Genomic DNA, 144,179 nt, shown 5'->3' with positions numbered 1-144,179 from the left:
ATTTTTTTTATATACCGGTTAAATCTTTATTCCTGGAAGACACATTCCGGCCACGTAAATAATATTTGGAAGGCAAACTCTTGCCCTTTCCATTAATGCCAATTATGTTGATTTACGCGGTCAAATAACAGAGTTACAGCCTAATATATACAGTTGTTTGCTTGTAGTGTAATCATAAGCACACTAGAGGTCGCAATTACAGCTCAATAGTCACGAAATTTTGCATGAGGTGAGTGTTTAGGTCGAAGAAGATGCCTAAAATTTTGGATATTATTTAGCGGGTGAAATGGTCCATTTCTTTTGTATGAAAAATAAAAACATTTTTTTTTTTGGTCCATATTTGAATTCCTGGAGGGCATAAACCGGGAAAGTCGCTTATATGTTGAAAAATAACTACTGACCTTTCCTCTGATGAAAATTGCAATAATATGCGTGCTTGATAACGGGCCTACTGCCTAATATATAATGAGTTTTTTGAAGAGAACCAAATCTATCTCACATGTTACATATTGTGTCTATAATGACAGAGAAATTCCCAGTTTTTGCAAATTCCCAGCGTATTACTTGTCCAATTGTCCTTATATTGAAATTTATAAAAAATATACCACATTTTCAAGGTACTGTATTTAAACAAGTTATTAGAAATATTAAAACTTTTCAATTGGGACTTAAAGAGTGACAAATACAGGTCCGTTTTGTGGAAAAAAATTAATTAAAATGTTTATACACAAAGTACCGTAATGTTGATTGAAGCAATAGCATGTTATACATTACTCACGAATACCGCTTCTTTCATGAAGTGTATCTAAAAATTGCAGCAAATTGCAGCTTCGCCCATTTGGTACATGAAATAGGCATCCCTTTCGAATAAAATTTTTCATAAATTACATCCAACAAAATCCGACTCTTTGAGACACAACCATATTTTCATAAACAGTGTGTACGAAAAATGCAAGTTTCCTGATTTTTCCTCAGTTTACCAAATCACATTATTTGACTACCTCCTGTTATTTTTGTTAATACGTTGTCGAAAACTTGAAAAAGCTCGAAACTGAAATAATTTTACCGATAGTTAATGACACTATTTTGATAGGAGTGGGATATTGTTGTTATATGTATGATAAATTCAACCTACAAACGTTCTAATTTTGGACGTTCTAATTTTTCGGCATTCAAAATGGTCATAAAAATGCACGTTTTCGTATATCTCCATATAAGGGTACCTCTCGACTTAGAGTATTTTAAAAGAAGAACAAATGTATATTGTCCAATTTTATTTAAATTTGGACCTTGAATACTCAGAGGATATAAAAGTTTAATTTAAAAAATCTCCACTTCAATCCACGTTTATTAGAAGAGATATTTTGAAGATTTAGAGTATTTTGAAGATCTTCTGCACATTTTCCAACCGAAATTCGGAATTTGTGGCATGAAAGGTTAGAAAAGTTCGTTACAACAAATTGAACTTGATTTGCCGTATATAACGGAATTTTTTTTTGAAATTTTGAAATTTTTTTTGAAGGCATTTCAAGTTAGGATTTTTTAATATCAGGGGGTAAATACCTTCTAGTTAACAAAATTGTCACATTGGACCACGTTTTCAAATTTACATACCAAAGCGGTCAGAACAAAAAAAAAACATTTTTTGAAAAGATACTTCACGTTTGACTACTTAATTTCAGTACATTATTTAGAAACCCCTTGGCGTTAACACTAAATCAATGGAACAATATTCAGTACAATTTTTCAAACTCAGAACTTTGTCTCAAATTTTAGAGTGATCTTCATAACAAATATTTTCCATTTCGTATTTTTTGTACAAATAGCGTATTTCCAAATTATATAATCCCAGCTTTGTTCCTACACCCAACACCAAATTTAGTACCTTAATTATTTAAAATGGTTTTGGTACCAACATGTTACCCAACTTTTCGTACACATAGGTAAACGTTTCAAAAATTACTTCCTTATATTCAACATATATCCTAACCTCAATTCACTTTTCCAGTTTTACCAGTTCCCCTGAAACCCATTTGAGGACTATTTAGTAGTTTTCGTATAAATAAGTACGAATTTTTGAAACCTCCTCCCTACCTCCACTCTAAACACCAATTGCTAATCTAATACCGAATTTCAAAATTCCAGTTCTACCTTTTACAAAATCACATATCAAATACCAAAAGGTAACAAATTTTGTACCATTTAGCACTTTTCATACACGATTTTCCCAAATGTACTTTCATATCTCAGCTTTATCCGTTCACCTAAACCCAAATTATAGCCAATGTAGTTCCATTTAGCACTTTTCCATAAGTACGAATTTCCAAAACTACCTCAATCCTACACTCCAACAATAATCTGTTCACGCAAATACAAATTATAGCGAATTTCGTACCATTTAGTACCACTTCGTGCACATTAGTACGATTTTCCAAAGCTACCTCCATATCTCAATTCTATATTCCAACAGTAATCTTAATTCCAAATTTCAGGATTCCAGCTCTTCAAATCCAAATCATACTAAACTCACTACCATTTAGGACTTTTCGACCTTTGGTACATCTTTCTTACTCTTTATCAGTGACTCCCATTCCAAATTTCAGGATTCCGGCCCTATTCGTGAACCCATATCCAAATTGTACTATATTTAGTACCATTTAGTATTTTTCGTATACTTTTAATTCGAATTTCCAAAAACCTTTCTTTTTTACTCTCCATCGGTGACCTTCATTCCAAATTTCAGGATTCCAGCTTTATTCGTTCACCCAAACCCAAATTGTACTAAATTTACTACCATTTATTACTTTTCGTACACTTATAGTTCGATTTCCAAAAACCTTTCTTTGTTACTCTCCACCAGTGACCCTAATATCAAATTTCAGGATTCTACCTCCGTCCGTTCACCCAAATCCAAATTGTACTAAATTTGGTACCATTTAGTACTTTTCGGACCCTTATAGTTCGAATTTACAAAACCTTTCATTGTTACTCTTCATTAGTGACCCTCATTCCAAATGTCTGTATTCCAGCTCATTCCGTTCACCCAAATCAAAATTGTACTAAATTTAGTACCATTTAGAACCTTTGTAATTCGAATATCCAAAAACCTTTCCTTTTTACTCTCCATCAGTGACCTCCATTCCAAATTTCAGGATTCCAGCTCTATTCGTTCACCCAAACCCAAATTGCACTAAATTTAGTACCATTTATTACTTTTCGTATACTTATAGTTCGAATTCCAAAAACCTTTCATTTTTACTCTTCGTCAGTGATCCTCATTCCAAATTTCAGGATTCCAGCCCTATCCGTTCACCCAAATCCGAATTGTACTAAATTTAGTACCATTTAGAACTTTTCGTGCACTTATAGTTCGAATTTCCAATAACCTTTCGTTGCTACTCTCCACCAGTGACCCTAATTTCAAATTTTAGGTTTCTAGCTCCATCCGTTCACCCAAATCCAAATTGTACTAAATTTAGTACCATTTAGTACTCTTCGTACCCTTATAGTTCGAATTTACAAAAACCGTTCATTGCTACTCTTCATCAGTGGCCCTCATTCCAAATGTCTGTATTCCAGCTCATTACGTTCACCCAAATCAAAATTGTAATAAATTTGTACTCTTACAGTTCGAATTTCCAAAAACCTTGCATTTTTACTCTTCATCAGTGACCCTCATTCCAAATGCCTGTATTCCAGCTCTATCCGTTCACCCAAATCGAAACTGTACCAAATTTAGTACTATTTAGTATTTTTCGTACCCTATGTACGAATTTCCAAAACTTCCACAATACTAAACTCCACCAGTAATCTCAGTTCCAAATTTCGAGATTCCAGCGCTATCCGTTCACCCAAATCCACATTATACAAAATTTAGTTCCATTTAGTACTTTCCGTACACATAAGTACTAATTTCCAAAACCACCCTCATATCTCAATCCTACACTTCAACAGTAATCTTAATTCGAAATTTCAGGTTTCCAACTGTATCCGTTCATTCAAATCCAAATTGTACTAAATTTAGTACCATTTAGTACTATTCGTGCACGTATAGTTCGAATTTCCAAAAATCTTTCTTTGTTACTCTCCACAAGTTACCCTAATTTAAAATTTCAGGATTCCAGCTCTATCCGTTCACACAAATCCAAATTGTACTAAATTTAGTACCATTTAGTACTTTTCGTACCCTTGTAGTTCGAATTTCCAAGAACCCTTTGGTACATCTTTCTAGCTCTCCATCAGTTACCCTCATTCCAAATTTCAGAATTCTAGCTCTTACAGTTTGCCTAATACAAAGGGTACCATATTTAGTACCTTTTAGTACTTTTCGTACACTTCTAGGTCGAATTTCCAAAAACCCAACCCACTACTACACACCAACAGCAACCTACACCCAAAATTTCAACTTTCTAGCTTCAGCGGTTTCGTCTGGGCGCTGATGAATCAGTCAGTCAGTCAGTCAGTCACTTACCTCACTACTATTTTATATATATAGATATAGAAACTCATCACGCTATGATAAAAAAGTCATTACCATAATGGTTAATAAACCATGACTAAAAAATTACACACAGTGTTATCTAACAAAAGTTTCAGGTTTGGATTCCGACAAAAAATTCAGGTTTTGGCCGTTAATTAAATAAGAATTCATTTGCGATATTAAGTAAGTATGTGACAAAAGTTTCGGATTTTGATACTGACAAAAAATTTAGTTGGCCTTAATAAGTTTATTATCTAACAAAAGTTTCAGGTTTGGATGCAGACAAAATATTCAGGTTTTAACGGTTAGTTCATTATTTTACGAACGTTTCAGGTTAGCGACAGTAATAAATATTTGACGAAAGTTTCAGGTTTGGATACTACAATTCAAGTGGCCACAGTATGTTCAGACCGTAAGTTCAGTATCTTACAAAAGATTCATGTCTGAATACAAGGAAATTCGAATCATTTTGAAAAAGTGCAAGGTTTGCGTTTCAAATTTTTACATATTTCTGGATTTAGTATTGAAGTTTTGTGTACATAACTAAAATGCAAGTATTAATGAATCTTGCCGTCGTTTTATTTATTCAAAATAATCTTTATATATAAAACTCAATTGTCGTTTGTTGGTAATTGAATCAGTTGAAAACGGCTGGAGCGATTTGGATAATTTTTTGTGGAAATGTTAGTCATAGTCCAGTTTAGGTTTTTATGCAAAGAAAAATTGGCCACGCCCAATACGAAACTACTCAACAGATTTTCCTGAAATTTTCAGGGAACGTAGAGTGATGGCCCCCTGTTGAAATTGGCTACACATTTGGTTGAATTTCGGATCGGGCGGGGTACCTCCCCTATGCCCCATTTTTGTAAAAATGCAATATTTGCAACAATTACAAATGTATCGCTTTGAAAATTAATTTCCGAGTCAATGGCGATTGTGTCTCCGACCTTACGTGCTTATTTGGGACATTAAGACTGGACAACGCCCACTTTTTTAAATATGTTATATCTACGAAACTACTGAATCGATTTTCCTGAAACTTTCAGCGAATGTACAGGGTTGGTCCCCGATAAAAATAAGCTACATATTTTTTGACTTTCGGATCGGGCGGGTACTTCCCCTATGCCCTATTTTTGTAAAAATGAAATATTTGCAACAAATACGAATGTATCGGTTTCGGAATTTATTTACGAGTCAATGGCGATTGTGTCTCCAACCTTACGTACATATTTTGGAACTTAAGATCCGACCACGCTCACTTTCTAATTAGGTTCTATCTACAAGACTACTGAAGGGATTTTCAAGGAAATCGCGATTTGTCTAAACTTTTAAATCTTTAAAAATAAAAATCAAATGTCGTTCCTTGGTCATGGCATCAGTTGAGAACGGCTGGACCGATTTCGATATTTTTTATGCAAAGAAAATGTACGCCCACTTTTTTCAATTTTTAATTTTTATCATTTCTACAAAAACTACTGAACCGATTTTCCTGAGATTGGAATGTACAAGGATGGCGCCCGCTTAAATTAGGCTACAAATTCAGTTGAATATGAGAAGTCAAATCCCTTTATAAAAAAATTATTTTTGTTGTAATTTCCCCAACAACATAAAGAAAGTTTTGACATAACATATTCAAAATTTTACGATGCCACTACCTGGGTAATTGTGCCATGGGCGGGGTACTTCCCCTATACCCTACTTTTTTAAAAATGTTATATTTACAATAATTTCGAATGTATCTATTTCGGAAGACCTTACCCACTTTTTTAGGATCCAATGACTTGACCATACCCACTTTTTAAAATATGTTACATCTACAAAACTTCTGAACCGATATTCGTGAAAATGTCAGGGAATGTACAGGCATATTTTCTTGAATTTTGAAGAGGTCATATTTAAAAAAACGCCTTACCTTTATGAATAATAATCAAATGCTGTCATAACCCAACTTAGGTTTTTTGGAAAGAAAAGTTTACCACGCCCCCGAAAACAGGTTACATATTTTATTGAATTCCAGAGGGGCGGGGTACCTCCCCTATGCGATATTTAAAAAAAACGTTATATTTGCAAAAATTAAGTATGTATCGGAATAAAAATTTACGGATTTATCTACAATCTAGGTACTTCATTGGGGCCTATAGGCCCGACCAAGCCTGTTTTTTTAGTATGTCATAACTCCAATACTACTGAAGGGATTTCTAAAAAATTTGCAGCAAAAGCTCAATGTTTGCCGTTGTTCTTTAAACGCTATATGTATAAGCCAAACTTATGATTATATCGGTTTCAGCATACATTTTGGTAGGCAATGAAGTTATGTGCACCCTAGGACCGGACCAGGCCCACTTTTTAATATGTTATATCTTGAAAACTGATGACCTTGCCCACTATTTTCAATCATTATTTTTCCAAAACTACTGAACCTAATTTTCAGAAAATATTCAGGAATTTCCCGTGGTCCAAAATGCTATATATTTGTAGACAAATTTCGGGGCCTATTATTTAATAATCGGTGTATTTGTTAAACTTATGAGTGCATCAGGTTGCAAATTAGTTTTCGAGACAACGATGGTTGTCCCCCGATCAAGAAAAACTATATATTTACAAATGTACTTAAATGGTGAGGTTCAACGGTCCATCAGCCATGAAAAGCTAAAACATATAGGTCTAAATAAGCGGGAGAATTCGATTTAATCATTTTTTTAACTTTTATTATTAGATCGCTTTAGGATAAAGACAGTGACATGGACGATAATAAATCCTAAAAGGCACAAATTGGCGAAAAATCCGACAAAGTCCGTAAGAGAAAAGAAAGGTTACAGACAAAATCTGTTGATAAATTTAAAATCCTTCTCGGTTTGACAATGGACCGAAGAAGTTAGGTAGAAAATACCTACTTTTGAATTAAAACTCATTACGACGGGCCAGCAACGCGGACCGGGGTCTGCTAGTGCTATATATTTGTAGACGAATTTCGGGGCCTATTATTTTATAATCGCTATATTTGCTAACCTTATGAGTGCATCGGGTTGCAAATTAGTTTTAGAGACAACGGTGGTTGCGCCCCCGATCAAGAAAAACTATATATTTACAAATTATGGTGAGGTTCAACAGTCCATCAGCCATGAAAAGCTAAAACATATAAGTCTCAATAAGCGGGAGAATTCGATTTAACCACTTCTTAACCTTTAAAATTAGATTGTTTTAGGATAAAGACAGGGACATGGACGATAATAAATCCTAAAAAGCATAAATTGGCGAAAAAATCCGACAAAGTCCGTAAGAGAAAAGAAAGGTTACAGACAAAAAATCCTTCTCGGTTTGACAAAAGACCGAAGAAGTGAGGTAGAAAATACCTATTTTTTAATTTTCAAGCATAAATTCGATAAAAAGTTGTCATTAAAACTCATTACGACGGGCCAGCAACGCGGACCGGGGTCTGCTAGTTTATTAAATAATTTTTGTTTTTACACTTTTCTACAGCAAAGCACCCTAAAAGAAGAAAAGATAAAAAATTGGCGGTATTTTGCTTAAAAATCTTCATATACATATCACAAATATATAGTGCTTCTAGGTGTACGAATACGAATTTTGCCACCAACACAGGCGTCATCTATACCTAAATGACGGTATAAATTAAAAATTTGTTTTGTTATTTTCAAATCTTTCTTCGTTATAGTAATTCCCCTAAATTGTTTTATATTTGCATATAAAATATGGAATTAATACAATTTTTTTTAATTTGTTGGGGGTGTACGAATATGAACTTTGCATACTGTATGTCCACAAAAGTTCAAAAGAGGGAACTCCCCTTCTTCGTTAGCTTCCGGTGTAAATTTTCAATCTACAAATACACGTATTTTCTGTTTATCGCACTACTTTAATCATTTATACACAGTAATCAACATTGCAGACTAAATGACGGAACTACTACGGAACTACCCATACGAATATGTACATGTCTGGTATGAACGTTTGCTTTGTAAACAAACATTTTCGGTATAGAAGGATGATGGCACCTTATATTGTGAATATGTACATATACACCCACACTTTCTGAAATGAGTTTTAAGTTAATTATGTTGAGGACAAAACAAAATGATGACGCCTGATACCAACCATATCCACCACATAGTCGATGCAAACACTAAAATTACCCTCAAGAGATGACTTGAAATCTGTGGTATTTGGTATAATATCTTGAGCCACGTACACAAAGAAGTGCAATGCCACAGCTCCACACATACTTACACAAAAGGATGTTTAGAATGATGCGATGTTTATAATGTTGCAGCTTAAAAATAGTCAGTCAGTCAGTAGCTTAAAGCAACTTCTGCGGAAAAAATTGTGACGGAAGGCAATTCCAATGAAATTAAAACCATCCACGCATTAATAAGAAGTCTTCCATCAAAAAGTATTTAATTTATTTAAGCTACTAGTGGATATATTATTGAGACGTTGCTAATTTGACATAACAAAACTAGATTATTTTAAATGGTGTACGACACTGATCTTTTGGTAGTATCTAGATGTTCAAAATGTATATCTTAGATCTCATACGAGGGTCACTCGAAAACATTTTGCCCTAGGAAACGAGCAGTGTCGCCACATTTTTTGGAAAGTTTGACAGTTTTTAGCCTAAGCGTACTCAGGACAGTTTGTCATACGAGCTTATGTTGTGTTGTTTACAGTGAATTGAAAAAAAAAAACAAGTAAAAAAGTATCAGTCGGCTTTGCCGACAGAGATATACCCTCATCCTGTGCAAATTGACACACTTTTTTCACAAAAACTTATGTATTTAGGGGGTTTCAAAATTTTAATCGACAAAATTGTTGATTAGGATTAAAGTTCAAAAGTTTTGCGGAAAAGGTACTTAAAGGAATGGACCGACATAGACCATGGGGGTGCCATAGGGGGTTTTTACACCCTTCGGGCTGTTTTCTCAAAAAGTATGGACTTGCCCCTGAAACAACTTTTGCCATCGTAACGGAGGCAGCGAATGCAAGTTGCTTCAACAAAAATCAAAGTGATTCAATAGCAGGTCTTAAAGTGAACTTATCCAAAATTTTGTGTGGGAGGTACGGGAAGGAGTGGAAAAATATAGTCCATATTCGAACCTGATCTATATCTGGTAGATATTATGAGAATGTGTAAAGTATGGACCAAATCGGTCACTCCCATCAAGAGTTATCGTGCGCACACTTTTTCCGAATATTTTTGAACTTTTGTGGGGTAGGTACCTGAAGGAGTGGACCGATATGGCTTATTAACGAACTTTAACTAAGTTTGGAAACAATATTACGAAGGCCAAATTTTGGCCGGAATCGGCATTTCCGTTCGAGAATTATCTTGCACTTCCACCCATAAACATGGTGTCATAGGGTTTGTTTTTTAACTTTCAGGCTATTTTTTCAGGAAGTATGGACTTGCCCCTGTGGAAACTTGTACCTTCGTATAGGGGACAGTGAATACAAGATGTTACAACAAAAACCAAGGCGATTCGAGGGCAGGTCCTAAACTGAACTTTTCCGAAATTTTGTGTGCGAGGTACTCGAAGGTGTTTACCGATTGAGTCCATATTGGAACCTCATCTAAGTCTGGTAGAAATGTCATAATGTGCAAAGTATGGACCAAATGGGTTACTTCTTTCAAGAGTTATCGTACGCACAAATTTTCCGAACATTTTCGAACTTTTGTGGGGCAGGTGCCGGAAGGAGTGGACCGATATAATCCATATTTGAATTTGGACAAAATATTACGAAAGCCAAATTTAGGACCGAATCGGCAGATCCGTTCGAGAGTTATCTTGCGCTCCAACCACTACACACGGTGTCATAGGGTTTTTTGTAACTTTCAGGCTATTTTCTCAGGAAGTATGGCTTTGCCCCTAATGAAATTTACAGCGTCGTATAGAGGACAGCGAATACAACTTGCGTAAACAAAAATCAAAGCTATTCGAGACCAGGTCCTAAACTGAACTTTTCCGAAATTTTGTGTGGGAGGTACCCGAAGGAGTGGACTGATTGAGTCCATATTGGAACCACATCTAAGTTTGGTAGAAATTACACGATGTGCAAAGTATGGAGCAAATCGATTATTCCCTACAAGAGTTATCGTGCGCACAAGTTTTGCGACAATTTTTGAACATTTGTGAGGGAGGTACCTGAAGGAGTGGACCTATATGGCCCATCTTCGAACTTAAATCGAATCTGGACAAAATATTTCGATACCCAAAATTTGAACCGAATCGATTGATCCGTTCGAGAGTTATCGTGCGCACCAGCCAGCCAGACAGACAGACGGACAGACAGACGGACGGACGGACATTGCTAGATCTACTCAAAATTGTCTGAAACGGATATCGTACAAACTACTTGGGGTCTAAAACCATTATTTCGATGAGGCACATTTTTGGTCGTATCAAAGTGTAAATACCCTCTTTAGCCTAAAGGCTGAGGGTATAATTACTTTGCAAAAAATGGAATTTACTTGTGAAAATTTTTCACAACTTTCGACGTGGATAATCACGACAAGACCGCATCGATCAAATTAAATCTTTGTATGGCGATAAAGGACCATCCTATAGCGTTATGAAAAGCTAGTTTAATGAAATCAATCGTGGCCGACACTCTCCAAAAACGAAGGTCGTGAGGGTTGTCCAAAACTGCAATTGTGCCAGAAATAAATTAAGCCGTGCGTAAAGGGATAATGCAAGATCGCCATTTTATAAACCGTGATATAGAGGTATCCTTGGGCATTTCTTCCACCAACTAAGATTTGATATTGCATGAACACCTGGCGGCAAAAATGGATTTTTCTCGCTAGATCCAGCAAAATTGGTCAATCGCCCAAAAAAGACTCTTGTGGATTAGTGCAAAGAAATTGTGAACAAAAACAATCGCGGTATTTATAAGATCGTCACAGATGACGAATCTTGGATCTATGCTTAGAAGCCCGAAACAAAACAGGAATCGACCGGTTGGGTCTTCGAAGGCAAGACAAATCCAACGAAAGTTGTTCATGGTAGAAGACCTTCGAAGCAAATGGTCTCCTGTTTATTCGGCAAAACTGACCGTGTGGACACTATACGGCTTGAGAAATGTAGGACTGTTAATTCTGAGTCTTACACTACCATTTGTTTGCCTGAAGTCTCCTGAGAAATTCGAAAAACAAACAAGAGAAGACGAATCGTTCTGCATCGTGACAATGCGAGCTCTCACACATCGAATAAAACCAGCGCCTGTTTGACCGGACAAAACGTGGAATTGATGGGTCATACGCCGTACAGTCCTGACTGGGGATCCAATGACTTTATTTGTTTCCATCACAACACGAAAAAAGGCGTGGTCAACGATTTTCGTCGCCAGAAGATGTTTTAAAGCGTTCAAGAACCATGTTTTGGCGTTGTCTCGATCATGCCGCTGTAAACAACCCAACTCATGATCGTATGTCAAACTTTCCTGAGTACGCTTAGGCTAAAAACTCATTTGAATTTTTTGGAAAGTTTGACAGTTTTTGGCCTGAGCGTGTTCAGGACAGTTTGTCATACGACGTTATGTTGTGATGTTTACAGTGACTTGAAAAAAATCACTTTGCAAAAAATGGAATTTACTTGTGAATTTTTCACAATATTCGACGTAGATATTGTGAAAAACTGGTCCAATGAATTCAATCGTAATCGACACTCGCAGAAAACGAAGGTCGTGAGGGTCACCCATAAACGGCCGTGTTGCCAGAAAAAAATTAATCCGTGCGTGAACGGATAATGCAAGATCGCCATTTTATATACCGTGATATAGAGGCATCCTTGGGCATTTCTTCCACCAACTAAGATTTGATATTGCATGAACACCTGGCGGCAAAAATGGATTTTTCTCGCTAAATCCAGCAAAATTGGTCAATCGCTCAAAACAAGGCTCTTGTGGGTTAGTGCGAAGAAATTGCGAACGAAAACAATCGCGGTAATTATAATATCGTCACAGATGACGAATATTGAATCTATGCGTAGAAGACTTAAACAAAACAGGAATCGACTGCTTTGGTCTTCGAAAGCAAGCCAAATCCAACGAAAGTTGTTCATGGAAGAAGACCTTCGAAGCAAATGGTCGTCTGTTTCTTCGGCAAAACTGACCGTGCGGCGACTATACGACTTGAGAAATGTAGAACGGTAAATTCTGATTGTTACACTATAATTTGTTTGCCAGAAGGCTCCTGTGAAATTCGAAAAACGAACAAGAGAAGACGAATCGAATCGAGCTCTCTCACATCGATTCAAACCAGCGCCTGTTTGACCGGACAAAACGTGGAATTGATGGGTCATACGCCGTGCAGCCCTGACTGGGAATCCAATGACTTCATTTGATTCCACCACATTAGGAAAAAAGGCGTGGTCAACGGTTTTCGTCGCCAGAAGATGTTGCAAAAGCGTTCAAAAACCATGTTATGGATGTGTCTCAATCAAGCCACTGCACAGTGTTCGATTTTCGAAAAAACCTGGCCAAAACTCTAAAAATGGATGGATCTCGGCCAAACTTTGAGTTTTTATGTTTTTCGGCTCGCTGGTTTCATTTTTCATATCATTTAACCCTCAAGTGGTCATTTAAGGGGTCATTTTGGTCCCTCTTCCTATAAAATGTGATCTTATCGGATCAAAATATTCTACAAATTTGTTCGCCATCAATTTTTAGTATAGGTCCTAGAATACACCAAAACTCTATATCTTACCTTTGCTCCAGAAATATGAAAATTAGAAAAACATTTTAGGGTTAATGTCGTACTTCATCAAAGTTTTGGCCAAATTGTCATACAAAACATGAGTATAGCAGAATGGTGTCAAAGACAAAAATTTCTCCCGCTAAATTTCATTATGAGTCATCAATGAAATGAAATTTGTAAGGTACTAAATAATTAAGAAAACAATTTTTTTTAAATTTTACAACCAAATTTTCAAACATTTTTTCATATTATTTTTGATCATTTAAAAAAGTTTAAATTAATATGATGATTATAAATAGGGTGAAAAGGACCATTTTATATATATACATTATATATATGTTATTGCTTCGTTTACTATTAAAATACACACAATAAGTCTTCTATTCGTACTCGTCTGATGATCCAGAATCTATATTGGGGTTTACAGGCACTACCTCAGCATTCCCAATGACGTTAGTAGATAATAATTTAATAGCAGCTGAGGAGAGATTTATGTTTCTTTTTGGAGGGTTTGAATGCAGACTTGAAATGAGAGGATCTGAGGACACAAGTAACCAATTCATTATATCTGTCATTGTGTTTATTCTAGAAGATTTTCGAGAAAAGTTTTCCCGATATTTCTCAATATCCTTATTTTTGGACTTTTTTCTTATTATCAGAATTGAAACCGCCATAATTTTTGCGCGCAATAACCGAAATTAGTATCTCGAACAGATTTGAGAAAGGGAATGTTTTCTCAATCCATGTACCAAAAAAATTTTTTTTAAATTTTTTTTTCGATGGAAAACTAAAAAATTTTGTCTTTTCTTCATGTACCTGAAAGACAAAATATCACATAAAAACGAAAAGTGCAAAAATGTGCAGGATGTTTCGATGGAAATTGGTAAAAAACTCTTCCCTTTTTATGAAATGGTAAGTTACACAGCCCTACTCGATCTTACTCATAACTATTTTCATTATTTTTTGTGAAAATTGATCTTAAAAAAATTAACAAGTACGGACATCAATTATTAAAGAACGCACAATTCATTGGCGACACTGAACATCATAAATACGTTTCACATATCTTTCATTACAATTTCGAAAAGAAAATTTTTAATAACCGTTGTTTATTTCGCATATTATCATAGATTTATAAACATCTTAAATATTAAAAAAAAAAATCCAAATAGGGTCACTTTGACCTGGTTTTATACCCACTTATTAAACAAGAAATGTATATATTTTTTTATAACTACACGCACTGGGATCCTATTAACAATATCTGACCCTTTTTATTGCAAATTGATAAAAATTTGTTTTCGATTTTTGGCCAGGTTTTTTTCGAAAATCGAACACTGTGCACTGTAAACAACCCAACTCATGGTCGTATGTCAAACTGTCCTGAGTACGCTTAGGCTAAAAACTCTCAAACTTTCCCCAAAAATTTCAAATGACACCTGGTGATACTGCGGGTTGCCTAGGTCAGAAGGTTTGAGAATGACGCGCGTTTTAGAATGACCCACTATACTTTTGAAGTAGGAGTTTAAATGAGATAGATCATTAAGCTTAAAATGTAGCATAGATAAGAGAGAAAATTGTGTCTTTTGTTTTTCTGGACTTGGAAAAATGTTCTGTTTTCCTTGAAAAGACGCTTTGGACTTTTTGAGAGGACACCTTGGACTTATATTATTGGATATTTTTGTCTCGTATGAGTGAATATTTTCGTCTTCTATAAGAAAACGTTTGGGTGGTCTATGACAATTACTTTTGATCTTCTATGAGAAAACTTCTTGGTGTTCTATGAGAAAACCTCTTGATCTTCAATGAGAAAACCTCTCTGTCTTCTACAATAAAACTTTTCAATTTTATATGCGAAAAACCCTTGATCCAATAAATGTCTTCGTATATGAGAATTATAGAAAGAAGACGTTTTGGTCATCTGAGCCAAAACCTTTTTTTCTTCTCAGAGAAGATGTTTTGTTCCACTTAGAGTCTTCTATGAGTGAATATTTCGTACCTTTATGACTGGATATTTTGTTCTGTTATGAGACTACCATTTATTTTCCCATAAGAACACCCTTCTGTTTTCTTGAGAAGAATTTTTGACATTCTTTGAGAGGACCTTTTTATCTTCTAGGAAAAAAGATATTGGACTTCTATGAGAACGATATTTGCTCTTTAAGGGAAAGACCTCTCGGTCTACTATGATAAAACATTTTAGTGTTATCCGAGAAGACCTATCGGTTTTCTATGAGAAAACTTCTCGATCTTCCATGTGAAAGCCTCCTGATCTTCTATGAGAAGGCCTTTTCGTGTTCTAGGATAAGCCGTTTGGGTCCTTGAAGAGAAAAAGTGTCGGACTACTATGAGAAACCTTTGGGTCTACTCTAAGATGACCTCTCGGTCTTCTATGAGAAGAACTTTCATTCTTCTAGGATGAGACATTTTGGTCTTCCATGAGAAACTTTGTGGTCTTCTTTGAGAATAACGTCCGGCCTTCTATGAGAAAACCTCTTAGTCTTCCTTGAAAATACCTTTTGTTCTTCAAAGAGAATAACGTTCGATCTTCTATAAATCGGCATCTGGGTATCTATAAAAAAGACCTCTTGGTCTTCTATAATCGACCTTTTGGTCTTGAAACAGAAGACGTTTGGTTCTTCTATGGTAAACCCATTGGTCTACTATGAGAAAATCTTTCTGTATTTATGAAATGAACTTTCGGTCTTCTATGAGACTACCTATCGGTCTGCTATGAGAAGAACTTTTCGTCTTCTAAGAAAATATCTTTCGTTTTCTAAGGGAAGCTGTTGATCAGATATTCTATGAGAGGACAATTGGATCTTCTTTGGGAGGTATTTAGATATTTCTAGGAGAAGACCTCTTAGTTTTCTAAGGAGAGAAGATATATTAATTTTCTATTAGAAGATTTTTGCTTAGTATAGGGAAACCTATTAATTTCGTGTGGGAAAAACATTCGAACCTTTATGAAAATACCATTTGGTCTTTTATGCGAAAACTTTTTGGTATTTAATACGAAGACCTTACGATCTTCTTTGAGAAAACAGTTTGGTCTTCTATGAGTATATGAACATTTAGTCTTCTCTGAGAAGATGTCTCGTCTACTATAAGAAGATTTCTCTGTCTTCTATGAGATCAAATTTATGTATTTTATGAGAAATCCTCTTTGTCTTCTATAAGAAGACCATTTCTTCTCCTCTGGGCAGACTTCTTGGTCTGCTATGAGAAAATTTCGTAGTACCTTGGGCTTCTTTGAGAAGATTTGTTCCTTGCTATGGGAAAACCTATTAATTTCGTGTAGGAAAACTTTAAATCCTTTATGAAAATACCAGTTGGTCTTCTATGAGAAAACTTTTTGGTATTTTTCTTTGAGAAAAGAGTTTGGTCTTCTATGAGTATAAGACCATTTAGTCTTATCTGAGAAGACGTCTCGTCTTGGGCTTCTTTGAGAAGATTTCTGGTCTTCTTGGAGATGTTTTTTGGCCTTCTATAAGGAGACCATTTAATCCTCAATGTAATTTAATCATAATGTTGATATTCTATGAATATACCGTTTGTCCTTCTATGATAAACTTTTAGGTCTTCGTTGGTATACTATGAGAAATCCTTCGGTATTCTAAAAGGAGTACCTTTGGTCTTCTATTAAAACTCTGAGAATACTTTTTGGTCTTCTATGAGAAAAACCCTTGGTCTTCTATGTGAAGACCTCTTGGAGGATACCTTCTGGTCTTTTATTAAAAACCTTCTGGTCTTCTTTCAGTAGATATTTTGGTCTTCTATTAGTATTCTCTGAGGAGACCTTTTGCTCTCATATGAGAGCACTTCAGTCTTCTATGAGAAGACCTTTCGGTGTTCTAGGAGAATTAGCGTCGGTCTTTTGTGAGGAAACTTATTGGTCTATTAAGACAGAAGAAGAGTAGATATTTTAGTCATCAATGAGAGATCCGCTTTTGGTTTTGTATGAAAATAATTATCTTCTGTGAGAAGACCCGCTGGTCTACTATGATAAGAGCTCTTGATCTTCTATGAAAGTACTTGTTGGTCTTCTATGAGAAGATCTATTTTTCTCCTCGGACTTGTATGAGAAAACCTTGTGGTCTTCTATGAGAAGAACATTTGGTCTATGGGAAGAATCATTTCTAAAGAAACTGTCCTTTTCTAGAGAACATTTTGGTCTCTGTTTCTTTTTCAAAGTTTTTTTTTGACATTAAATTCTATTTTAGAATAGCTTTCCCCAAATTTAAAAAGACGATGAGTACCCCGCTGTCCACACGCTACATTTCAAAGTATCTGCATTTTATAAGGATTTAAAAGTCTTGAATTAGATTATTCAAAAGGTTATTAGTGTTAGAAGCATCTGCTCCATCTAAAAGGTTATAATTCATGGCAGCACGCTGTTGTAATCTTCGGGTGTTGGTGTTATGGCATTATTTTTGTTTCGGACTTTTTGCATAATCTTTTAAGGACTTTTCGGCATTTGTTTAAGAAATGGAAAAACGAAATGTGACAAAAAAGGCTACGGCATAAAATTTCATTAAAATTAGGTTTAAGGTGTAAAAAAGCCCAAAAATATGCCACGATGAGGGAAGGCAAGGCAATGTTGCAGAAAAACCACAAAATGTAGGGAAACTTATCATCTGTTTAAGTCATTTACGCAAAAAGGCCATCAAATGTTGGCTTTGCTGTTGTTGTTATCTTTGTTTTTCTCTTTACAAAGAACTTCAAAAGAAATGCTACTGACAAGACTAGAAAAAAAAAACAGTAGCATCATCATCAACAACAACAACAAGAGATAAGCCAAGAAATAAAGCACGTTGCTGGCATTATGCAAAAAACTTGTAATATAACATTCCGCATACATATTTACATATTATGTATGTAAATGTGTGTGTGCGAGGGTGTTGGTGTGTGTTCTTGCCTTGTTGGCCGGTTTGTAGTTACGTTTGTAGCACATAATTTACATAATGTGGCCACAAGCATAATTCCGCTAAGTAACATACAGAGGCGCAAAACAACACAGAAAGAGAGAGAGGCATAATACACACAAAGCCAAAGAAAGACAAAGGAGACAGCGACAACAACAAAAAACAGCAACATCAATAGTATAAAAAACAACGTAACATCAGCAGTTCACAAAGCCTGGGCCATCAGAATAAATTCCGTCGAACCCTTTTTTCATTCTCCCAAACAACCAACACATCCTCACCTCCACTGGGAGGGTTTCAACGAAATAAAACAAGCGACAACGCGAACGGCACAACACAGAATAAAAAAAAACAAAGTTAAAAAAGGTGCCAAGGATAAAAAGGCCCAACATATAGAAGAACATTGTTTCATTCAGCCGTTATTTTTTGCGTCCACAAAGGATGGGAAATATAAACATCGTAAAAACGCCAACAGGGGACTGTTTTACTTATTCACACAACGGGTTTAAATTTTTTAAATTAAATTTTGTTGTTGTATTTTATTTTAATGATAAGATATTGCTATTGAAAATAATTTAGAACATATTGTTGATTCTGGAACGAAGTACTTTATCTATATATGAAGAAAAGACAAAATTTTTTAGTTTTCCATAAAAAAAAAATTAAAAATTTTTTTTAAGCTACATGAATGATTTTTGATACATACATCGGAAAAAAAATCCCATTCTTAAATCTGTTCGAGATACTAATTTTGGTTGTTGCGCGCAAAAGTTATGGCGGTTTCAATTCTGATAAAAAGAAAAAAATCTTTAAAAGACTCTAATCATTATATTGAGAAACTCTCTGAATTAGGGGCTCCCTACATACTATATGGTTACTGAGGTCCCATAACTTTAGTGAAAAAGTTGTAAATTTTCGCGGAAATTAGGAAAGCATTCAAAACAATTGGTAGTTTACAACTTGTTGTAATAAAATTCAAGCTGTTTATGCATCTGAAAAATATATAAAAAATATGTACGTAATCTAAACATCGCGAAGATTCAAATGAAACCAAAACTATACAAATCCGTTTAGCGGTTTGCATATTATAGCAAAAAACAAAAAATATATTGAGGAAATTTATAAAATTTTTGTAAGAGAAAATATTTATTAAAATTTATTTTGTGAGTTAGTTGAACAAAATGTAAGAAAAATAGGTCGGAGCTTTTCTTCTATTTTAGTTAAATTCCACGCAATAAATCACATTTTTTTATTGTAATCACTTCTCGAAAACACGCTAACATCTAGCAGAAGATATGGATATCTTTCAAATAAATGTTGGGTTCCTTTAAATGGGGTATAATCTTGAAATAAAATTGTATCGGGTAATGTTCATTTTGAAATGCGTGTAAATCGCGAAATCCTCAAAATCACTTGATGCGCATGCGGTTTACCAATACAGCGAATTCTTCTCTTTTAATTTGTACACATTTGCCATGATATACTTTGGCCGCTAAGATGTAGCATCGTCTGCAGTTTAGTGAGCAACAAACTGTATTACGCTTATATTTTGCACAAAGTGCATACACTTTTTATGCGCATCCGATTTCACTATCAACCGTGAAAAAATACATCGATCTAAACATATTTCAATAAAATCCATCAAGAACCGTGGATGTAGCATCACACAGTATTTTTTGGATAAATCGGATACAGCTCCCATGCCACTAAATTTTTTAAACCGCTGTTTTCGCACAAACGCGAGTTATGATTCACTTTCTTCATTGAAATGGAAACGATCCACATAAAACGCGAATTAGTCAGCGATATTTTGAAAAACATTTTTTGCAAATTTTTCAATTTTTGCAGTAGCCATTTCCGCCGTTCTAGTAGATGGATTTTTACGATCTGTGATTCATATAATCCGGATCGTCGAAAAACTAAAATATCGCGGGGTACCAGCACACTCAAAACGATATTGTAAATACTGTACCCAAAAAATAGGTTTTTTAGAAAAAATATCGCACTAAATTTTGGCCTTTGGCAGTAGATTACTCTGCTGCTGTGTGGGCTACATACTTAATATACATATCAGATTATGCGAAATCGCGAGTTCTTTAGTCCTATAATTGGTTTTTCGAAATATCCGAATGCGCGTCCCAGTTACATAAAAAATACAAAAAACACCTGAAATCCGGCTTCAAAATGTCAGCATCCATAAAAGGTGGATGCAGTGGAAATTTTGGAAAGTGATACATTAGAAGTGTAATCTTCATTTTGTATTCTCCAACTTTTACTTTGGACAGATGTCCGTCATTTGAATAGTTTAATCAGAAATCGAATAGCAATGTAAAAAACCTGTTTAGATTCAACGTGTTTTTACCTATGGTTTTTCCTTTACGCGGTCGTAAATTAAATTTTTTTGCTAAATTTTTGAGCTTTGTACAAATCATCTAAATTAATCCAGCAATAGTCATAGTTACTGGCAAACTACAATAGTTCGCGTATTATAATAGTGCAAACCTTGGCTTCATGGAAACTAAAAAATTTTGACTTTTCCTCATATATAAATGAGCTTGGTGATAAGTGACTGACTGACTGACTGACTCATCATCAACGCCCAGCCAAAACGGCTAAAGCAAGGAGCTTGAAATTTTACCAGTGGGTCACTGTTGATGCAAGTGTGCGAGATAAGGCCGGGTTTTAGAAAATTCGTCCTGGAACCACAAAAAATAACAACAACAAAAATCCTTATTTTTTATTATTATTATTACGTACTTATTCACTTAGTTGGCCCTCTGCAAGACATGTGTCAAATTAACAATGCTATAACTTCTTGATACCGTAAACGATCACACATAATTTCAAATTTTGTAGTTTACTTCTAGGCGTACTATTTTATCGTAAACCACTAAATAATAGAAAGACAAGACATTTGTTATCTTCCATTGCAACAGATGTCGCAGTTGGTGATAATGGTATAAACCGATCCTGATTTTGTTTTCACATAACAGGTGTCGTACAAAAGATTTTCATTCGTTAAAATCCAGTTAGAAAATATGATTACAAACGATGTATTTGTAAAAATTTTGTTTTTCAATTTAAAATCTAAACAAAAATTCTTTCAATAAATAACGTTGGGTTTGTTGAACAAATGAGTTGCTGTTGAAGACAGCATTAGGGGAATAAATTCAGAAATCGGCCAGAAATAACAACTACTAAAAACTGTATGGACCTGCATTTTTGGTAATAACTAAATGTTTGCAAATCAATGAAAGTGCAATAAAATTGTGCATATTACCACGATTTATTTGCAATTAAGAATTTTGTCGTGTATGGAGATGTACAGTCATAACTATTCAATTTTCAATTTCAAAATCTGTCATTTGAAGAAATCGCTAAATAATTAATAAAATCAATAATAGGTCCCAAACCAGAGACAAAAGATTGGTTCTGTAATTGAAAACGATTTTGGAGTATGTGTGTTACGTGAAAAAGGCAGAAAAGTATTACATAACAAGTATTCATCACGAAGGGTTAGGAAAAAGTTCTCTCCCCGCCAAATATAAAGGAACGAATCAGATTTGCTACTAAGAAGATTTCAATCCCGTTAAAGTACTTTGATGACGTTATATTTTCTGATAAGATGAAAATTATGTTACACTATTACGACGGAACCCAAAAAATATGGCACAACCCTCTCACAGGCCTGGAAAATAAAAATGCAATACATACTGTAAAGTTCGGAGAACTGTAAGTTATGGTATGGGCATAGACAAATGATGTGTATAGACAAAGGATTACTCATGTTGAGTGCTGTCAACAGACTCAAACCAAAATACTCAACATTTTTCGAAGTCGATTTTTGAGAAAAATTGCAAGATTTTCTTTTACATCTGAGTATGTAAATTTCGTCAAAAACTAACCCCATACAGTTTTTGTTAGAACAAAATGTTTTTAAAATTGTGTTTTTTATTGAGTTGTTCTGAAAACGAAATCGATGTTAACAAATGAATCGTATAGACAAAGGATTACTCATTTGATTTGTTCCTAGGTTTTACAATTTTTGAGATATAGAAGTTCAGGTCACAGTTTTAGGTTTTTTGTTAGGTTTTCGCGAGTTTGCTTGAAAACGGCAAGCATTGTCGAAATGGGACTAAAAGAATCTTATAGCTGTGAAAATTTCGTAATTTTTTCCTGGGTTGTACCATTTTTGCGATATATAAGTTAAATTAGGGAAATTGAAGTCGTGACATTGTTTCATATGGAGACGATACAGTCAGTGAATTGTCCTAATCTGAACATCTATATCTTAAAAATGGTAAAACCTACAAAAATATCATACAGGACAACTTTGTAGAGAATTTTCGATGCTACAACAATTTCTTTATTCCATTTTGATAGGGCATGAAAACCTAAAAACCCCCAAAAAATGTGAACTTTGACCGTGATTTATTTAAAAAGCGCTCAGGCGATTTTTTATTCCCAGGTGTAAGTTTCTTTCATTTAATGTTGTTTCAAGAGCACCGCATCATGTTATATGCTGTTAACCGACCCAAACAAAAATACTCAACGTTTTTCGAAGGCGATTTAAAAAAATGCAATATTTTCATTTATACACTTATCTGAGGATGTTGATTTCTTGAGGAGCTTGAAATTTTACCAGTGGGTCACTGTTGATGCAAATGTGCGAGATATGGCCGGGTTTTAGAAAATTCGTCCTGGAACCACAAAAATAACAACAACAAAAATCCTTATTTTTCATTATTATTACGTACTTATTCACTTAGTTGGCCCTCTGCAAGACATGTGTCAAATTAACAATGCTATAACTTCTTGATGTCGTAAAATATCACACATAATTTCAAATTTTGTAGTTTACTTCTAGGCGCACTTATTTTATCGTAAACCACTAAATAATAGAAAGACAAACCGATCCTGATTTTGTTTTCACATAACAAAAGATTTTCATTCGTTAAAGTCCAGTTAGAAAAAATGATTACAAACGATGCATTTGTAAAAATTTTGATTTTATAACAACCTCTGGTGTCGATTGTATATGAAAACACAAGTGAGGATTTGATGTATACTGCCGGACGGACAAATTGTCTCATTGTGATCTTATCTGATAGTTACCATAACGTGTTAGAATGGAGATCACCTCCTGTGATCTTATCTGATGGTTATGTAACGCGTTAGAATGTAGATCACAAACTGAGCGATTTTATTGAATTTTGTTCTAGCTTAAGTACTCATCGTGAGAAGAAATAGTAGGGCGTAAATATATTAGTAATAGTTTACAGTTGCATAAATTGGTATATCGAAAGTAGTAATTAATGAGTTGTTTTACAAGAGTAGTAGAATAAATTATTTACATAGTTGCATTCTGTCAGTTAACTTCAAAATAAAATGTATCAATCACAATGGGAAATGGGAACATTTACAAACTCACAATAACAAATGTACAAAACTATGAAAATTGTTACTATTGAAATGTAGAGGGCATGAAAGTGTAATTATTGAAATATGGTTTGCTTCAGTCTCCCCCTCTGATGCTGAAAGCGTCCCGATGAAGCATCAGAAATTACGGATTGTTGAACTTCTATTGTAACCTGCATCAGGATTGTTGCTTCTGCTTAGGATGGACTGCATGAGGAACAATTGGTTGTTGAACTGCTATTGTGCCAATAAGACTGTAGTAATTGAATAAAGATGGCGTTGAAGACTTTATGCGGAACCTCCCCCTGGAGTAAAGGTGACTAACTAACGGTAGAGGTGGATGTATTTTGCCACCCTCTGGAGTAAAACTGCATCGTACACGTACATTGTTGGTGATTCATCAACCTTCTTTTTCTCAACATGGTTTGCGGTTCATTTTGCAGGAGTAAAGATGAATAACTGACAGCAGAGGTGGTCGTATGTTTACCTCACCCTGGAGTAAAACTCATACATCGTACATAGTTGTTGATTCATCACGCTTCTTTTCCAACAGACATTTTCTTCTTGTGGGTCATCTTTGGATACGAATGCGCGAACTGATCGTTCCAAAAATTACGCTGTGCTATTGGTTTTGTTGTTGTTGTCCTCGGCTATTACTCACAGATTATGGTTGGTGTGGTCGTGATACATGGCCACGAGTTGGGCGCCATTATAACAACCTCTGGTGTCGATTGTATATGAAAACACAAGTGAGGATTTGATGTATACTGCCGGACGGACAAATTGTCTCATTGTGATCTTATCTGATAGTTACCATAACGTGTTAGAATGGAGATCACCTCCTGTGATCTTATCTGATGGTTATGTAACGCGTTAGAATGTAGATCACAAACTGAGCGATTTTATTGAATTTTGTTCTAGCTTTAGTACTCATCGTGAGAAGAAATAGTAGGGCGTAAATATATTAGTAATAGTTTACAGTTGCATAAATTGGTATATCGAAAGTAGTAATTAATGAGTTGTTTTACAAGAGTAGTAGAATAAATTATTTACATAGTTGCAATCTCTCAGTTAACTTCAAAATACAATGAATCAATCACAATGGGAAATGGGAACATTTACAAACTCACAATAACAAATGTACAAAACTATGAAAATTGTTACTATTGAAACGTAGAGGGCATGAAAGTGTAATTATTGAAATATGGTTTGCTTCAATTTTCAATTTAAAATTAAAACAAAAATTCTTTCAATAAATAATGTTGGGTTTGTTGAACAACTGAGTTGCTGTTGAAGACAACATTAGGGGAATAAATTCAGAAATCGGCCAGAAATAACAACAACTAAAAACTGTATGGACTTGACTTTTGGGTAATAACTAAATGTTTGCAAATCAATGAAAGTGAAATAAAATGGTGCATATTACCACGATTTATTTGCAATTAAGAATTTTATCGTATATGGAGATGTACAGTCATAACTATTCAATTTTCAATTTCAAAATCTGTAATTTGAAGAAATGGCTAAATAATTAATGAAATCAATAATAGGTCCCAAACCAGAGACAAAAGATTGGTTCTGTAATTGAAAACGATTTTGGAGTATGTGTGTTACATGAAAAAGGCAGAAAAGTATTACATAACAAGTATTCATCACGAATGGTTAGGAAAAAGTTGTCTCCCGCAAAATATAAAGGAACGAATCAGATTTGCTACAAGCCCGTTAAAGTACTTTGATGACGTTATATTTTCTGAAGAGATGAAAATTATGTTGCAATATTACGACAGAACCCACAAAATATGGCGCAACTCTCTCACAGCCCTGGAAAATAAAAATGCAATACATACTGTAAAGTTCGGAGAACTGTTACGTTGTGGTAAGGGCATAGACAAATGAAGTGTATAGACAAAGGATTACTCATATTGAGTGCTGTCAACAGACTCAAACCAAAATACTCATCATTTTTCGAAGTCGATTTTTGAGAAAAATTGCAAGATTTTCTTTTACATCTGAGGATGTTGATTCCGTCAAAAACTAACCCCATACAGTTTTTGTTAGAACAAGATGTTTTTAAAATTGTGTTTTTAATTGAGTTGTTCTGTGAACGAACTTGATGTTAAAAAATGAATCGTATAGACAAAGGATTACTCATATGATTTGTTCCTAGGTTTTACCATTTTTGAGAAAAGTCAAGGTCACAGTTTTAGGTTTTTTGTTAGGTTTTCGCGAGTTTGCTTGAAAACGGCATGTATTCTCAAAATGGGATTAAAAAAATCTTATAGCTGTGAAAATTTCGTAATTTTTTCCTATGTTGTACCATTTTTGCGATATATAAGTTAAAGTAGGGAAATTGCAGTCATGACATTGTTTCATATGGAGACGATACAGTCAGTGAATTGTCCTAATCGGAACATCTATATCTTAAAAATGGTAAAACCTACAAAAAATATCATAAAGGACAATTTTGTAGAGAATTTTCGATGCTACAACAATTTCTTTATTCCATTTTGATAGGGCGTGAAAACCTAAAAACCCCCAAAAAATTTGAACTTTGACCGTGATTTATTTAAAAAGCGCTTAGACGATTTTTTTTATTCCCAGGTGTAAGCTCCTTTCATTTAATGTTGGTTCAAGAGCACCTCATCATGTTATATGCTGTTAACCGACCCAAACTCAACGTTTTTCGAAAGCGATTTAAAAAAAATGCAATATTTTCATTTATACATTTACCTGAGGATGTAGATTTCGTCAAAAACTAACCACATACAGTTTTTGTTTGAACAAAATTACAGTTGTATTTTTAATTCAGTTGTTCTGTCAACGGATTTCGGAGGAAACATTGAAAAATTATTTAATCGACAACCTCAAAATTGGGTTTTTGGACACTGAAAATTATAAATTATAATATAAACTCTACCAAGACAAGACAGTCTAGACAGACGTAAATCTTATTTACGTAGTACTTGGTTGTTATACAACTACATATAACGAAGACATCGACACTAAAGTCCAAAGTCCAAATATTAACCCCATTTAAAATTTATGGGTTCATCTGAAGACAGAAGTCGGGAATAAGACAGCCCACTAATATGAGAGACTTAATTAAGATCAATGGCACAAATATCAATAAAATATGACATTTCAAATTGTATTTTTTTAAATCCCATGTAATTGATGCCCAAAGTAGGTATACGTTATATTAAGACCAACTTTTTCTGAAAGTCCCGATACGATAAATGTTATACAAATAAAATTTGTATAACATTTAGATAACTAAAACAGTCAAATGTAAACATTTTTCGCAGAATGCTTTCTTCGGACATCCTCAATGTTCATGTGAAAAAGAATGACAAAAATCGACCAACCCTAAATATGTACATACAAAATGTATATGCAAAGTTTCAACACATGTGTAAAAACATATCGTGTAAAGTATGCATTACATATGTATATAACACATATTTTGCTCTGCAGACAAATTGCAATTTTCAATACATTTACTATTCAGTGAAAAAATCTGCGTTTTTGAATAATGGTTATTGAATGATTATAGTATAGTACATTTCTCTTAACGCTGAATATTTTAAGACAAAATAATTAATTAATGACCTGTTTCTCTAAAATGATTCGAAATCATGTCCGTTCGAATTACTAGCAACCAAACTCCTGTTGTTGTAGAAAATATTTGTTTGACTGAAAACAAACATGACTCATAAATTTTTAGATTCACTTTGGCAGTTTTGTTGAGATGTATGTTTTACTTACTAATTGTATGTAAGTTAAGCTTAATCTCATATTTGTTGTTTTCAAATTTAAAAACAACAAGTTTAAAGTGGGTGTCAATTTTAACTGATTACTTTTGGGGATGGCAGAGAATACTAGTTTCGTCCAACGCCACTTGGACTCATAAATTTTTATATATTTTTCAAAAAAAAAAACAAAAAAAAAAGTTTGGTAGTAGTTTGAACGAATTTGTATATGTATCGTATTAATGAAACTGGACATAAATCTTCTTATGATAAAGTTTGTCGATTTTAGAATTTTTTGTTATACCCTACACCACACTGTGTTAAGGGGTATTATCAATTTGTGCATTTGTATGTAACATGCAAAAGGAAACGAAATAGGTCAATGGTTCCTTTCGATGATCTACATAGCATCACATTCTGAGTCCATTTATACGTTCCCGTCCATCCGTTAATGTACTTTTGTCGCATTTATTATTTAAATTAATTTATTATTTAAATTTATTTAAAATTTATGATGGTCGCAATTTTGACCAAAGGACTACAGCTATTGCTTTTGATGAGAATCAGTTGAGATTTGGATATAGCTCCCATATATTCTCCCGATTCCGTATATTCTATCCACCAAACAACCAAATGTTAAGGAATATGTAGTTTTAACAACAGTCGTTGAGAATATAGTTTTAAAAATACTACGGCCCACATTTTTTGAAAACATCTTGCCGTTGATAGCTTCTAGCTACTTCTACCCGGCATCAATAAAGCAAAATTAACACAAATTGATTAATCGATTTATGTAGTTCTATTTGAAAGCACAGGTATGATTTTTAGAAAGAATATGTGGTAAAACCTTAAACTGTCGTACTTTACTGGATAAAGAATTTGTAAATAGGAACGGGTGAAACTATACTCTGCATTTCAATTTATTTATTTATTATCCTCCTTTATATTGGTGTGAATTCTCCGCTAACGAAGTAGCGGGCACTTGCTAGTACATATGTATATACTCCGATGTATAGTCTCTACCGATGCCTCAACTCTAGTCCACAGCCGACCAAGAAGAGGGCACACAAAATTCTGAATATTGGCAACTTTTGATAGTGTCTTAGTAAGGTTGTATGCAAGCATGCTGCAAAACAAAAACAAATCAAAACATTTGTTCTCTTTTGCGTGCTCTTTTGTTGCGTTCGGGTCGTGTGTGTGAATTGCCGAAAAACTTCGTAACTTCAACAATACCAAAGAACGGCATTGCTCTAGTCAAACCACGTCCCATGAAAATTTTAGAAGAGGCAAAGAGAGGAAGAGTTCATGTCTGTTCTACTTTTAGGAAGTAAGAACGCCTTAAATACTGGAAATAAAGGTTCGATTCCATGGTCAGACAACATCGCATTCATTTTTTATTTACTTACTTAGCTGGCCCATACAGAACATTTGTTCCATAAGCCGAACTAAGGAAAGATCTCAAACTCACTCTGTTTTGTGCTTCGCTTTCTGGAATACCGCGCCTTGTCATGTCTTCATCCACTTGTTTGCGCCATCTATTCTTTGGGCTGCCAATTCTGTCGAAATCTGTAAAAACTATATGCAAAGAAATACTCATAACTTCTTTAATATTGGTCCAAATAGAAAAAATCCTTTTTTGTACTCTTTAATTTTTTATACAAAAAAATTACACAGTGGGATTGGATGCAATTTTTTCGATTAAATATTTAAAATAAATGTTTATCAATGATTGTACTCTTCGATTTTCTTGAATTTTTTTGTGTATTAAACTACATTTAATTACAAAAATGTAATTCCTATTTGCCAGTGGGATTCACAATTACTTTTTTCTAAATTCTAAATTGTTTTGTTGATGAGCAGCATCGCAACAGCACAAAATAGAAGAAATCAAAAACCTCAGTTTGAAAAAAGTGTTCGATTTCACTTAGAAATCCCAATATGTTTATAGGTATCTTCTAAAAGAAATATTTCACTTGCAAATGTTTTGAACAGCTCTGTATGTATACTACAAATGTTTATTAAGTCCGTTAATATACAAATGCCATGGTAAACGTGTTCTGATGCTTCAATAGTCTAAAAAGAAGGATAAAATATTTCACTTCCATACATTTTCTATTGTTTTAATGGTTATTGTTTTTTTCTCGTTGCATATTACGCATTAATGCTTCAATAACTGTAATCACCCTTTTTCGGATTGTAATTACTCCAAATGTGTGTTGCTGTGTGTGCGTGGGTTGACACTTCTTGAAGTGAAACGAAGAAGACGAAAATACAAAAATCATTTAAGAAAAAGCTGTTGCTGAAAGATTTCCCATGGAAATGTTCATATTTTGTTTTATGGTAACCAAGGCAATTCCATACATATGCCAGTATAAATGGCTTCGTTTTTAGCAATTATGGCAAACCTTTCTATTTTCTTTTACTCCGCGAGCTTGCCTTTCATCCTGAAAGACATTCCATGGTTCAATGAAATGTGTAGTAGCATTTCATTTAGGAATCCATTCAAATTCTACATCTTTTGTTAGCAAAAAGCAATTTACCATAATGCTTGGGTGTTAGGGAGAAAATAACAGGAGTCTTCTTAAGACTCAACAAAGGAAGTGAATGAGTCGCAATATAAATGTTTTTTTTTGTATTTCTACATTAAGCTTCCTTCTACTCGTGCAATCAAAAAAAAACAGAAAATAATAATAACAATCACACCGGTGATACGCATCGAATTGTATTCAAGTGCGAAGTTAACAGGAAACCCATTGTAACAGTGAGTCCCCACTGAATATTCGACAAAATATCCTTCAATGGGTGTGACTGTGTGAAGTGTGAAACCATGCATAAATACACCGTTCAAGTACACACAAAAAAGTAATATTGGCTAAATATACAAACAATCGAGATGGGGCATATGAATGCAAACATACATACATACATATCGTTCATTTACTGAAAAAGTAGCATAAATCAAGAAATGCGTTTCCTGAGTTAGTAGTTTCTGTTTTTTCTACGACTTCTATTTTATTTTGTGTCAAAGTTTCATGTTTATATATCTAAAACTCAACGAGTTACTGCTAATTTACTACGAGTTTGACATAATTCAACAAAAATATTTTTTTTAAGTTTTTGTAGTACAAAAACACTTCAAATCATACTTGATCTTGCACAGAAATTTAGCAATGATATCTGGCTAGCTGTTTACGAAATAGGGCCCAAGTAATTATTTTAGTTTTTGTTCTATAATCTTTTTAAGTTGGGAAGTCAATATTCAATCGCCAAGTTAACACGTGTTTTTCTCGAAATTGGATTTTTTAGATGTGTCACTCTTTGAGTAAATGAGCGAAATGTATGTATGTGAATACGTCCAAGTGCGTGCTTTCATTTCGTTTCAGTTTATTATTTTGTATAAATATTCTTTGCACAAAAAATAACATTTACCTTGGTAAAGGACCCAAGAGAACTGTGTTTACTTGTTTGTTTGTCACTCCCCCGAAACAATAAACAAAGAAGAGTTGTCACCATTGTCAGTAATGGTGGGTCGTCGTTGTGCGGAGACATCATGTGTGATGTTTTCCGTCGCTACTTTCATAACGAATATATCACAAGTCATACGAAACACACCTACATACATGACATATTGTCTACCATCAAAGCGCTTTCAATATTTAGTTCCATCCACTGTAACAGAGTTTTTAGTTTAACAAGATATTAAGCTGTTGAAGAATCTCTTATGAAAATAATAATGATAATCTTTTTATCCGAATCTAAATAATCGACATACAAAAATGAACAGGTTACATGAGTTGCTAATCGTCGTAATATGTATAAAATAGGTAATCTGTATTGGGACCAAATTGTAACATATAATACTGGGTAAGGGAAGGTTATCTATATAAATAAAAATCAAATGTCGTTCGTTGGTAATGGCATCAGTTGAGAACGGTCCAGCCGTTCGATTTGGATAATTCTTTTTTTTGACATGTTCGTCATAACCCAACTTAGGTTTTTATGCAAAGAAAATTTGACCACGCCCACTTTTTTCAATTTTAAACTTTTCTACAAAAACTACCCCGGTACAAATAGGCTTTAAATTTAATTTCTGAGGAACTTCTTTTAAATTTAAACTTTTCCACAAAAACTACCCTGGTACAATTAGGCTACAAATTTAGCTTCTGAGGGAGCGGGGAACTTCCCCTATATCCTATGTATCGGTTTAAAAATTTACGGATTAATCTACAATGTAGTACTTCTTTGGGGCCGAAAGATCCGACCACGCCTGTTTTTATACCCTCAGCATTTATGCTAACGAGGTCCGTCTGTCTGTCTGGCTGGCTGGTACGACACCGTGTGTAGTGGTTGGAGCGCAAGATAACTCTAGAACGGATCTGCCGATTCGGTCCAAAATTTGGCCTTAGTAATATTTTGTCCAAACTTAGTTTAAGTTTGAAGATAAGCCATATCGGTCCACTTATCCAGGTACCTCCCCCACAAAACTTTAAAAATGTCTGGAAAAATTGTTCGCACAATAACTCTTGAAGGGAATGACTGATTTGGTTTATATTTTGCACATCCTAATATATCAACCAGATATAGATTAGGTTCGAATATGGACTATATTTATCTACTACTTCTGGTACCTCTCACACAAAATTTCGGATAAGTTCACTTTAAGACCTGCTCTCGAATCACTTTGATTTTTGTTGAAGCAACTTTCATTTTCTACCTCAACTACGACGGAAAAAGTCTTTTTCAGGGGCAAGTCTATACTTCTTGAGAAAATAAACCGACAGATGTAAATCCCCTATGGCACGATAACTCTCGAACTGATCAACCGATTTGGCAGTCATATTTTGTCCAAACTTAGTTTCTGTTCGAAGATGGGCAATACCGGTCCACAACTTCCGGTACATCCCCCAATGTCACTAAAATGGTATGCACGATATCTCTTGAACGGGCAACCAATTTGGTCAAAACTTTGGATCTTCTAATATTTCGTCCAAATTTACTTTAACTTAGGTTACCCCCCCCCACAAAAGTTCAACATTTGTGTCTAAGTGCAGTTTGGGGTCTGTTCGAAGATTCTTTGCAAATGTATACGGATGCTGTTCGTTGCGGTCCTGTTTACAGCGATATTATGTTTTCCATTCTTCCTGGCATACTGGTCCAAAAGTTATACGATGACCCAATGAAATGACTAGTGGGCGCGATATCTGTCGAAAAGATATGACTCCCAATATAAGATCCCCTTCCATAATGGACTACGTCGGTCTATTTCTTCAAGTACATCCTCCGTAACACTTTTGAACTTTAATCCTAATCTACATTTTTGTCGGCAAGTTAAAATATCCAAAAAGGGCCACAAAATTCTGAAAAGACCCTAAATACATTCGATCTGTTGTTGATGAAATATATCTCCAATACTACTGAACCGATTTCCATCAAATTTGCAGCAAAAGCTCAATGTTTGCCGTTGTTATGTATATTTTATGAATTTCGGAGAAGGAGGTGTACCTTCCCCACGCCTTTCTTTTAAACGCTATATGTATAAACACATCTTATGATTATATCGGTTTCAGCATAATTTTTGGGAGGCAATGGGGTTGCGTGTACCCTAGGAACATATTTGGTGCCAAAATACCGGACCACGCCCACTTTTTTAAATATGTTATATCTTTAGAACAATGACAACGCCCACTCTTTTCAATACACTATTTAAACTTATTTACACTACTGAAACTTATTTCATGCAATTTTTAGAAAATGTTCATGAATATCCCGTGGTCCAAAATGCTATATATTTGTAGACGAATTTCGGAAGCCTATTGTTTTATAATCGCTATATTTGCTGAACTTATGAGTGCATCGGCTTGTAAATTAATTTTAGAGACATCGGTGGTTGCGCCCCCGATCAAGAAATACGATATATTTACAAATTTCCCTAAATGACCGACAAATTTCTGGGGGGAAAGTTTTATACCAGCATCGAAGACTAAATACTAAATTTCAGTCATTTCGGAGGAAAATGAAGCCACAACCTTCAAAATACCGAAAATCGGGTGGTTTCTTTCTATGGGGGCTATATAAAGGCGTGGACTTATACCAACAAATGTCTAGCGGGAAAGTTTCATATCCCAAACGAAGACTAAATACCAAATTTCAGCCATTAGCGTCTGATAATGAAGCTAAAACTTTTAAAATACTGGATATCGGGAGGTACCGTCCTATGGGGGGTATATAAAGGCGTGAACCTGTACCAACTAATGTCTGGGGGAAAGTTTCATACCCCAAAGGAAGACTAAATATCGAATTTCAGCCATTTCGGTGAAATATTAAGGCCACAACCTTTAAAATACTGGAAATCGGGAGGTACCGTTCTATGGGGGCTATATAAATACGTGGATTTATACAAAAAATTTCAGTTGGAAAGTTTTATATACCCAACGATAACTAAATAGAAAATTTCAACCATTTTGTTAGGATAATGAAGCTCAAACCTCAAAAATACCGAAATCGGTAGGTACCGTTCTATGTGGCCTATATCAAAACGTGGACCAATATATCCCATTTTCAATACCAACCATCCTACAAGTAATAAAAACTTCTGTACCAAGTATTGACTCTCTATCTTTAAAATTGCGAGCTGTATCTTGATTTCAACAGACAGACAGACGGACGTGGTTAAATCGACATAGAATTTTATGCTGATCAATAATATATATACTTTATAGGGTCTCCGACGAATATTTCGATGTGTTACAAACGGAATGACAAATTTAATTATACCCTCCATATGGTTTCAAGAAATCCACAATGTGGAAAGGTTATTATAAGTTTGTTTTTCCGAAAATGCATGTAACACAGCGAAATATTCGTCGTAGAGCCTCATGTGGTATACCAAAATTCATATCTCCAAGAGATAAAGCGATTTTAAGATATGTGTGCGTCCGTCCTTCCATTAAAAACTGTAATCAAACTCCAGGTCGCAATTATGGACCAATCGTCACGAAATTTTGCGTGGATGTCAGGTTCAGACCATCGTAGACCTCCCTTGTTATTGGTGATGATCGCAAAAGTGGGTGAAATAAAAACACAAAAACAACATTTTTTACCGATTTTGTAGCGGATCTGTAGGTCGCAACTATAGCCTAATCGGCAAGAAATTTTAAGTAGAGTTTGGGTTTACCGCAAAGAAGAAATTTGCAATTGAAGAAGATGAACAGATCATATTTAGCGGGTTAAATGGGCCAAAGCTTTTGTGTGAAAATTGTTAACATTTTTAGTGTAATGACTATATATTTATTCCTGAAAAATGTGTTAAAACCACGTAAGTTATATTTACAAGATAAACTCTTGACCTTTGTACCGATGGCAATTATGTTAATGTACGTAGTCAGATAACAGAGTTACAGCCCAGTATATACAGGGATCCATCACTTTTATTGTGTATATTGTTACCATAATCACGCTAGAGGTCGCATTTGTAGTACAATACAGACAAATTTTTGTACGAGGTAAGAGTTTTGATCAAGAATCGTGCAAATATTTTTTGATAATGATCGGATAGTATTTGGCGTGTGAAAGATATCTATTTTGTCTTTATTTTAAACTCTCGGGGTACCTACTTACTTAGCTGGCCCATTACAGAACATTTGTTCTATAACCCGAACTAAGAAAAGATCTCCAATTCTCTCCATTTACTGCTTCGCTTTCTGGAATACCGCGCCTTTACATCTCTTCATCCACTTGTTTGCTCCATCTAAGCTTAGGCCTGCCAATTCTGCGTGCACCGCCATGTGGCACGTATTTATACGCCTTTTTCGCGGATTCATCATCGCTCATTCTTATAATATGGCCTAGCCAACGCAATCGATACGATTATCTATACGATACGATTATCCATACTGATGTCGTTGTATAGCAGATACAGCTCGTGGTTCATACGACGTCGATATTCACCGTCAAAGCAGATTGGTCCATAGATCTTTCGAAGAATTTTTCTCCCAAACACACCAAGCACTGACTTGTCTGCTTGCGCAAGTACCCAGGCTTCTGAACCATACATCAGCACGGGTAGTATAAGTGTTTTGTAAAGCGTTGTTTTTGTTTGACGAGATGCGGCTTTATTACTAAACTGCTTACTCAGACTGAAGTAGCATCTGTTGGCCGACACTATTCTTCTTCGTATTTCACCACTGATGTCGTTAGTTGTGTTTACGGCGTTGCCGCGGTAGACGAAGTCCCTTTCTACCTCAAAATTATAGGAACCAACGTCAACAGTTAGTTGGCCCGATCTCTATGGACGCATTGCGCGACGACACCATTAACTTTGTCTTCTCGCCGTTAACCTTTTCAAAGGTATCAGTTACTTCCGTTACCAATCGACCTATGATGTCAATGTCATCGGCATAAGCAAGTAACATATGGCTGTTTATATATATTGTGCCACGTCTTTTTACTTTCGCATCTCGTATAACCTTTTCCAGCAGAATGTTGAAAAGATCACACAAGGGGCCATCACCTTGACTGAAACCTCTTTTGGTACCAAACTCTTCGGAGAGGTTCTTTCCCATTTTAACTGACGATCAAGTATCAGTTAATGTCATTTTACACAGCCGGATGAGTTTTGCAGGGATACCAAATTCAGACATGGCTCGGAATACGTTTGAACGTAGGGGTCTGCTTTGTAATCAACAAAAAGGTGGTAAGTGTCGATCTGCATCTCTTGGATCTTCTCCAGGATTTAGTCGTTCGCACATTATCCCTGACACTATCTTGTAGGAAATGGGGAGAAGACTTACGCCTCTATAGTAAGATCATACAGTCGTATCTCCTTTCTTGTGGACGGGACACGGGTTCTAATAGTCGGGTACGCGTTCTTCCTGCCAGATGATGCTAACTAGCTGATGAATACACTTTATCAGCGTGTCGCCTCCGGTTTTGAACAGCTCGGCTGGTAAGCCATTGGCTCCTGCTGCCTTATTTTTCTTCAAACGGTTTATTGCTGTCTTTCCTCATCTTGGTCGGGTGGTATACATCCAATGGTTTGGAAAAATGCTCTTTCCATATCCTCAGCACACTATCTGTATCAGTTACCATATTACCTTGCTGGCATCTACAGGAGGATGTGCCTGTACCAAAGCCATCAGTTTGATGTTTTACTCTTTGGTAGAACTTTCGGACTTCATTCTGGCTGTTGCACATCTCGATTTTTTCACACTCCCGCCTTTCCATTGCGGAAAAGGCGTTTATCCTCTCTCCTTTTCTCCCGATACCTCTTTCGAGCGCTACGCGTTGCTACTGATTGTAGAGTAGCACTATATGCCGCATTTTTCTCTTCGGTAGCAGCACGGCACTCCTGGTCATGCCATGGGTTCCTTGGTGGTGGTCTCTGGTATCCATGTATGGATTTTGCGGCTGTTTGCATGGAGTGGGCAATGTTTTGCCATTGTCCTGATATGTAATCGGGACGAGGAATGCTTTCATTGAGCAATTGGGCTAATTGAGGGGAATATGCTGTGGCTATCTGTTGTGTTTGCAGTTTACCGATGTCAAACTCCCGTGTTGTATCTGTTCGTGCTTTATTTGCAACGTTTAGACAGGTACGTACCTTTGCTGCAACAAGGTAGTGGTCCGAATTTATGTTTGCTCCTCAGAACGATCGTACATCCAACACGCTTGATGCATGTCTTCCATCTATCACAACATGATCAATATGATTATTTGTTCTTTGATCTGGAGACAACCAGGTGTCCTTATGAATATCGAGAAGCTAAAATCTGGTACTGCTAACTACCATTTTTTTTGCAGCTGTAACGTCTATCAGCCTCATACCATTATCAGATGTTTCACTGTGGAGACTGAATTTCTCGACTGTTGGGCCAAATATATTCTACTTTCCAATTTTGGCATTAAAATCGCCCAGAATAATTTTAATGTCATGGGCAGGACAACGGTTATATGTTTCTTCTAAGCGCTCATAAAATATATCTTTTGTCAGGTCGTCCTTGTCTTCAGTGGGAGCATGAGCGCAAATAAAGCTGATGTTGAAGAATTTTGCTTTTAATCGAATTGCAGCGAGTCTTTCACTCCCGTTTCATCGTATTTCCTGTATGGCAGTAATGTCGGCCTCGTACTTATCAAGTACATCTGCCAATGTGTAGACTGCACCTTCTCTATAAAGAGTGCGAACAGTCCAGGTGCAGATTCGCAGATCATGGTCCTTAAAACGTTTGCGGGGTTCATCAACTTTAGGGGGGGAGGGAGTATATTCGGAAAAATTACGAAAACGAAACTTGAAAACCAACTCTTTACCTCTCACTTGATGCAAATTATAGCAATGTAGCAGTTAGGTGACTGAATTACTGTCTACATGTAAGTGGGTTGTTCCTTTATTATTTTGTTTTTATCTTCCATTCTACAAAATGTAATCATGAGAGAAAGTTTTAAAATCATGATAGCTAAATTTCCAGTTCGTTAAATTGATGCACATAACAATGCAATTAAAATAATACAATTTATTTGAAGAAACATGTATGTTTGTAAATTTAGCCAAAATGGTCCATTTCTCCATTACGAAATAATGAAAATAAAACATAATGTATCGCAATAATTCATACATACCTACATATGTTTCTACAACAGCACTGAAAGAACAAGGAACACTTCGCAATCATATAATTAAATTCCGAGGAAAACTACTGCCTAGAGGAACTGCTGTAGGATATCACAGTCGTCTGTAGCCTTCTTTCACTTGTTTTGCCTATAGCCTTAATATACATATAGATGGGATTCTACCCGGTATTTACCCAAAACTTGGGTAAATACCTGGTAAATTCCCGATAAATTCCTTTTTCGGGTATTTATTTGGGTATTTAAAAATTTATTTTGAAATGAAAATTTTGTTTTTCTGTCAGACAGAAAATCAAAAAGAAATCAAAAAAAGCGGTTTGACCTCGCGGACTATACTTTTTATATGTAAAATTGAGCGTTGAAGTTGTATGTATGAAGAAAATCTATGCAGACCGCAGCAAATATAGCTTTATCGAAGTGGACCAAAATCTCACGATTATCAGCTGAAATCAACAACAACAAGATTCAAGATTTAAGATTTTATTTCCCATATAATTCTTTACAAATTTTAGTAACTTAAGACTATCTTATTATAATATTTGCTCCTAACAGATTTACTCTTTTTCTAGGAATATTTAGTTGAAATTTAATGTAGGTCAGCCCATATATTTAATCAATTTAAATTTGACTATGTCATTCATTTTCGTTTTAATTTAGAAAGAAAAGGGAATAAAAACTTTCTATGCTGTTTTGGTTACATGTATGATCTTACAAACTAAGAAAACTAAAAGAATTCAAATATAATTTTACAGTCTACTATTTACATATATACATATTTACAAAGGTTTTAAATAAAGTCATTTTTACTACATTAATATTGTTCAGTACTATATACTAAATTATTTTCATCCATATTCATTGTTCCATATCTTCGGTTATAGAAGACAATTTTTCCATTATTATTAAAAATCATTTCATTATTTTTTAAATGCATCAAGCACATAGGAGGAAGATGTCCATCATTTTGTATGTAACGCACGAAGTCTGTTTCTTCAATTTTACAGCTTTCAACTAATGTATTGATATGAGTTGTACAACTTTCTATGAATTTAAGTGCTAAATTCATCATGAACTTGTCTATCCGTTCAAGTTTACTGGCAAGATATAACGCTCTTCTGGATGGCGATTTAAATCTTCCGTCCTCTGTCTTTTTAGTTCTCATATTTAGACAATACCCAAGCATTCTTCGTTCGAACACTCTAATTCTTTCCATTTGTCGGGAAGATATGCCATACCAGATAGGGAATGAGTAAGCCATTATCGGTCGTATTAATTGTTTATATAGACACAGCTTTATTTTAGTGCTCAAGCCTCTCTTACGAAGCTGAAATCAAAAGTTAAGCCATCAGATATATGAAAGAATAGGAATATCGGTCCAGCATTTACGTTTTTCCGCAAGAAAGACTTCAACAAACCGTTCTAAAGGCCCTCATATGTCAAAAATTACGCTGTAACTACATATACATATATGAGAGATTTACCAAAAGTATGGACCAAAATTGGTAAAATATTAACTAGTGACATTTCCAAAAAGGTAATTTTATTCATATTCAGTTAAAATTTGTTAAAATACTGCGTTTTCGCGTCCAAATGGACGATTTTAGTTTCTATAGTTTTTACCCATGTAATTACCCATTTGTACCCAAATTACCCATTTTAATGGGTATTTACCATTTGGGTATTTACCCATTTCCCATCTCTAAATATACATATTTATGACAAAATATAGTATTCCTTTAAATACCTTCCTCGTGCAATTTATATCCTCTACCTTAGAAAACGACCACTTAGTGCATGGGCTATAATAGGATTATTATTGAAAAAAAAAAGAAAAACAAAAGCCGCAAGTTATTCTACCTAAAACCATTTAAAATTTCTTGGTATTATCTTTCAAAGAGCTTTTGTTAAGGTCCCCTTCAGCTCACCCTCCCACAGTCCATACTAATTATTCAGTTTCTGCATGAAATGTTAAAATGTTTGCACATTTCTTTCTCATCCAATGGCCATGTAAACAATCTTGCTACGGTCAATATTTACCTAGCATTCATCATCATCGTGGGCCTCATACATAGGCTCAAATATCATTAGTCCTATGGAATGTGCGGGTGTGTGTATTTTCTTTTAAGGATAATGATAGTGTGTGTGTGTGTGAGTGGTAGCCATCGTTTCAACTTGGTAATTCCATATGTTTACCGTACATTTTATGCACGTTTTCATATTGTCTTATTTTCACATGAAATTGTCCTCTACAAAAAGATATTGACAAAAAGAATTTAATTTAAAGTAAATTTAATTTTGAACTTATTTGGAGACGTGAATAGTATGACAAATTAGAAAAAGCAGTGAGAAGATGTTAAACAATGCACGATGGGGCCAATAGCAGGTTTTCGAGGCAAAAAATCAATTTTTGAAGTTAACAATTTGAAAAAAATAAAAACGGATTTCGATTGCCAACACTCTTAATCACTAAAAATAAAAAAATAAATCACTCTGGTAACTTCACATAGCGACATACTGATCTGGCAATGGTGACATATTTTCTTATGCATCATTTTCCGACATTCATTATAAATAAACAGTGAAAGCATTTTAGGCGCCAAAAAGAACATTTCAACATTTTTATATTTTTTAAACATGGAAAGCTCTTCAATAGGTATGTAAAATAAGATAGTGTTAACAAATAATAAAAATGTTATGTGTGGTAAATGTATTTTTGAGTTAAGATGTTATGAATTTTTTGGAGTATTTTGCTTTGTTATCCATGTGTTCTCTGGAGTATAACTTTTGAGATCTAAGTAGATCTAGGATATTATATATATGTGGTGAAAGGTATTAATGTGTACTATCATTTTGTGAAAAAATTAGCTGCGCCCATTTTGGGCGGAATCTTAGCCGATTTTTACTAAATTTGGAACCTTTTTTTAATAACTTATAACAAACCACAGACAAAACCATGAAATTTGAACATATGTATGTATAAAGGGGAGCTATTTCTATATCTGAACCGATTTCAATATAACTTGACAAACTTATTTGTAGTCCGAATTCCGTAACATTTTCCAAATTTTATTGTAATTTGAAGGAATTTGCATGCTTGGTCAATCATTTTCCTGAAATCGGGCGAACATATATATGGGAGCTATATCCAATTCTGAACCTATTTTAATATGATTTGCCAAAAATGTTTCTAGACCAAAATTCGTCACACATTTCAAATTTCATCAAGATTGGACATACATAGCGGGATTGGTGCACCAAATACCTAAAATCGGGCGAAAATATGTATATATGGGAGCAATATCAAAATCTGAACCGATTTCAATATAACTTGGCAAACTTATTTGTAGTCCTAATTCCGTGGTATTTTCCAAATCGCATAAAAATTGGGCAGAATTTGCGTGTTTGGTCCATCAATTGCTTGAAATCGGGCGAACATATATCGGCAGCTCTATGTATATATCAAATATATGAACCAAATTTGGCATATTAGTTTCTAAGCCTATTATAAACATCTGTACAAAATTTGGAAGGTCTAGCTTGCCCCAGTGATTTGTTGCCTCGAAAACCTGTCATTGGCCCCATCGTGCAATGGTGGGATTAGAGGTAATACTTTTCAGAAGTTATAATGGCAAATACATTTTTGAAATATTTTTAAATATCGTATCAGGGGTTGGCGTATGACTAACAATCCAAAGTTTAAAATATGCATAGTGCGCACCGAAGACAATCTTTGAACATTGTTGTAGTTGACTAAATTTAAAGAGAAGTTTTGAAAAATAAGTTTTTAATCGTTATTATTCCATGTTAATGGTTATATTAGCCGTGGTATTATACCCTAGAAGGATTACAGTGTTAATTTCCACTAACTGCATTAATTCAAATTATTTCGTGCATCATCCTCATTCTTAATGCACAAAATCAAACTGAATTGGTGTTTCAATATGGCAATGATGTTGAAAATCAATATTCTGCTGTCAAATGTTCATGTTTATGAATATAAACAAGTAAAAAGTCGTTAAGTTCAGCCGCACCGATATTTTATAGCATCCATCATAAAATATTCTTAACTAACATGGAATAATTAGTTTCCCTCCTGTCCACAATTTTATTTGCAAACATATTTCGATCACGGATACCCTAAATGCCTAAATTATCTAGTCTAATGTAAACAAGTAAGCAAAGGCTATAGTCGGACGGGGCCGACCATGTGATACTCTTCATCACAACCTCTAGGAATTAGCTATTTGCAACCGCCTTGTGCCCTGAAAGTCCGGACAACGGTGGTAAAATAACCCGTAGTATTATTGGCGATATTTCCTGAGTATTTCATCCATGAAAATCGTATCTACAACTGGCAACTTAGGACACGCCGTTTGGACTCGGCGATAAAAAACTAGGGCACATATCAATAACTTAATATGAATCCATTGATATAAGAGAAGCTACCCTTGACTTTACTGGGATGTTTGTGGAATAATATATAAATTATTCATTTCTAAAAAATATTCGAAAATTGGAAAATTCACATTGATTAGCCCCTCATGCTACATCTTCAAATTGTCTTTGAATATCAGCGTCCTTTTTGGAATGCACAATGCAATTCGTTATATCCACTATGTGGAAAGGGTATTACAAGTAGACATCGGATTTTAGCATGTTTTTTATTTCTTATCCGATTGGACTCAAATTTTGGATCTAGGCGTTTTGAGGGTCAATTTTTCGATATTTGGGGTCATATCAAAAATATGCAAAAAATATGCAAAAAATATGCAAAATATATGCAAAAAATATGCAAAATATGCAAAAAATATGCTAAATATGCAAGTGTTTTTTTGACAAAAACCGTCAATTAAATTTGGAAAATCATCAAAAAAGCATTCTTAATTAAGTTTTTTGACGTTTAACATAGTTTTTTGCAGATTATTATGTTATTGAGACTCTCCAGATATTCCGCCACAGCAATAAATCTAGACTAACAAGACTTAAATCAGTTTTCACAAGATGAGAAAATGTCAAATAACCCAGCATTCCTATTACAACATAATTTGCTTCCTATACAAATGTAGATAGATAATGGAAATATTTCAAAAACTCAATCAGAAATGTCAAAATCAACATGTCCAAATATGGTGATAGTTTCTAATCGGCCAAAATTGTCTAGTAGAAAAACAAAGGAGCTAGAGTTAGTCATCGCTATTTTTGTTTAGATAAAAGTGCAATTTTTTCTAGTTTTTGGAAAAGGGTTCGTTTTTTAGCGCAAAATGGGAAAAGTACTAAAGTACCATTTACGATTCAAGGTTCTGGAATATAACTATAATTAGAAGAATACGTTTTGAATATCCACATATTAGATTTGAATATATTTTATAGTGTTAAGTCCTATATTTGTGGTCAAAAAGCTTCTTTGGAAAAATGCTGTAAGTTCCGCTTTAATATTGATGACATGGTTTTAGTTTAATGCACTAAAAATACATAATTTTATATGTATATTGTAAGCATACAACCGCTTAATGCAGAATTGGGAAATGTTCACTCCTCGGCGAAGAGTAATGCATTATTTTTTTAGATTCACTTTTGGCAGTTTTGTTGAGATGTGTATTATTTTATTGTTGTAAAATAATTTCAGCTTAATCTCGGGTTTTGTTGTTTTCAAATTTTTAAAAACAACAAGTTTTATTTAAAGTGGGATGTAGTTAAAATTGATGTGAAGAACACCAAATGATTAGTGCAAAATGACATCACTCAGAAAAACCACATAATAGCGTGGTAGTGGTAAAATAAGTCACACCCTTGGAATTATCTTTAACATGGCAGAATCACTCACATATTTCTGCTAGAAAAGCATTTGGAATGCTAAAAAAATATAGTTCTTTCATTCCTGCTGCAGGAAAACAATTTTGATAACACAGTCGAAAAGAAATTATACAATTAATTAACTTATACCTGACCGTGTACTTGATAATTTGAACTAATTATTACAAATGTTTCGAATGGAGGAGTTGCTGTAAAAATTTTTTCAGCAGCATTTAGAAAAAATGATCGAGTACAAGGATATAACACATTAGTCTTGTTGTCTAGGATATAAATAAATATATTAAGAAAAATATTCACCGCAATATTGTCATTAAAGGTACTATACACCTAAAAGGCAAAGATTTCAAGGAATATTAATTTTTAAAATAAATGAAATTTCACACCTGTCTCGTGTTTTGCTTATACCCTGATGTTTACTTTAAAAACGTCATATTTCTATCTCTACTTTCACAATCTAATCGGCGTTTTCTGTTATTTGGAAAAATTGAGTCTTGTTGGATGGTAAATTGGTAAAAAGTAAGGAAAGGAACAAATACGGGCAATGCCAATAAAAATTTCCGGATTGTCGTATAGAAAAATTTCACTATTTTTAACACTTAGAGCACGTAGAGTGTTATATAACTACCACGAGTTATTTAATCATAGAAAATAATTTATTTTCTTTACTATTCGTTAATCCGGACAATTTGATGATTCGGACACCGCCGAAACCTGTGGTGTAGGGATTATCGAGATTATACTGTATATATGGGTGCAATATCCAAATCTGAATCGATTCTTACTAAAATAAACAGGGATCGCCCTAGGGCCAAAAAATCTCCAATTTTTATGCGAATTGGTCTTTAAATGTGACCTGTACTTTGTTTTCAAAAAGACCTGGCCAGATGGATAAGTGCGAATCTATGCAGATAATCAAAGGGAACTGTGGGTCTATTTCGTTTCCTTTTGCATGTTGCAAACTCATTCACTAAGACATAATACCCTTATGATATTAAAATATAGTTATCAGTGCAATCGTGAATAAAAATTCCGTGCATAATTTGTTTCCTTTCCCAAATTTCACAATTTTTTTCCATATTTATGCCCAAAAAGGGAATATTTTTGTCGATTCGACTAGAATATGCCATCATGAAGCGAATCTAGTAGCTTTCAACTTTTAACAAAGATTGATTTTAAAAGAGTTTCACTTTCTAAAATTATTTTCCGTGCGGAAAATTCGGTGGGAAATATTCATGATTGCCTTGTATATGTTTTTATATGTTATATGTTTTTAGTAAAATATGAAAGATTTTATGTAATATTCAATATTGTCTTAGTCTTAATTTCTAGCTCATTTGTTATTCTGTCAGACAATTTGGCCGAGCAGAAACTATCAACATATTTGGATACGTTCATTTTGATATTTCTGATTGAGTTTTTGAACAAATTTGTATTAGAAAGCAACTTATGTTGTAATAAGAAGGCTGGGTTATAGGAAATTTTCTAAGTCTTTTAGTCCAGATTTATTGCTGTGGCGGAATAATAATTAATAACATAATAATCTGCTAAGAAATCGACGTTTAACAAAACTAAACTTAATTTAGAACACTCTTTGATGAATTTCCAAATTTAATTAGACGATTTTCGTCAAAAAAATTAGTTGCATATTTTGCATATTTTTTGCATATTTTGCATATTTTTTGCATATTTTGCATATTTTTTGCATACTTTGTGCATATGCAAAATATGCAAAAAAATAAAAAATATGAGCCTGTCATTGCATTCAGTTTTCTTCAAAACGAATTTTGGTCCAATCAGAATTTTCGTATCTTTATTAATAAAAAATATGCAAATGTGCAAAATCCGATGTCTTATTATAAGTTTGTTTTGGCAAAAATTCATATAACACTGCGAAATATTCGTCGGAGATCCCCAATGTGGTATACAAATCTTCATATCTTCACGAGATAAACCGATTTTGAGATGTGTGTCAGTCCGTCCGTCTGTCCATTATAAATTGTAATAAAAATCCATGCCGCAATTATGGACCGATCCACACGAAATTTTACTTGTAGGTCGGGTGAAATGGACCAAAAATATAATTTTTATCCAATTTTGTAGCGGCTCTGTAGGTCGCAATAATAGTCCGATCGCCTCTAAATTTTAAAAAAAGTAAGAGTATATGACAATGAAGAAGCTTGCAAAACGAGATAATGATCAGATAATATTTAGAGAGTTAAATGAACCATAACTTTTGTGTGAAAATTGTAAAACATTTTGAAAGAGTTTAGGTAGAAGAGGATGCCTACACTTTTGGATGATGATATGATATTATTTAGCGGGTGAAATGGACCATTAAGTTTGTATGAAAAGTATAAAAAATTTATTTTTTGTCCATATTTGAATCTTTGGAGGGCATATACCGCCAAAGTAGCCTATATATGGAAAGAGAACTACAGACTTTTCCCCTGATGCAAATTGCAATAATATGTCCAAAGACAGAGAAAGTCCAGTTTTTGCATTATTGCAATTTACGTGGAGCCATAGCGTATTAATAGTCCAATTGGATTTTTGGGATAAATCGGATACAGCTTCCATACCGCTAAACTTTTTAATCAATCGAATAACAGCGTAAAAAATTATCCTTAGCTTCAACGTTTTTACATATTTTTATTCATTTACGCGGTTATAACTTCCACGCAAACTAAATGTTTTTATCAAATCTTTTAACTTTGTTCATGGAAACTATTTTTATACCCTCAGCCTTTAGGCTAAGGAGGGTATATACACTTTGATACGATGAAAATGTGCCTCATCGAAATAATGGTTTTAGACCCCAAGTATCTTTGGACGAAATGTGTTTCAGACAATTTGGAGTCGATCTAGCCATGTCCGTCCGTCTGTCTGTCCGTCTGTCTGTCTGTCCTGCTGGCTGGAGCGCACGATAACTCTCGAACGGATGAACCGATTCGGTTCAAATTTTGGCTTTCGTAATATTTTGCCCAAACTTAGTTTAAGTTCGAAGATGAGCTACATCGGTCCACTCCTTCCGGTACCTCCCCCACAAAAGTTCAAAAATGTTCGGAAAGTTTGTGCGCACGATAACTCTTGAAGGGAGTGACCGATTTGGTCCATACTTTGTATAGCGTAAACTTTCTACCAGAGTAATATAAGGTTCCAATATGGTCTCAATATGTCCACTCCTTCGGGTTACTCCCACACAAAATTTCGGAAAAGTTCAGTTTATGGCCATCTCTCGAATCGCTTTGATTTTTGTTTTAGCAACTTGTATTCACTGCCCTCCATACGACGGTACAAGTTTCATCAGGGGCAAGTCCATACTTCCTGGGATAATAGCATGAAAGTTGCAAAAACCCCTATGACACCGTGTGAGTGGTTGGAGCGCAAGATAACTCTCGAACGGATCTGCCAATTCGGTCCAAAATATGGCCTTAGTAATATTTTGTCCAAACATAGTTTAAGTTTGAAGATAAGCCATATCGGTCCACTCCTTCAGATACCTCCCCCACAAAAGTTCGAAAATGTTCGGAAAAATTTTTCGTGCGGTAACTCTTGAAGTGAGTGGCCGACTTGGTCTATACTTTACACATCCTAATATATCTACCAGATATAAATCAGGTTGAAATATGGACTATATTTGTCCACTCCATCCGGTACCTCCCACACAAAATTTCGGATAAGTTCACTTTAAGACCTAATATCGAATCACTTTAATTTTTGTTGAAGCAACTTGCATTCGTTGCTTCAATTACGATGGTAAAAGTTTTTTAGGGGCAAGTCCATACTTCTTGAGCAAACAGCCCGAAGAGTGTGAAAACCCCCAATGGCACCATATGTTGTGGCTGGGGATCCACTTCCATAACGGTCAATGTCGGTCCATTCCTTTTAGTATCTCCTCCGCAAAACTTTTGATATTCAATCCTAATCAACATTTTTGTCGGTTCAAACGCCCAAAATTTTTAAAACCCCCTAAATACATACGTATTTTGGGAAAAAAATTGTTTCAATATACCCATGCTGAGGGTATACCTCTGTCGGCAAAGCCGACTGATATTTTTTACTTGTTTTTTTGTCTTTCACTCATATACAAGTTTATATCACAATGATATCACCCTGAAAAGTACAAAACCGTGTACATTATAAAGTATAAGTATGGCACGCGTGCACAATTTTTGGACGATAGATCTTCAATAATTTCACAATATTCCCCTATTCCAAAAAGGAATCTGATATTCAAAGAAAATTTAATGACGTAGCAGAAACAATGCCAATTTTCCAATTTTAGAGTATTTTTTAGAAATGTATGACATATAATTGTTGCAAAAACATTTCCATTTCAGGCAACATAAAGTTTTTAATCCTTCAGTATTGTTGGCGACATTTTCTAAGTATTTCAGCAATGTAAAACTTCTCTGCAAGTGGTATCTTAGGACACGTCGTTCGTACTCGGCTATAAACTGTAGGTCCCATATCATTGAACCAATATAAATCGAGGTGCAGTCATTGATGTGAGAGAATAGAATTTGTTTCATAAAGGAATTTTGATTTGTTGACATCTACTTCCCAGGGGGGTTAATTTTATTCATTAGGGTTATGCCTTTTTTACAACCTCACATCCCTGTATCGTAGCGTGATGAGTTTCTACATAAGATTACATAAAAGCTTAAATATAAGGTAATTAGGCGAAAAAACCTCACGCACAAAATGATTTTAAAATTTGAATTTATCAGAAATTTGGAAATTTTTTGAAGTCACTGTAAGCAGATACAATATACTTGAAAATAAGATTTAGAGCCACATGAGATAACCAAACTGACATTACATTTCTTTCTCACTAATTATACCCTACACCACTATGTGGAAAGGGTATTATAAGTTTGTTTTGGTAAAAATTCATGTAACACGGCGACATATTCGTCGGAGACCCCCAATGTGTGTCCGTCCGTCCGTCTGTCCATTATAATTTGTAATCAAACTCCAGGCCGCAATTATGTACCGATCGTCACGAAATTTTGCATGGAGGTCGGGCTCAGACCAGAATAGATCCCTATTTTTGTTGGAGATGATCGTGAAATATTTAGCGGGTGAAATGGACCATTACTTTTGTATAAAAAATATACAAATTTTATTTTTGGACCATATTTAAATTCCTTGAGGGCGTACACCGGCAAAGTAGCCTACATATGGAAAAATAACTACTGACCTTTCTCCTGATGAAAATTGCAATAATGTGTCTGCTAGATAACGGGCCTAATGCCTAATATATAATGGGTTTTGTGTAGAGAACGACAATTTCCTCCCATGCTACAAATTGTCTCTATCATGACAGAGAAATTTTCAGTTCAGTTGTCAAATTGGACTTTTTATACAAATATTGCAGCATGGGTTGGCCTCGCCAACTATTTAATACCTCAGGATTTAGAGTAAAGGAGATACAAACAAAATACGACCAAAGATGTGTCTCATCGAAATATTGGTTTAGACCTCAAGTATGCTTGGACGAAATTCGTTTCAGACAATTTGGAGTCTATTTAGCCCTGTCCGTTCATCTGTCTCTCTTAATGTCTAGCTGTCTGGTGCGCACGATAACTCTCGAACGGATCTACCGATTAGAACCAAATTTCATACATCGTAACATTTTGCCCAAACTTTGTTTAAGTTCGAATGTAGGCTATGTCGGTACACACCTCCCACAAAAAAGTTCAAAATTGTTTTCGAAAAATTGTGTGAACGATAACTGGCGAAGTGAGCAATCGATTTCCATATATTATTATTCCTTCCAGATATAGATCGGATAAGACTATATCGGTCCACAACTTAGGGTACCTCCCACACAAAATTCGGAAAAATGAAGTTTAAGAGTCCTCTCGAATCGTTTTGAATTTTTTTCAGCAGATTGTACTTGCGCCGAAAATCCGCAAGATAACTCTCAAGGAGATTTTCTGATTGATCGAAACTTTATACATCGTATTATTTCATCCAGTCATGTTGGAATATGGACTATATCGATCCGTCCTTCGAGTACCTCCCACGCAAAATTTGAGAAAAGTGCAGATTGAGGACCCGTATGGGATATATTTGATTATTATTATTTTATTTTTTTTTTTTTTTTGAAGAAGGTTCTTTTCACGTTCCCTATTCTGGTCCCTTTTCCGGAGTAAATCATACTTCCTGAGATAATATTTCAGAAGTTCCAAAAACCCCTGCCGGCTCCAACTAAAATAACAAATCTGAAAAAATAATTCTCAAACTTTTCCAAAACTCAAAAGTTAGCTTACTAAAATTGATTTGGTATAGCCCCATATTACGATGCCTACAGATTCCACGTATTTTGAAGCAAACTCGTGCTAAAAATAAATGTATTTTTATACGGCAGGGACTGAGGGTATATCACCGTTAGCGCAGCTCACTTATACTATCTTCTTTGCTGTGTAATTGAATATGAATAAATTTGGGGTTTATAAATTGGTTTGCACGCAAAATTTTTGATTTTCTATTCATTGTTTGTTATTTCTACCGGTATAAAATATATTGTATATATCAAAATATATGCCCACAATGAACTATTTTCGAAGCATATGTCAGGTACAAGTGCACAATTTTGGGCGATAGATCTTCAATAAACTCGAAATTTCCCCAATTATCAAATATACCAAATTGCGTGGTATATATAATTATTTATTTTAGGTGTATTCCAAAAAGTAACCTGTAGTGCGATTCTCTAACTCATTTTTTGAGTTACCGACAAATGTCGGTAAAATTAAAATGCTTATAATTTCGGTAATTAACGATATTATTCGCTAAGTTAGCGACCAATAAAAAGTAGTCCTAAACATCTACCAATAGCAACAGTGCTGTAAACTTTTATTTGAGCTTTTCATTCATAATTTTGCGTTTTAATGCTACCGATTTTTGTCGGTAACTCAAAAAATGAGTTAGAGAATCGCACTACTGATATTCAAAGACAGTTTGAAGATACAGCAGGAGGGACAAATCAATGTGATTTTCCAATTTTCAAAAATTTTTTAGAAAAGTATTATTTATATATTTTCCACAAACATCCCAGTAAAGACAAAGTAGGCTTCTCTTATTTCAATGGATTCATATTAAGTTTTATCGCCGAGTCGCAACTTCGTGTCCTAAGTTGCCACTTGTAGAGACGCTTTTCATGGCTGAAATACTCAGGAATTATCGCCAACATCACTAGGGGTCTTTTGCCACCGTTGACATTTTGATATAAATCGAACTCGGACATTCAGCGTGCAAGGCGGTTGCACATAGCTAATTCCTACAGGTTGTGGTGTAGGGTATCACATGGTCGGCCCCGTCCGACTATAGCCGTTGCTTACTTGTTTTCTTTAATTCTGATTATCATAAAAATGTTGTAAACGCTTTTTTCAAAGATATAATTAAAAAAAAAACAAGTAGGAAAGCGTTAAGTTCGGTCGGGCCGAACTTTTTATACCCTCCACCACAAATTTCAGCCATTTCGGTGGATTAATGTGGCCACAACCTTCAAAATACCGAAAATCGGAAGGTACTGTTCTATGGGGGCTATATGATGGCGTGGACCTATATCTACGAATTTCTGGGGGAAAGTTTTATACCCCAAACGAAGACTAAATACCAAATTTCAGCCATCTCGGTGTGATAGTGAGGCCAAACCCTTCAAAATACCGAAAATCGGGAGATATCATCCTATGGGGGCTATATCAAAACGTGGACCTATATAAACATTTTATGGTAGAAATGTTTCTTAGCCTCTGGAAATGCAAAATACAAAGTTACAACCGATTCTGTTGTCAAATGGGACTAATACATTCAAAATATATTAAAATGACTGGTACTTTATATGGGGCGTTATATGGGGGTAATACCAAAACGTGGACCTATATAAACAAACTTTGGTAGGAATGTTTTTTGGACTCTGGAGACACAAAATACCAAATTACAACCAATTCGGTGGTAAAATGGGACAAATATCTTAAAAATTCCTTACAACGACGACGCGTCACGCGTCATTATAGCCCGCTTTCAATACCAAAAGTGCTACGTACATATTATAGATGGTCCCAAAATTTCATCCACCTACGTCAATCCGTTCGGACGCTAAAGTGATTTCCACAGACGGACAGACGGACAGACATGGCTATATCGATGTAGAATTGCATGCTGATCAAGAATATATATAGTTTGTGGGGTCTACAATGATTATTTCGAGTAGTTACAAACGTAGTGACAAACTGAATATATGGTGGAGGGTATAAAAATAAAGTTAAAATTTTTTTCAAAGTTGTTTTTGCGTGACATTGTTCAAAATTTGAGTGGAATGAGCGTTCTTTTAGTTATTAATAGTATGGGTGAGCACGCCTGTGTGCTAGCGCACAGCCAAATTGTGAAAACGTACTCTTAGTTTTTTGTGAACCATAAACAATTAAAAGTTTATGCAATTTTTTATTTATATTTTCTAATAATTTGCTTTGTGGACGATTTTAGACAACATTAATGTTTAAAAGATGTTGAAATAAGTAATGAAACATCAATAAAAATTAAATATTAATTTTCTCTTAAATTTGCCTCTCTCTCGATTTTGCTCAGCTCTGTTAATAGGCTTAATTCTATTTATCGTGCAGCAGGAAATAATTTTTGAGAGTTTTTTTTTCATTTCATACATTTTTTCAAAAAAATATGTTTTTAAATCGATTTGTGTGTAAACTTTTTTTATATTTCAATGGAATAAACGTTATTTTTGTGATTAATAGGTAAAAGTTCAATCATCAGTGCTACAGGAAATAATTTTTGAGAAAAAATGTCGAAAAGTCATAACTCTATTATTCATATTAAAAAGTATGAGTATGGTGCTGCTAACTTCCACGATTTTGCCGCGACAAAAGCCATCTGTCCCAATCAATTGCCGAATGATTGTTGAAGCTTAATTTCAAGACATTTCGGCTGGTGTAAACCCTGCATTTGGCATGGATTGTGGGATTATGCCTTAATAACCTTCAAAAAGAAATGAACTGAAAAAAGGAAGAGGACAACAAAACATTTGTCGGTCATAATTGCTGTCATCATTATCATCATCACTGGCAGGCAGTCGCATTGTCATCTGTTGTCATCTGCTCAATATACTTTAATCAACAGTATTTCTTAAAGTAGGTTTAATGGACGTTTATGCGAATGCTGAATTATTTTCTTGTTGTCCTCAAGATTTGTGTCTTTTCGGTCTGTATGTGTCATTTGGTGACACAATTCATTGAATATATGAGTTATTGTTGGGTGTTTGTCATATTCAGGGTGGCTATAATCTTTGGTGGCAGCGAATCATCCTCAAAAGTGTGAATAGAAGCAGAAAAATATGACAGTTATACATAGAAATGACAACTAATATATGTTGTAGTGACAGATGTAGATATGGACAATAACTTACTTAGTGTCCTTTGGCACATCACAATGTGGTGGTTTTTCTTATGGTGGGTGGGATAACGTTACGGGAAAATATGCTGGGGATTCAATTTCACATTCGAACATGTTTAGTTCGTTTCATCTTCTTTTGCCATGGATGAAGCAGAGATGTTTTGTTTGACATGAAATATTTCCATGACATTTGTTACATAGTGAATGTTTAGTGCCGTAGGAAAATACCATCTACAAGCATCAATTATAAAGGCAATTTCATGTTTAGTTGACCTATAAGTATTCGTTAAAAAGAAAATGACATCTGCCTAATGTCGCATATTTTAAATACTATTGTCTACAGATGAAAAATAAGTAGTCCGGTGATGACAATATATTGGAGCTTTGGGATAATGGTCATTTAAAAATGACAAAGAAACATTTTGTTTCAACATTTGCCATAACTGTAGCCAGAGGATACATACGGAATTTAACTATTAAGGACTCAAGAGAGTAAATACCTTCTATAGTAGATAACTTAGGGAGACACATTTTCTATTGTATGTACAATAAAAACCTCGTGGAACAGGGTAAAGTAATTCCTATATATGCAGCCCACCCCAATATGCGGAGGATATAATTAGTTTTTTATTTATTATTGTCTTTTTAGGACGAAAGTTTTTAATTAATTAATTGGATTAATCGAGCTAACATGGCCTAAGGAGTTTTGTATTGAAAAATGAATTCTAGCGAAATACCACACACTCAACCATTACGCTACGATTAGTTTTGTTCGCTCAAAAATTTTTAACATAAAAATAAACGTCGTTATATATAACAAGTAAAAAAGTGTCAGTCGGCTTTGCCGACAGAGATATACCCTCAGCATGCGTGACATTTGAACTTGCCGAACATAGTCCATTATGGAAGTGACTTTTATTTTGGGAGTCATATCATTTCGATAGATATCGCACCCACTAGTCATTTCAGTGGGTCTTCGTATATCTATTGGGCCAGTAGCATGGACTTGTCCACGAAAAACATAATATCGCTTTAAACAGGACCACAACGAACAGCATTGGTATACATTTCCGAAGGATCTACGAACAGATCCTAAACTGCACTTAGGCACAAATGTTGAACTTTGGCGGGAGGTACCCTAAGGAGAGGACCGATATGGGCCACTAAATTTGGATAAAATATTAAAAGATCCAAAGTTGGACCAATTCGAACTGAAACTAAGTTTGGACAAAATATGAAGAATGCCAAATTTTGGACCAAATCGGTTGATGATTTCGAGTGCTCTCCAGGCACTACGTATGGGCCATAGGAATTTTTTGCACCTTTCGGACTGTTTTATCAAGAAGTATGGACTTGCCCGTGAAAAAACTATTACCGTCGTAATTGAGGCAGCGAATGCAAGTTACTTCAACAGAAATCAAAGTGATTCGAGAGCAGGTCTTAAAGTGAACTTATCCGAAATTTTGTGTGGGGGTACCTGAAGGAGTGGACAAATATAGTCCATATTTGAACCTGGTCTATGTATATATGGTGGATATATTAGGATGTGTAAAGTATTGATCAAATCGGTCACTCACTTCAAGAGTTATCGTGCACACAATTTTTCCGAACATTTGTGAATTTTTGTGGAGGAGATAACTGAAGAAGTGGACCGATACGGCTGATCTTCGAACTTAAACTACGTTTGGACAAAATATTACGAATGCCAAAATTTTGACAGAATCAGCAGATCCGTTCGAGAGTTATCTTGCGCTTCAACCACTACAGACGGTGTCACAGTGTTTTTGTGCACCTTTCAGGCTATTTTCTCAGGAGGTATGAACTTGCCCCTAATAAATATTGTACCGTCGTATGGGGGGCAGTGAATACATGTTTTACAACAAAAATCGAAGCGATACGAGAGCAGTTCCAAAACTGAACTAATCCGAAAACAACAAAATCAAAAATTAATGCTGTTGTTATTCTGTGCTGTTATCAAAAACAAAACAGAAAACTTTTGCTGTGCTGTGCTCCGAGCATGAAAGTAGCATAGCACATGGTCTATGCTGTGCTTGTGAAATCTTCACAACACATAGCATAGTGCAGTCATTATAATCAAAAATGAAAACTATTGCTGTGCTAAGCTGCGAACATTTTACTAGCACAGCACATGGTCTATGCTGTGCTTGTGAATTCTGCGCAGCACATATCATAGCATAGTCATCAAAATCAAAAACGAAAGCTATTGCTATGCTGTGCTGTGCTGCAAACATTCTAAAAGCATAGTAAACAGCCGCAATCATGAATACAAAAACGAAAAATATTGCTGTACTGTGCTATGAACAAAATCAACAGTATAGCATCAAACATAACCCAGAAAAATGTTTGGTGGCAATGACGTATGTAGTTGAATCGAGTAAATATTAAAGAACTTGCTATATTTATAATCAATTTTAAATAAATTTTTAAAGATGTTCGACCCCTTCGATTTTATTTAAATTTTTTTGTATTAAACTACGTTCAACTACCAAAATTTTAAGTCCTATGTGGTAATGGGGTTCGGACGATTACTATTTGTTCCTAATTTTTTAAAATTTGTCAATTTAATTTTTCCTTTATACCTTTGTGCAAAATTTATTATTTTATTAAAAAAATTAAAAGTTTCATTTATAAATATTTGTTTTAATTTTATATTTATGAATTTATCTCAAATATCTAAAAACTGCGTCATTTTTCGATTTTGAAAATGCATCTGCGAAAATTCCATTAAAGCCCACTATGCATTTTTTCCTATTTTTTATGATAAATATATAACATATAATGATAAATATGTACTCTTAGCTTCAAAAATACAGGAAATACAAATTTTGGACAAAGGTATTAAGGAAAAATTTTATTGACAAATTTTAAAAAATTCAGAAAAAATAATAATCGTCCGAATCCGTGGTAATTTTTGTATTTAAACGTAGTTTAATACAAAAAAATTTAAAGAAAATCGAAGGGGTCGAACATCTTTAAAAATTGATTTTAAATATTAAATCGCGAAAATAGCATCCAAGCCCACTGTGCAAATTTTCTTGTTATTTTTTATTTAATAGCTGATAAAACAGCAAAACATACAAAAAAAGATTTTTTCAAATTGGACCAATATTAAAGAAGTTATGAATATTTCTTTGCATGTAGTTTTTACAGAATTCGACTTTTTCAAGCCGCGATATCTCTGGAACCGCTAGTCAAAAAAAAATCTGAAAATATACTAAAACTGTTTTTCTAATGAGCAGAATCACCACAGCAAAAAATAAAGGAAATCAAAACCTCGTCTTGAAAAAGTGTCCGATTTCACTCAGAAATCCCCATATACATCAAGTTTGCCAACAAAACACCCAAATATTTTCTGAATAAATTTGTTTTGTTCTTTTTTCAAGTTAATGCATGAAAGTAACATGAAATTTAGTTTTAGGCGAAAGGTGTTAAAAGAAGAAATATTCTACACAGAATTGAACTGTAAGTCCCAGAACAAACTAGTTATCTAAGTAAAACACTTTGTTAGGAAAATGACGTTACAAAATTAGATATTACAGGTAGAAATTATTTGTTAAACTTTTAGACTCTTAATTACAATTTATTTCATACTGAGTCAAAATGTCTTAAAATACCTCACTTTTTAGAGATTGTGTCAAAAAAGAAATAATCCAAATCAAATTTTATTATGAGTCTCTGAACAAAAGAAATTTGTATCTTTAATATTTAACATCTCCAGAAGCTTTCGCTTTTTATATATGATTTAGTACCATATTCTACCGTTTTTATTCGCATTTTCGTTATCTGCGGTCACAAAATATACTTTATTTAAGTTTTTTTGATAATAAATTCTTTCAGAAGATTATGTGTGCTCGATCCAAACTATTTTTGAAATATCTATGGTGAATATATATAGAATATACATATATAAAATATTGATAACCACATCGGACTTTGAAAAACACATAATCTTCTGAAAGAATTTATTATCAAAAAACTTAAATAAAGTATGTTTTGTGCCGCAGATAACGAAAGTGTAAATAAAAACAATAGATTATGGTCTAAATCATATATAACAAGTAAAAAGTCGTTAAGTTCGGCTGGGCCGAACTTTTTATACCCTCCACCATAAAATAGTCTTAATTAAAATGGAATAATTAGTTTAGGTGGAAAAAATGTTCGACCATGGATAGATACACAAATTGTCTTAATTATCAAATCTAATCTAAAAAATGTGTTCAGCCAGGTGAAAGGTACCACCTACAGGACTATATCAAAGTGTCAACCTATCTTTATAATTTTTGGTGGAAAAGTTTTGTAACTGCAGAGAACCTCAAAAGTCAAATTAAATTGAGGGTAGTTCCATCAAACAATGTAGACCCTCTATATGCCGAAAATCGGGAGGTACCGTTATATAGGAGCTGTACAAAAAGATCGACCTATGTTGACGAATTTTAGTGAAGAATTTGAGTGATCACTGAAAATTCAAATGTCGAATTATAGCTAGTTCGATTAAAAACTGTTGCTAAAATTCTCAAAATACCGATAATCGGGAGGTATCGTTATATGGGGGCTTTACCAAACCATGGACCTATGTTGACGATGTTTGGTGGAGAAGTTTAATGACCACTGGGAACCTCAAATGTCAATTTGCAGCTAGTTCGGGTGAAAATTGTAGCTAAAATTCTCAAAATACCGAAAATCGGGAGGTATCGTAATATGGGGGCTATACCAAACCATGGACCTATGTTGGCGATGTTCGATGGAGAAGTTTGATGACCACTAAGAACCTCAAATGTCAATTTGCAGCTAGTTCGGGTGAAAATTATAGCTAAAATTCTCAAAATACCGAAAATCGGGAGGTACCTTTATATGGGGGCTATACCAAAACATGGACCTATGTTGGCGATGTTCGGTGGAGAAGTTTGATGACCATTGAGAACCTCAAATGTCAATTTACAGCTAGTTCGGGTGGAAATTGTAGCTAAAATTCTCAAAATACCGAAAATCGGGAGGTACCGTTATATGGGGGCTATACCAAACCATGGAACTATGTTGGCGATGTTCGGTGGAGAACTTTGATGACCACTGAGAACCTCAAATGTCAATTTGCAGCTAGTTCGGGTGAAAATTGTAGCTAAAATTCTCAAAATACCGAAAATCGGGAGGTACCGTTATATGGGGGCTATACCAAAACTTGGACCGATATAGCCCATCTTCGAACTTGATCTTCCGACGGATAAAAAAATGGTATTCCCTAATTTTCAGCGAAATCGGTCAACAAATGCGACCTGTATGTTGCGAACGGACGGACGGACGGACATGCATAAATCGACTCAGAAAGTGATTCTATGTATATCCCTAGAAGGAACTATGGGTCTATCTCGCTTCCTTTTGTATGTTACATACAAATGCACTAACACATAATACCCCTTACCACATAGTGGTGTAGGGTATAAAAAGCGAATATTAAAGATACAAATTTCTTTTGTTCAGAGACTCATAATAAAATTTGATTCGGATCATTTCTTTTTTGACACAATCTCCAAAAAGTGAAGTATTTTAGGAGATTTTGACTCAGTATGGAATAAATTTTAACTAAGAGTCTAAAAGATTAACAAATAGTTTCTACCTATAATATCTAACTTTATAACGTCATTTTCCTAACAAAGTATTTTAATTAAATCACGCTACAGTTCACAACTTCGATCGGATTGTCATGAAGTTTAGTCGAGATGGACATTCCATAGAGAAAGAAGCATATTTAATTTGGTGATCGTGAGGTAATATTTAAGGCTTGGATCTGTTGGCCAAAACAATTCTTCTGATTATTTCACAAATGATGTTGTTTGTGGTGTTAATAGCGGTGGCGAGGTAGAAAAAGTCATTAACTACCTAAAAGTTATATGAGTTTTATCGCAGTTTACTGTCAGACCCACTTTAGCAGATTATCCTCAACCCTTAAAGTTATCAGTTGATTCTTGTACTGATCGACCCATTATACCAATATCGCAAGCATGAGCAAGAAACATGTGGCTATAGTGCCATTTCTTTTGAAGTTTACATCTATTTTAATCTTTTCCAGCAAAATGTTGAACAGACCACACGAAAAGCAGTATCGTTGTCTGAAACCACATTTGGTACTGACTCAGTTAGAGTCATCTTACATAGCCGGATAAGCTTTGCGGGGATACCAAATTCAGACATGGCTAGAAATAACTTTGAATGTAAAGGCGTTGGAAGGCTGCTCTATAATCGACAAAAAGAATGTGAGTGTCTACCTGCATCTCTTAGGTCTTGTCTAGGATTTGCCACTGGGTAAATATCTGATCAATGGTGAATTTGCCAGGTCTAAAACCCCATTGATATTGCTCAATTTTTTCAGTGACCATAGGTCTTAGTCGTTCGCACAATATTCCTGACACCATCTTATGTGCAATAGGGCGCAGACTTATATAATTTGAGCACACAGTCGTATCTCTATAAGATTTCAATCGTCGAGTACGAGTTCCTAATCCCCGATGGTGCTAATTAGCTGATGCATGTGTGGGGGTCTATTCCTGTCTTTATCTCATCTTGACTGTATCAGTTACAAATTACATTGCAGGTTTCTACAGGAGGATGTGCCCGTACCAAGTCCATCAGTTTGTTTCAATCTTTGGTAAAATTTTCATTATGGCTCCTGTAAATCTCGATCTTTTTCACACTCACGCTTTTCCATTTCTCTTTCTTTCCAGCAGAAAAGACGTTTTTCCTCATTTTCTCCCGATACCTCTCTCGTGCGTCACGCGTTGCTATTGATTGTAGCTTACCATAGGTTTCTTGGTTGGGGTCTCTGGTATTCTAGTATGAATTTTTCGGGTGTCGTAGTGGATGAAAGATACCAAGCCCTGACCGGCTTTAACATGTAAAGTCCGGTACTTATTTTGACCCCTCTTTCATCCCAAGTGAAAGTCCCCTTATGAACTGCCTTTAGCACCAGTTAAAGGTAGTGAGCTAACATGTCCCGGGCGTTCACCGATACAACTATAATGTATTTATGTATGTATATTAGGGTTTTAACCAAAAAAAAAAAAAAAAAAAAAAAAATACCACGCCAGTACCATGTGCGGAATATTGTCCTGATAAACGCGTGTTTTAGTTCGATTCGGTGAAAAAAGTTTCCGCACCGACTGCGATTACTAAAGCCCTTTTGATACTTCTCTATTTAAAAATTCAATTTCGCTTTGTTTGAATGAATATTTATATTTATAGAAAACAGATACGATTCTCACAGGCAAAGTCATTAAAAACAGTCTGTAACTTTCGCGAATTCGTTGCAAATGGCCAAATATTCTCTTGTCCGATAGGTTCAATAAATATAAACATAAAATTCCCGAGTTTATAAAAAAAAACAAAAAATTGCAATATTGTCAAAGGTGCAATAAATGCTCTGAAATATCGCGATTTGATAACAATTTGGTCCAGAATGGTTTGATATTGATTTTAAATTAGATCAAAACTATTAATAAGTTATTACGAAAAGCGTATATGTCATTATCTATATATATATAAAATTCTTCGAGTCTGCCATGATGTTCGAAATTAAACTCCTCCGAAACGGCTGGACCGAATTCGATGAATTTTTGTATGTGGAGTTTTTAGGTCTGAGAATAGGTTTTTAGCCATTTTTTATACTGTTCAGTGGACTGACCAGGTTACCTCCCCCACAAAATTTTTTAAGAAAACGTGAAATTAAGGATATTTTTGAACGTATTGTTTAAAAATTACTTGCAATACTATTGTAAATACTGCCTCGATCATGAATGGTCATCTCGGAAGTGGAATATCGCGGTCAGCCCAATTTTTCAAAAATGTATTATTATAGATAATACCCTTAATTTTAGTAAGCGTGACTACAAAAACGCTATAAACAATGGCTTCAATAAGTGAGAAAGCGCGATCAAACCCACATTTTAGAAAACAGTACAACCTCGATAATGTAAAATGCTGCGTGATCGAAATTCCAAAAAAATTGACTGAGAAATCAGGCAAAACGTAATTTCAATGATGGTTAAATAACTGGAACGTCTAAAAATGTGAAATGGTCACTAAAACGACGGGTAAACTATGCTATGATATATCTAAATGCATTCAAATTCTTTAAGAGATTATTAGACGTATTAGTAAAAACAATAGTAATTGTGGTCTCTGTCAATAATGGGTATTTTGAATCAGAATATCGCGATTGCTTCCAATTTTTTAAAACTTTATTCTTTCTGATTAGATTTACTAATTTAATAAGGGGCAGCAAACACGCCGTGAACATTAACTTTAGGGCTTGAAATACAGCAAAGTCTAGATAAATTCAACTAGCATTTTGAAGTCATTTTTTATGAATCACCGATGTTTCATGTTTAAAAGTGTAAAATAATAACGTGCTCAATGAAACAGCACTTTGTTAACAACAAGTAAAAAACGACGTTACCCACCAGCATAAATTATATTGAAATCAGATTTCAGACATTTCGGTTGAAAAAAATCCCCAAAAATCGGTAGGTATCGTTTTATGGGGGCTATATGGAAACGTGGATTTTACCGACAATTCTCTGCTAAAATATTTGATACCTCCAAAGGAGACTACATACCAAATAATGTTGAATAATGCCACTAAAACCTTGAAAATACCGAGAACCGGAAGGTATCGTTCAATGGAGGCTACATAACAACTTCTACCGGTATTGTTTTATACCCATAATGGAGACTAAACACCAAATTGTTGCCTTTTCGGTGGAATAATTACTCTAAAAACTCCAAAATATTGAAACTCGGGAGGTACAGTCTTATGGTCGCTGTATTAGAACGTGGACCTATGCCAATAATTCTCTGCAGAAATGTTTTATACCCCCAAGAGAGACTAAGTACCAATTATAGCCATTTCGTATGAATAATGTGGCTATACACATACAAATACCGAAGTTAGAAATCTAGCGATGACTATTTACAAAACCTGGACCTGTACCGAATATTCTATATTTTATACCCACACTAAACACTTAAAACCAAATTGTAGCCATTTCTGTGGGATTATGAGACAAAAACCTTCAAAATATCGAGACTCGGGAGGTACCGTTTGAGAGTAGCTCTATCAAAACGTGGACCTATGCCAATAATTTATTACAGAAATATTTTATGCCTCCTAGAGAGACGTACCCCCTGTTATTGTTCTCACACGAATTGTCAAATTTTGTAGATCGATTTACTCGCCTTAGCGCAAATGTGGAACGCTGATTTTTGAATGTGGAATTCTTAACTATATATAGAACGTGTCTACGAAGAATTAGGTCTGTATGTCATCTAGGAAGCCGAAATTATTACGAATATAGGCGGACAAACAAAAAATAGTTACAAAAACAGGGGGTAAATAAAAAATTATTGTCATTTCGGTAAGATAATGCTGTTAAAACCTTGATAATACTGCAAATCGGGCGGTCAGTGGTATGGCTGCTATATCAAAATGTGGACTGATATAATAACTTTTCGATACCAAACATGCTACGAGTAATAAATAGAAACTTCGGTACCAAATTGAAGAGTTCTATGTAAAATATCGCGAGCTGTATCTTGATTTCATCAGATAGACGGATATCGTTCTATCGACTTATGTTTAATGTTGATCACAAATTTATACATTCTTTATAGGTTCTCCGACGAATATTCCGATGTGTTGCAAACAGAATCACAAAGTTAATTGTACCCTTAATTTATATTATACATCTGGAGATACCATTGTATGAAGTTTATACCAAAACATCGAAATATAGTCAATTCGGCTCGAAAATCTATAGGTAGATAGATAGATAAATTGTTGATAGATTACTAAGGCTTACATGGAAATCCAAAACGACGGGCCAGCAACGCGGAACCGGGTCAGCTAGTCTTTATATATAAAACTCAATTGTCGTTTGTTGGTAATTGAATCAGTTGAAAACGGCTAGAGCGATTTGGATAATTTTTTGTGGAAATGTTAGTCATAGTCCACTTTAGGTTTTTATGCAAAGAAAAATTGGCCACGCCCACTTTCCGCCCACTTTTATAAATATGTTATATCTACGGAACTACTCAATAGATTTTCCTGAAATTTGCAGGGAACGTAGAGTGATGGCCCCCGGTTGAAATAGGCTACATATTTGGTTGAATTTCGGAACGGGCGGGGTACCTCCCCTATGCCCTATTTTTGTAAAAATGCAATATTTGCAACAATTACAAATGTATCGCCTTGAAAATTAATTTCCGAGTCAATGGCGATTGTGTCTCCGACCCTACGTGCTTATTTGGGGCATTAAGACTGGACAACGCCCACTTTTTTAAATATGTTATATCTACGAAACTACTAAATCGATTTTCCTGAAACTTTCAGCGAATGTACAGGGTTGGTCCCCGATAAAAATAGGCAACATATTATTTGACTTTTGGATCGGGTGGGTACCTCCCCTATGCCCTATTTTTGTAAAAATGCAATATTTGCAACAAATACGAATGTATCGGTTTGGGAATTTATTTGCGAGTCAATGGCGATTGTGTCCCCAACCTTACGTACTTATTTTGTGACTTAAGATCCGACCACGCTCACTTTCTAATTAGGTTATATCTACAGGGAATTTTCAGGAAAATCGCGATTTGTCTAAACTTTTAAATCATTATAAATAAAAATCAAATATCGTTCGTTGGTAATGGGTTTTTATGCAAAGAAATTTTGACCATGCCCACTTTTACGCCCACTTTTTTCAATTTTCTATTTTTATCATTTCTACAAAAACTACTGAACCGATTTTCCTGAAATTGTACAGAGATGGTCCCCGCTTAAAATAGGCTACAAATTCAGTTGAATTTCGGAAAGGGCGGGGAACTTCCCCTATACCCTACTTTTTTAAAAATGTTATATTTACAATAATTACGAATATATCTTTTTGGAAGTTAATTTGCGGGACAATTGTGGTTGTGTCTCCGACCTTACCTACCTTTTTAGGAACCAAAGACTTGACCATACCCACTTTTTAAAATATGTTACATCTACAAAACTACTGAACCGATATTCGTGAAAATGTCAGGGAATGTACAGGCATATTTTCTTGAATTTCGAAGAGGGCATATTTAAAAAAAACGCCTTACCTTTATGAATAAAAATCAAATGCTGTCATAACCCAACTTAGGTTTTTTGGAAAGAAAAGTTTACCACGCCCCCGAAAACAGGTTACATATTTTATTGAATTCCAGAGGGGGCGGGGTACCTCCCCTATGCGATATTAAAAAAAAACGTTATATTTCCAAAAATTATGTATGTATCGGAATAAAAATTTACGGATTAATCTACAACTTTGGGGCCTATAGGCCCGACCAAGCATGTTTTTTTAGTATGTCATAATTTCAATACTACTGAAGGGATTTCCATAAAATTTGCTGCAAAAGCTCAATGTTTGCCGTTGTTATGTGGGGTACCTTCCCCATGCCTTTCTGTTAAACGCTATATGTATAAGCCAAACTTATGATTATATCGGTTTCAGCATACATTTTGGTAGGCAATGAAGTTGTGTGCACCCTAGGACCGGACCAGGCCCACTTTTTTTAATATGTTTTATCTTGAAAACTGATTACCACGCCCACTCTTTTCAAAACATTATTTTTCCAAAACTACTGAACCTAATTTTCAGAAAATATTCAGGAATGTCCCGTGGTCCAAAATGCTATATATTTGTAGACGAATTTCGAGGCCTATTATTTTATAATCGGTGTATTTGTTAAACTTATGAGTGCATCAGGTTGCAAATTAGTTTTCGAGACAACGGTGGTTGTCCCCCGATCAAGAAAAACTATATATTTACAAATGTACTTAAATGGTGAGGTTCAACGGTGCATCAGCCATGAAAAGCTAAAACATATAGGTCTAAATAAGCGGGAGAATTCGATGTAATCATTTTTTTATCTTTTAATATTAGATCGCTTTAGGATAAAGACAGTGACATGGACGATAATAAATTCTAAAAGGCACAAATTGGCGAAAAATTAGTGTTGGGCAATCTCGTTCATTGAGCGGATCGATCTTTTTCATTCCGTTCACCAAAAAGATCCGGGTCGTTTACTTCGTTCGTTGGCTCTTTTTCGTTCAACAATACATTTGACTGTATTATTTTCTTTTGAAGTCGTTCGTTCTCTGCTGCATATGACTCCGTCGTTCTTTTCACCGAATCGTTCTTTTGAAAATGTTCGTTCACGAATGACACAACTCTTGTGTTACTTGCTTGTTTGTGTGCTAATGGGGGTGGTTTTGTTTCTGAACGTAGTGGTGGTGGTTTTGATATGAAAGAACCAGATGAACGAATGATGCAAAAGAAAGATATGACCGGTATGTGCTACTGAATGAGGTGAGTTACTGAGCGAGAGTAGCTCTCTGAATCATTGTTTGTTTTGTGTGGAAATTTGTGCTGCTTTGTTTAGAGTTTGACTGCAAAACCAATGCTGTTAATTTTGTAAGCAGCAATGACTCGTCCATCGGGGATCTAAAATTTAGATTCTAAATGAACGATATAAAAGAATGAGCTGGATACGAATCCGTTCGTTCTTTTGACGGAATCGTTCCTTTGAGCCGGTTCGTTCATGAACGACACAACTCTACGAAAAATCCGACAAAGTCCGTAAGAGAAAAGAAAGGTTACAGACAAAATCTGTTGATAAATTTAAAATCCTTCTCGGTTTGACAATGGACCGAAGAAGTGAGGTAGAAAATACCTACTTTTGAATTAAAACTCATTACGACGGGTCAGCAACGCGGACCGGGGTCTGCTAGTAAGAAATAAAATTAAATAATGCATTACTGAACATCAATGCATTTGGTGCGGAAACTCTTTTCGCGATAAAGAAAAAATGACACCGTATTTCATTGTAGTTTTTCATATATTTGCAAAAATTGCAAAAATTTTATAACCCTAGTGTATATTCTTGATCACGATAAAATAATGAGTCGCCCTATCCATGTTCGTCTGTTGTAACCACCCTGTCGTCAACAAAATTAATTAAGCTAGAACGCTATATTTTGCATCAACATAGGCTAATGTTTAGGTATAGACCCCATATAACGGTACCTCCCGATTTTTGGTATTTTGTGTGTTTATCTTCATTTTTGTCTGATCTACCGGCAGTCGCGAAATTTATCCACCAAATATTCTCAACATAGGTCCACGTTTAGATATATCCCGCATATAAGGGTACCTCCCCATTTTCGGCATTTTAAAGGTTTTACCTACATTTTCTGACTGAATTTGATAGCTGGTGTAACCTGCAGTCACGAAATTTCCGGTACCTCATGATTTTAGGTAATTTCCGTATTTTAGCTACATTTGTTGACCGAACTACCTGTAATATGTGATATGATTTGAGTATCCAAGTGGCCACAAAACTTCGCCAAAAAAATTAACCAACATAGGTCAATGTTTTGGTATGACCATAAAAAACGGTAGCAAAGATTTCAGTTTTTTTTATCTAAATTTTTGGGCAAGATTTGGCATATATGGTTCCCAGCGGTTAAAAACGTCTCTATCAAAAATTGTAAACATTGGCCAATGTTGTGGTATAGCCCCCTTATAACGGAACCGCCCGATTTTCCTTGACCGAATTAGCTGGAGTTGGGTATTTTGGGTTTTTAATTATTTTTTTTTTAATTATTTTATAAAATCCAGAATATTTCATGGGTATAAAAGTTCGGCCCGGTCGAACTAAATGTTTTTTATTTATTTCTTATTTCATCATTTGTTTATGTCCTTTTTTCCCAGGACATACTTTTCATAGAGGTCGTTTGAAATGCCAGCAAATGGTTTTTGACATTGTAAATCAAAAACCAAACAGTCAGTTCATGTTCCCAAAAGCTATATAGGGGAAAATAAAAAAATAAGCATGTCTGTGATGTGAATGAGATTTTTGAACAGAAATGGCGGAAGTTAAACCATTTTAATAAATGTTAAGTTTGACTGCAGGCTAGTTTAGTTATTTTTTACATTTAAGGGATGTTTTGTACCTGTTATAGTGTTTTGGACACCTAGAGAATACTAAATACGAAATTTCAGTTATTCTAGTTGAATAAGGTAGCTAAAATCTTCAAAATACAGAAAATGGGGAGCAACGCTTTGTAACTCAAAAGAAGACTTAATACCAGATTTCAGTTATTTCGATTGAATAATTAAAGCTTTAATTGAATTTTTCATAATTTTTAAAATAAATTACGAACAAAACAAAGAACATTATATTTTGCATATATTTGAGATATTTTGACCTTTTGACACTTTGGGTTCTCCATGATCAAGAAAAGCCTCCACAAAAAATGATTGTCATAGTTTCAAGTTTTGTTTTAAAAACGTCAAAACAACTGAATTCGGGAGTCACCAATATATAGGAGCTATGACAAAACGTGGCTGTATGTCCATAATTTCTGGTGGATAAGTTTCTTGATCACTGGAAACCCTAAATGTCAAATGATAGCTAATTCGGCCAAAAAATGAAGCTAAAACGTCAAAATATCTCATATCGGGAGGTACCGTTATATGGGGGCTATACCAAAACGCGGACCGATATAGTCCATCTTCGAACTTGGCATGTCCCCAAACAAAAAATCCATCTTTCTAAAGTGTCAGCATCCTATCTCAATTTTTGTGCATGCTAGAGTGATTACCATCAAAAATTCCATAACTCATCCATTTTTCAACCAATTGATTTATTGTCTTGGTTACAATGTTTGCCTTTGTGTTGGATCGAAAATCGCAATGTTTTGGCTGTTATATGCCAAAATATCCAAAAATCGTGGATAAAAAACTTCAAGTCAAAATCATGAGGCTCGATATTCACCGTAGACATGTGCTTTAGTAGACTTGTTTGTTCAGTATAATCCCAGTTATCAGAAACGCGACGCGCAATTTAAGGTTTTTCTTTCCATAAAAAACTCTCCGGCCTAGTATACATAATTTTGTCGTACATACGATGTAGGCCATTGGAACTGCGTATTGAACAAGATCGTTCATATGTTTCAAATTTAGAGGTATCTGACATTTATAACTTTGCCGTACCTTGTGCTAGTTACGTTTAGTTTATCTTCAGGTAATGAAATATTAAAAATATCACTATTTTTTAACCGGTTAACCGACCAAAATAACCTGTGTTTTCGGTTAATCGAAAATGATGTTTTTGGCGAAAACAGGTTTAGTAACTTAAATCGGATAACCTATATCCATTGAATAAAACTAACCAGAACAGTTCAGTTGCACAAGATATTATTAGGTTTAAACTGATTTCATGATATCTGAAGATGTTCAATATTTGGTCTAGAACTACACAATGCTCTGCATCTACCTTTTCCACTGCCTAACTAAAACAGCATGTGTCCATACTGTTCAGGACGAACCATTTTGAGTTTTCACACAATGAAACCTAAAATTGTATACAAGTCTAAACGTTTTTGTTTCGTCAACAACAACAAGAAAAATATTACCATTTTTTGTAATTTACATTTGGACTCAAATTAAAAGACAACATTCAATGAATCAGCCAGTCATCCAGCCATTCACTCTGTCAGTTTTACCATTTGCTTGGTCATATCAATGAAGTTTTCATTTTTGTTTTCTATCAAAACGGTATTTTTGCCTCGAACGTTTTTTATTTGTTAACAAACATCGCAAACAACTAACAACAACAAAAATCTACAAACAGGAAGATACGAGTGACAGAGCAATGGAAACACAAAAGTCATTTCCACTAACACGTTTTGACGACAAATATCAAATGTGACTTTTTAGGACACCCCTACAAAATAACACAAAAAACATCATTGGAATAAAGTAGATTTTATTATTTTTCAGGATTTGCGCAACCAGAGGCAGAGTTTGTTTTGTTTAACATTCTAGTTGTTGATATTATTTTTTGGCTATTTCATTTGTTGGTTCGCTAGTTTAGGCTCGTTCTTTCCATTTTTGGCCATACATTTTTGCAAAGTGGCACAACAGCAGCACGAAAAAAATCCTTGCAAACAGGACAACAGCAAAACAAATGACAGATATTTCCAGGCTTTTAGGCTTTTTAAAAAGTCGCAATGAATTAAAGGCCCAAAATGCAAAGCCCAGAGCAAAACTAACACCGAACGTTGATCTAACTTGTTATACACGAAACAACAAAAAAAGTGTCTGAATATAAAATTTAGTCACAATTGTTGGGGGAACGGGTCTACAATTTAAAACAGTTGTTAGTTTTTGGCTATTTTGGCTTAAATCTCTAAATTGAAAGGACTTTAGATAAGTCAAAAAAAACGTTAAGCCACTTAAAAGCAGATGTTTATTTAAATACAAATGGTTAGAATAAAACCCCCAAATGTATTATTTTACAATATTCAAATAAGTTTCGTTACACAGCTAAATTAAGCAGATACAATGTGTATTCACTAAGCTTAATAAGACCACTTCTACAAATTATTATATTTATAAATACAATGGTTGGTTTTCATCTCAAAGGCGTTGAGGAGATCTAGTAGGAGTGAGGGTTCTGATCGTGGATAACTACAGGAGTTTAAGAGTTCTACGTCTTGTTGGGTAAACAAATCTAATAATCTTCGATCCCTGTGAATAGTTCTTGGACAACATCAATCAATGGCCAAAGCATTAAAGTCGCCACTATCGAAATTGTCCTTCCGGATGAAGTAGCAGTTGTTGGATTGGTAATAATGCTTTTGTAATATTTAATGTCATATCCTGTCGGTATGTAACAACTGCAAACTGTTGTACTTCCGCACAGTGGATGCGCCCAGCGACAAATCAAAAAAATCATTTTTAAGAATTTAAAGATGCAAGTAGCTTCTAAACATTCTGAATTTTTCAAAACTAAATTTTTTTGCCATTTTTCGCAGTTCTTAAGGAGAAAAGCCTTACAAACATAACTAATTTTAAAGAAAACAAGTAAAAAAAGTATCAGTCGGCTTTGCCTTTCATCTATGGACAGATAGATTTAGGGGTTTTTCAGAATTGTGTGGCAATTTTTGGACATTTGAACTTGCAATTGAAATTTCAAAAGTGTTGCGGAGGAGGTACTTGAAAGATAATCTATTATGGAAGTGGATCTTGTTTTGGAACAGACCCTAAACTGCACGTAGACACAAATGTTGAACTTTGTGGGGGAGGTACCCTAAGGAGAGGACCGATATGGGCCATTTTAGAACTTAAACTAAATTTGGACAAAATATTAGGAAATTCAAAGTTTATACCGAATTGGTTGCTCCGTGCAAGAGATATCGTGCACACCATTTAAGTGACATTTTTAAATATTGGGGGGAAGTACCGGAAGGTGTGGACCAGTATTGCCCATTTTCGAACTGAAGCTAAGTTTGGACAAAATATGACGAAGGCCAAATTTTGGACCAAATCAGGTGATCAGTTCGGGAGTTATCGTGAGCTCCAGCCACTACATATAGTGCCATATGGATTTTTAACACCTTTCGGACTGTTCTCTTAAGAAGTATGGACTGAAAAAACTTTTATTTCAACAAAAATCAAAGTGATTCGAGATCAGTTATTAAAGTGAACATATCCGAAATTTTGTGGGAGGTACCTGGAGGAGTCTGGCAGAAATTTCACGATGTGCAAAGTATGGACCAAATCGGTCACTCCCTTCAAGAATTATTGTGCGCACAAATTTTCAGAACATTTTTGAACATTTTTGAGGGTGGTACCGGAAGGAGTGGACCGATATAACCCATCTTCGAACATAAACTAAGTTTGGACAAAATATTACGAAAGCCAAATTTTGAACCGAATCGGTTGATCCATTCGAGAGTTATCGTGCGCTTCGTTCGAACATACTTGGGGTCTAAAACCATTATTTCGATGGGGCACATTTTGCGGAAGTTGCGCATCGATATTGCCCATCTTCGAAATTAAACAAAGCTTGGAAAAATATTACGGAAGCTAAATTTTGGACCGAATCGGCTGATCCGATCGAGAGTTATCGTGCGCTTCATTCAGCCACTTTACATGGTTCCGTAGGGGTTTTTATAACTTTAGGGCTATTTTCTAAGGACGAATGGACGAATTTGCACCCTAAAAAACTTGTACCGTCGTAATGGCGGCAGCGAATGCAATTTATTACAACAAAGATAAAATTGATTCGAGAGAAGGCCGAAAACTGCATTTTTTTTAACTTTTGGGGGGGGGGGAGGTACCGGAAGGACTGGACCGATATAACTTATCTTCGAACCTAAACTAAATTTGAACAAAATATTACGAAGGCCAGTTTTGGACTGAATCGACAGATCCTTTCGAGAGTTATCTTGCGCTCCAACCATTAGACAAGGTGTCAAAGGGATTTTTTGCAACTTTCAGGTTATTTTCTCAGGAAGTATGGACTCGCCCCTGATGAAACTTGTACCGTCGTATGGGGAGCAGCGAATACAAGTTGTTACAACAAAAATCTAAGCGATTCGAGAGCAGGCACTAAACTGAACTTATCCGAAATTTTGTGTGGGAGGTACCCGAAGGAATGGAACGATTGAGTCCATATTGGAACCTTATCTAAGTCTGGTAGGCATTTCACGATTTGCATAGTGTGGATCAAATCGGTTACTCCCTTCAAGAATTATCGTACGCACTAATTTTACGAACATTTTCGAACTTTTGTGGGGGAGGAGTGGACCGATATAACCCATTTTCGAACTTAAACTAAGTTTGGACAAAATAATACGAAAGCCAAATTTTGGACCAAATCGGCTCATCCGTTCGAGAGTTATAGTGCGCACCAGCCAGCCAGACGGACGGAAGGACATTGCTAAATCGACTCCAAATTGTCTGAAACACATTTCGTCCAAATGTACTTGGGGTCTAAAACTATTATTTCGATGAGGCACATTTTGCCCGTATGCAAGTGTTTATACCCTCTTATAAAGAAAAGATATTTTAAAATTTCTTATTTGTTGTATTGAGAAAATATCTTATATCTTATCTTATATATATATATATATATATATATATATATATATATATATATATATATATATATATATATATATATATATATATATATATATATCTATATATATAAAAGAGTAGTGAGGTGAGTGACTGACTGACTGACTGACTGATTGACTGACTGATTCATCAGCGCCCAGACGAAACCGCTAAAGCTAGAAAGTTGAAATTTTGGGTGTAGGTTGCTGTTGGTGTGAAGGGGTGAGATAAGGCTGGGTTTTTGGAAAATCGACCTAGAAGCGTACGAAAAGTACTAAAAGGTACTAAATATGGTACCCTTTGTATTAGGCAAACGGTAAGAGCTAGAATTCTGAAATTTGGAATGCGGGTAACTGATGGAGAGCTAGAAAGATGTACCAAAGGGTTTTTGGAAATTCGAACTACAAGGGTACGAAAAGTACTAAATGGTACTAAATTTAGTACAATTTGGATTTGTGTGAACGGATAGAGCTGGAATCCTGAAATTTGAAATTAGGTTAACTTGTGGAGAGTAACAAAGAAAGGTTTTTGGAAATTCGAACTGTAAGGGAACGAAAAGTACTAAATGGTACTAAATTTAGTACAATTTTGATTTGGGTGAACGGATTGAGCTGGAATACAGACATTTGGAATGAGGTTCACTGATGAAGAGTAACAATGAAAGGTTTTTGTAGATTCGAACTATAAAGGTACGAAAAGTACTAAATGGTACTAAATTTAGTACAATTTGAGTTTGGGTGAACGAATAGAGCTGGAATCTTGAAATTTGGAATGAAGGTCACTGATGGAGAGTAAAAAAGAAAGGTTTTTGGAAATTCGAACCATAAGTGCACGCAAAGTATTAAATGGTACTAAATTTAGTACAATTCGGATTTGGGTGAACGGATAGAGCTGGAATCCTGAAATTTGGATTTGGATCACCGATGAAGAGTAAAAACGAAAGGTTTTTGGAATTCGAATTATAAGTATACGAAAAGTAATAAATGGTACTAAATTTAGTACAATTTGGGTTTGGGTGAACGAACAGAGCTGGAATCCTGAAATTTGGAATGAAGGTCACTGATGAAGAGTAAAAAAGAAAGGTTTTTGGAAATTCGAATTACAAGGGTACGAAAAGTACTAAATGGTACTAAATTTAGTACAATTTGGATTTGGGTGAACGGATGGAGCTGGAATCCTGAAATTTGAAATTAGGGTAACTTGTGGAGAGTAACAAAGAAAGGTTTTTGGAAATTCGAACTATAAGTGCACGAATAGTACTAAATGGTACTAAATTTAGTACAATTTGGATTTGGGTGAACGGATAGAGCTGGAATACAGGCATTTGGAATGAGGGTTGGGATGAGGGATGGAGCTAGAATCCTGAAATTTGAAATTAGGGTCCCTGGTGGAGAGTAATAAAGAAAGGTTTTTGGAAATTCGAATTATAAGTGCACGAAAAGTTCTAAATGGTACTAAATTTAGTACAATTTGGATTTGGGTGAACGGATTGAGCTGGAATCCTGAAATTTGGAATGAGGATCACTGATGAAGAGTAAACATGAAAGGATTTTGGAATTCGAACTATTAGTGTACGAAAAGTAATAAATGGTAGTCAATTTAGTACAATTTGGGTTTGGGTGAACGGATAGAGCTGGAATCCTGAAATTTGAAATTAGGGTAACTTGTGGAGAGTAACAAAGAAAGGTTTTTGGAAATTCGAACTATAAGTGCACGAATAGTACTAAATGGTACTAAATTTAGTACAATTTGGATTTGGGTGAACGGATAGAGCTGGAATACAGGCATTTGGAATGAGGGTCACTGATGAAGAGTAAGAATGAAAGGTTTTTGGAAATTCGAACTGTAAGGGTACGAAAAGTACTAAATGGTACTAAATTTAGTACCATTTTGATTTGGGTGAACGGATTGAGCTGGAATACAGACATTTGGAATGAGGGTCACTGATGAAGAGTAACAATGAAAGGTTTTTGTAGATTCGAACTATAAAGGTGCGAAAAGTACTAAATGGTACTAAATTTAGTACAATTTGAGTTTGGGTGAACGAATAGAGCTGGAATCTTGAAATTTGGAATGAAGGTCACTGATGGAGAGTAAAAAAGAAAGGTTTTTGGAAATTCGAACCATAAGTGCACGCAAAGTATTAAATGGTACTAAATTTAGTACAATTCGGATTTGGGTGAACGGATAGAGCTGGAATCCTGAAATTTGGATTTGGATCACCGATGAAGAGTAAAAATGAAAGGTTTTTGGAATTCGAACTATAAGTATACGAAAAGTAATAAATGGTACTAAATTTAGTACAATTTGGGTTTGGGTGAACGAACAGAGCTGGAATCCTGAAATTTGGAATGAAGGTCACTGATGAAGAGAAAAAAAGAAACTTTTTGGAAATTCGAATTACAAGTGTACGAAAAGTACTAAATGGTACTAAATTTAGTACAATTTTGATTTGGGTGAACAGATTGAGCTGGAATACAGACATTTGGAACGAGGGTCACTGATGAAGAGTAACAATGAAAGGTTTTTGGAAATTCGAACTATAAGGGTACGAAAAGTACTAAATGGTACTAAATTTAGTACAATTTGGATTTGGGTGAACGGATGGAGCTAGAATCCTGAAATTTGAAATTAGGGTCCCTGGTGGAGAGTAATAAAGAAAGGTTTTTGGAAATTCGAATTATAAGTGCACGAAAAGTTCTAAATGGTACTAAATTTAGTACAATTTGGATTTGGGTGAACGGATCGAGCTGGAATCCTGAAATTTGTAATGAGGGTCACTGATGGAGAGTAACAATGAAAGGTTTTTGGAATTCGAACTATTAGTGTACGAAATGTAATAAATGGTAGTCAATTTAGTACAATTTGGGTTTGGGTGAACGGATAGAGCTGGAATTTTGAAATTTGGAATGAAGGTCACTGATGGAGAGTAAAAAAGAAAGGTTTTTGGAAATTCGAACTAAAATTATACGAAAAATACTAAATGGTACTAAATATAGTACAATTTGGGTATGGGTTAACGAATAGGGCCGGAATCCTGAAATTTGGAATGGGGGTCACTGATGAAGAGTAAGAAAGATGTACCAAAGGTCGAAAAGTCCTAAATGGTAGTGAGTTTAGTATGATTTGGATTTGAAGAGCTGGAATCCTGAAATTTGGAATTAAGATTACTGTTGGAATATAGAATTGAGATATGGAGGTAGCTTTGGAAAATCGTACTAATGTGTACGAAGTACTACTAAATGGTACGAAATTCGCTATAATTTGTATTTGCGTGAACAGATTATTGTTGGAGTGTAGGATTAAGGTAGTTTTGGAAATTCGTACTTATGGAAAAGTGCTAAATGGAACTACATTGGCTATAATTTGGGTTTAGGTGAACTGATAGAGCTGAGATATGAAAGTATATTTTGGAAAATCGTGTACGAAAAGTGCTAAATGGTACAAAATTTGGTAACTTTTGGTATTTGCTATATGGTATAGAATTTTGTACAATTTGTGATTTTGTAAAGGGTAGAACTGGAATTTTGAAATTGGGTATTAGATTAGCAATTGGTGTTTAGAGTGGAGGTATGGAGGAGGTTTTGAAAATTCGTACTTATTTATACAAAAACTACTAAATAGTCCTCAAATGGGTTTCAGGGGAACTGGTAAAACTGGAAAACTGAATTGGGGTTAGGATATATGTTGAATATAAGGAAGTAATTTTTGAAACGTTTACCTATGTGTAGGAAAAGTTTGGTAACATGTTGATACCAAAACCATTTTAAATAGTTAAGGTACTAAATTTGGTGTTGGGTGTAGGAACAAAGCTGGGATTATATAATTTAAAAATATGCTATTTGTACAAAAAATACGAAATGGAAAAATATTTGTTACAAAGATCGCTTTAAAGTTTGAGACAAAGTTCTGAGTTTGAAAAATTGTACTGAATATTGTCCCATTGATTTGATGTTAACGCCAAGGAGTTTCTAAATAATGTACTGAAATTAAGTAGTCAAACGTGAAGTATCTTTTCAAAAAATGTTTTTTGTCTGACCGCTTTGGTATGTAAATTTGAAAATGTGGTTCAATGCGACATTTTTGTTAACTAGAAGGTATTTACCCCCTGATATTAAAAAATCCTAAATTGAAATGCCTTCAAAAAATTTGCCGTTATATACGGTTGACATACCGGTGCACATTAAGTACAATTTTTTGTAAAGAAGTTTTCTAACCTTTCATGCCACAAATTCCGAATTTCGGTTGGAAAATGTGCAGAAGATCTTCAAAATACTCTAAACCTTCAAAATATCTCTTCTAATAAACGTGGATTGAAGTGGAGATTTTTTAAATTAAGCTTCTATATCCTCTGAGTATTCAAGGTCCAAATTTAAAGAAAATTGGACAATATACATTTGATCTTCTTTAAAAATACACTAAGTCGAGAGGTACCGTTATATGGGGATATACGAAAACGTGGCCGAAAATTTAACGGACCTATTCGGGTTCTGGGCGAAACCGCTAAAGCTAGAACCTTGAATTGTGAATGTGCGTGATTGTTGTTGTGAAGGGGTGAGATAAAGTTTAGTGTTTGGAAATTCGTACTGGAAGAGAATGCTGTGTTAGTGAAGGGGTAAAACCAGGAGTCAAATCTGAAATTTGCAATATGATACGTAGTTTTGGAAATTCGAAATAAAAAATATGGTAGCTGTGTAGGGATGCGATACGGCAATTTTTTTTTTTAAATTCTGACTACAATCGAAAAAATATTGGTAATAAAAATAGGTCTTAGTACAACAGAATCTCCAGTATTCACCATTCCCGTATTAAATATTGTTTATATATATTTCGTTTCCTTTCCGCATACGAAGTAGCGGGCATTTGCTAGTATATATATAATAGAGCAGTGAGGTGAGGTATTCACTGACTGACTGACTGACTGATTCATCAGCGCCCAGACGAAACCGCTGAAGCTAGAAAGTTGAAATTTTGGGTGTAGGTTGCTGTTGCTGTGTAGAGGTGAGATAGGGATGGGTTTTTGAAAATTCGACCTAGAAGTGTACGAAAAGTACTAAAAGGTACTAAATATGGTACCCTTGGTATTAGGCAAACGGGAAGAGCTAGAATTCTGAAATTTGGAATGAGGGTAACTGAAGGAGAGTTAGAAAGATGTACCAAAAGGTTTTTGGAAATTCGACCTCTAAGTGTACAAAAAGTACTAAAATTTACAAAATTTAGTACCAATTGAATATTTTAAACGGATATAACTAGAATCATGGAATTTGGTATGGAAACAAGTTAGGGTAGTGGTGGCGATATAAGAAAATGGTTTTGGAAATTCTTACATATGTGTATGAAAAGTACTAAATGGTACTAAATTTAGCACAACTTGGATTTGGGTGAACGGATAGAGCTGGAATCCTGAAATTTGGAATGACGGCCACTGATGAAGAGTAACAATGAAAGGTTTTTGGAAATTCGAACTATAAGGGTACGAATAGTACTAAATGGTACTAAATTTAGTACAATTCGAATTTGAGTGAACGGATAGAGTTGGAATCTTGAAATTTGGAATGAGGGTCACTAATGGAAAGTAACTATGAAAGGTTTTTTGGAAATTCGAATTATAAATGCACGAAAAGCACTAAATGGTACTAAATTAAGTACAATTTGGATTTGGGTGAATGGATAGAGCTGGAATCTTGAAATTTGGAATAAGGGCAACTGATGAAGATTAACAATGGAAGGTTTTTGGAAATTCGAACTATAAGGGTACGAAAAGTACTAAATGGTACTAAATTTAGTACAATTTGGATTTGGGTGAACAGATAGAGCTGGAATCCCGAAATTTGGAATGAGGGTTACTAATGAAAAGTAACAATGAAAGTTTTTGGCAATTCGAACTATAAGTGCACGAAAAATACTAAATGGTACTAAATTTAGTACTATTTGGATTTGGGTGAACGGATAGAGCTTGAATCCTGAAATTTTGAATGAGGTCAGTGGCCCTCATGAAAGGTTTTTGGAAATTTGAACTATAATGGTACGAAAAGTACGAAATTGTACTAAATTTAGTACAATTTGAATTTGGGTGAACGGATTGAGCTGGAATCCTAAAATTGGGAATGAGGGTCACAAATGAAAAGTAACAAAGAACGAAACCTACTAAATTTAGTACACTTCGGATTTGGGTGAACGGAGAGCTGGAATCCTGAAATTTAGAATAAAAATTACTGTTGGAATGTAGAATTGAGATATGGAGGTAGCTTTGGAAAATCGTACTAATGTGCACGAAGCAGTACTAAATGGTACTAAATTCGATACAATTTGTTTTTGCGTGAACAGATTACTGTTGGAGTGTAGGATTGAGGTAGTTATGGAAATACGTACTTGTGGAAAAGTGCTAAATAGAATTACATTGGCTATAATTTGGAGTTAGGTGAACTGATAGAGCAGATATATGAAAGTTGTTACTGGAAAGTCGTGTACAAAAAGTGCTTAATGGTACAAAATTTGGTACATTTTGATATTTGTTATATGGTACATAATTTTGTTCAATTTGTAATTTTGTAAAGGGGTAGAACTGGAATTTAAAAATTCGGTATTCGATTAGTAATTGGAGTTTAGAGAGGAGGTAGAAAGGAGGGTTTGAAAGTTCTTACTTATTTATACAAAAGGTACTAAATAGTATTATAATTGGTTACAGGGGAACAGATAAAGCTGGAAAAGTGAATTGCAGTTGGGATATATGTTGAATATTGGGAAGTAATATTTGAAAAGTTTACCTATGTGTACGAAAAGTTTGGTAACATGTTTGTACCAAAAAAATTTTGGTATCTTCAAAATATCTCATTTTTTAAATTAAACTTTTATATCTTCCGAGTATTCAAGGTCCAAATTTAAAGAAAATTGGACAATATAGATTTGTTCTATTTCTAAAATACACTACTACACGAGTTGTACTGTTATATGGGGATATACGAAAACGTGGATTTTTATGCCAATTTTGAATGCTTAGTGAATGTTTAGTGTTTGGAAATTCGTACTGGAAGGGAATGCTGTAAAACCAAAAGTCAAGACTGAAATTTGCAATATGAGTCGCTGTTGGTGTATGTCTGTGATATGAGGTCGTAGTTTTGGAAATTCGAAATAAAAAAATATGGTAGTTGTGTAGGGGTGTGATACGGCAGATTTTTTTTTTTTTTTTAAATTCTAACTACATTTTACTGCACTAAAATGAGTTAACGCGATTAAATATTGGTAATAAAAATAGGTTTTAGTACAACAGAATCTCCAGTGTTCACCATTTCCATATTAAATATTGTTTATATATATTTTATTCCCTTTCCGAATACGAAGTAGCGGGCATTTGCTAGTATGCATATATAAGTAACAGCATTTGACATCAATTCGTAGACGCACCATAACTTCTAAAATTTGTTTTTATTTTCGCGGAAAATCAAACAAATTAAAAAATCTAAATCCGTATAAACCTCTAAAAAATAAATTAAAAATACGTACAGAATCTAGACAACGCCAATAGCAGGTTTTCGAGGCAAAAAGTCAATTTTTGAAGTGAACAATTTGAAAAAAATAATAATGGATTTCGATTGCTAACACTCTGAATCACTAAAAATAAAAAAAATAAATCAATCTGGTAACATCACATAGCGACATACTGATCTGGCAATGGTGACATATTTTCTTATGCATCATTTTCCGACATTCATCATAAATAAGTAGTGAAAGCATTTTAGGCGCCAAAAAGACCATTTCAACATTTTTATATTTTTTAAAAATGGAAAGCACTTCAATGGGTATGTAAAATAAGATAGTGTTAACAAATAATAAAAATGTTATGTGTGGTAAATGTATTTTTGAATTAAGATGTGATGTCTTTTTTGGAGTATTTTGCTTTGTTATCCATGTGATCTCTGGAGTATAACTTTTGAGATCTAGGTAGATCTAGGATATTATATATATGTGGTAAAAGGTATTAATGTGTACTATCATTTTGTGAAAAAATTAGCTGCGCCTATCTGCGCCTTTTCATAAAAATCTGATTTCAGATGTCGTAATACTTAAAAATATGGACATTTTTATGTTTTGGTTGGCGAATAATCGGAAACCCATTAATGTTACCAATTGGATTTCGGAAAAATTTAATAGACGTATATAATAATAGTAATATATAATTTCAAAGATATCGCAAACTTTGGCTTTTGTGGCGGAATCTTAGCCGATTTTTACTAAATTTGGAACCTTTTTTTATTAACTTATAACAAAGCACAGACAAAACCATGAAATTTGAACATATGTATATAGGTTAGCTATTTCCATGTCTGAACCGATTTCAATATAACTTGACAAACTTATTTGTAGTCCGAATTCCGTAACATTTTCCAAATGTTATTGTAATTTGATGGAATGTGCATGCTTGGTCAATCATCGGGCGAACATATATATGGGAGCTATATCCAATTCTGAACCGATTTCAATATGATTTGCCAAAAATGTTTCTAGACCAAAATCCGTCACACATTTCAAATTTCATCAAGATTGGACATACATAGCGAGATTGGTGCACCAAATACCTAAAATCGGGCGAAAATATATATGGGAGCAATATCAAAATCTGAACCGATTTCAATATAACTTGGCAAACTTATTTGTAGTCCTAATTCCGTGGTATTTTCCAAATCGCATAAAAATTGGGCAGAATTTGCGTGTTTGGTCCATCAATTGCTTGAAATCGGGCGAACATATATACGGCAGCTATATGTATATATGAACCGATATGAACCAAATTTGGCACATTAGTTTCTAAGCCCATTATAAACATCTGTACAAAATTTGGAAGGTCTAGCTTGCCCCAGTGATTTGTTGCCTCGAAAACCTATCATTGGCCCCATCGTGCAACGCGTAAAAAATTCGAAACCAAACTTATAAACAGGATTTTTACACATATCGCACCTGTTCAACAAAAGGGTAGTTACTAAAAATTTTAACTTTTTATTAAGAAAATTAGTACCCAAACCCACTGTAAAAATCAGCCATTACTTTGTCTATTATTTCGTCAAAAAATAATACTTTTCATGTCTTCATCGCCACATTTTTATACCCTACACCACTATGTGGAAAGGGTATTATAAGTTTGTTTTGGGAAAAATTCATGTAACACCGCGAAATATTTGTCGGAGACCCCCAATGTTGTATACCAATCTTCATATCTCGGCGAGATTAAGCGATTTTGAGATGTGTGTCCGTCCGTCCGTCCGTCCGTGTGTCCGTCTGTCCATTATAAATTGTAATCAAACTGCAGGGCGCAATTATGGACCGATCGTCACGAAATTTGGTAGGGAGGTCGGTTTCACATCAAAATAGATCGCTATTTTAATTGGTGATGATCGTGAAATAGTTAGCGGGTGAAATGGACCAAAAACATAATTCTTATCCGATTTTGTAGCTGCTCTGTTGGTCGCAATAATAGTCCGATCGCCTCGAAATTTTAAATAAGTTAAGAGTATATGACAAAGATGAAGCCTGCAATTTGAGATGGCGATCAGATAATATTTAGATGGTTAAATGGACCACAACTTTTGTGTGAACATTGTGAAAATGTTCAATAAACAGCTTATATCTTTGTTCCTGAAAGACACATTCCCCACTCGTGAGTTATATTTGGAAGACGATCTCTTGACCTTTCAATTGATGTCAATTATGTTGATGCACGTGATCAGCTAACAGAGTTACATCCTAATATACCCAGTTTATTGTTTATAGTGTAATCATAAGCCCGCTAGAGGTCGCAATTATCGCTCAATAGTCACGAAATTTTGCACGAGGTAAGAGTTTAGGTTGAAGAAAATGCCTATAATTTTGCATGATGATCTGATATTATTTAGCGGTTGACATAGATCATTACTTTTGTATGAAAAATATACAAATTTTATTTTTGGTCCATATTTTCATTCCTGGAGGGCATATACCGGCAAAGTAGCCTACATATGGAAAAATAACTAATGATCTTTCCCCTGATGCAAATTGCAATAACGTGTCTGCTAGATAACGCACCTACTGTCTGATATATAATGTGTTTTGTGTAGAGAACCACAATTTCCTCCCATGCTACAAATTGTCTCTATCATGACAGAAAAATTTTCAGTTCAGTTGTCAAATTGTATTTTTATACAAATATTGCAACATCGGGTCGCCTCGCCACCTATTTTATACTTCAGGATTTAGGGTAAAGGGGATACAAACAAAATACGACCAAAGATGTGTCTCATCGAAATATTGGTTTTAGACCCCAAGTATATTTGGACGAATTTCTTTTTAGACAATTTGGAGTCTATTTAGCGCTGTCCGTTCATCTGTCTCTCTTAATGTCTAGCTGGCTGGTGCGCACGATAACTCTCGAACGGATCTACAGATTAGAACCAAATTTTCTACAAACTTTGTTTATGTTAGAATGTAGGCTATGTCGGTCCACACCTCCCCCAAAAAATTTCAAAATTGTTTTCGAAAAATTGTGTGAACGTTAACTGGTGAAGTGAGCAATCGATTTGCTCTAAACTTTCCATATATTATTATTCCTTTCAGATATAGATCGGATAAGACTATGTCGGTCCTTAGGGTATCTCCCACACAAAATTCGGAAAAGGGATATTTAAGAGTCCTCTCGAATGGTTTTGAATTTTTTTCTGCTTATTGTACTTGCGCCGCAAATGCGCAAGTTAACTCTCAAAGGGATTTTCTGATTGGTCGAAACTTTACACATCGTATTTTTTCATCCAGTCATGTGTCAGGTCGGAATATGTCCGTCCTTCGAGTACCTCCCACACAAAATTTGGGAAAAGTGCAGTTTGAGGACCCGTATCGGATCTATTTGATTATTATTAGTTTCTTTTTTTGAAGAAGGTTTTTTTCGGTCCCTATTCTGGTCCCTTTCCCGGGGTAAGTCATACTTCCTGAGATAATAGTCCAGAAGTTCAAAAAAATAAAATTACAAATCTGAAAAAATAATTCTCAAATATGTCCAAAACTCAGAATTTAGCTTACTAAAATTGATTTGGTATAGCCTCATATTACTAAATAAATATAAATATACATATTTTTAGAGGCTGACGGTATATCACAGTTAGCGCAGCTGACTTATACTATCTTCTTTGCTGTATAATTGAATATGAATAATTTTGGGATTTATAAATTTGTTTGAATTCAAAATTTTTGAATTTATATTCATTGTTAGTTATTTCTACCTGTATAAAATATACTTAAAATATAACAATATATGTCCACAATGAACTAATTTCGAAGCATATCTGAGGTACAAGTGCACAATTTTGGACGATAGATCTTCAATAAACTCGCAATTTTTCCAATTATTAAATATACCAAATTGCGTGGTATATATATGTATTTATTTTAGGTCTCTTCCAAAAAGGAACCTGATATTCAAAGACAATTTTAAGATGTAGCAGGAGGGGCTAATCAATGTGAATTATCATCATTTCAAACATTCCAGTAAAGACAAGGGAGGCTTGTCTTATATCAATGGATTCATATTAAGTTATTGATATGTGACCTAGTTTTTATCGCCGAGTCCGAACGGCGTGTCCTAAGTTGCCGCTTGTTGAGGCGTTTTTCATAGCTGAAATACACAGGAAATATGGCCAACATTACTAAGGGGTATTGTGCCATGGTATGCACACCCGCCTTGCACGCTAAAGGTCGTGGGTTCGATTCCCCGGCCAGGCAACATCAAAAATTTCAACGGTGGCAAAATACCCCTCAGCTATGTTGGCGACATTTCCTGAGTATTTCCGCCATGTAAAACTTCTCTACAAGTGGTGTCTTAGGACACGCCGTTCGGACTCGGCAATAAACAGTATGTCATTGATATGAGAGAAGTCTCCCTTCTCCCGTATGGGATGTTTGTGGAACAATTATATATATATATATATATATATATATATATATATATATATATATATATATATATATATATATATATATATATATATATATTTTTTTTTTGTTTTTTTTTGTCACCGTAGACAATTCGATGGGAATCGAACCCAGGCATTCAGCGTTCAATGCGGTTGCACATAGCTAATTCTTACATGTTGTGGTGTAGGGTATCACATGGTCGGCCCCGTCCGACTATAGCCTTTGCTTACTTGTTTCAATATGTAGTCGGTGTCGCTACGGTAAAAGCTTTTATTTTAAATATTAATTTTGGTAAATGTGAAGGCACCCTCTAACCTCCTACTGGCGTATAATTTTGGGATTTATACATACACAAATTTACCGCCAAGTCTGAACGGCTTACGCTAAGACACCACTTGTAGAGAAGGTTTTCATGGCTGAAATACTCAGGAAATGTCGTCAACATTACTAAGGGGCATATTGTCACCATTGACCGATTCCCCGGCCAGGTAACGAAACCAAAATTATAAACATTGGTTTTATAAATTGCATATTATATAGCAACAACAAAAGCGAACAAATTTATTGTTAAAAAATTTTATTCCAAATAGATTTTTTGGTTCGATTAGAAAAATTAGAAAAAAAAAAATATTGGTTGTTCTCCAACTATTTAGCTAAAATCCCATACAATAATTAATGTGTACTGCTAAAACTTCATCAAGAAATATGGTTTACCATCGCGAGAGCTTAATTAGTTACTGGGATAACTTGCAAGGATAGTAAATTAAGAGTAATATTGAAAATGCAATTATTCAAAACATATGAAAATTAAAAAGTCAGTTGATGCGCATCCGTTTTTGGATACCGCGAATCAATCTCTTTCAATATCTGTGCATATTCCGATGTCTCACTCAGCGGCCATTGTGTGACGTCAGTTGCATCTCACAATGCCAAAAATCTGAAAGTGGGTAAAAGTCACGCAATGTGCATACAATTTTGATGCGCATCCGGGTTTATTAGCGCCCATTAAAAAATACGTTTTTTAAATAGATTCTTCAAGAACCGTGGATGTGCCTCCACATTCTTTTTTGCGTAAAAGACCCATATTACTCGCGCATCTCTGTAATTTATGACACGCGTTTTCGCAAATATTATAATCGCGTACAAAGGATTCCATATATCTAAAAATTTTCAAAGAAAATCGCGGTTTAGTACGCGGATTTGTTAAAATATATTTTTGCTGATTTTCCCATTTCCTAGGTTTTTTTATCTGCGGCATAAAATAAAAAATAATTTAAAAAAATTAAGTTTCAGTGTTTTATTTAGAAATGCACTTAAAACTAAAAAATAATTTGTCGCTTAGCCTCAATAAATATATTCTATCTCATGATAGAATCTCTCAAATAAAACGCTTGCATTTAAGTTATGAATGGTGGCAAAATTAAACGGCAAGCGTTTTATTTGAGAGATTCTATCAGGAGAAAGAATATATTTATTGGGGCTAAGCGACAAATTATTTTTTAGTTTTAAGTGCATTTCTAAATAAAACACTGAAACTTAATTTTTTTAAATTATTTTTTATTTTTAACTTTTTAGTATATACATTTTTTGCCCACTTAGAACCCCAAATGCCGAATTACAGTCCATTTGAGCAGAAAATGTAGATTAAAATGCTTGAAATTGGGTGGTACCGTTATATGGAGGCTATATTAAACCTTGACCTACGTCCAAAATTTTTAGTGGGGAAATTGCTGGACTATTGAGAACTCCAAATGCCAACTTACAGCAAATTCGGGTTAAAAATGAAGACAAAATCCCCAAAATACCAGAAGTCGGGTGGTACCGTTATATGGGGCCTATAGGAAAAAATGGACCCATATTGTTTTCGGTTTTGTAATGTACTTAAAGAGTTTTTCCCAATAATTGCAGTCATTAGGTTTGAAGCTAGTGCTACTATTATGGGATACCTATCAGGACTATAAATAGATCCAGAATGCCCAAAAGAAAAGAGACGATGGGAGCCTTTACATCGCTAGCTAGTCGGTTATGGGGGAGTTCTTGTCTCTCAGCTTTAGACATAATTTCGTACAGAATATTTATTTTAGACTCTCTTGATACTGAATGACTACTATTTACACTATCAATAGAAAAAATTGGCTAGATCAGTCAAAAACAATTACAACAAAAAATACCCCTGTTTTGACTGGATATGAGAAAACAAGAAAGAATATATAAAGACAATGTTCTAAATTAACGAGATAGGAACCTTCTGATGTTATAAAGTTCATCTTCAACCCACACCTACCTTTTCCACGTTAAAATTTGTATCGGGACCCGAGAGAGATTACACCTAACCCTTCCTGTCTTGCAAGAAACACAAGTTGTTAGATTTAGCAATTCATTTTAATAAATGTACTTTATTTCAACCCATAAAGAATTTTAGCATGTGGATTCTATAATGTAGTTATAACAATATTTAATTCATTTTTTTTTACAATGTCGGCAAAAAAAGGTTTTGTTTAGAAAAAAAATTATTTAGTAAAATAATCAGTGTTGTTTTTTTATAGCCAGGAAATTTACTGATATGAGAATTTTACCGTTAAGTATTAAATATTGTTTTTTTTTTCGGTTTAACCTAATAAACCTGCATAGTTTAACAAAAACTTGATAATGATCTTAAAACGTAATGATGCATTTGATATGTAAACAAATAAGAAATAATTACTATTGTGAATGAATGGTTTACGCTAATGGGTAAGATAAGGAGGAGAAGAATGAATATAAAAGAAATTGAGTATAACCGAAACCTACATACAAACAATGTAATGACAAAATCTGTAACTATTGGCATATATGGTAATATGAAGGTGCAAATAGAAAACAATGGAAGAAAGAAAAAAAGGGGAGAACTTCATGTGACGCTATTGCTGTTACTGCTTGTGACCGAAACAAAAGATCAATGATGGGTTGATTTCTTGTTCTTTTTTTTTCTCTATTTTGGTATAGTTGTAATTATTTGTCATGAAGTTTTCACCTTGAATTAAATATATGAATTTAGAATTCCATTTTTACTCACCCAAATGCGTTGATGACGTTAAGGCCTCAGCGGTGTCAACCCTTTGGTGTTCAGGCTAGATTAATAGGAGTAATTGATTATCATAAGATGCACATTCATGCCAAAATTTACCACATAGTTTTCTTTGTTTTTAAACATTCATATTCACTCTTATTCTTTTTTTTACACAATTAGTTTTCTTTTTTTTATGTACTTTAGGATGGATAATATGATTAAAATATAGATGTTATTACCACTTAAATTTCATAGAATAATTAATTAGCGTTTTTTTAAGATATCTTCAATATTTGTATTACACAACACTCCGTAGTTTAATTCGCAACGATTCTCATGATAGACGCGAAAGACTGATTGTTTGTTTGGAGTGAGTGAAACGCCTGAGGTGATATCCAAATGGAATTTGGTTTTTCTCCTTTTCTGGAATTTGTTTTTGCCATACAGTAGGGCCTCTTATTTTGAAAAAACTTCCCGTCTGGAGTGATAGGGAAGAACTGAATCTCCCAAATGTTTCCCTTGCTGGATTTCTGGGGAACTAGATGGATTCGTTCTGGCTATTTTCCGAAACTGTCGGAATTTAATATATACCAATGTGAAGAAGATATACTTGTTTATGCAGTATTTAAAAGGATGGCAGAATCTTCTCACTGTGAAGAAATGATTATGATATAATCATTCGATAAGTTCGTAGACGGAGATTCTGGTAAAGATGAACCATCGGCTACGTAGAGCTAGTCCAGGATGGTTCCAAGGAGAATCTGTGGCAAACGAGAATTTGGTTAACATTTTTAAGAAAATTGGGTCTGCGTTGCTAAAATACCTCCGTCAAAGGGTTTCCCAACGAGTTTCCTCAATATTTTTGCCACAAAAGTCGTCTTTATTTCCACGATGATTTCAGAAATATCACGATGTAAAATATATATATGTATATATGATAAATTTGAACCAATATGAAGTTTGTGATTTTCAATTACGTCTGATCGCTTGCAGATTCACGTGGAAAAGGAAGTTGATATTTCTTTTTTTTTAATACATAGGAACTCAATTGACGTATGTCAATTGAAGTCGATAGCTCCGCTATACGATAACATATTTATAAAAGCCGCAGTTGTGTTATCGAAATTATAATCTCACCAATACCATATGTTGGTATAGGACCAGACTTCATATTAAACGGCATCCTTGTAGTTGGACGGATTGTAAGCATAACAGAAAAATGTTGGGATTTTTAGGGAATTATTAAGTGAACAAAGCCATTAACGGAGGTCTACCCTAATATTACTTCCCCTTAATTTGTCATTCCAATGTATTCATCAAAACAATGTTACAAATACAAGTAGTTTTATTCTCTTAACAAATTCTCGCATGCGATATTTTTCTACCATCATTGTTAAACAATTTATTCCTCTCAGATTTTATTCTACGCTGAGTAACTTGAATTTGGGTTTTACGCTACAATATCTCATTACAGTTTCATATTCAAGTATTGTCATCTAAATCTGAAAATGTGCAAAGTTTTAGTTCGATTGGTCAACTGCAACCGTGCTAAAATCAGTTACCAGATTTTAAAAGGGGGTCAAGTTAGACACCGTGAAAACACTGTAAGAATGGACCAATATTAGTTTTGATTTCATATTCATGTATTGTCATCCAAATCTGAAAAGTGTGCAAAGTTTAAGTACGATTGGTCAACTGCAACTGCGTGAAAAATGAGTTACCAGATTTGAAAAACAAAATACCGGAAATCGGGTGGTACCGTTATATGGGGGCTATAGGAAACAATGGACCCATATTAGTTTTGGTTTCATATTCATGTATTGTCATCTAAATCTGAAATGTGTGCAAAGTTTTAGTTCGATTGGTCAACTGCAACCGTGTTAAAAATCAGTTACCAGATTTGAAAAGGGGGTCAAGTTAGACACCGTAAAAACACTGTAAGAATGGACCAATATTAGTTTTGATTTCATATTCATGTATTGTCATCCAAATCTAGAAAGTGTGCAAATTTTAAGTTCGATTGGTCAACTGCAACTATGTGAAAAATGAGTTACCAGATTTGAAAAGCAAATTACATAAAACACTGTAAAAATGGACCAATATTGGTTTTGATTTCATATTCATGTATTGTCATTCACATCTGAAAAGTGTGCAAAGTTTTAGTTTGATTGGTAAACTGCAACTGTGTTAAAAATGAGTTACCAGATTTGAACTAAACACACACCAAGGCAAGTTAAATAAAACACTGTAAAAAAACTTGCTGGCTTCAACCCATTTTTACCTATTTCTCTACATTGATGCCAACACAGCTTCGACGAAAATTAATTTTAATGGTCGACAGTATGGGAACCCTCCTAAAACACTTAGTTTTAAAGAATTGCAGTCATACTCTGAATGGGTGAAACTCGAATTCATCGATTGTAAAACATTTTTGGTTTTTACCATATACCCTCGTTTGCAAAAATACTGAGCATAATTGTTATTTTATAAGTGGGTTTCTGAAGTAAAGGACTATTATTCACGCCATAATTAAGTTGAATGATTTAGAAAAGCCTCGTTTTGCTACTTATAACAATTCCTCTAATTTGCAAGGCTTACCAAATATTTATACCCTACACCACTATGTGGAAAGGGTATTATAAGTTTGTTTTGGTAAAAATTCATGTAACACCACGAAATATTCGTCGGAGACCCCCAATGTGGTATACCAATCTTCATATCTCGACGAGATAAAGCGATTTTGAGATGTGTGCCCGTCTGTCCGTCTGTCCATTATACATTGTAATCAAACTCCAGGCCGCAATTATGGACCGATCGTCACGAAATTTTGTATGGAGGTCGGGTTCAGACCAGAATAGACACCTATTCTTATTGGTGATGATCGTGAAATATTTAGCGGGTGAAATGGACCAAAAACTAAATTTTTATCTGATTTTGTAGCTGCTCTGTAGGTCGCAATAATAGTCCGATCGCCTCAATTTAAATAAGGTAAGAGTATATGACAAAGAAGAAGCTTGCAATTTGAGATGGTGGTCCGATAATATTTAGAGGGTTAACTTTTTGTGAAGATTGTGAAAATCTTTAATATACAGCTTAATATGTATTCCTGGAAGATTCATTCCGCTCAGGCAAATAACATTTGGAAGGCCATTTCTTGACCTTTCCATTGATGCCAGTTATGTTGATTTACGTGCTCAGTTAACAGATTTACTCGTACAGCCTAATATATCCAGTTATTTGTTTGTAGTGTAATCAGAAGCACGCTAGAGGTCGAAATTATAGATCAATAGTCACGAGATTTTGCACGTTGTAAGAGTTTAGGTCGGGGCCACCGTGGTGCAATGGTTAGCACGTCCGCCTTGCACTCAGAAGGTCTGCGGTTCGAATCCCAGGCCAAGCAACATCAAATTTACAACGGTGGCAAAATTCCCCTTCAGTAATGCTGGCGACATTTCCTGAGTATTTCAGCCATGAAAAACTTCTCTACAAGTGGTGTCTTAGGACACGCCGTTCGGACTCGGCAATAAACAGTAGGTCCCATATCATTGAGCCAATATGAATCGGCGTGCACTCATTGGTATGAGAGAAGTCTCCCCTGTCCCTTCGGGGATGGTCGAAGAACCTGCCTACAATTTTGGATAATGATCTTATATTATCTAGTGGGTTAAATGGGCCATTACTATTGTATGAAAAATCTAATAATTTAAAATTTGGTCCATATTTTACTTCCGGGAGGGCATATACCAGCAAAGTAGCCTACATGTGGGAAAAGAACTACTTACCTTTCATTGCAATAATGTGTCTCCTGGGTAACTAACGCGCCTACTGCCCAATATATAATAGGTTTTGTGTAGAATACAACATTTTCCTCCCATACTACAATTTGTCTCTATCATGATAGAGAAATTCCCAGCATTGTTGGAAATTACGTGGAGCCTAGCATATTAATTGTCCAATTGAACTTTTTACACATATGTATATTGCAACATTGGGTCGCTTCGCAACCTTTTTCAAAATGCTCTCGGTGTCGCTACCGTTAATGGTCGGGTTCAGGCCAGAATATATCCCTATTCTTATTGGTGATGATCGAGAAATATTTAGCGGTTGAAGTGGACCAAAAACAAAATTTTTTATCCGATTTTGTAGCGGCTCTGTATGTCGCAATTATAGTCCGATCGTCCATTTTAAATAATGTAAGATTATATGACAAAGAAGAAGCTTGCAATTTGCGATGGTGATCGGATGATGTTTAGAGGGTTAAATGGACCACAACTTTTGTGTGAAAATTGTGAAAATTTTTAATATACCGGTAATATCTTTATTCCTGGACCACACATTCCGCCCACATAAATAATATTTGGAAGGACAACTCTTGCCCTTTCAATTAATGCCAATTATGTTGATTTATGTGGTCAGATAACAGAGTTACAGCCTAATATATCCAGTGTTTTGCTTGTAATGTAATCAAAAGCATACTAGAGGTCGCAACTACAGATCAATAGTCACGAAATTTTGCACGAAGTAGGGGTTTAGGTCGAAGAAGATGCCTACAATTTTTGATGATGATCTGATATTATTTAGCGGGTGTAATGGACCATTACTTTTGTATGCTAAATAAAAACATTTTGTTTTTGGTCCATATTTGAATCCCTGGAGGCCATATACCGGCAAAGTCGCCTATATATGAAAAATTAACTACCGATCTTTCCGCTGATGAAAATTGCAATAATATGTGTGCTTGGAAACGGACCTGCTACCTAAGATATAATGAGTTTTGTGAAGAGAACCACATCTTCCTCCCATGCTACAAATTGTCTCTATCATGACAGACAAATTCCCAGTTCTTGCAAATTGCGTGGAACCCTATCATATTACCTTTCCAATTGTCCAAAATTTAAAGATGTAGCAGAAATTGCTAAACAACGCCAATTTTAAAATTTAAGAATATTTCTTAAAATGTACTGTATATAATTGTTCCACAAACACCCCTGTAAGGACAAGGGAGCCTTCTCTCATATCAATGAGAGCACCCCGATTAATATCAGCTCAATGATATGTAAACAGCGGAATTTTATGCAACACCTATTTTTGTAAAATTTGCATATTTTTGGCTTCTAATTAAATTCTAATCGAAATATATCACATATGCAAAAATATGCGAAATGTATAAATTATGCATATGCAAATATTATTTTTGCATATGGAAAATTTCTGTATTTCACATATTTTCGTATGCTACATATATTACAATAATATCTTCTAAAATGTTTATGTGTACATTTTTATACCCTCAGCATTTATGCTAACGAGGGTATATGAGGAAAAGTCAAAATTTTTTAGTTTCCATGAAGCCAGGGTTTGCACTATTATAATACGCGAACTATTGTAGTTTACCAGTAACTATGACTATTGCTGGATTAATTTAGATGTTTTTGTACAATGCTCGAAAATTTAGCAAAAAAAATTTAATGTACGTGGTAGTTACGACCGCGTAAAGGAAAAAACATAGGTAAAAACACTTTGAAGCTAAACAGGTTTTTTACATTGCTATTCGATTTCTGATTAAACCATTCAAATGACGGACATCTGTCCAAAGTAAAAGTAGGAGAATACAAAATGAAGATTACACTTCTAATGTATCACTTTCCAAAATTTCCACTGCATCCACCTTTTATGGATGCTGACATTTTGAAGCCGGATTTCAGGTGTTTTTTGTATTTTTTATGTAACTGGGACGCGCATTCGGATATTTCGAAAAACCAATTATAGGATTAAAGAACTCGCGATTTCGCATAATCTGATGTGTATATTGAGTATGTAGCCCACACAGCAGCAGAGTAATATACTGCCAAAGGCCAAAATTTAGTGTGATATTTTTTCTAAAAAACCTATTTTTTGGGTACAGTATTTACAATATCGTTTTGAGTGTGCTGGTACCCCGCGATATTTTAGTTTTTCGACGATCCGGATCATATGAATCACAGATCATAAAAATCCATCTACTAGAACGGCGGAAATGGCTACTGCAAAAATTGAAAAATTTGCGAAAAATGTTTTTCAAAGTATCGCTGACTAATTCGCGTTTTATGTGGATCGTTTCCATTTCAATGAAGAAAGTGAATCATCACTCGCGTTTGTGCGAAAACAGCGGTTTGAAAAATTTAGTGGCGTGGGAGCTGTATCCGATTTATCCAAAAAATACTGTGTGATGCTACATCCACGGTTCTTGATGGATTTTATTGAAATATGTTTAGATCGATGTATTTTTTCACGGTTGATAGTGAAATCGGATGCGCATAAAAAGTGTATGCACTTTGTGCAAAATATAAGCGTTATACAGTTTGTTGCACACTAAACTACAGACGATGCTACATCTTAGCGGTCAAAGTAAATCCTGGCAAATGTATACAAATTAAAAGAGAAGAATTCGCTGTATTGGTAAACCGCATGCGCATCAAGTGATTTTGAGGATTTCGCGATTTACACGCATTTCAAAATGAACATTACCCGATACAATTTTATTTCAAGAGTATACCCCATTTAAAGGAACCCGACATTTATTTGAAAGATATCCATATCTTCTGCTAGATGTTAGCGTGTTTTCGAGAAGTGATTAGAATAAAAAATGTGATTTATTGCGTGAAATTTAACTAAAATAGAAGAAAAACTCCGACCTATTTTTCTTACATTTTGTTCAACTAACTCACAAAATAAATTTTAATAAATATTTTCTCTTACAAACATTTTATAAATTTCCTCAAAATATTTTTTTGTTTTCGCTATAATATGAAAACCACTAAACGGATTTGTATAGTTTTGGTTTCATTTGAATCTTCGCGATGTATAGATTACGTGCATATTTTTTATATATTTTTCAGAGGCATAAGCAGGTTGAATTTTATTAAAACAAGTTGCAAACTACCAATTTTTTAAACTCTTTCTCAATTTCCGCGAAAACTTAAAACTTTTTCACTAATGTTATGGGGCCTCAGTAATCATATATTACGTAGGGAGCCCCTAATTAAGAGAGTTTCTCAATATAATGATTAGAGTCTTTTAAAGATTTTTTCTTTTTATCAGAATTGAAACCGCCATAACTTTTGCGCGCAACAACCAAAATTAGTATCTCGAACAGATTTAAAAATGGGATTTTTTTTCCCAATCTATGTACCAAAAATCTTTCATGTAGCTTAAAAAAATTTTTTTAATTTTTTTTTTATGGAAAACTAAAAAATTTTGTCTTTTCTTCATATACACTTTCATACGGGCAAAATGTGCCTCATCGAAATAATGGTTTTAGACCCCAAGTATGTTTGGACGAAATGCGTTTCAGATAATTTGGAATCGATTGAGCAATGTCCGTCCGTCCGTCTGTCTGGCTGGCTGGAGCGCACGATAACTCTCGAACGGATCAACTGATTCGGTCCAAAATTTGGCATTCGTAATATTTTGTCCAAGCTTAGTTTAAGTTCGAAGATCGGTCCACTCCTTCCGGTACCTCCCCCACAAAAGTTCGAAAATGTTCGGATAAATTGAACGAACGATAACTCTTGAAGGGAGTAACCGATTTGGTCCATACTTTGCAAATCGTGAAATGTCTGCCAGACTTAGATGTGGTTTCAATATGGACTCAATCGGTTCACTCCTTCTGGTACCTCCCACACAAAATTACGATTAAGTTCAGTTTAGGACCTGCTCTCGAATCGCTTTGATTTTTATTTTAGCAACTTGTATTCACCGCCCCCTACACGACAGTAAAAGTTTCATCAAAGGCAAATCCATACTTTCTGAGAAAATAGCCTGAAAATTGCAAAAAACCCCTATGACACCGTGTGTAGTGGTTGGAGCGCAAAATAACTCTCGAACGGATTTGCCCAACTGTCCAAAATTTGGTCTTCGTAATATTTTGTCCAAATATAGTTTAAATTCGAAGATAAGCCATATCGGTCCACTCCTTCAGGTACCTCCCCCACAAAAGTTCAAAAATGTTCGGAAAAATTGGGCGCACGATAACTCTTGAAGGGAGTGACCGATGTAATCTATACTTTGCACATCCTAATATATCAACCCGGTATAGATCAGGTTCGAATATGGACTATATTTGTCTAATCCTTCTGGTACCTCTCACATAACATTTCGGATAAGTTCACTTAAAGACCTGCTCTCGCATCACTTTGATTTTTGTTGAAGCGATTTGCATTCGCTACCTCCATTACAACGGTAAAAGTTTTTTCAGGGGCAAGTCCATATTTCTTGGGAAAACAGCCGGAAAGTTATAAAAACCCCTATGTCACTATATGTGGCGGTCGGAGAGCACGATAATTTTCGATCTGTTCAACGGATTTGGTTCGACATTTAGTCTTCGTCATATTATATCCAAACTTAGTTTCATGGGGCAATACCGGTACACAAATTCCGGTACTTCTCCCCACAATTTAAAAAATTTCACTAAAATGCTAGAACGATATCACTTGAATGGGGCAAACAATTTTGTCCACAATTTGGATCTCCTAATATTTTGTCAAAATTTAGTATAACTTCTAAAATGGCCCATATCGGTCCTCCCTAAGGGTACATGCCCCTCAAAGTTCAACATTTGTGTGTTAGTGCACTTAATTCCTAATCCACATTTTTGTCAGCAAGTTCAAATGTCCAAAAAGGGCCACAAAATTCTGAAGAGACCTTAATACATTCGATCTGTCCGTAGGTGAAAGTTTCACTTCACACTGGCTGAGGGTATATATCTGCCGGCAAAGCCGACTGACACTTTTTTACTTGTTCTGTTTGAAATTCACTTCAGACAAGTCAATAAAATAGAGAAATCTGTAACCAGAGCCACAATCTTCAACATGTCGAAAATGGGGAGCCTTTGTTGTATGGGAGCTATATGAACGCCTAGACCTATACCGACAAATTTCAGATGGAAAGTTTAATACCCCCAAAGAAGACTTAATACCAAATTTTAGCCAATTCGGAGGGATATTAAGACCATAACCTTCAAAGTACAGAAAATCGGTAGGTTCTGGTTATGGGAGCTATACGAAGACGTGGACATACACATATAACGACAAATTTCAGGTGGAAAGTTTTTTTACCTCCAAGGAAGACTGAATACAAAATGTCAGCCATTTCAGTTTGATATTGAGGCCACAACCTGCAAAATACCGGATATCGGGAAGTACGGTTCTATGGGAGCTATATGAAGACCTGGACCTATACCGATTAGGACACAAAGTCTTGCATATGGTTTAGCAAATATGTCAAAATATGCAAAAAATTAGGTCCAGACTAAATGTCCGTTCTAAAATTACTTATTGGTGTCACCATGGTACAGTTGTTTGCACACCCGCCTTGCACGCTGAAGGCCGGGCGTTCGATTCCCGGCCAGCAAACATCAAATTTCCAACGATGGCAATATACCCCTCAGTAAAGTTGGCGACATTTTCTGAGTATTTCAACCATGTACAACTTCTCTACAGGTGGTGTTTTAAGACATGCCTTTCGGACTCGGCGATAAACAGTAGGCCCCATACTATTGCTGTAATATGAATCGTCGTGCACGCCCTGTCCCTTCTGTGATTTTTGTGGAACAATTATTATATTGTTATTCAAACTTAATGGAATAAGGTTGCAGACTCCAAAAATTTATTTCTTACAATGAGCTTATTTGTCCAAAAGAAACTTCGATTTGCTGAAAGCTAACTCGCAGGGTAGTGGTGTAGGGTATCGTATTGTCGGCCCTGTCCGACTATAGCCTTTGCTTACTTGTTTGAGTCATAAATTTGTTTGCAAGCAAATTATTTGAATTTCAACTCATTATTAGTTGTTTTTTACCGGTTAAAATATATTTTTGATATCAAAATATATATCCGCAATGAATTATTTTCAAAATGCTCTAAAAAAGCACAAAATCGCGTTGGACGATAGAACTTCAATAAACTCACAATGTTCCCTTTGTAAATTTGTATATAGCATTTGTAGTGTTCAATAAAATTGGAGCAGTGTCCGTCTGTCGAAAATTTCACTGTCAGATATGGCATACTGCATAGTAATTGGGTATATTTACCGCGGCTTATATATTTATTTATATTAGGTGTATTCCAAGAAGGAACCGGATATTCAAGGAAAATTTATAGATGTATCAGAAGGAGCTACCAATGTCAATTTTCCAATTTTGGAACTTTTATTAGAAATGTATAAAGAAAAACTTAATTGTTCCACAAACATCCCAGTACGGACAAGGGAGGCTTCTCTCATATTAATGAGTTCACCTCGATTCATACTAGCTCAATGATAAGGGGCCCCACTGTTTATCGTCGAGTCCGTATCTTCGTTTCTTATATTATTCCATAGAGTGGAGCTACATTTCAACTTCACATCCGCCTTGTCCGCAGAATGTCGTTGGTTCAACGGTGGCAAAATACAACTCAGGAATGTTGGCCACATGTTCTGAGTATTTCAGCTATATAAAACTCCTCTAAAAAATTGTGTCTTAGGACACGGTGATAAACTGTAGGTGCTAAGCTTAATACAATTTTCCATCTTAAATTTGTCGGTATGTCGGCGTGGACCTTCATATAGTCCCCATAAAACGGTACCTTTCTATTTTCCATATTTTGAAGTTTATGGCTTCAATATTATCCATATACATTAGGCCGGGGCGATTTGATTCCTGGGATTGAACTGAGCAAAAAAGTCTACTAGACCATATGTCTACGGTGAAAATTTAGCCTCCAAATTTTGACTTGAATTTTTTATTGGCATTTTTTGGATATTTTGGCATATAATAGACAACCCATTGAACACAATAATTAAGAACTCTCTAGTATATCCCAAACGTATTAGAACAAGGTGCTCTTGAAACAATTTTAAATGGAAGGTGCTTACACCTCGGAAGTTTTTGAGAATTCTGAAACTACAATGTTTATAGATGAGAAAAATCAAAAAACAAAAAAAAAATCGCCGGAGCGCTTTTTAAATAAATCGCGACTTAAGTTGAAATTTTTAGAGGTTGTTTAGGTTTTCACGATTTTGCTTAGAAACCGCAAGTCCTGTCAAAATTATATTAAAGAAAATGTTGTACCTATGAAAATTCTCTACAAGATTGACCTTAATAATATTCTCGTTGGTTTTACCGTTTTTGAGATATAGAAGTTGAAATTGGGACAATTCAAATTCAATTCAATTCTGTATCACCCCCTTATAAAACAATGTCATGGCTGCAAATTCCCAACTTAAACTTATATATCTAAAAAAATGTTACAACTTAAGATAAGTTACTTAAGCCAGTCTTGTAGAGAATTTTCACAGCTTTAAGATTTTCTCAGGTCCCATATCGATAAGACTTACCGTATTCAAGCAAAATCGCGAAACCCTAACAAAAAAACCTAAAAATGTAAACTGAGCTTCTTTATCTCAAAAATGGTACAGGCTGGGAACAAATGATAAACGTCAATCCTCTAGAGAATTTTTACAGCTACAATATTTTCTTTAGCTCCATTTCGATCGGACTTGCGGTTTCTAAGCAAAATCGTGAAAACCTAAAAAACATCTAAAAATGTGAATTTTGACTGCGATTTATTTAAAAATCCCTACAGCGATTTTTTCTTGTTTTTGAATTTTTCTCATCTATAAACACTGCTGTTTCAGAATTCACAAAAACTTTCCCTGTGTAAGCGGTTTTCATCAAAAGTTAGTTAAGGCGCACCCTTCATGACATTGTTTTATAAGGGGGCGATACAGTCAGTGCATAGTCCCAATTTGAACTTCTATATCTCAAAAATGGTAAAAACTACGAAAACGCCATAAAGCTCGATCTTGTTGAGAATTTTCATAGCTATAACATTTTCTTTAGTCCCATTTTGATAGGACTTGCGGTTTCTAAGCAAAATCGTGAAAGCCTAAACAACCCCTAAAAATGTCAACTTAAATCGCGATTTATTTAAAAAGCGCTCCGGCGATTTTTTTTTGTTTTTTGATTTTTCCCATCTTTGAACATTGTAGTTTCAGAATCCGCAAAAACTTCCCGGCTGTAAGCACATGCCATTTAAAATTGCTTCAAGGGCACCGTGAGAATGCTCCTTCAGGCAGTTTTGTTACAAAATTCTATCGTGTTGGGATCCATGGACAACGAAAATACCTTTGGTTCGTTTGAGTCACTTCGATTTATTGTTTTATAACGGTGAAGGTAGTATAAATTTGGGTCTGTTACATTTTCAAATTTAAACGGAAGATATATTTTTCACAACAGATTTCTATTGATCCTTTTTCCTTTTAAAAGGGTGAATAATATCTTTCGAATAAGCTAAGCTAAATCGGGTAACAAATAACTAAGTAAAAAGCCGGACCTTAAAAAAACGGGAAAATTATTTACCTCGTGCGCTAGGCTGCTTACAAGATACCACAAAGAGGAAATTATATTAGCTTCCGAAAACGGAAAACGAAAACTAATGAAATCGTTTGAAAAATAAAGGAGCTACGCAATTTGTTGTATTGTAACTTTTCGGTTTAATATGCAAGTCCTCCTCTCCGTCCGTCTGTGGTAATCACTCTAGCATCCACAAAAATTGAGATAGGACGCTGAAATTTTGGAAATATAGGTTTATTGTCTGGGGGCATGCAAGTTCGAAGATGGACTATATCGGTCCACGTTTTGGTATAGCCCCCATATAGCGGTACCGCCCGATTTAAGATATTTTACGTTTTTAGCTACATTTTTGGGCGAACAAGGTATAATTTGCAATTTAGGGTTCCCATAGCCCGAAAAACTTCTCTACCAAAAATTGTGGACATAGGTATATGTTTTCGTATAGCCCCCATAATGGTGCCTCCAGATTACCACAGACGGACGAAAATAAAAACAATTACATAGATCCTCTATTTTTCAACCGATATCATTAGCTTGTCCCGCTTTAGGGAACTAATTTAATTTCTTTTTGGTGAAAATAAATAAGTATACTGTGTGGTATCTTCTAAGCAGCCTAACGCACGAGGAAAATAATTTTCCCTTTTTTTTGGTCCGGTGTTTTACACTTCAACCACCATAACTTAGTTATTTGTTACACGAATTAAAAAAGTAAAAGCTTATTCGAAAGATATTGTTAACCCCTTTAAAAGGAAAAAGGATCAATAGAAATCCGTTGTGAAAAAAGAAGATATGCCCTTTAAATTTGAAAATGTAAGAAATCCAGATTTTCACTAATTTTACCGTTATAAAAAATAAAACGAAGTGACCCAACGAACCAACACGATAGAATGCTTCAATATTTTTCTGGTCAACTTTTGTAGCACAGTGTCATTTATCGATATCTGCCGAAAAATTTGTGCAGTCTAAAGGCCAAAACTGTCTGAATGAGCATTCCAATACTTTTGCGATGTACTAGGAAGTTCTTAATTATTGTGTTGGCTACAATTTTAGTCTTTGTGTGGATCGCAAATCTCAATGGTTTGGCTGTTATATGCCAAAATATCCAAATCGTCAATAAAAGCACAGCTCAATCCCAGGAATCAGAAAAGAGAAGGGTTAATGGACCCTTTTTTTCCTTCCACACAATCTCCCAGGCCTTATATAAATACATATGTAGGTTTTAGTCTAACCGCCATTGACCGTTATTGCCTAATTTTATGTATTTCTATCGTTTTTGTCAAATTTTCGAAACGATATTACTGCAATTTGTTATTGTGTTAAGTTAGAGGATAGACAGAACAAGGATGATCTCTTTTAAAGGGTGTTGCTACATTTTCCTTCTGAAGTGGATGTAACTTGGTATTTTGGAATATCAATGGGTAGAAAATCTCAGTATATACAAAGTGATTATCATCAGTTAAGATATTATTCTCCTCCAAGGAATTATACTTATCCCAGAGAAAGAGCTTTGTGGTTACTAATGTTTCATATTTATTTCAATACAGTGGTGGTGGAGGGTATATAAACTTAACGCCGTTCTTATTTGTTCTTATTACTACTTGATCTGCTCATTGTAATTTGTAGAAAGTTGCCCTTAATGAAATGTTTAGTTAACGTTTTAGTAGTAGTTATATTTAATAATAAATTTAATTTACTTAAAACACTCTAGCGGTGTCCAACAGTCAACGAGAAACAACTAATAACCCTCACTTGAATTACTTTTTAATCGAAACTTTATGTTGTGTGAAGCAATTGTTGCAAAAAAAGTTGTAGTGAAAAAATCTTAAGAAAAATAATTGTTTTTCTCTTCTTCTTCTTTGGTGGTGTTTCTTTTATCAGAATTTTATTTTATGTTTAATCAATCTGCTACGAAAAACAACAACAGTAAATTTACAGTTCGAAAAAATGCACCATGAAAGGGGAGGAAAAGGAAACAAAAGTTAAGTAGAAGAAAAACGGGTAGAAGGGAGAAAGAGAAAAGCAGATGTTTAAAACTTAACGACATTATAATGACTATCTTGTGCTGGCTGTATTCGCTGGGCCGCGGATGTCAGTTTGTATGCACTAATGTGCTTGGAAGGCAAAAGCTACAGCAGCATCAGCAAGAGACCATCAGTTGATGGCCTCGGCATTTCAGTTGTTGCATCCGCGACTTATCTTGTTTTTCCTCGGAACAATTTGACTTTTCACATCGATGGGAGAAAAAAAACAAAACATAAGAATGCAAAATCCTCCCATACATAAGATTTTTTCTTGGAGAAATAAAATCTTTAGTTCTTCGTTTTTTGGAAGAAAACAATGGGAAAATGGAAAAATTGAAGCAACCGAATTTCCCAGATTTTTATCAGTAAAACTGCATTCCACAACATCTTCATCCAAAATGGTTCACGGGACTGTTTGTTTTTGATTTTTTTACATTGCTTTCACAATCCTGATGGATTTTAAAGGAAAAGGAAAAAGTTGTGTTCAGTTTTTCTTTTCAGCATGTAAATGTCGTCGCCAAGTCAATGCTATTGACTTCATCGAGAATATGAGTTCAAAATACAGTGCATTTCAACAAAAAATTTTTGAGAAATTTGTCAAAATTGCATATCACAGTAAAAAAGGGAAAACACACTGGGGCACCATCTAAGAAGATAATGAGCATATCTCTTTCCGGTGTAAACTAAATCAGGCATTGATTTAATTAAGACTATAAAACGATAACCTTCCTAATCACAAAGAGTGAGGGAAATTACAGCGTTGTAAAAAACCACAAAGCCTACAATAAACTTTTGTGAGAATGGTGTATGAAGGAGTGGCCATAAATATTGGGACATTTCGGGACGATATCTCAAAATGCCCATACATTCCGCTAGAAAAAAATATTATGTTGTAGTCACTAATATTTCTACTCGATCCAGGAAGTGGCCTTAAACTGGAGTAAAGAGTAAAATGTTGAACTTTTGCGGTTGAGGTACCTGAAGAAATGATAACTATTTCGATAGTTATTATACCCACCAGTCATTTACATTAGCCAGCGTAGGTTGTGCTTAGAGCTTTAGGTTCATTATATCGAAAAGCATGGGCTAGCCCAAACGTTCGATGCCAAAGATACTATTCAAGCATGGATGCATGTGATGTGACAATGGAATTTTTACCGCTATATGGGGGCTGCAGCAAAATCTGACCCATGTCCAAAATTTTTGGTGGGGGAGTTTCTGTACAATTGGTAACTCTAAATACCAAGTTACAGCCAATTCGGACAAAAAATTAGACAAAATCCTTAAACACCTGAAATCGGGTGGTACCTCTATATGGGGGCTACAGGAAAAAATGGACTCATATCAGTTTTGGTTTCATATTCATAAATTGTCATCCAAATCTGAAAGTTTGCATGGTTTCAGTTCGATTGGTCAACTGCAACTGTGTTAAAAATGAGTTTCTAGATTGGAACTAAACGGACACCAAAGCAAGTTAAATAAAACACTCTAAAGCCAAGCTATTCTTATTGAAATTGTATTTAGCATTCACCCAATTGGTTCAAATGTTAAAACGAAAGATCTGATATTTCACGAATTGAATAAAATATAGGATCTTTCATTGGGAAATTTTGTCTTGACAAAGTTTACAAAATTATATTGAAATCGGTTCAGATTTGGATATAACTCTTATATATGTATTTTCCGACAATTTTAGGCATTTTATGCTCCAAACACGCAATGTAGTGTGGGTGTATATAACAATACTGGCCAATTAAAATTAGTTGATATTATTATACCCTCAGCCTTTAGGCTAGAAAGGGTACATACACTTTGATACGACCAAAAATGAGCCTCTTCGAAATAACGGTTTTAGACCCCAGGTATGTTTGGACGAAATTCGTTTCAGACAATTTGGAGCCGATTTAGCCATGTCCGTCCGCCCGTTTGGCTGGTGCGCACGATAACTATCGAACGGATCAACCGATTCGAACCAAATTTTGGTTATCTTAATATTTCAAACTTAGTTTAAGTTCGAAAATGGGAGCAATTAATTTGGTCCAAACTTTGCACATCGTATTATTCCTTTGAGTACCTCCCACACAAAATTCGGATAAAGTTAATTTTAAGAGCACCTCTCTAAGGGTGTTGATGTTTTTCAGTAGGTTGTCCTTGTATGACGGTGAAATTTTTGTCTTGCGCAAGTCCATACTTCTTGAGATATTAGCCTAAAATCTCCATGAAACCCTGACAGCACCAATCCAAATGGTAAATCCGCCAGTTAATTCTTATTGGTGCAGTATTTGCACATCGTATCATTTCATCCAGCCAGAAAAAGTGAAGTTCAAGTGCTCCTCTCGCATCGTTTTAATTCTTTTCTTTTACAATGTTACCATTTTTTCCGGAGTAAGCCAATACTTCCTGAGATAATGGCCCAAAAGCTTCAAAACCCTGTCGGCACATATGGCTATTGTGGAAGATAACTCTAAAACTTTTTCAATTTTTCTTCCCAAACTTAGTTTAACGTAATTAAATATTTCGAGACCTGTATGAAGAAGTTTGGTTACTAAAATGTTTGGTATATGTCAATGATTTGGAATAGCCCCACATTAAAACTCAAATATTTTGTATATGGTTTTTTTTGACTGATACTTTTTTACTTGTTAAGATGTAAATGCGTCCGAATAAATTAGTTGGGGTACAAACTTTCTTCCTACTTTATTATTCCATAAGCAGTAATATGTACCTGCTCCAAAGGAAAAGCCATGACAGTAGAGCTAAGAACTTTCATTACTGAAGAGATATTCCATATTCACAGTATTTTCCTTACTGGTTTGTATGCCCTACACCACTATAATTGGAGTGTATTATAACTTGGTTTGGGCCGAAAAATTTGTAACACATAGAAATAATAGTCATAGGCCTATATACTTATATATACCAAAACATTTTGGCACCGTATCAGACCAAGCTTAAATAATAATATAATAATTGTTTCATAAACATTCCAGAAGTGAGGGTACCCCGATTCATATTCGCTCAATGAAATGGGACCCACAGCTTTTCTCCGAGTCCGAATGGCGTGTCCTAAGACACCGCATGGCTGAAATACTCAGAAAATGTCGCCAACATTACTGAGGGGTATTTTGCCACAGTTAAAAATTTGTTGCCCGGCTGGGGAATCGTTTTGAAAAAAGGTGGCAAAGCGACCCATGCTGCAATGATTCATATTCGCTCAATGAAATGGGACCCATAGCTTTTCTCCGAGTCCGAAGGGCGTGTCCTAAGACACCGCATGGATGAAATACTCAGAAAATGTCGCCAACATTACTGAGGGGTATTTTGCCACAGTTAAAAATTTGTTGCCCGGCTGGGGAATCGTTTTGAAAAAAAAGGTGGCAAAGCGACCCATGCTGCAATGTATGTATAAAGATCCAATTGGACAATTAATACGCTAGGACACCATGTAATTTGCAATAATGCAAAAACTGGGAATGGGAAAATGTGGTTCTCTACACAAAACCCATTACATATTAGGCAGTAGGCCCGTTATCTAGTATACGCGTTATTGCAATTTGCATCTTTTTCCATATGTAAGTTACTTTGCCGGCATATGCCAACCAAGAACTCAAATATGGGCGAAAAATAAAATTTTTATAATTTTCATACAAAAGTAATGGTCCATTTCACAAATTGTAGGCATCTTGTTCTTCCTAAACACTTACCTCGTGCAAAATTTCGTGATTATTTAGCTATAATTGCGACCTCTAGCGTGTTTAATATTTATACGATAAATAAAAATGCTTCTTTATGTTTCAACAATCCAAGATAGAATAATATATTTTTCCAATTTGTCATATTATTATAATTTCTAAGCATTCCATTCAGAACACGTATATTTTATATGTTTCTATAAACACAGTGCCTACAACTCGGCCACACTCCCTTGCACACGTCCTCGTGGGCATCTTCAATTCCAGCTTCAATTAGACAGCAGCTATAATTTAACAACCGTCATCTGCACTGGATTGCTATTATAGCCTACATCCTTTAAATGTCTATAAATATGAAATGAAGTATGCATTTAAGTAATAAGTTTAAGAGCAAGAATTCTTTCCAAAATTCTGTTATGCATGTCATTATCAATTCAAGCAACGTTATATTCACTTGCAAATAAAGACTAGTGAAATATTTGCTGCCTTTTAATCTATCAATTTCATCATCCATTCTCGGCATTGGAAAAACCTCTTTCTCGGTTTTCCTATTCAGAGCTCTGAAATCTATGCACATTCTGTACCCCCCATCTTTCTTTTTAACTAAAAGAATGGGGCTAGAGTACGAGGATGATGAGTCCTGAATAAGACCAGCATTTCTCAATTCTTCTACCAAATTCCGAACAACTTCTCTCTCTGACCAAGACATTCGATATGGCTTATACGACACTGGAACCTCATCTTTTAATATTATTTTCATCTGCGCATCTTTTATGGTCCCTAATTCGGACAAGTCATTAGCAAAACAACTCCTGTATTTGTTCAAAAGCCCTACCAAAGTATCTGTTTGTTCTTTATTCAAACACTGGGTTTGAGCTATAACGTCTGAAATACTAAAGTGTTCTAATTTCCGTGAATCAACTAACATGTTTTCGCAACAACCAGTTGTTTCCGGTTTGCAAGGATATACGCTACCTATTCGCATACCGTCTTTAAAAGTAATATCATTATTAGATTCATTACTGACACATATAAATCCCTTCTTCCCTAAAATACATCTCATAACCCGATACTCTTCATTCGGTTTGTTAACATACATATCATCAATGTAAAAACTTTCGTCTTCATTGGATTCCGTTTCCACATCAATAAACTTAGCATGATTTTTTGGGATTGTAAACATTCCTTTTACGAATAAAGATATTCTTTCTTTTTTATCACAATCATATTCTGGAAACAAATCTTGTGTCCTGGACATGATTCGAATAATGTTGTTTGTAACAATCATCAAAATCTTCGGATGATTTATAAATGGTCTGCCAATCAATATGTCAACGTCCTGAACATGATCAGGAACAATATAAATATCAACTACTGCTGAAGCCAAATCTACTTCTAATTCTGAAGAGAATTTTTGAATGACAGGTATGACTGACCCTCCATATCCTTTCACCTGAAGACAACATGCGTTAAAGTTTTCTTTAACCTTATTGGCGCTTGACTGTTTCATTAGTATAACTGAACTTCCTGTGTCTATAAATGCATCAAAAATAACACCACTAACTCTACATTTCATAAAATAGGACGAGTTATTGTTGCTAGATTTGACATTCATCACTTTATTCATTTCGGATGACTCACCTGCCACCTTGGAACATTCATGGGCCTGATGTCCCCATCGCTTACATTTGCTACACCTCTTTGCTGGTTCCTTGCATTGGTTAGCATAATGACCCTTCTTCTTGCAATTAAAACATGCTATATCCTTTTCTTGATTTCCTGTTTCTCTAAAGAATGTTATAGAGCGTCCTTCAATCTTTCTGATTTTTGTTGGATGTTCATAAAACACTCTGGTTTAGACATAAACATTGCAATCATGGAAGCTCAACCATATTTTGACTACAGCTGCATTCACTTCTACATCTAGTTCCAAAGAGACTTTTATACAGCTAATAACAGCTGCAACTGACCTTCCACTTGCTACACATAGCACAACTAACACATCCAATGAACAAAACATGTAGAACATCATGACTTTGAGATGTTGTAACACGAGACAATGATGATAAATTTTAAGTTTCCCACTAAATTAATTTTTTTTGTATGTACATACCTATTGAATTTGCACAGTCTTGGGTTAGATATACCCATCGCAAACATATATGTACCTTTTTGTCATAATAGTATCTTGCCATCGATTCATCCGGCAGTTTTTTGCGGTTAACTAGCCGTTTAAGAATTTCTGCGAAATCCTGATGTTCCGGAAATGATTGAACCAAAAAGACTTTCCATTCATCCCATGTCTTCATGTAATCATTTAAGTTCTCGAACCAATGCTTCGCTAATCCTTTTAATCGACTTTGCATAACGTAAATTTTGTAGTTGTTGTTCCAACCATGTAGTTCGCCAATTTGTTCGATTTTCCGAATCCATGTTGAGACAGACAAATTCATCATTCCTGAATTGTGTCTATTGAATTCTTGGCTTCATCTCGACTAAGAAGAACATTTGTTAGGGTATTTTCTTAAATTTCATTACTCAAGTACATTACACTATAAACAAATAACTGGGTATATTATGCTGTAACTCTGTTATCTTATCATGTACACCAACACAATTGACACCAGTAAAAAGGTCAAGCGTTCCTCTTCTAAGTCTCTTCCAGGAATAAAGATATAAGCTATATATTAAAAATCTTCACAATTTTCACCCAAAAGTTGTGGTCCATTTAATAACCCTCTAAATATTATCTGATCGCCATCTCAAATCGCAAACTTCTTCTTTGTCGTATACTCTTATCTTATTCAATATTTCGAGGCGATCGGAGTATTATTGCGACCTACAGCGAAGCAACAAAATCGGATCAAAATTATGTTTTTGGTCCATTTTACCCGCTAATATTTCACGATCGTCGCCAATAAAAATAGGGATCTATTTTGGTCTGAACCCGACCTCCATACAAAATTTCGTGACGATAGGTCCATAATTGCGTTCTGGAGTTTGATTACAATTTATAATGGACAGACGGGCGGACGGACGGACACACATCTAAAAATCGCTTTATCTCGTCGAGATATGAAGATTGGTATACCACATTGGGGGTCTCCGACGAATATTTCGCGGTGTTACATGAATTTTTACCAAAACAAACATATAATACCCCTTTCCACATAGTGGTGTAGGGTATAATTATTGTCTCGACGATCTGGCCATGTGTGTCGGTTTATCCGTCTGCCCATCTAAACCTTGTATTAATGGTTATGCCAGAGGGGAAGAAGTCTATAGACTTTGGATTATATTCTGGGGTAGGAATGGGCAAAAAATGTCTGTGGACTAAAGGTAAAGGTTCTAGTTTCTATATAAAGATCCAATTGGACAATTAATACGCTAGGACACCATGTAATTTGCAATAATGCAAAAACTGGGAATGGGAAAATGTGGTTCTCTACACAAAACCCATTACATATTAGGCAGTAGGCCCGTTATCTAGTATACGCGTTATTGCAATTTGCATCTTTTTCCATATGTAAGTTACTTTGCCGGCATATGCCAACCAAGAACTCAAATATGGGCGAAAAATAAAATTTTTATAATTTTCATACAAAAGTAATGGTCCATTTCACAAATTGTAGGCATCTTGTTCTTCCTAAACACTTACCTCGTGCAAAATTTCGTGATTATTTAGCTATAATTGCGACCTCTAGCGTGTTTAATATTTATACGATAAATAAAAATGCTTCTTTATGTTTCAACAATCCAAGATAGAATAATATATTTTTCCAATTTGTCATATTATTATAATTTCTAAGCATTCCATTCAGAACACGTATATTTTATATGTTTCTATAAACACAGTGCCTACAACTCGGCCACACTCCCTTGCACACGTCCTCGTGGGCATCTTCAATTCCAGCTTCAATTAGACAGCAGCTATAATTTAACAACCGTCATCTGCACTGGATTGCTATTATAGCCTACATCCTTTAAATGTCTATAAATATGAAATGAAGTATGCATTTAAGTAATAAGTTTAAGAGCAAGAATTCTTTCCAAAATTCTGTTATGCATGTCATTATCAATTCAAGCAACGTTATATTCACTTGCAAATAAAGACTAGTGAAATATTTGCTGCCTTTTAATCTATCAATTTCATCATCCATTCTCGGCATTGGAAAAACCTCTTTCTCGGTTTTCCTATTCAGAGCTCTGAAATCTATGCACATTCTGTACCCCCCATCTTTCTTTTTAACTAAAAGAATGGGGCTAGAGTACGAGGATGATGAGTCCTGAATAAGACCAGCATTTCTCAATTCTTCTACCAAATTCCGAACAACTTCTCTCTCTGACCAAGACATTCGATATGGCTTATACGACACTGGAACCTCATCTTTTAATATTATTTTCATCTGCGCATCTTTTATGGTCCCTAATTCGGACAAGTCATTAGCAAAACAACTCCTGTATTTGTTCAAAAGCCCTACCAAAGTATCTGTTTGTTCTTTATTCAAACACTGGGTTTGAGCTATAACGTCTGAAATACTAAAGTGTTCTAATTTCCGTGAATCAACTAACATGTTTTCGCAACAACCAGTTGTTTCCGGTTTGCAAGGATATACGCTACCTATTCGCATACCGTCTTTAAAAGTAATATCATTATTAGATTCATTACTGACACATATAAATCCCTTCTTCCCTAAAATACATCTCATAACCCGATACTCTTCATTCGGTTTGTTAACATACATATCATCAATGTAAAAACTTTCGTCTTCATTGGATTCCGTTTCCACATCAATAAACTTAGCATGATTTTTTGGGATTGTAAACATTCCTTTTACGAATAAAGATATTCTTTCTTTTTTATCACAATCATATTCTGGAAACAAATCTTGTGTCCTGGACATGATTCGAATAATGTTGTTTGTAACAATCATCAAAATCTTCGGATGATTTATAAATGGTCTGCCAATCAATATGTCAACGTCCTGAACATGATCAGGAACAATATAAATATCAACTACTGCTGAAGCCAAATCTACTTCTAATTCTGAAGAGAATTTTTGAATGACAGGTATGACTGACCCTCCATATCCTTTCACCTGAAGACAACATGCGTTAAAGTTTTCTTTAACCTTATTGGCGCTTGACTGTTTCATTAGTATAACTGAACTTCCTGTGTCTATAAATGCATCAAAAATAACACCACTAACTCTACATTTCATAAAATAGGACGAGTTATTGTTGCTAGATTTGACATTCATCACTTTATTCATTTCGGATGACTCACCTGCCACCTTGGAACATTCATGGGCCTGATGTCCCCATCGCTTACATTTGCTACACCTCTTTGCTGGTTCCTTGCATTGGTTAGCATAATGACCCTTCTTCTTGCAATTAAAACATGCTATATCCTTTTCTTGATTTCCTGTTTCTCTAAAGAATGTTATAGAGCGTCCTTCAATCTTTCTGATTTTTGTTGGATGTTCATAAAACACTCTGGTTTAGACATAAACATTGCAATCATGGAAGCTCAACCATATTTTGACTACAGCTGCATTCACTTCTACATCTAGTTCCAAAGAGACTTTTATACAGCTAATAACAGCTGCAACTGACCTTCCACTTGCTACACATAGCACAACTAACACATCCAATGAACAAAACATGTAGAACATCATGACTTTGAGATGTTGTAACACGAGACAATGATGATAAATTTTAAGTTTCCCACTAAATTAATTTTTTTTGTATGTACATACCTATTGAATTTGCACAGTCTTGGGTTAGATATACCCATCGCAAACATATATGTACCTTTTTGTCATAATAGTATCTTGCCATCGATTCATCCGGCAGTTTTTTGCGGTTAACTAGCCGTTTAAGAATTTCTGCGAAATCCTGATGTTCCGGAAATGATTGAACCAAAAAGACTTTCCATTCATCCCATGTCTTCATGTAATCATTTAAGTTCTCGAACCAATGCTTCGCTAATCCTTTTAATCGACTTTGCATAACGTAAATTTTGTAGTTGTTGTTCCAACCATGTAGTTCGCCAATTTGTTCGATTTTCCGAATCCATGTTGAGACAGACAAATTCATCATTCCTGAATTGTGTCTATTGAATTCTTGGCTTCATCTCGACTAAGAAGAACATTTGTTAGGGTATTTTCTTAAATTTCATTACTCAAGTACATTACACTATAAACAAATAACTGGGTATATTATGCTGTAACTCTGTTATCTTATCATGTACACCAACACAATTGACACCAGTAAAAAGGTCAAGCGTTCCTCTTCTAAGTCTCTTCCAGGAATAAAGATATAAGCTATATATTAAAAATCTTCACAATTTTCACCCAAAAGTTGTGGTCCATTTAATAACCCTCTAAATATTATCTGATCGCCATCTCAAATCGCAAACTTCTTCTTTGTCGTATACTCTTATCTTATTCAATATTTCGAGGCGATCGGAGTATTATTGCGACCTACAGCGAAGCAACAAAATCGGATCAAAATTATGTTTTTGGTCCATTTTACCCGCTAATATTTCACGATCGTCGCCAATAAAAATAGGGATCTATTTTGGTCTGAACCCGACCTCCATACAAAATTTCGTGACGATAGGTCCATAATTGCGTTCTGGAGTTTGATTACAATTTATAATGGACAGACGGGCGGACGGACGGACACACATCTAAAAATCGCTTTATCTCGTCGAGATATGAAGATTGGTATACCACATTGGGGGTCTCCGACGAATATTTCGCGGTGTTACATGAATTTTTACCAAAACAAACATATAATACCCCTTTCCACATAGTGGTGTAGGGTATAATTATTGTCTCGACGATCTGGCCATGTGTGTCGGTTTATCCGTCTGCCCATCTAAACCTTGTATTAATGGTTATGCCAGAGGGGAAGAAGTCTATAGACTTTGGATTATATTCTGGGGTAGGAATGGGCAAAAAATGTCTGTGGACTAAAGGTAAAGGTTCTAGTTTCATGCGAATATATCCGCTTCTATTAAGAATATTCCAAAAGCAAAGCCTGATAATGAAGGTAGAAAATTTCACATATCGCAATAGTTGCTTATACAACCCAAATTTTAATTTGTGGGATTGAATTATAGTTACCGACCTTCTTAAAGCAAAGCTTGACAATGAATGTAGAAAATCTCACCTTTACAATGATGTTAAGTTGGTTGGCGAAGGAAGTCAAACTTCAATGATATCAATTTTATTTAATTTTTTGAGTTGTATTGACGAATACAAAGCTTTGATTGACGCATTTCATCAAAAGTGATTAATATTAAATAAGACATTCTGAGCTTTTAATTTATCCAAACTGCATTACCAATAGTGGTCAGATACTAGAGCTACATATATAACAAGTCGTTCAGCTGCCCGTGTGTCCATCTAAACTTTATAATCATGCAGTTCGCAATTTTGATTGGATATTCACAATGGGGGTCCCAAAGAGAAAGAGGCCTATCGAGTTTGTTAATAGATACATATGTGGAGAAAAAGTTAACGTTTTATTCTTAAGCGAATATTTACGCTTTCAGTATGAGTTTTCCAAAAGCAAATCCTGTGAATGAAAGAAGAGATTTTTTTTGCAATGATGCAAGTAAGGTTGGAGTAGGTGGTCAAACAACGGAGATGTCACAATAATCCCTAATACATCCCATTTGTATTTGAATTGTAATGACGACTATCCCAGCTTTGTTTGGATGCATGTCAACAATAGTGTCAATATTAAAGAAGACATTCTGAGCTTTCAATTGGTCAAGTACCAGGGACTTAAAAAATACGATCAGGTATCCCATATTCCAATTTGTGGAATTTCATTTCACAGGCGGGTGTCTACGCTTCTGTTGGACGCATTCGAAGAGAAGAACCTGATAATTAAAGTAGACCATCTGAGGTTTTAATCCATATCAAATGTGCTGGTGATGATGGTCAAATAGTGGAGTTATTAAGATTGGCGGTAAACTATACCAATTTTGATACTTTTGTTTTAATGACAAATACCTCTGCTTTCTTTGAATAGAAACATTTAACCTGCTAAAGTTGGTTGTCGCCTTTTTATTGACAATATTTAAAGATAAGATGTTTGTCATTACATGGTAATAAAATTAAACATGAAACATAAATTAAACAGATTTTTGCGATGTTATTGATCCAGTTCTTCGAATTTTCTCAGGTCATTCCTTTAAAGTAATCGATGTTCATTTATGAAAATTCTTTCTCTTCGAGAGGGCTGTAATTTGATTTATCTAGTATAAACGTCTGGGTGGCTTACATCTTTAGTATCTCATTAAAGAGATATTGATTCGTGAAATGCTTATACACAGGGGTAGTGGTGTAGGGTATCACATTGTTTTAAAGATAAGCCAATATTTTTGGGCTACTGGTAATATCAAAAGTAGAATTTTTGCCGGAAAAATACATGTACAACCGTAGAGGAAATCTGAAATAACAACGATATCCCAAATTGGTAGAGAAAGTGTAAAATATTACTGCAATGCTCACAACAAATAAGAAACAGCTATCTCGCAAATAAATGAAAAAACAAGTAAGAAAAGTCTATAGTCGAACGGAGCCGACCATGGGATACCCTATACCACTATTCCTGGACAATCGCTCTCCACGGAACTTCTTTTCAATGATTGTGAAAATTTAATTATCAAATATCAGAGATGTAATGTATAATACTTATGACCAAAACCAAAAAGTTATCTAGCATGACAAAGACATTTTTGTAGCAGGAAAGGAAAATTTAGTCACACAAACTAAAATGTAATGAAACCCACTTATGTAGTACTACTACAACCGTTGTTTAACCGCTACGTTATTGAAATTTTTACCATTTTCACACAAAAGTTTCAGTCCATTTAACCCGCTTAGTATTATCTGATCTTCACGTTGGTTTGTACGCTTCTTCTTTATCACAAACTCAAACATTGTTTAAAATTTTGCGGGTTATTATTTTGACCTACAGAGCCGCTAGAAAATTGGATAAATATTATGTTTTTGGTCCATTTCACCCGCTAAATATTTCACGATCATCACCAATAAGAATAGGAATCTATTCTGATCTGAACCCGACCTCCATACAAAATTTCGTGACGATCGGTCCATAATTGCGGCCTGGAGCGTGTTTACAATTTATAATGGACAGACGGACGGACGGACGGACACACATCTCAAAATCGTTTTATCTCGTCGAGATATGAAGATTGGTATACCACATTGGGGGTCTCCGACGAATATTTCGCGGTGTTACATGAATTTTTACCAAAACAAACTTATAATACCCTTTTCGACATTGTGGTATCTATATATATAAAATTGAAATTTGTTTGTCTGTTTGTTTGTTTGTGCCTTATAGACTCGAAAACCGCTGAACAGATCTTACTGAAATGTTAAGAGTACATTGCTACATGGCCTGGAATCAAAATAGGCTATATCATTTTCTGAAATTTCGCGTTGATCTGGAGATATAGCATCAAAACCGGAGGTACCTCCAAAAAATTTAGATTTTGTATGCAAATATCTTTAGAACTATTACAGATACAATCTCCAAATTTTGTATGTGTGACGGAATTTGGTGTAGAAATAAAATTACTAAATTTTATTCAAGTCGGTTCAGATTTGGATATAGCTCCCACATACATCTATTTTCGGCCGATTTCCTTATTTTATGTACCAAACGTGCTATTTATGTCCAATTTCAATGAAATTTGGAATTGGTGGCGGAATTTGTTTTAGAAATATATGTGCCAATTTATATCGAAATCGGTTCAGTTTTGGATATAGCTCATATATATATTTTCTGCCGATTTCATGTATTTGAGGCACCAAACACGCTATTAATATCCAATTTCAATAAAATTTGGAATATGTTACAGAACTTGGTCTTGAAATAAATGTGCCAAATTATATTAAAATCGGTTCAGATTTGGATATAGCTCCCATATATATGTTCGGCAGATTTTCCGCATTTGATGCACCAAACACGCTATATATGTCCAATTTCGTTGAAATTTGGAATGTGTAACGGAATTTGGTCTAGACATAAATGTGCCGAATTATATCGAAATCGGTTCAGATTTGAATATTGCTCCTATATATATTTTCGGCCGATTTCCTTATTTTATGTACCAAACATGCTATTTATGTCCAATTTCAATGAAATTTGGAATGTGTGGCGGAATATGGTCTAGGCATAAATGTGCCGAATTATATCGAAAACGGTTCAGATTTGGATATAGCTCCAATATATATTTTCGGCCGATTTTCTACATTTGATGCACCAAACACACTATATACATATGTCCAATTTCGCTGAAATTTGGAATGTGTTACAGAACTTGGTCTAGAAATAAATGTGCCAAATTATATCGAAATCGGTTCAGATTTGGATATAGCTCCTTTGTATATTTTCCGCCGATTTCATGTATTTTATGCACCAAACTCGCTATATATGTCCAATTTCGCTGGTCTAGACATAAATGTGCCAAATTATATCGAGATCGGTTCAGATTTGGATATAGCGCTTATATATATTTTCGGCCGATTTCATGTATTTGATGCTCCAAACACGCTATATATGTCTGATTTCAATGAAATTTTTAACGTGTGACGGATATTAGCCTAGAAATATACGTGCCAAATGATATCGAAATCGGTTCAGATTTAGATATAGCTCTCATGTATATTTTCGGCCGATTTCATGTATTTGATTTGATATATACGTCCCATTTCAATGAAATTTGTATCATTATTGACATATCTATATCAATATTGGAGTAAAAATTATCAACAAGAGAAGCAGTTATCCTAAGAGTAATTTAAGATGTTCCAATAGGCTGAATAAATTACAAGTATCCTCAAACTTAAGGTACTCAATTTTAGTGTTGTTCCTAATTTAATTATCTTCGTTAAAGGTGAGAGTGGACTCAGGAGTGTTAGAGTATATAAAATTTGTAAATGTGACCTACGTAGGACTCATTCATTTATTTTTCACTTAGTCGGGGTAGCGAAGCGCACCGGGTTAAGCTAGTAGGGTATAAAAAACAATGTTATAGTAACTCGGAAAGGCGACTATCTAGTCGTATACTGTTCAGTACATAGGTTAAATCTTCGATCCCGATCATAGCCGTTCCCCATCATCATGCACCCGACTTGGCACATATCGGCCCAAAAGAAAGTCATGTTACTTATTATCTTAGAATTCTCCTTAAAAATAGAGCAAGAATGTCGAAAATGGTGTAATGTTCTCTATAATATAGTACGGTTAGTCACCCTATATAATAATTGTTCCACAAACATCCCATAAGGGACACAGGAGACTTCTCTCATCAGTCACCCTATTTAAGTACAATGCACAGTGTACCATAACAGTTTTGGATGGTGTTCGTAGCGGATTTTTGGACTTCCCGTTGAGAGGAATGGAACAAGTAGCTTTGCATGTGGGACAAAATGCAAGCAATTTCAGACGAGAGTTCAAAGGGGATTAAATTACAAATACATGTATGTTGTATTTAAAAAAAGTTACCATGAAGGATATAGCTGAGGTTATGTATACCGTTGGTAAACATCTTCTGACCAGCACTGTAGCACAGCACACAAAAGTGACATATTTTTACGTCATATTAAATATTCATAGACCACAGAAGAAGACGTGGGAAAACTTTTTATATTATCTGAGGAGGTCGTGGGTTAAAAAAAACTGTGGAATCACAAGGCAACTTAGTGGCAATGAAGCATAGAATGGGGTAAAAAATGCGATAACTTCGATTAAGTCGAAAATCAAACAACCAAAAAAAAGTGGAAAATAGAAAATTAAAAAAAGGTATTTGTTGCTTGCTACCTCTATTCAGAAGTATTACACAAATAGGAGAGAAAAATATGAACTGAGCTATTGCTGACGATAAAGTGCTAATAAGATGTGCAAATGCTTATTCATCCTATTGTTTCTATACCCTAATTGGTGATACTAAAGAACTAGACATTGTTTAGCTGTGGGTATTTGCCTAGGGCGAGGCTATCCCATCATTTTGTCACTGACGAAGTGATGCATTTAGGTCTGAACGCCAAACGGGGAGTCCAATTTAAACAAACTGAAGACCTGTAACTGATGATGTGTATTGTGTATCAAAGCACTTGCAAGAATTTATCAATGCGATTATACGTGAATCGCGTTCAACCGGACCGAAAGTCAATATTTCAAGTCAAAGATTATGCAGGATCATGGAATGACGGAAAGCTTGGCATAATAGAGCTCGTTAAAACATCATCAGTGTTGTCTGAGCTAAGCTCTGTCATATAAGACCACTTAGTCTTCTAAAGCTTATAGAAGACCAAGATTGTTCATCTATGGCTTATGAAGGACCATTTTGCCTTCTAAGGCTTATAGAAGACCACTTGGTCCTCTGAGGCTTATAGAAGATCACTTGGTCTTCTATGGCTTATAGAAGACCACTTGGTCTTCTATGGCTTACAGAAGACCACTTGCTCTTTCATGGCTTAAAGAAGACCACTTGGTCTTCTATGGCTTATAGAAGACCACTTGTTCATCTATGACTTATACAAGACCACTTGGTCTTCTATGGCTTATAGAAGACCACTTCTATCTTCTATGGCTTATAGAAGACCACTTGGTCTTCCATGGCTTATAGAGGACTACTTGGTCTTCTATTTCTTATAGAAGATCACATGGTCTTTCATGGCTTAAAGAAGACCACTTGGTCTTCTATGGCTTATAGAAGACCACTTGGTTTTCTTTTTCTTGTAGAAAACCCCGTGGTCTTCTATGGCTTATAGATGACCACTTGATCTTCTATGGCGTGTAGAAGACCACTAGATCACTTGGTTTTCTTTTTCTTGTAGAAAAACCCGTGGTCTTCCATGGCATAGATAACACTTCTTTTCTTCAATGGCTTATAGAAGACCACTTAATCTTCTTCAAGACCACTTGGTATTTTCTCATATAACGTATTTCTTATAGAAGACAACTTAATGTTCTATGGCTTATAATATACCACATGATATTCTATGGCTTGTATAAGACCACTTGGTCTTTTGTAGTTTATAGAAAACCACTTGGTCTTCTATTTTTTATAGAAGACAACTTAATCTTCTATGGCTTATAGAAGACCACTTGGTATTCTTTAGCTTATACAAGACCACTTAGTGTTCTATGGCTTGTACAAGACCACTTAGTCTTCTATGGCTTATACAAGACCACTTGGTCTTCTATGTCTTATACAAGACCACTTGGTATTCTTTGGCTTATACAAGACCACTTGGTCTTCTATGGCTTATAGAAGACCACTTAGTCTTCTATGGCATATACAAGACCACTTGGTCTTCCATGGCTTTACAAATACCACTTGGTTTCCAATGGTTCAGAGAAGACCAAATGGTCTTCCACTTGGTCTTCTATGGCTTATAGAAAATCACTTGGTTTTCCATGTCTTATAGAAGACCACTTGGTTTTCTACGGCTTATAGAATAACTATAAGTCTCCTACGGCTTATAGAAGATCACTTGGTTTTCCATGTCTTATAGAAGACCACTTGGTTTTCTATGGCTTAATGTTTTATGGCTTATAGAAGACCACTTGGTCTTCTATGGCTTATAGAAGACCACTTGGTCTTCTATGGCTTATAGAAGACCACTTGTTCTCCTATGGCTTATAGAGGACTACTTGGTCTTCTATGGCTTATAGAAGACCTCTTGGTCTTCTATTTCTTATAGAAGATCACATGGTCTTTCATGGCTTAAAGAAGACCACTTGGTTTTCTATGGCTTAATGAAGACCACTTGGTCTTTTATGGCTTATAGAAGACCACTTCTATCTTCTATGGCTTATAGAAGACCACTTGGTCTTCCATGGCTTTACAAATACCACTTGGTTTCCAATGGCTCAGAGACGACCAAATGGTCTTCCACTTGGTCTTCTATGGCTTATAGAAAATCACTTGGTTTTCCATGTCTTATAGAAGACCACTTGGTTTTCTACGGCTTATAGAATAACTATAAGTCTCCTACGGCTTATAGAAGACCACTTGGTCTTCTATGGCTTAATGAAGACCAAGTGGTCTTCTATGGCTTATAGAAGATCACTTGGTTTTCCATGTCTTATAGAAGACCACTTGGTTTTCTATGGCTTATAGAAGACCACTTGGTCTTCTATGGCTTATAGAAGACCACTTGGTCTTCTATGGCTTATAGAAGACCACTTGGTCTTCTATGGCTTATAGAAGACCACTTGTTCTCCTATGGCTTATAGAGGACTACTTGGTCTTCTATGGCTTATAGAAGACCTCTTGGTCTTTTATTTCTTATAGAAGATCACATGGTCTTTCATGGCTTAAAGAAGACCACTTGGTCTTCTATGGCTTATAGAAGACCACTTGGTTTTCTTTTTCTTGTAGAAAACCCCGTGGTCTTCTATGGCTTATAGATGACCACTTGATCTTCTATGGCGTGTAGAAGACCACTAGATCACTTGGTTTTCTTTTTCTTGTAGAAAAACCCGTGGTCTTCCATGGCATAGATAACACTTCTTTTCTTCAATGGCTTATAGAAGACCACTTAATCTTCTTCAAGACCACTTGGTATTTTCTCATATAACGTATTTCTTATAGAAGACAACTTAATGTTCTATGGCTTATAATATACCACATGATATTCTATGGCTTGTATAAGACCACTTGGTCTTTTGTAGTTTATAGAAAACCACTTGGTCTTCTATTTTTTATAGAAGACAACTTAATCTTCTATGCCTTATCGAAGACCAATTGGTATTTTCTAATAGAGTGTATTTCTTATAGGAAACCACTTAATCTTCTATGGTTATTAAATATGATTTGGACATATTGCTGGCCACTTGGTCTTTTCTGCTTTGTAGATGCCACTTTTCCTTGTACGGTTTATAAAATACATTTTTGGCTTTCATGGCTTAAAGAAGATCACTTGTTATATGGGGGTTGAAGAATACCATGTTATCTATTGTTATTTTGGATTCTTTGGTTTATGTAAGGCCAGTTGGTAATCTTTGGATAGAAAATTACTTTGACTTCCATGGTTTTTGGAAAAGCCCTTGGTCTTGCTTTGCTTGCAAAGGACAACTTGATATACTGTGGCTTATAGAAGAGCCCTTGATTTTCTTTTCTATAATATGCTATTTTCGCTTTTATGACCTATAGAAGAACACTTTATTCTCTACTTTGAGTTCTGGTGCTAATGCATAGATGACCACTTGCTCGTCTATGTCTTATAGGGATCAATATGCTTTCCTACAACTTGCAGAATAACATTTGTCCTTCTTTATGGCTTCTCGTCCCGTACACCCAATTCTACAATCTAAACAGTTTAGAAAAACGAATAAAACAACTATAATAATATTCACTCAGTGCAAATAAATCGTATAAATCTGAATAAATGTAGCTAATGCGGCTGCAAAAAACTGCACTATAATGCAAATTCATACATTCGGTTATCCCCACTTCACGATTATTGACATGTACTCGAGATCTAAACATGCTGATAGTATTCAATGTGGTGAGAGGTATTAAGGATAATTTTAAAACAAAATAAACTACAACAGATACATTCGCAGACATGGAAAAAGCTAATGCAAATGTCTGTGTGTAGGGAATCACGAACGAACAACGAAGTAAAAACATCAGCTATAGCATAACAAGCGCATTGGGATGATTGCCAATTCAAATGCGATTTTCAAAGATTAAAATGCACTGAAAAACAGTTGGAATTTGAAAGAAGAAGTAACAACAGCAAAAAAAAAAACGACAAAAACGTATTACTTGTCAGTTGATTTGTCTGTTAGAATGACAACGAAGAGTATCTATGTGTACATATAATCCAACTCGGTAGCTGTCATCATTCAAGCATAAAAAGAAGCTTCAATAAAAACGTTGTCTCAGAACAAGACAATATCAAAATGGAAAGATGAAAAAATATAGAGCAGAAAATATGGTGGGTCAATAAAGTTTAGGAAATTACAGAATATTATTTAAATAGGAAAATGTGTTGAAGGGATTCTAAATATCTAAATGCGTATAAGCGTACCCGACGGAAAAGACCGATATGACTTTATCTCGGTTTCAACAAAAATATTTCGACCAAATCGGTTTATCAATGCGATATTTATTGTGCACGCCAGTCAGCCAGAGAGACAGACGGATGGGCATGACGGATTTCGACGAATAATACATGGAATACAGAACCATTATTTCGATAGTAAAATGTCTTGAAGGGATTTTAAATCTCTAAATGCGTACAAGCGTACTTGAAGCAGTAGACCGATATGACTAGATCTTGATTCGGCTAAAATAATTTGAAGTGCAGAGATTGCACCAAATCGTTTAATCCGTAAGAGATTTATTGTGCACGCCAAAACCATTATTTCGATAGCACCTTCGATAGCAGAAATGTTGATAGTTTAAAAATTCTGATTGCCTCCCTTAATATACTAACCACTTTCTAAACATCTCAACTAAAAAATGAGGAAACGTATAGCGTAAAACGGAAAAGGAAATTAAGTTGAGGCAAAAACGGAAAAACTTCTTAAATTGAAGTGAAACACGTGCTAACATTTTAAACCAAGACTATGTGATGTATATATTTAGGTTTTTTTGCTTCGATGTCTCGCCACCAATCACCGGCCACAATACAAAGTCTCTGCTTGGAAAAACATAAAATATTCATTCGTGCGACAAAGTGCGGCGGCAGCAGAAAAAAATTTATTTGAAAAGTGAAGTAAGAAGGGTATACGAACAAGTCAGTTACCTTCCGAATCACAGGAATCTATAGTATTTACAAAATTTATTTGTACACTAGTAAAGAAAAGATTTACCAAACCTTAACTGTAATCCTTGTTAGACTTGTGCTGTGAGTTGTAAAAATATAAAGAAGAAATAAGAAAAGCGTCTAAAAACGTTATTGTCGGCATGTGTAGCCATTTATCCATCTCTCACCCAAACTCCGAAAAACTTGTTTCTTGCCGGCGAATCCAATCACCACACCAATGTGGAAAAACTATGGTATATTTTAACGTCTTCTTTGCCGCCATCATCGTTGTCGACGACGTTTTTGTTGTTGTGTTAAACAAATTTTCAAAGTAAACATTGTTAAAATTCTTTCCTCACCGTTTCACCTGTGCACAAATGCGAGGCATGACATTGGAAATGCTATTTCCATAAGTCCGCTTGGCTGCATGGCCACAACAAAACCACACGAAATTTAGTTATGCGTGGGTGAGGGAGCTCTGACTGGATAGCGCATTCACACAACTTCCCTTAAGCTTTCCGTCTGTGGCAAAAGAGGCCTTTTTTATACCCTCCATATTAACGTTGTCATTATGTTTGTAACACACCGAAATATTCGTCGGAGACCTTATAAAGTATATATATTCTCGATCAGGGTAAAATTCTAAGTTGACATAACCATGTCCGTTCGTCTTTTAAAATCATGATACATCTCGCAATTTTCAAGATAGAGCTTTGTAATTTGGTATAGAAGTTTCTATTACTCCTAGGATGTTTGGTATTGAAAATGGGCTATATCTGTCCACGTTTTGATATAGCCCCCGTAGAAAAGTACCTCCCGATTTTCGGTATTTTGAAGCTTGTCGCATCATTATCCCACCGAAGAGACTGAAATTTCGTATTTAGTCTTCGTTAAGGGTAAAAAACTTTCCATCTGAAATTTGTCAGTATAGGTCAACCCCTTCATATAGCCCCATAGAACGGTACATCCCTATTTTAAGTATTTTGCCATCAATATCCTACCGAAATGACTGAAAATTTTATACACTCAGCATTTATGGTAACAAGGGTATATTCACTTTCAAACGGGCAAAATGTGCCTCATCGAAATAATGGTTTTAGACCCCAAGTATGTTTGGACGAAATGTGTTTCAGACAAATTGGAGTTGATTTAGCCATGTCCGTCCTTCTGTCTGCCTGTCTGGCAGGCTGGAGCACATGATATCTCTCGAACAAATCAACAGATTCGGTCCAAAATTAGGCTTTTGTAATATTTTGTCCAATATCGGTCCACTCCTTCCGGTGCCTCCCCCACAAAAGATCGAAAATGTTCGGAAAATTTGTACGCACGATAACTCTTGAATAGCTTAACGGATTTGGTCCATACTTTGTACATCGTGAAATTTCTACCATACTTAGATGAGGTTTCAATATGGATTCAGTTGGTCCACTCCTTCGCGTACCTCCCACACAAAATTTCGGAAAAGTTCAGTTTAGGACCTGCACTCGAAACGCTTCGATTTTTGTTGTAACAACTTGTATTCACTGCCCCCATACGACGGTTTAAGTTTCATCGGGGGCAAGTCCATACTTCCTGAGAAAATAGCCTGAAAGGTGCAAAAAAACCCTATGACACCGTGTGTAGTGGATGGAGCGCAAGATAACTTTCGAACGGATCTACCGATCCGGTCCAAAATGTGGCCTTAGTTTTAGTTCGAAGATATAGTTTTAGTTCGAAGATATACCATATCGGTACACTCCTTCAGGTACCTCCCCCACAAAAGTTCCAAAATGTTCGGACAAAATGTGCGGGCGATAACTCCTGAAGGGACCGATTTGGTTCATACTTTACACATCCTTATATATCTAACGGTTATAGATCAGGTTCGAATATGGACTATATTTGTCCACTCCTTCGATTACCTCCCACACAAAATTCCGGATAAATTCACTGCTCCCGAATCACTTCGATTTTTGTTGAAGCAACTTGCATTCGCTACCCCAATTACGTCAGTAAAAGTTTTTTTCAGGGGCAAGTCCCTACTTCTTGAGAAAACAGCCCAAAAGGTGTCCAAACTTAGTTTCAGTTCAACGATTGGCAACAACTTCCTGTACTTCCCTTCAATATTTAAAAAATGTCCCTAAAATGGTGTGCACGATATCCCTTGAACGGGGCAACCGAATCGGTCCAAACATTGGATCTCATAATATTTTTTCTAAATTTAGTTTAACTTCTAAAATGGCCTATATTCTCTCTTTAGGGTACCTCCCCCACAAGAGTTCAACAATTGTGTCGATTGTGTCCGTAGATGAAAGTTTCAATTCACATAGGCTGAGGGTATATCTCTGACGGCAAAGCCGACTGATACTTTTTTACTTGTTGTTGAATCAACTTGCATTCGCTGCCTCAATTATGACGGTAAACGTTTTTTTCAAAGGCCAATCCATACTTCTTGAGTAAACAGCTCGAAAGGTGTAAAAATTCCCCATGGCACTCTATGAAGTGGATGGGGCTCACGATAACTTTCGAATTGATCAACCGATCTGGTCCAAATTTAGTTTCTATTCAAAGATGGGCATTACTGGTCCACAACTTAAGGTACTTAAGGTGTATTTAAAAAATGTCACTAAAATGGTATGTACAATATCTCTTGAACGGAGCAACCGATTTGGGCCAAACTTTGGATCTCCTAATATTTTGTTCAAACTTAGTTAAACTGCTAAAATGGCCTATATTCTCTCTTTAGGGTACCTCCCCCACAAAAGTTCAACAGTAGTGTCTAAGTGCAGTTAACGGTCTGTTCGTAGATCCTTTGAAAATGTATATTGTGGTTCTGCTTATAACGATATTATGTTTTCCGTGGACAAGCCATGCTTCCTGGCATACTAGTCCAAAAGTTATACGATGACCCACTGAAATGACAAGTGGGCGCGAAACCTATCGAAAACATATGACTCCCAAAATATGATCAATTTCCATAATGGTCTATGTCGGTCCATTACTTTAAGTACTTACTTTACTTAATTTAAGTACTTCCTCCGCAAAACGTTTGAAATTTAAGCCTAATCCACATTTTTGTCGGCAAGTTCAAATGTCCAAAAAGGGCTACGAAATTTTGGAAAGACCCTCAACACATTCAATTTGTCCGTAGATGAAATGTCGGAAAAGCCGACTGAAACTTTTTTACTTGTGTATTTAGTCTTCGTTGGGGGTATACAACTTTCCAATACAAATTTGTCGGCACAGATTCATAGCGCCTATAGAACTCTACCTCCCTATTTTCGGTATTATGAAAGTTGTGTCCTACCGACATTTTATATTTTGTCTTCGTTGGGGGTATACAACTTTCCATCTGAAATTTTTGGTATAGGCCCCAAGTCTTCATATAGGCCACATGGAACGGTAACCCTCGATTTTCTTTATTTTGAATATTTTAGTCGCATGGCTCTGCCCAAATTTGATATTTTGTCTTCATTGGTGTTACAAAAGTTCCTCCAGAAATTTCTCGGTACAAGCCAATGTTTTATACAGGCTCCGTAGAACGGAACTGCAGATTTTTGTTATTTTGAAACTTTTAGCCACATTATTCAACCGGAATAACTAAATTTTGGTATTTAGTCTTAGCTAAAGATACAAAACATTATTGCAGGTACAAAATAACCCTTGCAAAAAATCAGACAGTATAGGTTCACGTTTTTATAATCGTAGTTCCCCTTTAGATAGATAGAAGATAGAAAACTTACTATCAAAGAAACTACACATGTACATATTTACAGTTTTAAGTCTCGCCGGTATTTCACAACGAACCGAGATTGCTGTAATTTAATGTTTTGTGTTGCCAGAGGATACAAAAGCAAAAGCTCAATTCAAAAAATTTTAATATTGCTCCATATTATAGAAATAACAACGCTGTCGAACCATATGAGTTCTTTTAAAATTCTGCTCCTGCAAGGAATAGAAGGAAATGGAAACTACGATATGACCGGCCATGTATATGTGTATGTATGTAGGTTTCAACAAATTATCCCAGGAGTGAAAAAAAATTTAATTCGTTTATATTTCGTAGTGGAGGGTATAAAAAGTTCGGCCCGGTCAAACTTAACGCCGTTCTCACTTGTTTTCACTATATCCGACATTTAGCTCATCATTCATTATTTCACAGGTCTCCTTATTGAAGTTGCACGTATGTATGTGGCGTACAATCAACATTTGTTGCCCACGTGAATTGGTAATGACAGTCATCGATTTGACGCAATTTCGGAATACCCTGAAAAATAAACAGTGACAGAATCAGAGAGAGAGAGAGAGGTAGCAAACGTGAGTGAGCGGAACTGAAGAAATTAAAATCATCAACAAGAGTAATGGGATTTTTTATTGCATTTGTATTTTCTCTTTTGAAAACGAATTAAATTTTTGTTCACTCCTGGGATAATTTGTTGAAACACCACCAAAGTTGCATACATACACACATATATACATAGTTTAATATGCATATATTTTTTCCAATCGCTAGAAAGATTTTAAAACAAAACTATAAGGCACAGTGGAAACAGTTTTAATTGGTGTTAAAATAAATTTGGCAGAAAAGCTTGATTGTAAAAATCAAAGATATGGTGCATTATGTCGTATGTAGATGGAATATGGGTAGTTGTTGTTGATAACTCATTCGTCATAGTAGGTCAAACTTGTGTTTCATCTAACAATAGATCTCTCTTACGTGAAAGAAGTCACGATATTTACATGGGCATGGTTCAGCGATGATGCAGACTGTTTTGCACTCTAATCACATGTTTTACATGACTCTATGGAAGTGAATAAAGGTGCATATCACACAACCACACATTTTTCGATGGAAATAGAGTACATATTAGGGTTGTGACTTTTTGACGTTTTCTTTTTTAAAAAGATTTCCTGTAGCGAGAATGAATGAACTTTTGCCTATTAATACCAAATCTAACGTTCATTCCAATTATTTATTTATTAAACAAGGAAAAAAGTATAGGTATACCATCAGCCTGTGTGAATTTAAAATTTTATCTACGAACAGATCGAACCCTTTTTGGACATTTGAGCTTGCCAATTAAAATGTGGATTAGGACTAAATCTCAAAAGTGTTGCAGCGGAGGTACTTAAGGGAATGGTCCGACATGGTCATTATGGAAGTGGATCTTATTATACCCTCCACCATATGGAGGGTATAATTAAATTTGTCATTCCGTTTGTAACACATCGAAATATTCATCGGAGACCCTATAAAGTATATATATTATTGATCAGCATAAAATTCTATGTCGATTTGACCATGTCCGTCTGTCCGTCCGTCCGTCCGTCAGTCCGTCCGTCTGTCTGTTGAAATCAAGATACAGCTCGCAATTTTAAAGATAGATAGTCAAAATTTGGTACAGAAGTTGCTATTACTTGCAGGATGGTTGGTATTGAAAATGGGATATATCGGTCCACGTTTTGATATAGCCCCCATAGAACGGTACCTCCCGATTTTCGGTATTTTTAAGGTTTTAGCTTCATTATCACACCGAAATGGCTGAAATTTGGTACGTAGTCTTCTTTAGGGGTATAAAACTTTCCCCTAGAATTTTGTCGGTATCGGTCCACACCTTTATATAGCCCCCATAGAACGGTACCTCCCGATTTTCGGTATTTTGAAGGTTTTAGCTTCATTATCCTACCAAAATGTCTGAAATTTGGTACGTAGTCCTCTTTAGGGGTACAAAACTTTCTCCCAGAATTTGGTCGGTGTCGGTCCATACCTTCATATAGCCCCCAAAGAACGGTACCTCCCGTTTTTCGGTATTTTGAAGGTTTTCGCTTCATTATCACACCGAAATGGCTGAAATTTGGTACGTAGTCTTCTTTAGGGGTATAAAACTTTCCCCTAGAATTTTGTTGGTATCGGTACACACCTTCATACCCCCCATAAAACGGTACCTCCCGATTTTCGGTATTTTGAAGATTTTAGCTTCATTATCCTAGCAAAATGGCTGAAATTTGGCAAGTAGTCTTCTTTAGGGGTACAAAACTTGCTCCCAGAATTTTGTCGGTGTCGGTCCATGTCTTCATATAGCCCCCATAGGCCGGTACCTCTCGAATTTCGGTATTTTGGAGGTAGTGGCCTCAATATTCCACCGAAATGGCTGAAATTTGGTATTTAGACTTCGTTGGGGGTACTCAAACTTCCCCTTTAAATTTGTAGGTATAGGTTCACGCCTTTATATAGCCCCCATGGAAAGGTACCTCCCGATTTTTCGTGTTCTGAAGGTTGGGTCTTTAATATTCCACCAAAATGACTGAAATTTGGTATTTAGTCTTCAATGTGATATGAAACTGTTCGCCAGAAATATGTCTGTACAGGTCCACTCTTTCATATTGCCCCATTTCTGACTAAAATTCGTCGGTATAGGTCCACGTTTCGATATAGCCCCCATAGAACGGTACCTCTCGATTTTCGTAGTACTGAAGACTGCGACATCAATATCCAACCGAAATGGCTGAAATTCGTTATTTCGTCTTCCAAGAGTAATAAAATATTCCAGAAGAGTATTATCAGTATAGGTCCACGTCTTCCTATATCCCCATAGAAGCGTACTTCTTGATTTTCGATATTTTTTAAGTTTTAGCCACATTCTCTTACCGAAATATAGGAAATTTGGTATATAGTCTTCTTTGAGCCTAAAAACTTTCCGTAAGAAATTTGTCGGTATAGATCGACGTTTTGAAATAGCCCCCATAGAATGGTGCCTCACATTGTTTTACCGAAATTGCTGAAATTTAGTATTAAGTCTTCTTCATACACGAAAGGAAACAAATTATTCCATTTTACTTCAATACAACTTGTGGTGGAGGGTATAACAAGTTCGGCCCGGCCGAACTTAACGCCGTTCTTACTTGTTTTGAGAGTCATATCTTTTCTTTAGATATCGCTCGCACTAGCCATTTCAGTGGGTCATCGTATAACTTTTGGACCAGTATGCCAGGAAGCATTGACTTGTCCACGGAAAACATAATATCGCTTTAACCACAACGAACAGCTTCGGCATACATTTCCAAAGGATCGTCGAACACACACTTAACTGTATTTAGACACAAATGTTAAACTTTCTTGGGGGAGGTACCCTAAGGAGAGGACCGATACGGGCCATTTAAAAATTAAGCTAAGTTTGGACAAAAAAGAAGATCCAAAGTTTGGACCAAATTAGTGGCCCCGTTCAAGAGATATCGTGCATACCATCTTAGTAAATTTTTTAAATATTTTATGGAAGTACCGAAAGTTGTGGACCGGTATTGCCCATCATCGAACTGAAACCAAATCGAACCAAAGCGGTTGATCAGTTCGAAAGTTAACGCACTCTCCAGCCACTGCATATGTTGCCATAGGGTTTTTTTACACTCTTTGGGCTGTCTTCTCAAGAAGTATGGACATGCCCCAGAAAAAAACTTTTACCGTCGTAATTGAAGCAGCGAATGGAAGTTGCTTCAACAAAAATAATGTGATTCGAGAGCAGGTCTTAAAGTTAACTTATCCGAAATTTTGTGTGGGAGGTACCCGAAGGAGTGGACAAATATAGTTCATATTCGAATCTGATCTATATATAAGGATGTGTAAATTATGGCCAAAATCGGTCAAAATATTACGATGCCAAATTTTGGACCGAATCGGCAGATCCATTGAAGAATTATCCTGGGATCCAACCACTACACACGGTGTCATAGGGGTTTTTTCATCTTGCAGGCTATTTTCTCAGGAAATATGGACTTGCCCCTGATGGAAATTGTGCCGTCGTATATAGGACAGCCTATACAAGTTGTTATAACAAAAACCAAGGCGATTCGAGAGCAGGTCCTTAACTGAACTTTCCAAAATTTTGTGCGGGAGGTACACGAAGAAATGGACCGGTAAAAATTTTAAGATGTGCAAAGTATGGACTAAATCGGTTACTCCATTCAAGAGTTATCGTGCGCACAAATTTTCCAAACCATTTTAGAATTTTTGTAGGGGAGGTACCGGAAGTAGCGGACCGATATAACCCATCTTCGAACATAAACAAAGTTTGGACAAAATATTACGAAAGCCAAATTTTTGGGCGATTCAGTTGATTGGTTTGAGAATTATCGTGCGCCCCAGCAAGACAGACAGACGGACGGACATGGCAAAATCAACTCTAAATTGTCTGAAACGGATTTTGTCCAAACAGACGTGGGGTCTACAACCATTATTTCGATGAGGCACATTTTGCCCGTATGAAAGTGCATTTTAGGTCGCAAATATAAGCGGACAAAACTAAAGCACCCCCAATTCGAGGTAAAACAAAAACTATTGAAATCAATATTTCGTTGCGTATCCTTTATTCTGGATGACACAAGCACATCTTTTAGGCATAGAGGATATTATATTATTGCTTCCCAGGCTATTTTTGCGGCTTCAAATAAATTTTCTTTGGTTTTGCATATTTTTCGGTTGTTTTTTGAGTTAACGATCTCCCACAAGGCCCAATCGAGACCTAAGATCAGGGAATTGGGCGGACCAATAGAGAACTTCTGTCGAATTGTTTTGGAATCACTCCTTAACCACATTCGATACATGTTTTGGCTCGCTGTCTTCCTGGACTGTCCATCTAAGTGGCATCTCTTCTTCAGCATAAGGCAACATCACGTCTTTTAATACATCACGATACGAGAAACGGTCAATAATTCAATTAATTTTATGAATAGGTCCAATCTCTTTCCCAGAAAAAAAATTTCAGACCATTATGTTCAGCCTCCATGTTTTATAGTGCCCTTACAATATTTAGGATTTAAGCATTGCCAATTTGATCTACGCCTTATGCCATCCGAATCCTTTAAAATCAACTTAGATTCATCAGAAAATCTAAATTTGTTGATACCTCCCTCAATTTTTTGATACCGCCGTTCAGATGGGACTTTGCGAATTTAAGTCTGGATTTTTCATTTTTTGTATTTGACCAGAAGATGTTGTAGCATCATTTTTGGATGAATATGAAGAATACCGGGTATAACCCTCTTATAGATGTGCCTTCCGATTTCGGTATTTTCGGGATTTAAGCCACATTTTCTTACAAAATTAGCTGTAATTTGGTACTTAGGGTTCATAGTGGTCACAAAACTGTTCCACCAAAAATTGTGGACCTGGAACTTCGTTTGGGTATAGCGCCCATATAATGGTGCCTCCCGATTTTCAGTATTTTGAGGATTTAAGCTAAATTTTCCGAAAATTATTTATTTCGCCTGAAAAAATTAATAATTTAATATCCTGTATGCCTACAAGATGTGCGTGTGTCATCCAGAATAAAGAATACGCAACGAAATATTGTTTTCAATAGTTTTTGTTGTACCTCTAATTGGTGGGTGCTTCAGTTTTGTCCGCTTATATTTGCGACCTAAATTGTTTTTTGAATTTTAACTTTTGTTAATTAAATTCTGTTTGTATTTTCCAATAATAAAGATATAATTAAGAAATAAAAAGAAAAATACAAAAAATATATAACTTTGTTTTCTTAAAAAAATTACCATTTTAAAACAAGTAAGAGAGGACTATAGTCGGAAAGGACCGACCATGTGATACCCTACACCACTATCCCTGGGTACTCGTTTTCCGCGGAATTTATTTTATATGTTTGATACATATCTTACCCGTCCGGCCATACATACATGATACATATACTGGCTTTAATCCAAAGGGAAAAATCGATGTCGGATTTTTAGGCGACACCCCTATAATATTATTAGTTTTGTTCGATTTTAAGATTATCAACGTTTGAGAACAATTGGAATATGTTAACACGTGCCACTGGGGCCTCAATATTTCCATAGCAATTTGTATGGGGCCAAAGGTGAATTGTCGCGAAATTGCTTCAATGGCCGTAATTATATCATAGGGCCCAAATTACCTAAAATATACTGTTGGAGCAATATCAAAATCTTTGTAGGGTTCGTTTTCTAGCCACAGCAATGAAAAATTTCTCATCGATTGGACAAGAAATGAGGCCTTTAGAGCAATTTCGTGTAATTTCACCTTTGGAATTACTATGGAAACTTTGAGACCACGTGTTATAATCTTCCATTTGTGATCATACATCTAAAAATCCAACAAAACTAATAATTTTAGAAATGTGTAGCCTAAAAAAATCCGACATCGATTTTTTAAAACCATCCTAATGATATAGCGCCATTACTGGAAACGTTAGAAGGTATTTTTCTTATTTTATAATGGATAGACGGATTGCATCTTAAAAATGAAATTCATATCAAGAAAAAATATCAAAAGACCTTTATAATAGCTTTCGGGGAATTTTACGGAACCGACCAATATTTCGAGGTATTATATTACTTTTCTCCAAAGCGGCACAAAAATTTCAAGACCACGTTCATCATTGTAATTGCAGTCCTCTAACTGCATTTTCTCAAATTTTGTATGGGAGGTACTAGAAGGACGGGACCGATATAGTCCATATTCCAACATGATGCATGACCGCATGAAACAACACGATGTGAAAAGTTTGGACCAATCAGAAAATCCCCTTTAAAGTTATCTTGCGGATTTGCCATTTAATTTAGGTTTCTTGTTTGTTTTTCAGGGTTTCATGGAACTTTTCGGCCATAATCTCAGGAAGTATGGACTTGCTATTGCAATCGTAAAGGGGACCGCAAGAATAATCTGTTGAAAAAAATCAAATCGATTAGAGAGGACTCTTAAATTTCACTTTACCGAATTTTGTGTGTGTACCCGAAGGTGTGGACCGATATAGTCTTACCCGATCTATCGACCGATTGCTTACTTCGCCAGTTATCGTTCACACTATTATTCGAAAAACATTTTTTAATTTTTGTGGGGGAGGTGTGGTCCTATGTAGCCTATATTCGAACTTAAACTATGTTTGGGCAACATATTACGAAGTATAAAATTTGGTTCGAATCGGTAGATCCGTTCGAGAGTTTTCGTGCGCACCAGCCAGCTAGGCAGTAAGAGAGACAGATGAACGGACAGGGCTAAATCGACTCCAAATTGTCTAAAACGAATTTTGTCCAAACATACTTGGGGTCTAAAACCATTATTTTGATGATACACATCTTTGGTCGTATTTTGTATGTATCCCCTTTACTGTAAATCCTGAGGTATAAAATAGGTGGCGAGGCGAACCCATGCTGCAATATTTGTATAAAACATCCAATTGGACAACTGCACTGTCGTGATAGAGACAATTTGTAGCATGGGAGGGAATTGTGGTTCTCTACAAAACACATTATATATTAGGCAGTAGGTGCGTTATCTAGTGGACACATTATTGCAATTTGCATCAGGGGAAAGAACAGTATTTTTTTCCATATGTAGCCTACTTTGCCGGTATATGCCCCCCAGGAATTTAAATATGGACCGAAAATAAAATTTGTATATTTTTCTTACAAAATTAATGGTCTATGTTACCCGCTAAATAATATCAGATCATCATGCAAAATTATGTGCATTTTCTTCAACCTAAACTCTTACCTCGTGCAAAATTTCGTGACTATTGAGCTATAATTGCGACCAATTGAGCTATAATAGCGTGTTTATGATTACACTACAAACAAAAAACTGGATATATTAGGCTGTAACTCTGTTATCTGATCACGTACATCAGCATAATTGACATCAATGGAATGGTCAAGAGATTGTCTTCTAAATGTAACTCACGAGGGGGGAATATGTCCTCCAGGAAAAAAGATATGAGCTGTATATTAAAAATTTTGCACACAAAAGTTGTGGTCCATTTAGCCCTCTAAATATTATCTGATCGCGATCTGAAATTGCAAGCTTCTTTTTTGTCATATACTCTTACCTTATTTAAAGTTTCGAGGCGATCGGACTATTATTGCGACCTATGCAGCAGCTACAAAATCGGGTAAAAATTAAGTTTTTGGTCCATTTCACCCGCTATATATGTATATCACGATCATCACCAATTAAAATAGCGATCTATTCTGAAGTGAAACCAAACTCCATACCAAATTTCGTGACGATGGGTCCATAATTGCGGCCTGGAGTTTGATTACAATTTATAATGGACAGACGGACACACGGACGGACGGACGGACACACATCTCAAAATCGCTTTATCTCGCCGAGATATGAAGATTGGTATACCACATTGGGGGTCTCCGACGAATATTTCGCGATGTTACATGAATTTTTCCCAAAACAAACTTATAATACCCTTTCCACATAGTGGTGTAGGGTATAAAAATGTACTAAGAGGTGCTTTAGTTTTGACCGATACTGTATACATTTTAGAAGGCTTTTGATATTTATACAATTATGGCAATGACTGGATCGTCATCTTCGAAGCATTTGCAGCATTTTCTTTAGTCAGAATATGTATATGTAACAAATTACTACCAAATCCGTTTTATATGTTGAAAAAAAAATTGTTGAAAAAATTAAGTGGATCATTTGGATCAATAAATAATTATAATAATTTATTTAATAACTAGCAGACCCCGGTCCGCGTTGCTGGCCTGTCGTAATGAGTTTTAATTCAAAAGTAGGTATTTTCTACCACACTTCTTCGGTCCATTGTCAAACCGAGAAGGATTTTAAATTTATTAACAGATTTTGTCTGTAACCTTTCTTTTCTCTTACGGACTTTGTCGGATTTTTCGCCAATTTGTGCCTTTTAGGATTTATTATCGTCCATGTCACTGTCTTTATCCTAAAGCGATCTAATAATTATAGTTAAAAAAATGATTAAATCGAATTCTCCCGCTTATTTAGACCTATATGTTTTAGCTTTTCATGGCTGATGGACCGTTGAACCTCACCATTTAAATACATTTGTAAATATATAGTTTTTCTTGATCGGGGGACAACCACCGTTGTCTCGAAAACTACTTTGCAACCTGATGCACTCATAAGTTTAACAAATACACCGATTATAAAATAATAGGCCCCGAAATTCGTCTACAAATATATAGCATTTTGGACCACGGGACATTCCTGAATATTTTCTGAAATTTAGGTTCAGTAGTTTTGGAAAAATAATGTTTGAAAAGAGTGGGCGTGGTCATCGGTTTTCAAGATATAACATATTAAAAAAAGTGGGCCTGGTCCGGTCCTAGGGTGCACACAACTTCATTGCCTACCAAAATGTATACTGAAACCGATATAATCATAAGTTTGGCTTATACATATCGTCTGCTCCGTCGGAAAAGGTCGTAAGTCCACTTTTTTTGGAAATCGCGTTTTTGTTACAGGATGATAGTACAAGTCAAAACACGTCGTATGATACAAAGAAAATGGTAGTATGTCGCGTTTTTCTATATGTTTAGCCCTTGTCGGAAAAGGTCGTAAGTCCACAAAACGTACAAATTTGAGTACGAAAAGGTCGTAAGTCCACAGGAAAATGTATACTTTAAAGAATACTACAGCTAATGTAGTTCATATATAATGTTTAACGTCATCCATTGTTGAGGTACAATGTAAAGAACTAGCCTACACCTTTGGATGATAATCGGATGATATTTGGCTGAGCCTGTGGACCAAATTTTTGAACAAAAATGTGATAATTTCTATATTGCAACGAAAATTTACATTTGAAATCTATTTTCCCCTATAAGCGAACTAATTATGAAAGATGGACTTCTGGCCTTTTCTTTGATACAAATTGGGATGCTGTATGTGTTCAAATACCACATATATAAAAACATTTGTAAAAAAATCAAAAATTTTACTGTTTTTACACGAAGATCTATCTTAAAAATTGCGAGCTGTATCTTAATTTCAAAAGACGCACAGACGATCATGGTTAGAATTTTACTCTGGTCGGGTCATATTGCTAAAATATGTACACAGGATTGGGGAAACGGAATCGTTCGTAAGTTTTATATATAGCGCATTTAAAAAATAGGGCGCAGGTGTAACCCGCTCCTCCGAAATTCACCAAGGGACATCCCTGTGCATAATCTGAAAATTACATGGAATAAGTTCTTAGGGTCGGAGATTCAACAACCGTTGCCTCGCAAATAATTTTCTGACCGATATTTCATAACTTTTGCAAACAAGCGATTTTTTAAAAATAGGGCCTGCCCCCTCCGAAATTCAAAAACTATAAAGCCTATTTTCACCTCGGTTGTTCCTTGCATATTCTCTGAAATTTTCAACAAAATCAGCCGTTTTTGAGTCTATGCGGAACACACACACATTTTCTTTTGTATATAAGATTTCACACAAAAGTTTTGGTCCATTAAACCCGCTAATAATTATCTCATCACCATGTTAAATTTCAAGCTTATTCTTAGTCTTAAACTCAAATCATTCTTAAAATTTCGCTCCGATCGGAATATTACTGCGATCTACAGGACAGTTACAAAGTCGGGTAAAAATTGTGGGTTTGGTCCATTTCACACCTTTCGATCATAACCAACATCTAAGGGGGTCACTTCTGGTCGGAACCCGACCTCTCCACAAAATTTCGTGACGATCGGTCCTAAATTGAGGCCTGGAGATTTATTAAAATTGTTAATGGATAGACGGACACACATAGCTAGATCGCTTTATCTCGTCAAGATATGAAAAGATGGCAGGGGGAGGGGGTCTACGCGATGTTACACGAATATTGGACAAAACAAACTTATAATACCCTTTCCACATTGTTTTGTAAAGAATAAATATTTTATTTAAAAACGTCCGTAAATTGTAGGAAAAGGTCGTAAGTCCCTACAAAAATACAAAACTGTACAAGAAAAAGGTCGTAAGTCCAAAGACATCCAATTATCTCCCAAACGCGACGGAATTTTATCAAACAAAGTACAGTTATGGAAGCGGAATAAATAAACGAAAAATACTGCCTTTACCACCATAATAAAATCTTTAATACAGACAGCGCTGGAATGTTTTTTCTTTCTCCTGAAAAATTTATTGAGAGGGACTTACGACCTTTTCCGACGGAGCAGACGATATAGCGTTTAACAGAAAGGCATGGGGAAGGTATCCCACATGACAACGGCGAAACATTGAGCTTTTGCTGCAAATTTTATGGAAATGCCTTCAGTAGTATTGCAGTTATGACATACTAAAAAAAAACAGGCTTGGTCTGGCCTATAGGCCCCAAAGAAGTACCTAGATTGTAGATTAATCCGTAAATTTTTATTCCGATACATACATAATTTTTGCAAATATAACGTTTTTTTTAAAAATATCGCATACGGGAGGTACCCCGCCCCCTCTGGAATTCAATAAAATATGTAACCTGTTTTCGGGGGCGTGGTAAACTTTTCTTTCCAAAAAAACTAAGCATTTGACAGCATTTGATTTTTATTCATAAAAGTAAGGCGTTTTTATACCCTATACCACAATGTGGAAAAGGGTATTATAAGTTTGTTTTGGTAAAAATTCATGTAACACCGCGAAATATTCGTCGGAGACCCCCAATGTGGTATACCAATCTGCATATCTCGACGAGATAAAGCGATTTTGAGATGTGTGTCTGTCCGTCCGTCCGTCCGTCTGTCCATTATAAATTGTAAACACGCTCCAGGCCGCAATTATGGACCGATCGTCACGAGTAGATCCCTATTCTTATTGGTGATGATCGAGAAATATTTAGCGGGTGAAATGGACCAAAAACAAAATTTTTATCCGATTTTGTAGCGGCTCTGTATGTCGCAATTATAGTCCGATCGCCTCGAAATTTTAAATAATCTAAGATTATATGACAAAGAAGAAGCATGCAGTTTGAGATGGTGATCGGATGATATTTAGAGGGTTAAATGGACCACAACTTTTGTGTGAAAATTGTGAAAATTTTTAATATACCGGTAATATCTTAATTCCTGTACCACACATTCCGCCCACATAAATAATAATTGGAAGGACAACTCTTGCCCTTTCAATAAATGCCAATTATGTTAATTTATGTGGTCAGATAACAGAGTTACAGCCTAATATATCCAGTGTTTTGCTTGTAATGTAATCAAAAGCATACTAGAGGTCGCAATTATAGATCAATAGTCACCAAATTTTGCACGAGGTTGGGGGTTTAGGTCGAAGAAGATGCCTACAATTTTTGATGATGATCTGATATTATTTAGTGGGTGCAATGGACCATTACTTTTATATGCTAAATAAAAAAATTTTATTTTTGGTCCATATTTGAATCCCTGGTGGCCATATACCGGAAAAGTCGCCTATATATGAAAAATTAACTACCCATCTTTCCTCTGATGAAAATTGCAATAATATGTGTGCTTGGTAACGGACCTACTACCTAAGATATAATGAGTTTTGTGAAGAGAACCACATCTTCCTCCCATGCTACAAATTGTCTCTATAATGACAGACAAATTCCCAGTTCTTACAAATTGCGTTGAACCCTATCATATTACCTGTCCAATTGTCCAAAATTTTAAGATGTAGCAGAAATTGCTAATCAATGCCAATTTTAAAATTTAAGAATATTTCTTAAAATGTACTGTATATACAGTCAACCAAAAAAGTCTACATACACCCTATAAATCTCGAGTTTTAAGGGTAAGGAAACATTTTTATGAAAATCCAAGTACATAGGTCTATTTCATATCCCTAATGAACAATATTACATACAACAAAAATATATTCCATAATACAAATAACGGTAAATTCTATAAACATTAAAAAATTAATAGAGAAAAAGTGTACATACACCCAATGAAATATTAAGATTACCGTAAAATTTATGGAATAAGCAATACAAATTTTACATTTTATTGCTTTATCGAATGTCTCTGGTTGTCTATGATATATTTTTGACAAAATAGGAACATATTTGTGCTTTAATTGACGTTATTTAAGGTCAGACTTCGCGTATAGCTCGTTAAGGCGGACCCTTGCAGATTTCTTTGAGTTTTTCAGTCTGATAGTTTATGAAACCCCAGGAAATACAGTGGGACTAATTATTTTGAGATCCTAGAGCACTTTGAAGTTGTTCTTTTGGATAATTTATGCTCCTGAGCTTCGCTAAATATGCGAATCCCTGAGTTTTTTTATAAATTTTATATTTTTCACAGCATTCCAAGGGTCAAATTACAAGCAAGAACCTTGGAATTACTTTGTAATACATTTTTGGACCTTAACTCAATCAGAAATGTACAACATTATTCTCCAAACCCGCTCCTAAAGTTTCCAAAGCATCAAAATAAAAGCACCACCAAAGAATGCATGCAATTTGTATGAAATTTACACTGTTAACTAGTATGCCCTCGTATTATGACCGTTAGGGTCACTTGAAGCGCAACAAATGTCGGATACTTTTACATTGCTGATTCAAGGCATGCTCGAGGATTGTACCAGACCTTATTACAAGGTAATTCGAAGGCTTCTGCATGTAATTTGCTCCTTGGAATGTTGTGAAATCTTTAAAATTTATAAAAAACTCAGGAATTCACATATTTATCGAAGCTCAGGAGCATATATTATCCATAAGAACAACTTCAAAGCGCTTTAGAGTCTCAAAATAATTAGTCCCACTGTATTTCCTAGGGTTTCATAAACTACCAGTCTGAAAAACTCAAAGAAATCTGCAAGGGTCCGCCTTAACGAGCTATACGCGAAGTCTGGCATTAAATAACGGCAATTAATCCACAAATATGTTCCTATTTTGTCTAAAATATATCATAGACAACCTGAGACATTCGATAAAACAATCTAATATATAAAAGGCAATGTGTGTATGTTAGTATGTTAGTATGTTTGTTTGTTTGTATGTTTGTATGTTCCGAATAGACTCAAAAACGGCTGAATAGATTTTCTTGAAAATTTTAGATAATGTACTGGGAACACCGGTGGTGAAAATAGGCTATATATTTTTTTGAATGGTCGTCGCGGAAGTGAAATATCGCGGTCATCCCAAATTATTCAAACATTTATTATTTCAGATAATATACCTAATTTTAGTAAGCGTGACTACGAAACCGCTATAACACTGGCTTCAATATGTGGGATAACGTGGTCAACGCCATAGTTTAGAATACAGTAAAATCCCGATAACATGAGATGTCACTATATAGAAATTCCGAAAAATCGATTGGGAAATCTTATGAAATTTTGTATGTGGAGTTTTTAGGTCTGAGAATAGGTCGTAATCTATTTTTTTATCCCGCTAAGTGTGGTGACCGGTGGTCCTCCCCACAAATTGTTTAAGAAAACCGCGAAATTCAAGATACTTTTTAATATATTGTTTACAAATTGTTTGCATTGCTATGGTAATTACTGTCTTGACCCTGAATGGTCGTTGCGGAAGTGAAATATCGCGTTCATCCCAAAATTATCAAAAATGTATTATTTCAGTTAATTAGAACGGTAGTAAGCTGTTTTTTTCTGCTAAGAATAGTGACCGGTGGTCCTCCCCACAATGTTTTTAAGAAAACCAGAAATCTTTGATATTTTTGAACGTATTGTTTACAGATTGTTTTCCCTGAATGATCGCGGTCATCACAAAGTTTTCAAAAATGTATTATTTCAATTAATATACATAATTTTAGTAAGCGTGACACAAAAATGATATGAACACTAGCTTGAACAAGTGGGATAGCGCGGTCGTGAGCTATTTTAATATGGCTAAGCATAGTGACCGGAGGTTCTCCTTCAATTTTTTTTAAAGTCCATGATATTTTTGAACGTTTTGTTTACAGATTGTTTGCAATACTACTGTAATTACGGTCTTGACCCTGAATGGCCTTCGCGGAAGTGAAATATCGCGGTCATCACAAAATGTTCAAACATTTATTATTTCAGATAATATACTATATCTAATATATAAAAGGCAATGTGTGTATGTTAGTATGTTTGTATGTTTGTATGTTCCGAATAGACTCAAAAACGGCTGAATAGATTTTCTTGAAAATTTTATATAATGTACTGGGAACACCGGTGGTGAAAATAGGCTATATATTTTTTTGAATGGTCGTCGCGGAAGTGAAATATCGCGGTCATCCCAAATTATTCAAAAATGTATTATTTCAGATAATATACCTAATTTTAGTAAGCGTGACTACAAAACCGCTATAACACTGGCTTCAATATGCGGGATAACGCGGTCAACGCCATATTTTGGAATACAGTAAAATCCCGATAACATGAAATGTCACTATATAGAAATTCCGAAAAATCGATTGGGAAATCTTATGAAATTTTGTATGTGGAGTTTTTAGGCCTGAGAATAGGTCGTAATCCATTTTTTTATCACGCTAATTGTAGTGACCTCCCCACAATTTTTTTAAGAAAACCGCGAAATTCAAGATACTTTTTAATATATTGTTTACAAATTGTTTGCAATGCTATGGTAATTACAGTCTTGACCCTGAATGGTCGTCGCGGAAGTGAAAAACGCGGTCATCCCAAAATTTTCAAAAATGTATTATTTCAATTAATTCGAACTGTCGTAAGCTGTTTTTATACGGCTAGGAGAAGTGACCGGTGGTCCTCCCCCACAATGTTTTTAAGAAAATCTGAAATCTTTGATATTTTTGAACCTATTGTTTACAGATTGTTTTCCCTGAATTATCGCGGTCATCACAAAGTTTTCAAAAATGTATTATTTCAATTAATATACATAATTTTAGTAAACGTGACACAAAAATGATATAAACACTAGCTTGAACAAGTGGGGTAGCGCGTTCGTGAGCTATTTTAATACGGCTAAGTGTAGTGACCGGAGGTTCTCCTTCAATTTTTTTTTTAAATCTGAAGTCCATGATATTTTTGAACGTATTGTTTACAGATTGTTTGCAATACTACTGTAATTACTGTCTTGACCCTAATTGGTCTTCGCGGAAGTGAAATATCGCGGTCATCACAAAATTTGCAAACATTTATTATTTATGATAATATACATAATTTTGTAAGCATGCCTAAAAAACGCTATAAACGCTGAACACTAAACAATAAGTGGGACAGCGCGATCAACTCCACATTTTGGAATACAGTAAAATCCGGATAACTTAAGATGTCACAAGATCGAAATTCCAGAAAGATCCATTGGAAATCAGACAAAGTTATTGATATACAATACAATATCATCATTGGAATCAGAATACCGCGATCGTGTTCGATTTTTGAAAATATTATAATTACGGATAAAATCTCAAAATGTGGGAAGTGAAACTTCATGAGCATTGATTTCAGTCCTTGGAATAGCTAGGTAAAGATACATTTTTTAAATACAGCAAAATCTCGATAATAACAACTATAATTTTTTTATGAATTATATAAATGTTGCCATACATATCCCGAAGGAACATACATTTCGCTGAGGGGTATTTTACCACTATTGCATATAGATCGCGAAGAAAAAAAACGTTACGTTCGATCGGGCTGAATGAGGTTAAATCCACCAAAAATAGCGAAAATCAGGCGCCACCGTTCTATGGGAGCTATATGAAGACGAGGAAGTATACTGAACAGTGGCTATATCTCTGAACTATCGAAAATCGGGAGGTACCGCTTTATGGGAGCTATATCAAAACGTCAACCTATTACTGTTACATACCGAGCGCAAATAAAAAGGCGTGTCTTTCGGTCGATACGAATATTTATGCTCTCCTCTTTAAAATATATTAAAACCAGATTTCAGCCATTTCGGTGTGATAATGATGTTAAATCCTCAAAAATTGCCGGTACCGTTCTATGGGAGCTATATAAAAACGTGGACCTTTACCAACAATTCTTTGCAGTAATAATTACGACCCCAACAGAGACCAACAATCCAATATATAGCAATGTCAATTGACGTGCACCGACCATTATATGTGGTTCACAAAGTGCTTTAAACTGTCGATTTATGGTGAAGGGTATAATAAAAGAGATTTTATATCTTAAATTTGGTAGATACCATTATATGGAATTTATGTCAAAACATTGATTTATATTATGAAGTTTCTAGAAGGATGCCTAATTATGGGTGTATCAATACTGGATAGATAACTAAAGTTTACATGGAGAACCCAAACAACGGGCCAGCAACGCGGACCGGGTCAGCTAGTAATATATAATAAGTGGGATAGCGCGATCAACTCTACATTTTGGAATACAGTAAAATCCCGATAACTTGAGATGTCACTATCCAGAAGTTAAATCCACCAAAAATAGCGAAAATCAAGCGCCACCCTTCTATGGGAGCTATATCAAAACGAGTACGTATACTGAAAATTCTCTGCAAGACTGTTTACGACCCCCAAAAGTGACTATATCTCCAAACTATCGAAAATCGGGAGGTACTGCTTTATGGGAGCTATATCAAAACGTGAACCTATAACTGTTGCATACCGAGCGCAAATAAAAAGGCATGTCTTTCGGTCGATACGAATATTTATGCTCTCCTCTTTAAATTACATTAAAACCAAATTTTAGCCATTTCGGTGTGATAATGATGTTAAATCCTCAAAAATAGCGAAAAGCAGCCGTTCTTTGGGAGCTATATCAAAACGTGGACCTATACTGACAATTCTCTGCAGTAATAATTACGACCCCAACCGAGACCAACAATCCAATATATAGCAATGTTAATTGACGTGCACCGATCATTATATGTGGGTCATTATATGGCTTTAAACTGTCAATTTATGGTGAAGGGTATAATAAAAGAGATTTTATATCTTAAATTTGGGGGGTACCATTACATGGAATTTATGTCAAAACATTGATTTATATTATGAAGTTTCTAGAGGGATGCCTAATTATGGCTGTATCAGTGCTGGATAGATAACTAAAGTTTACACGGAGAACCCAAACAACGGGCCAGCAACGCGGACCGGGTCAGCTAGTAAAATATAAAATTTGTATTGCTTATTCCATAAATTTTACGGTAATCTTAATATTTCATTGGTTATTCGTATTATGGAATATATTTTTGTTGTATGTAATATTGTTTATTAGGGATATGAGATAAAACTGTGTACTTGGATTTTCATAAAAATGATCCCTTACCCATAAAACCCGAGATTTATAGGGTGTATGTAGACTTTTTTGGTTGACTGTAATTGTTCCACAAACATCCCAGTAGGGACAAGGGAGCGTTCTCTCATATCAATGAGAGCACCCCGATTAATATCAGCTCAATGATATGTAGAAAGCGGAATTTTATGCAACACCTTTTTTTTAAACTTTGCATATTTAGGGGTTCTAATTAAATTCCAA

At 35.1% G+C, this 144,179-nt stretch overlaps 1 protein-coding gene across 1 annotated transcript; it reads right to left on the bottom strand.

Annotated features, from left to right (window-relative positions):
- Positions 1-87,121: 87,121 nt before the first annotated feature.
- Positions 87,122-111,302, bottom strand: LOC141391131 (uncharacterized). Its single transcript, XM_073964050.1, has 3 exons — positions 110,963-111,302; positions 110,336-110,628; positions 87,122-87,184 (listed from the first exon to the last, which is right to left on the bottom strand). The coding sequence occupies exons 1-3, from the start codon at positions 111,300-111,302 to the stop codon at positions 87,122-87,124; spliced, it is 696 nt and encodes a 231-aa protein (XP_073820151.1).
- Between the last annotated feature and the right edge of the window lie 32,877 nt (positions 111,303-144,179).

The sequence above is a fragment of the Musca autumnalis genome, unplaced genomic scaffold, assembly GCF_047663935.1.
Source record: "Musca autumnalis isolate F117 unplaced genomic scaffold, ASM4766393v1 scaffold_1, whole genome shotgun sequence".
Lineage (NCBI taxonomy): Eukaryota > Metazoa > Arthropoda > Insecta > Diptera > Muscidae > Musca > Musca autumnalis.
Note: the sequence above shows the minus strand (reverse complement) of the source record. Positions and strands in the feature narration are given on the sequence as shown.

Bases quoted from the DNA above. Each gene is read 5' to 3' on its own strand.
- LOC141391131 (XM_073964050.1), bottom strand. From the start codon at position 111,302: ATGAATTTGTCTGTCTCAACATGGATTCGGAAAATCGAACAAATTGGC. The intron at 110,629-110,962 runs GTATGTACATAC...TTAGAGAAACAG, and splicing joins AGACTGTGCAAATTCAATAG to GAAATCAAGAAAAGGATATA. The intron at 87,185-110,335 runs GTTAAAGAAAAC...CTATTAATCTAG, and splicing joins AACAGTCAAGCGCCAATAAG to CCTGAACACCAAAGGGTTGA.